Below are 121,896 nucleotides of genomic sequence, written 5' to 3' on the forward strand. Positions count from 1 at the left end.
TCGATCCGTGGTGTAAGTGGACGGGCAGAGATTTCTGCTAGTGCTTTATAAGCTGTGTGGTGGGAGCTGCATGGTTTATAAAATACTGCTCCAAAGGTATGTGCGTACATTTCAGTAGGTGCAAATACTTCCAGTGCAAGAAAGTGCATAATTTCTCTACCCATTTTATAAACATACCCACATATATTTTAGGCAAGAAAAACATAACTTGCTTCTGATTTATACAAGGAAATAGGTATTTTATGAAGTGTGGGCCTGATTTTCAAAAGCATTTACATGCTTAAAATTGGATTTTTACAAAAGTAAATGCACTTTACCTGTGTAAGTCGGCTTTTGAAAATTGCTACAATATAGGATTTACCTGCATTAAATGCACTTATGTGGGTAGTTTTGATTATTTGCCTTAAAGTACCCACACAAAAAGCTGGCATTTTTCTTTGGAGCAATAATCAAATCAAAACTACCTGCCCAGTTTTGCTCTGATTATTTTGTCAAACGCTGGTAGTAAAAATGACCCATTGGGTTTGCAAAAATGCAGGCAGTTGGATTATTGCTTTTCTATATATTGCAGAAATACACATATTTGCAGCATTTGGATATAGATGGCAGCAGAAATATGGTTACTTCTGCATTCTTACAGCATGGGCCTTCCAAATAAACAGTACACGTAGAAGAGGGATACAGACAACCTTTGTAGGAAGCCGTGCAGGTCTGAAAGGGTTAACAGCATTATAAATGGGAAAAATCACTGAAATTATAATGAGGAGACAGAATCCAGGCCTATGGAATTAAAACTTAGGTTATTAATTTACCCAATATCCCCATTTATACAGAATATATGTAAAGTTATAATGGCAAAAATATTTTCCAAAAATCTTTGGGGTACATTGTCTCAGAGTTCTGTGTGTAAAAATGAGCATATACATGTGTAAGTAACACATACTCATGTACACGCTGTTCTATAAACATCAGACAGGATGGTCTGGGGCAGGACTATTCTAAAAAACACTTCCACAAGTAGATTTGGCAAATGACTTGTGTAATTTTGTACCTGCTAATTATCTTGCATAAGTGATATTAAATGGGGTTACTGTGTATTATTGGTCAGCTGTGAGTTCTGGCTGAAGAACCAACTAGGGACTCAACAATGTGAAGAAGGGCCGGGTGAACTGATGGAGTAATTAGCAAAACTGATCATTTCCATTGCATGCGCATGTTTCAAACTATCTTGATTTACACAACCAAACTCTACTTTATGTTTGCATCTAAAATATAAACATATATGTTTTCCAAATAGGAAAAATACACATGTACAATGTATTAAAATACTCGCTTTTAAAGCATTGCACGGTTCGGGCGTAAGCAGACATGTGCACATATATTTGGGGGTTTGCATAATACATCTTTTATAATACCCTGCGTATCTGGTAGAGAGTCCATCAAGCTAGGGCGAGACAGCATTGTAGAAATCTCATCTTAGTGTGACTTTCCTCACTCCAAATCACGTCAAATCTTCACCGAGGTCTACTGTGCTGCTTGTACATTTCACTTGCCATGTAAAACTGGCCCTCCTATAGCAGTATAAATAATTGACTACTATGTGTGCCACCCCAGAGGCTCTCTCTCTCTCTCTCACTTTCATTGATCCTGCCCAAACCCCTCCCCAATTTCACTCCTTTGAATAAATTTGAAAAATTTGCATTTGCGCCACACGTTGCGATACATAGAGCATACGTTATGGCATTATCGTGGGAGTTATCACCATAACGCATTTTGATTAGATTGTTAGATTGTGATCGCTCTGGGATCTCCGGTATTTATTTATTTAAAAGCTTTTATATGCCGTCATTCTGAAAAACGATTGTGACGGTTTACGAATTTGGTATCTATAAAATGAGTAAAAATTAAGAGGAACAGTAAAAATACAATACAATATTCTAAAACTATAAATAATTATGCAATTATAATTATAGTTTGAAGGGTCTGAAAAGCAGAATGTAAATCAAAGAAATACAAAATGGCATCACCTTGGTCCTTTTTAATGGAAGGAGTGGCTGGGGATTGCTCTTGCCCCAGGAAAAACCAATAACATAGTAAGAGGGAAGGGCTGGGAGTGGTTATTTTCAGTGGCTTCCCTTTTTAAAAGAAGACAAAATAAGAAACCATTAATATTTTATTCATCTTTCCTTTGTTTTGTTTTAAAACTGAATTGAAACAAAATGGAAAATGCCATTAAAAAATGTCCCATTTTGTTTCAATCAAGCGCGCATCCCTAATGCCCTATTTGTCCTGGAAAAGTTTGTGCACAGAGCCCAGCTTTCAAAATTCCTCAAGGAAAGATAGCAAACTATCTTGGATAGTATTGCTTTGCCTGCACTATTAGGGATTCATTTTTTGGACAAATACTTCTGGCTGAGGTGTTGAATGTGCAGAAGATTAATAAATACAAATAGTAACATTGCACACAAGTTACATACATGTTACATACATTTACCAGATATCAGGAGGACGATTTTAGAAAAGGCCATTGCTCCATGTAAAACACTGTTTTTGTTTTTCAGCTGCAGAAGTCCCTTGGAAAATGACTGTTTATTTCTTAGCTAGCTTTTGGGAGCTCCACTTTCTGTATCAGGTCAGAACAAAAGTGTGTGTGTGTGTGTGTGTGTGTGTGTGTGTATTAGTTCATGGGCTTCTCTACGTAATAGATTTCAACGGTGGAATACCTGTGATCTGGTAGGGCTGTTGGTGCTGGCGTCTTTGTTAGAGCAAATGAAAAAGTTCTGAATATATTTCCATGGTACAATGCCTGTACTTTGGTGGTGCTGCTGTTTGTGTGTGTATTTTAATACAGGTATTGATGGCACTACAAGAAGAAAACATTTCCTGTGGTCTGGGTAGAAAATAAAAGAGATAAAAACATCAGTTTGTTTTTCCACCACTGAAAACCTAGCACCAAATTTAGTAAAACCTGCTGCAGAAGTATGTGGGCAGAAGTATGTGGGAGTGTGCATGAGGTAGTACAAAATCTGGACACAGAAGATCCTATCCTGGCAGCAGTCCTGTGCTGACCCCCAACAAGATCCCAGAGCAGGTCACGCAGTTCATGCAATAGACGGCCACCGGCCCCATGACCCCCATCAAAATCCAGCCTTGCTATCTCGAAGCCCATGCCTATGCTGAAGGGCTTATACCATCTAGAGGAAAGTCTTGGGTAACCCTTGAAACCACTTTTTCTATGGAGGCTTTTGTGGGTCAACTTTGTAAAAAAAAGTGCATTTGCAGTTAAAGAGAATTCATCAGTTAAAGCCATTTTTAGATAATGCTGCAGTAAAGATTGTAGTATTAGCCTTAGGTATGGCAGTTTAGACTGCTGTAAGAGTTTGCTGGTGGGATTGCCAGGGTGTCTGGTAAAAAAAATTGCACCTGATTCAAAACAGTACACCAAGCTAGTGTGCAGGGAAACTAGAAAGGAGAGAATAATCATCTCTGTTTGCCTCACTGCACCGGCTCCCCATCGCTGATCTGCTGCAGGTGTTCTAATGGTCCACAGCATCTCTTGGCTAAACTGGCTTGGCAGAGGTTTAGTTAGAGCTTCCCAGGGAGTGAGAATTGAGGTTTTATATGGTTGTAAGATCAGTTCTAGTCATGGTTCACAACATGTTTACATCTGCAGCCTCCTATCTGACTTGATAAAGAGTGAGTCCAATTATTTTACATTTCAGAAGTTGGGTAAAACCCATTTGCTTTCCTTCAAGAGGACCTATACAAGAGTATTTGCTGCCTTAGGTGAACATTTGGTCATGCATCCTCTCTCCCAACTTCCCTCCAGCACAGCGCTCCCTCCTACTGGTGCTTCCTTCTTTGGTGGCATTAGTGCTGGCACAACATCCCTCTGGGACGCATGCTGGCAGGAATTGGCTGTCCCCAAAACTTTGGTGCTCTAGGTGACCTCCCAGTTTCCAATTGGAAGCACCGGCCGATCCAGCAGCGGTTATAGAAGCCAAGCATGTATATAGGATAGAGGCAAAAGGAAGAGCATATATCTAATAAGACTTGTGACAGCACAGTAGGCAGGATCAAAGGAACAGACCAGATGGGCCAAGTGGTCCTCTTCTGCCAGAATTGATGTTTCTACATAGATAATCTATGCTATGGGAGGGCAGGTAGGCAGCGATAATATATGCAGAATTTTGGATCTGATTCAGGCTCGAGGTGAGCCTGTGTTTTTTCTCTCCCTTAGTGTTGGATTAGGTTTAAAATCTGAGAAAAAATGAACTTTGATCCTGTTTTTTTGTAAACCAAAAAAAATTGCCTCTGAGGAGTGGGATTAATTTGATAGCGATGTAAAGCAAGTTTAAGAAAGTATTTTTTTACTCAGTGCACAATTAAGCTGTGGCATTTGTTGCTGGAGAATGTGGTCAAGGCTAATAGTATAGCTGGGTTTAAAAAAGTTTCTGGAGGACAGGCTTACTAACAATTATTAACCAGGTAGACTTGGGGCTCATCATCACCTCGTACTTCTGGGTCTGAGCAACAGGGAATGGATGTCTCTATTAGAATCTGCCAAGCACTGAAGTGACCCAGACTGACCACCATCTGAGGATACTTGGCTTGATGAACCATTGGTCTGATTCAGCATTTATGATTTTTCTCTATGTATTTATTTATATATTTTTAGTCTGCCTTTCTGAAGGAGACACCAAGGAGACACCAATTCTCTTTGCTATATCTATAGGACCCTTTGCTCAGTTAATCAGGAGATATTCCTATTTATGATATTCAAGTTGGCAAGATGGAGTACAAAAGTGTAATCATATACAGGTGAAGGTTCACACGTACGGCAGTACCGGACTGATCCTGGTACGTACAGGGAAGGTGAATTTTCTTTTAATTAAGGATAATTTGACCTCAAGAGTGAAGGCTGAGAACATTGAAAATGCGGTAGGCAACTCAACTCTGGACCCCTTAATGTCCCCATGTCCTCTGTGATTTCTCCAGGGAAAATGTTAAAAAAAATATTGCTCATTGAGTTTGAAGCTGTCCCACCAACGTCTATTTGCCTCAAATAAAAGGAAGAAGGAACATAGAGGAATCTCAAGTTGTTTCCCCAATCTGCAGATAGTTGGAAGTCAGAATTCTCTTTTGATGCTGATATTACCTCTGTCACTTTGTCAATGTAGCCCCTGGGTGGGAACACACAGAACCACAGTCCCCAAATGTTCACATCTCAAGTTTGAACGCTATTTACAGAGATCTCACCAGGATAGCACCCCACTCCAGGATCAGCTTCAAGGCCCTTTTACATGGCTCACATCCTAGTATTTCTCCTCACACCCTGTATACAGCACTGATGATCCCTTCACTTAGAAGCAGCAATAACCAGGCTGAAAACTGTGTGGGTTCCAAATCAAATTTACTGATAGGTTGCAAAAGTGAATGGATGATTTCATTACAAACCTAAGAGTGAAAATAGTTCAGCTGATTATCACAAAAAGTAAGTTGCAATAAATTTGTGACCTTACTACTCCAACAACCCGTTTTCCAACTACGTCAGCCAGGTCCTTGGGTAAACTGACTCCTTACTTCTCTTAAATTTTCAGGTTACACTTTTCTCAATTACTTTTGCCCTCTTCAGATGCTTCCATGGAAATGGGCAGGAAAAAGGGCACCTTATCACACCACCTCCCTGAGCTCAGGGAAAATTCTCCTACTGTACCTCAACTTCTTCTCCTTGCAATGGATAAGGAGAAGGAGTCCATTCTTCCTTGATAATAGCCCTTCATCTCCCAGACCTTTCAAAAGAAAATGCTCCTCTCCTCAAACTAGCAGCATTTGAGGCCCTGGGTACTCAGAAAACAAAAGACAAAATACTTCTCAAAAACAACCTAACGAGAGGCAGGAAGGGTAGAAAACATGGACAAAATCTATAGGGAATAGGAACTCTTTGTCTACTACATTTTCCAGTTTCTGTTTAGATAGACTTCCATAGGACATGCAGCCCTATAAAAGTTAACTCAGGAATCCAAGCTAAAATCCAGCAGAAATCAACTACAAATCCACACTCCAAGATGGTGGCAGGAGTCCACAAAGACCCTGAGCACAGCAACTGCTTCTTCCCTATGGGGGAGCAAAACCCAAACCCTTAGCTAGCTAATCTCTCTGTATTGCCCCAGAAATTTGGTTCAGCCCTTCTGGTAAGGAAACCAAAGGTTCCTTACATCAGTTACATCGATATTAGAACCCGATAGTGGGGGTACTTAAACTGGTTTTTCGCCATTCAGAGCATGGATTTTTCCCAATGTTGCTGAGGCCATGCAGTGCAGACATTAGTAGTTTTTCCTGCATCATCAAAGGGTTTCATCCCTTGGAGCAGTTTTACCCCGGCTATCCATGCAAGTGTCTTATGAAGTATTGGGATATGCATCACATGTCTATGACCATAAACAACCGAATGTCTTCCTTAAAAAGAAAGCATTTTTAGTTTTTGGGGTTGTTGCTTTGGCTTAGCCACGGGCCCCTGCTTGAGTGTTTATGGGGAGGAGCTGTGTAAAACAACATGACCGCACTAAAGATATTTTTGGATATACGAGCAGCTCTTGCTTGCTTAGTTTTGTACCGAAATGTTATTTCCTCTTTTTCTGGTTCCTGTTTTTTCCATTTTTTTTCTCCTCCAACTGGCGGATCAAGAGGCTTATATACGTGATCTGTGATTACTTCTGTGTGGATTCATGGAGTTAAGGGAAATATAAAGTGAGGAAATGGATGTGTTTAAATGTCTTTTTTTTTTTTCTCTCATTCTTGTAACTAAGCAGTTATCTGGGTAAAATCAGGGACTGCTGCGAAGAGGGGGAGGGCAAGGCTGGGAGAAGAGTGGGGCCAGGAAGGAATAGGTGCAGGATTTCATTTTATAATCCCTAATGCAGGCCTTAGGGGCACAGGCTTTGTCCCTGCAAAGTCCACGGGTACTGAAGTACCCACATTAACACCCCCCCCCCCCCCCCCCCCAAATTTCAGAGGGAAACTGTGAGGCCTGAAAGCCCTGCAGAAATTGTAAAATTGCCCTGATACCACTTGTAACAGTTTTGGGTTGTATTCTGGGTTTAAGATTACTCGTATTAAATCACGTACTTAGTCATCTCAGAGTTAGGTTTTCGTTTACCCGGTTGCCCGAGTCTCTGCTGTATCCAGGGCTGGATTTTAAGGTTTCGTTCCCCTTAGGCAGAGTGCCATGGCAGTGCCTCTTTGAAGCTGTTGGCAGAGGCAGGCTTCTCTTTGGATTGCATTTTTGGTGCCTTAAAAAATTGGCGCCCAAGGCAGTTGCCTAGGTCTGAATCTAGGGGTTCATATTCCTTGTAAACTCTCTCACTTGTACAGCTTCAGTCTCCCCCATTTTTGTCTCAGTTAAAAGCTGCTTTGCTGCTATCAGGCAGAATCAATGCACTCAAGATGCATTGATTCTGCCTGATAGCAGATTTTATGTTTCCATGTGAGGTGCAAGACAATTTCTTTGCAGAAGTTAGTTAAGCGTTCTCACTTCCTTTAGTATGGTAATCACACTAGAGTGCTGATTTGTACTTCTGTCCATGGAGAACCTCTGATACAGGTAAGCAACTTTGCTTTCTTTTCTCCCCCTCACTTTTCTTTTTTTCTCACTCCTTCCTCCTTTTACCACTGCTGCTGCAGCCAGAGGCCCCATGTTAGAGAACCATAGAGATACGGGCATTGCTTCCTCAGAGCCATCCTGCAGAAGGCAGGTTTTGCTTACTTACATACATACAGGATCGAGCGGTAGGTGAGCTGCACCTGTAATATCTCTGTGTATCTCATGGGCATTTAAACCTTCTATGCAGAGAAGCTTCCATGTAATATGTCATTTGTCAGCCCATTACATTATACTGAGCACTGATTTTCAGATTGCTCCCCCTTGATTCATTGAAGACTGGGGCTTTATGCGGAGCGACCTGAATTTACTATAAACTGTACATGTTTCAATAAATTGGATTGTTTATCAAGTTTCATCATCTGTTAATTCAGTTTATGCTCAGCTATTGACATTGTTCGCCTCCCCCCCTTTTGATGTACTTACTTATAATTCCCACATTGCATCTTACCACTAATGGAGGAGGAGAGAAGGGGAGAATGCCTAATAAAGCTCGTTACTCTTCATTAATATCACACGGGCAACCCTGATAACACTGGGGGGAGCAGTTTTCAAAGGCATTTAGCTGGATAAAACTCCCTGACTGGAAACTGCCCTCCTGAAATGCAGGGATACCTTGAGGAGGTCATTTAAAAAAGGATTTATGTGCATAAACCTAGTAAAGCTTACTTCTTGGCCATATTACTTTATGGCTGTAAAACAATATGGTGCCAGACAGCCGAGGCTGAGGGGGCAGGAGCAACTGGAGATCTGTCCTTCCCCTTTCTGCAGCCAACGACCCCCTGAAAGGGATAAGTGGGGGGGCCAAGTCTCTAGCAGTGATTCTCACCATGAAGTTAAGTGTGGGGACAGGCCCCTGCCTACCCTGCATAGCATAAGCATTTCTCTCTCATCGTATCCGCAGTGAGATTCCAGTCTCCAAAATACCTGAGACAATTCGGATGCTCTGATCTCTGAGGGGAACTCTTTCTTCTGAGGTACATGTGCCAGTGGTAATAACATCCTTGCTTCCCATGAATTCTCTGCTTTTGTGTTTAAGACTCTGCCTGAATCAAAGAAGTGCCATTTCCATGGCATGTCCGATATAACCCTAAAAAACACAGACATACCCCTGAGAGAATGTGATTTCTGAGAGGTCTGTACTAGAGGTGTAGTGAACATTACTTAGCCTCTATAGAGTCTTAGTAAGCTTGGCCTGATCCATATTTGTGTTTTTCTCCTGAAAGGGAAAAAGCTTATGAAATTCACCCTAGTTTCTAAAGAAGACTGGCTGCCGTCATGTCACCTAGGGGGAACACATCTGTATGGTGCCACACTGAAATACAAGCTCACAAGGCAAGTCTGCTCTGAGGTTTGCAATATTTGATCTTTCTGGCATGGAAGAGGGGAGCATACAGTATGCCTGTCGAATCTTCAGAACAAGGGTATTAGCAGCCTTACCCCTCCACCCCTGAGACTTTACCTATTGCTGGCATCTGCTCTGCTGTTCCGCCGCCAGCAGGTTGAGCTCTGCTGGTGGCGGAACATGATTTTGATGCCCCCAAGCTGTGGCGCTCTAGGCAACTGCCTAGTTTGCCTAATGGAAGAACCAGCCCTGGGCACAATTGGTCTCTCACAGAGCTGGAGGGAAGGCCCTTTCATCAAGTCAGAACTGGGGGTTTGAGCAGCTGCCAGCAGTATGACTGCCCAATTGCTCAGCCACCAGTTCAAAAGATTGAAAACTGTCAGCTCAGGACCGGAATAAACTTGCCAGTAAAGAAAATTACAGCAATAAGCATGAAAAAATGCAAGAAAACTGCATAAAATTGCAAAGAAGCCTAAAAATGGAGGCATCTGTAATTCTGAGCGGTACAGTTTTCCAGTGTTTAAGATGTGTAGAACAATAGGGCTTTAGTACAGCCTGGCAGCAGTGCCCCAAAACCAGACAGAAAGGCACAGCGATTGTTCGTCTTAACCTGTCACTATGGGGTGGTGATTGTGAGTTGATGTTCCTTCAACATGAACAGAGGTTGGCTATGTGGCTTGCACACTCTGTATCCAAAAGGTTCAAGAGTTAGATGGTCAGCTCTTCTCTAAACAGTTTCTTTAATGCTCATCTTTGTTTAGCTCAATGAGCTGAAATGTGTGTAACTTTTGACTGAACGCGTAAACTTCACATCTTTACATGGACTAATGGAATTCAAATGGAAAAAAGAGAGTCCTACAGCCAACGTACAAAAACTTTTGAAAGAAAAGATAAAATGCTTAAACCAAATTTTTAACAAAATGAAAAAGATTTTCTCTTTCGCTTTCCCCCCCAATCCTCGCACCGAGGAAGACACTGGAGTGTCCAAACGCTGCTGTTGACAAGTTACACATCAGAGGAGCCAAAGAAGTAGATTGGATTTTTGCTTTCATATCTTTAATAGATCTTTCACATTAGTATAATTATCGAGCCAAAAGTCCCACTTTTATTCACATCTCAAAAAGATGGTATAATGAATAAAAGTGGGACTTTTGGCTAGATGATTATAGGAATGTAAAAACATAGTGCAGCCTTGCATAACATGATACGTAGGATTCTCTATATGAAGTCTGTCGGATTATTGTTACCCTTTTTATATTTGTGCTGATCATTTTTGCCTTGGGATAGCAGCGTCCTGAACCAGAGTAAACTCCCAGACACACAGGTTCAGCAGTGTCACGGAAAGCCCAAAGGCATGTTGAGGTTTCAAAGATCTTTTGGTCTGAATTAGTAAATACTTTCATACACACATTCATTCAGTTTCCAAAATACCAGGAGAGCTACAGTTACAAACCATCCCTGTATTTGGCAGTATTGTTTGCAAGGCTTTTCTGTATACAAATCCAAGAAGTTTAATTTAAAAGGTTCATTCAATAAGGCCACAAAGAACATTTGGTATCAAATGGCAGATATTTAGGAAAACTCAGTAACAAATTCTCCAGTATTAATTGTGTTGATGCTGACGTAAAGTTGAAGTGTGTGGGTTCTTTACAGGTCCATGTCTGTGATTCCTGAGGATGTTTTTAGAGGTACCGAATCAAAGCCATCTGATGTTCTCTGTAATTAAAAAAAAAAAAAAAAAAAGTCATTTAAGTTAATATTCTTGGGGTTTTCTACAGCTCTGACCATGTCTGCAAGTGCTGTACAAGGTATACATAGATGAGTCAGAATTCATACAGAATACACTGGATGAGAGGGAGTTCTTTGCCCCAGAGAGCTTAGAGTTCAGTTTCAGAAGTATCATCACAGGGGGATAGCGTAAACATAAAGCTGTTGGAAAGAAGTGATTAGTGTTTTGCCCTTCATTGTCAGGCTCCTGCTCCTCAGATTAACCTGGCAGAGCTGCTGAAGTACAACTACTATCTGTCAAGCAGAGGGAGGGCTGCCACAGGGAGGCACTCCAGGACATGACCTGGAGCTGAATACTAGAGATGTGCATTTGTTACATCTGTTTATTAAAAATAAATCTCATTATTAAAAATACATGCATACTCTGTTTCCCCCGTGTAATAGATAGTGGGCGAGACTCGTGTGTACCCACCAAAACAGATGTGATGAATAAACATAGTAACATAGTAATGACGGCAGAAAAAGACCAAAATGGTCCATCTAGTCTGCCCAACAAGCTTCCCAAGGAAGTAACTGCCGCTCCGGGCAGGTTACCCCCATGTTTCTGTTAAGGGTAGTAATTACTACTCCATGCAGGTTACCCCCAAGCTTTTTTATTTATTCCCATCCTCTCCTGATGAATACAGAGATATACAGTGAAAATATTTGAGGTTTTCTGTGATGGTTTCCTGATGTGAAGATGTAAAGAGTGAGTTTATGGATGATAGTTTCCTGCTGACAGCAGATGTGAAGGAGTGAGGCATCAGGTATGATGACTTCCTGCTGACAGTGGATGAGAGGGAATGAGGTTATGAATGAAGATCTTGATAAGAACTGGATAGGAACGAGTGAGGCACCAGTTATGATGGTTTCCTGCTGACAAATGGGTGAGAAGTGAGGTTCTGAATTAAGATTCCCTGATAAGAACTGGATGGGAAGTCATAAGGAAGGAAACTGTGCATGGCATGTCTCCATTCCAGTTCCTAGCAAACACCAGAATTGTCCATTTAATCATCTTCAGAAGCTGAGGAGTAAAACTTTAACTCATAGAATGAGCCTTGAGGGTAGACTATACAGTGAAAGGGAAAGCTGAAAGATCACAACAAGCTGGAAAGCAGAGTTGCTTACCTGTAACAGGTATTTTCCGAAGACAGGAGGCTGTCAGTCCTCACACACGGGTGACATCATCTGATGGAGCCTGGAACAGAAAATTTATGTCAAAGTTTCTAGAACTTTGACTGTGCTTCTCTGAGCATGCTCATGCATGCAATATACCTCACATCTACAAGGGGTCCCCATAGTCTTTTACAAAGAATTCAATAAAATAATACTATCCACAAAATGGAAATCCAACTCTGCAAGGATGTGGGTAGAGTTTCGTGAGGACTGACATCCTGATGTCTTCGGAGAACACCTGTTACAGGTAAGCAACTCTGCTTTCTCAGAGGACAAGCAGGATGGCAGTCCTCACACGTGGGTGAATCCCTAGCTACAGGTGGCCCTCCCCAAACAAAAAAAAGAGGACCAACAAAACAGGTGTCAACAGGCACAACACAACAAGATTTGTTGGTAACAGGAGTGAGGCAGCCTAAACAAAAGGAATGGGCCCTAGGAGAGAACAGAGTTGGGTTCTACACCTCAAACAGGTTCCAAAGGACAGATTGACCAAACCTGCTGTCATGTCGGCCATACCTGTCCAGACAGTAGTGAGATGTGAATGAGTGGATGGAACTCCACATTGCAGCTCTGCAGTTCTCCTCCATGGGGACTGCTCGCAAGTAGGCCACTAACGCTGCCATGGCTCAATCAGAGTGAGCCTTGATATGACCCCCAAGATGCAGACCCGCCTGGGCATAACAAAAGGTGTTGCAGTCTGCTAGCCAATTGGAAAGTGTCTGCTTGGCAATGGTGATCCCCAACTTGTTCTGATCAAAAGAAACAAAAAGCTGGGTGGTCTGTCTATAGGCTTCTGTCTGCTCCAGGTCACCAAAAATATGACCTTCCAGGTCACAGGAGCGCAATGGCTCAAAATGAGCTTTCATCAGCTGAACCCATGTTGAGGTCCCAAAACCCAGTGAGAGACCTTAGGGGAGGCTTCAATTGAAGCAGACCTCGCATAAAACATACAACCATGGGCTGTATAGAGATAGGCTTACCTTATACACCATGATGATATGTACCAATCACATTCAAATGAACTCTGATAGAGTTGGTCTTCAGACCAGATTCTGAAAGGTGTAGAAGTTAGTCAAGCAATTTTTGTGGTAAGCAGGAGAAAGGATCTAGAGCCTTTTGTTCACACCACATGGAAAATCTCCTCCACTTTATATAGAACTGTCTAGTGGAAGTCTTTCTCAAAATAACAAAGACCCAAGACACACTTTCCAAGAGATAAGTGGTTGCAGGATCAGACTCTCAACATCCAGGCTGTGAGTGACAGGGCCTGAAGGTTGGGAATGCGCAACTTCCCACGATTCTGGGTGAGAAGGAGAAGTCCCCAGTCTAATTGGTTTCCGGAAGGACATCTCCTGCAGGAGTGGAAACCAAATCTGTCTTGGCCAGTGAGGGGTTATGAGAATCATGGCCCCTTTGTCCTCGTGAAGCTTCAACAAAGTCTTCACCACCAGTGGAACTGGAGGATATACATACAGAAGACCCATGCCCTAATGGCGGGTGAAGGCATCTGAGGCTGGCTTGCTGCTTGCCCTGTACAGGGAGCAGAACTGAGGAACCGTCCTGTTCCAAGGCATTGCGAATAGATCTACCTCTGGGCTTCCCCACAGGTGGAAGATACGATTTGCAACCCCTTGATCCAGAGACCATTAGTGGGGTCAGAAGGAGCGACTCAGTCTGTCCGCCATTGCATTCTCCATACTGGCCAGATACATGGCCATCTTGTGGGAGAGCACCATCTTGTGGGAGAGAGCTCATGACCTTATCTGGACCTCTTCCTGACACAGGAGATACGAGCCCATACCTCCCTGCTTATTAACATGCCACATTGCCACTTGGTTGTCGGTCTGCATCAACACAGTTTTATTGGACAGCCGATTTCTGAAAGCCCACAGAGAGTACCTGATTGCCCAGAGCTCCAGATAATTTTATTTATTTATTTATTTAACACTTTTTTATACCGACCTTCATAGTAAATAAACCATATCGGATCGGTTTACATAAAACAAGGGTATAACAGAAGCAATAAATAAAAGTAATTAACAAGAGAAGAGAATAAGATAAAGTTACATTTAACAAGGAGTAAAAACTTGGGAAGCTTAAAAGCTGGAAGGAAGTTAAATGCCAAAAAATAATTAAAGAAGCATAGTCCAAAAGGAATTTGGATTAAAGCAAGATGCTTTAATCAGTAAGTGCCAGAGTTCTTCATTTGAATGGTTGTCAGACTTTAATCTTCTACGTCCAAGGGTGGATAAAGAAGACTAAGGGTTGTCTGGAGGATCATCGAAGGCTTGGAGGAATAGCCACGTCTTAAGTTTTTTTCTGAATGTAATGAGACAGGGTTCTAGTCGGAGGCTTGAAGGAATGTTGTTCCAAATAGATGGACCTGCTATTGAAAAAGCTCGGTCTTTGATTTGACACAGTTGTTCCTGGGTCGACCACAGATCCTGGGTGTAGAGTTCATCAACATGAGCCCCCCATCCCAGGGATGCATCCATTGTTAACATAATTTGTATCCAAGGACTTTGGAAGGATACCCCCATTCTAGATTGGAATTTTCCTGCCACCAGGACAAAAAATCTCAGAAGGATGGGGTGACCTGGATGCAGTCCTGTAGAGTGGCTTGCCACCATTGGGACCTTACGGTTCATTGGGCTCTCCTCATGTGTAAGCATGCCAAGGGAGTGACATGTACTTTTGTAGCCATGTGGCCCAATAGCCTCAACATGTACCATGCTGAAATCTGCTGGCTCGATTGAATCTCTGCCACGATGGTCATCAAATTGATGGCCCGTTGCCAGGGCAGGAAGACCTTGACCTGAGCTGTGTCTAGCAGTGTTTCAATAGCAATGACAGGCTGAGATGGGACTTGGTGTAGTTGATGATGAACCCTAGTGACTCCAGCACCCGGATAATTGATCGAATGGACTCTTTGGCCCTTGCCTGAGAGGTGCTCTTGACCAGCTAATTATCCAGATAGGGGAAAACATGGACTTCAGTCTGTGAAGGTGCGCTGCCTCCAAAGCTAATCATTTTATGAAGACACATGGGGCTGATGTTAGTTCAATCACAGAATGTGGTACTGGAAGTGCTGTGTCCCCACCACAAAATGGAGATACTTCTGGTTGCCTGGGAAGATCTTGATGAAAGTGCACGCGTCCTTCAGATCGAGGAAGTCTCCTTTTTACAAGAAGGGGATCAAGGTGCCCAGGAAACCATCTTGAACTTTTCTTTTTATAGAAATTTATTCAAGGCTCTTAGGTCTAGGATAGGATGGAGTCCTCCTGTTTTCTTTGGAATCAGGAAGTACCGGGAATAGAATCCTCTTTGCCCTGGTCGAACAGGTTTGACCACTCTGGCTGTTAAGAGGGAGGAGAGCTCCGCTAAAAGCAATTCCTGATGTGCTACTGGTACCCAAAAAGGACTCGGGGGCAATTTGGCAGGGTACTCAAAAGGTTTAATTTGACTAAGCATTACATTTCAAAAGGTTTCATTTGTACCTCTTTGAACAATGGTAAGGACCCACTAGTCCAAGTTACAGTGGGCCACCTGTTCACATAGAACCGCAGCCTGCCCCCGAATGGAAGATCCCTCACCACAGGTACCGCAGACCTAGCTATGCTCCCTGTGATCCAGTCAAAACCCCGTCCCCGTTGACTCGGGCACTCTCTGGGGCCTTCTGTTACCTGAGATGGCTATGAGGGGCCTGTTGCTGCTCACGGGGCCAAGGTGGCAGAGGATAGAATCTCCCTGGGCAGAAGAAAGACTTACTGTGGCCAGACCTCAAAGACCTCCTGGATGAGGAGGCTGGGCCCTGAGTGCCAGCGGAGAGATGCTGGAGTGTCGCATGGTGATCCCAGATTTGGGCCACTGTATCCTTCACATTATCCCCAAAGAGATTCTCTCCAATGTGTGGTATGTCAGCGAGTTGCTCCTGCACCTTCTGACAGATCTGAAGCCCGCAGCCAGGCAAATCTATGGGTGCCGATATCTGCTGCTGAGACTCTCTATGCCAGCTTGAAAACATCGTAGGTTGACCTGTCCCTGGGTTTCCTGCATTCCAGACCCTTGTGCACCAGCAACTGGAGAGTGTCCTACTGCTGCTGAGGCAACTGCTAGTCCACTTCCTGCACCTGCTTCAGGATGTCCGGCATATATTGGCCCATGTAGAGCTGGAAGGCCGCTATTTGGGTGATGAGCATAGAATCCTGAAACACTTTCCTCCCAAGAGCATCTATGGCCCTCTGATCCTTCCCTGGGGGCACCAAGGAATGGGTCCGAGTGCGCTTGAGAGTGGATTTGACTACCAGCAATTGGTGGGGCAGCTGACGCTTATCAAATCCAAGAGCCTTCTGGACGAGATAGATCACATTTGCCTTCCTATTGATGGGAGGTACTGAGAGGGGATGTTCCCACATCCTCAACAATTACTCCATTAGGAGGCTCCACATATTGGGGAATATCAGGATTTTGTGCAAGGTATCCTCCATATGTCATTGAAAGGGGATAGCTTCCTCCATCAACTGGATGAAAACTGGCCTGGACCCCGAGGCCACCCCCATAACTAAGGAACTTTCCTCTTCCAAGGAACCAGGGGCAACCACCAGATTGGCCAATGGCTGTCCCGATGCCCTGCTGGGCATCAATACGGCCCGGGATACTGACATCAGTGATTGTGACTGGTAGTACCCCGATGAGCACATGTAGGGATTCAAGCAGCAGCTCAAGGATAGACTTGCCAGCTCCAGTGCCATCTGTGCTTCAACTCAGAGCCCACGCATGGCCCTTTCCATGGCCAGCTGTATGCACCTCCTACAGCTCTTCCTCAAAGACTGCCGATGCCAAGACTGGCTGGGATACAGGAGTTGTAAGCAAATCTTCTTTGAAACCGAGAGGAGGCTTGGTGATGGGCATCGGGACCAGTGAAGATCATGGAGAACCTCTGGAATCGATGGAGGATCAATGCTCCTCACCATGGGGTTGCTTCAGGGGCATCACAGCTAAAGCTGGTGCATCCCTTGCCCGGCATGTGCATTGATGGGGACCACTACTGATGCTTCTTTGGCTTCCCTCGATGCTTAGATCGGTCCTTTCCTGATGCCGAGGCCGAAGATTACAAATCTGATGTCTTCGACCTGGGAGAGGCAGGTAATGGCCTGTCTCCTGTGTCCCTGGAAGTTATTGATGTTGATGGAACTGATGACCCCGCCAATGTCGATGACTCAGTGTCTACTGGTGCGGCTCCAAGGTCCCTCAATGCTGATGGATCAGTCTTTTCTGGTCCGAAGAGGCACTCCAGCTTATCAAGCTGGATATTACGCCCTTTAGGGGGTCATCTTGGTGCATTTGCTGCAACCCTGGACGTCATGTGATGCCCTCAGGCAGAGGGCACATCTATCATGGGAGTCCATGATAGAGATGGCCCTCATGAACCAAGGGCACTGCTTAAAACCAGATGAGAACATGGAGTTGCGAAAGAAAAGGGCAGCAATATCAAAATTGATGGCTGGCGGGCACTGAGCACACCAACGCCCTGGGGAATCAACAGCGAAAGGAAACTTACAAAAACCATCAAAAACCCTGGCTAAGATGAATCAGGAAGAACCATGTGGATCCTGTGTCGACCCAATACATGACCAAAAGTCGAAAAACATGCAAACTTCTGAGAAGCTGCAAAAAACAGAGAAACACACACACACTAACCGCGATACACAAGGCTCTGCAGAAAAGAAGAGACTGAAGGGACCTCACGTGAATGCGTGATATGTTGCATGCGTGAGCATGCTGAGAGAGGTTCAGTCAAAGTTTTTAAAATGTTGACATAAGTTTTATGTATTGGGCTCCACTGGATGATGTCACTCATGTGTGAGGACTGCCATCCTGCTTGTTCTTGGAGAAAGACTCTAGAGCCAGCTTGCAGAGATGGCTATTCCTGAAAAAAAACTGGAATGCAGGTTAGTCTGGGACATAGGGTGAATAATGTGCTCTGGGATTTGTGTGATTTCTGCAATGCATTTAAAGGCAAACTGTTAACACTTGTCATACTGTTAATGAGGTGACGCCATGGAATTTTTAACTATGTGCTATCTACCTGCATGGCATCTCCTTTAACTTTACTGATGACTGGCTGCTAGGCACTCTTCAAGGGCTGGATATCTAAGTGCCGCCTACAGGGAAACAAACATCTAGATTAAAAGAATTTACAATAACACGAAACAGCTATTATAGAAGAGTATTTATCTGACTTTTTAAAAAGCATTTATATTCCGCCAATCCAACAAGAGCTCTCAGCGGAGAACAACATAATATAAAAACAGTTTGTTTAGCAAAGATAGCCCAAGTCACTATGTCTGCTTCTGCCATTAATCCATTGTCTCCAAGTACAGATTCCACTTGAGATGATAACCCAAGCTGAAGGGCCAGAGGCCATGATAGAGATACTAACTATGAACTGGGTCTCGAGTAACCCAGGAAAAGATCTCAAGGTGGCTGGGTCTTGCCCTCTGGCATGTGATGAAGGAAGGGGGGTGATGAAGGCTTTGTGGTACTGCCAGTCCAACTGCATATCATCATGAGATTCTGGTTCTCTAAATTCAATCCTAAAATATTCTGGCTCATAAAGTTCTAATTTTCTATGGAACAAACAGGCCTATAAGAACCACAATGTACTAGGATCAAAGTTAGAAAACCAAGACTGAAATTGATGTTCTAATGGCATCCACATAGCCCATGTTTCCAGAGCTTTTTAGCAAACTCCTGAAGGTCTCTTGGAGCAAGTGTGGCAGTTCTTGCATCCCCATTCTCGTGCAGCATGCCTTGGTTATGGTAATGAGTTCAACTGCAGCGGTGCAGGAAGAAAGGGCTGCACGACTGGTGAACTACTCCTACAGCTGTTCTTCTTAAGCATCGTCACCGTCCCTGAATCACAGTTCACTGTAGTCACACACATGGAACTTCCTTGCTAAATGATATGTCTAACAAAAAATGGGGTAAACAATAACAGTCTTGAGAATAGATGGAACAACTGTTTTTGGATGGATTAAAACTCTTTTTGTTAACAGGAAGACAGGCCTAAATTAAAGAATGGGACCTAGAGGGCTGGAGGTGGACTCTAATCCTCAAAAACCCTGAGGAATAGCTTGCACAAACCTGCTCTTGTGTTGGGAGTCAGCATCTGAAAAACAATGGGGGTAATTTTCAAACCTGCAGATACTTTTACCCACAGACTCTGCACCAAATTTCAAACAGAAAGTGCAAACGTACTTTCCCTTTCAGACCTGCAGCTGGTAGAAAGTACTGGTGTGTTAGGGCCTGGTGTAATATTTGAAGTGTTGCCTTTTCATAGGTAGGGTTGTTACTGTGAGTGCTGGCAGTCAGTGCGCTTTTTGTATGGGAGGTTTACTATATTGTAGTTAAGTTTACCTAAAGCTTTCTGAGGGCCGACATGCTTTACAATAGTCTCAATACCATATGAATGCAGGTGTGTTTTTTGCAGTTTTCCGGTTGGTACCACAGTAGTGCATGAAAATAATATATATGTTTTAAGTGATATTTTTACCTTAGAACTGAATATTCTTTCATGTAAAATCTGTTACAATAAATGCATATTTTAAATTTATTTGTGGTAGGGTGGGAGCAGGAGTGTGTGAAAGGCTGTAAGGTTTGCCCATGACACCTAATACTCTCGCACCAGCTCTGGCTGCATTGGCTCCACAAGAGAAAGCAGGATTTCATCTGGACCTGTGCTACTTTGGGTTAGTGGCTCTCCTCAGTCTTGTCCAGGGCTTAATTTTCTGTTTTTATAAGCCCAGGGAATTGTTATGGTTTTGAGGTGTTTGAGCGGATTCTTGGGTACTGTGGAAGATGACCACACCCATGGGGAGGAGCCCCGTGGGGAGCCACAGTACTGGGCTAGACTCAGGACACACAAACATAGAGTTTTGTCTTTTATTGTACAGCTGATGTATACCACCAGAGGTGGCAGTAATGAGGTGATCCAGAGGTAGCAGTCCAGGGACCCTCGGCAGAGGGAACCCGTCTCACCAAGATGGTATAGGGAGATCCAGGTGAAGGTTTCCCAGCACGGCAGAGCTGTAGATGAGACAGACTGAGAATTAGATTACTCACTAGATGGTAGCTATAAGGTTGACGATTCCACCAGGCAGATGTAGATGGTAACAGGCACCGAGGCAGGGAGAGCAGGACCTCGAGGAGCGAGTACCTGATCCCAGTAAGGCACCTGAAAGAAAGCAGAGGGCCCCCGAGGAGCGGGTACCCAGGTTAGAGAATACCCCAAAGGGCAGAGAGAGCTTCCAGCGGCAACACAGAAGTGGCAGAGTAGCTTAGACCGGACGAGTCCAATCCTTGCTAACTCAAAGAGCTAGCAAACAAGCATAGGCTAAATACCTGGATAGCGTGACATCACTCGAGGGGGATGCCCCCGAGGTTCCTGCCATGACGTGGATAAAGATGTGGGTGAGACGGAGGTACTCCAGATTTTTGTGAACCGTAAAAACTGTGATCTGATGTTGTGCACCTTCAAGCCAGGAGCGCCACTCCTCGAATGCCATCTTTATTGCCAGTTATTTATACCCTATGCTGTAGTTCCTCTCTGCTGGTGAGAAGCATCGGGAGAAAATAGAACATGGATGTAAGGTCTTAGAGTCACCGGCCTGGCTTAGCACGGCCCCTACTCCTACATCTGAGGCATCGACCTCTACGATGAAGGGCTGAGTCGGATCCAGATGTCGGAGGCATGGCTTGCTCGAGAAGGCGTCTTTCAGTTTCTGGAATGCTGTTACTGCCTCAGTAGACCAATTGGCTACGTTGGCATCTTTCTTAGTCATTGCTGTAAGCGGAACAGTTAGTGAGGAGTAGTTCTTGATGAATGTTTTGTAGTAGTTGGTAAATCCCAGAAATCGTCTAAGAGCCTTTAGACCTGTGGGTTGTGTCCATTTCTGAATGCTCTCCAGCTTCTGTGGGTCCATTTGGAAACCTTGGTTGGAAACAATGTACCCTAAGAAAGGCACTGATTCCTTGTGGAACTCGCATTTACACAACTTGGCGTATAGGCGGTTCTCGCGGAATCTTAGCAGCACTCTTTTGACATCTTCCAGATGAGTGTTCAAGTCTTGAGAAAATATCAAGATGTCATCCAAGTACACAACGACACATTTGTAGAGGAGATCACGCAGAATGTCGTTCATCATGTTTTGGAAGACAGCCAGGGCATTGCACAGGCCAAAAGGCATCACTAGATATTCAAAGTGCCCATCCCTGGTATTGAAGGCTGTCTTCCATTCATCGCCAGAGTGGATGTGAACTAGGTTATAGGCTCCCTTGAGATCAAGCTTGGAGAAAATCTTGGCTCCCTGTAGTCTATCAAATAGCTCTGAGATGAGTGGTAAGGGATAGTGGTCTTTCACAGTGATCTCGTTTAGACCTCTGTAGTCAATGCATGGACACAATGTTCCGTCCTTCTTCCCCCCAAAGAAGAAGCCTGCGCCGGCAGGAGACTTGGGGGGGTCTTATGAAGCCTTTCTGAAGGTTCTCCTGTGTGTATTCAAACATAGCTTTATTTTCTACCACGGAGAGAGGGTAAACCCTTCCTTTGGGCGGTTCAGTATTAGGCTTCAAATTGATGGTGCAGTCGTAGGATCTGTGTGGCGGTAGTACATCTGCGGCTTCTTTGGAAAATACATCTTGAAAAGATGGATACTGAGGCGGCAACCCAGGCATCAATGGGGTAGTTGGCATGCAGGCTATGGGCGAGACCTCCTTCAGACTTTTACCATGGCAATCTGGACCCCAGCGTGAAAGCTCCAGGGTGTCCCAATAGAATTGAGGCATATGCTGCTGCAGCCATGGTAGCCCCAGTACTACAGGGTGCATGGCCTTCTCTAATACAAAGGAGATAGTCTCTGAATGGAGAGCACCAGTCCGTAAATTCACTGTTTCGGTGAGCTGGATCACTTCGCTCAGTAAGGGCTCTCCGTGAATTGAAGATAGGAGTAGTGGAGACGTCATGGTGGTGGTGGGAATCCGCAAGTGCACCACTAATCGTTTCAAAATGAAATTGCCTCCTGCCCCTGAGTCCACTAGGGAAGGGTCTGTTATTCTAAGGGTCCACAGATTAAGGATACAGGAAGAGAGAGTGGAGGAGAGGGTGCAGTTAGACCTAAGAAGAATCCTCCTGCAGGACTTAGGTCTGCCAGTTTCCCGGACATATAGGGCATGTTTGTACAGCATGGCTAGCTTGTCCACAATACATGCATAGGCCCAACCTCTTCCGTGTTCTTCTCTCTTTTGACATTAGGTGACTGCGGCCTAATTGCTTTGGTTCTTCTTCGCCAGCAACTGGACCCGAGGGAACAGGCCTGGGTGTAGACTTAACTCGAGTTTCACCCTGAAGGGGTCTTCTGGGAGTCTTGGTCTCTTGAACCTTGTCATGAAGTCGGCGATCAATCCTTGTTGCCAACTTCACCAGTTTAGCCAAGGTCTCAGGCATCTCACGAGCTGCCAGCTTGTCTTTCAAACGAGAGTTCAGTCCTTCAAAAAAGAGGGTCCTTAGGCATTTAGGGTCCCAATGTAATTCAGACGCCAGTGTCTTGAATTCAATGGCGAAGTCTGATAAAGGTTTATTACCTTGCTTCAGGTGAACCAACAAAGATCCTGCAGTTGTGTGCTGGGCAGGGTTATCAAAAACTGATCTGAACAGTTGAAGGAACCCGGCAAGATCATGTAGAATAGGATCATCGCACTCCCACAGCGAAGAGGCCCAAGCCAGCACTCTTTCGTTCAGATAAGAAAAGATGTAGGTGGTCTTGGCATAGACTGTAGGAAAATGGTTAGGTTGCAGGAAAAAGTGCATGCAACATTGGTTGATAAATCCTCTACATTTCCAAACATCCCCTGAGAAGCGTGTTGGAGCAGATAGAGGTACAATTGTCTTGACTGTCACTTCTGGCGGTGTAGCTTCTTTACCTGTGGTGGTTGGTGAATTCATCTGTGTGTGCAGCTGGTTAAATGCAACAGTCAAATTCTCCAGTGTGTTCTGCTGTTCAGAGATACGCTGGGCCAGGCTTGGAATGGCCTGCAATGCGGTGAGCTGAGACGAATCCATGGAGCTAGCAATCTGTTATGGTTTTGAGGTGTTTGAGCGGATTCTTGGGTACTGTGGAAGATGACCACACCCATGGGGAGGAGCCCCGTGGGGAGCCACAGTACTGGGCTAGACTCAGGTCGCACAAACACAGAGTTTTGTCTTTTATTGTACAGCTGATGTATACCAGTAATGAGGTGATCCAGAGGTAGCAGTCCAGGGACCCTTGGCAGAGGGAACCCGTCTCACCAAGATGGTATAGGGAGATCCAGGTGAAGGTTCCCAGCACGGCAGAGCTGTAGATGAGACAGACTGAGAATTAGATTACTCACTAGATGGTAGCTGTAAGGTTGACGATTCCACCAGGCAGAAGTAAATGGTTACAGGCACTGAGGCAGGGAGAGCAGGCCCTCGAGGAGCGAGTACCTGATCCCAGTAAGGCACCTGAAAGAAAGCAGAGGGCCCCCGAGGAGCGGTACCCAGGTTAGAGAATACCCCGAAGGGCAGAGAGAGCTTCCAGCGGCAGCACAGAAGCGACAGAGTAGCTTAGACCGGACAATCCAATCCATTCGATCCGAGTCCTTGCTAACTCAATGAGCTAGCAAACAAGCGTAGGCTAAATACCCGGATGGTGTGACGTCACTCGAGGGGGACGCCCCGAGGTTCCCGCCATGACGTGGATAAAGACGTGGGTGGCGTGCGCGCACCCTAGGAGGTCCTTAGGAGAAACATGGCGTGAGGCTTTGCCATAGCCGTTCCGGGGACGCCGGAGGATGCGGCTTGCAGACGCGGCAGTAGCCATCTTCCCAAGGCTAGCGGGGAGAGCGGAGAAAAAGGTGAGGCACAAGGGTCGAAGCCTTCTGAGACCGACGGATGCAACAGTACCGTAGGGGTCACTTCTTGTCCCCTCTCCCCTGGAGTCAGTAGGCCTAGCAGAGCCTGGGGAACCACAAAAGCAGCAGACTGTGTGGCCTGCAGTCATTGCAATTGCACTAGAGTGGTGGGAGGGTTGCGGAGACGTGGAGGCAAGCTACAGGCACAGTTTGGAAGGGAATAAGCCAGGAGAAAGTGCCCATGCAGTGCTGGGGAGACTTCTGCCTGGGGTGACTGCACTGAGCTCTGAGAGAAGCAGCTGGCCCTGGACTGAGACTGGGAAAGAGAGGGGGCTGGTGCAGAATGGGGAAGGGCTGGCAGCAAGCAAGAACTTTACAGCAGGATGCAGCAGTGCTGGACTGGTGGGGCTGACTGTGCGAGCACATAAGCAGCAGCACAACAGTAGCATGTCATGTTTGTGTGTCTGTGTCAGAGAGTGTGAGACACACACACTTTTGTCTGTGGGGGTATATTTGCTCTGACACAGACACAGACACAAACACACTTTCAGTGTGTGGGTGTGTCTGAGACAGAGTGTGTGTCTTTGTGGTTGTTAGTGTGTATGTGCCAATAATGTTTCTGCAACCTAGAAATTCTGTTTGTGACTGAGCGTGTGTGTCTGACACTGGTTGGCAGTGTTATTACTTGCAATTGGTTCAAGAGCCAGACCAGGAATCCAGAATATATCTCTATTAGAGATACAAGCAGATATGTAGGGGGCCCAACCAATTTGCATGGATGGAATGGGGTCTGCAACTCTGCTCACCCGTGGTCTCTAGAATGTGTTCAACTTCTTACTTATTTAGGAAAGATTAAGTTTATTTTGGAGATATTTTGGCTCAGTTCGGCTGGGTTTCAGGGTTGACTTAGTGTGCTTTTGGAAGCTGTTGATACGCGTGCTGCAGGGAAAGTGCATGAAGGCATCAGATACCCCATGGGCCAGTTTTGAAAAAAGTCCCTGGGCCAATATTTTCCTTCAATCCACCCCTGGTGCCATTGCCACCAGCAGGAAGGTCCTGCAGCAGCGCAGAACAGCGACATGGTGGGGAAAATCCCACCAGCAAAAGCTCGGAGCTTCAGTGGTAGAGGCCAGAGGCACCGCTGGCATTTCCTGGAGCCGGCGTGGCAGCAAAGAACAGGTGTATATGTGAGAGGGTGCCTGTGTGCCCCACTGTTGCCTGCAACAAGTCAGCCCCTGGAAGTGCTTTCTTTGTTGGAAAAATGCTTCCTGGATGCCTGACTCCTGTACCTCCTGAAGGTGGCCCTTGTGACCCTCTACAAAGAGAGACCCTTCTATACAAAGCATATCAGCTAGCCTTTCCTGAACATCTTCACTATGTTCATCTCCATCCATTGGAGAGGCCCTTGATACTGTTTGTAAGATGTTTTCCATACCCCTTGCTTTGAGCCAATAGTGAACAGAATTCAGCTTGATCTTCTTGAGGGAAGAGAGTTGGTGAATTTTTATGCCTTTTCCAAGATAGCATGCACAGTAGGGGCCTTAGGTTTGTCAGGGCTCCTCAGAGGCTTAATTTTGATGACCTGTAACCAAATGGGACACTTTTTCAATTTCATTTTCACTTGCCATGAAGCTACAATGAAAGTTCTAACATGAATCTTTTGAATATTCTTTGGGTGACATTAGATAAATAATCAAATGCTAAAATGGAAAGAGTCACTTCCTTGCAAAAACTTCATCCCCCCAAATATTTCTGGCAAATTTTTGGGGCTCCCCTAAAGGTGTGGCGACCCAAGCAGTTGTCCAGTTTGCCACCCCTCAAGATAACTACTGGTGTGCAAGTGTTGGACCATTTTGGTTAGTAGGACGCTGTGTGGGACTGAAGCAGACCGTTCTGAAAATGCTTTTTCCTGAATCAGTACAAGGTCTTGGGGCACTGAGACGTGCATCTGGCTTTCTTCGCACATTTCAGGATGGATTCAGTCACCCCTGAGGGCTGCAGCATTCGGGGCTGCCTGGACACAATACTAACTGTCCAACTTGTTGCCAATGGGGAGTACAAAGTAGTGGGGGTTTCCCACATCCTCTTATACATGTCCTGGTGGAGAGGGTGGACAGGCATGACCACCATCTCTTTCGGGGCACTCAGATGCTTAAGGAGAGTATTTTTCATACCTTTGCACAGTAACTATTGTCATTTCAGTTTGAAAGTCTGGTGCAATTTGGAAACTTTTGACATGCCAATTATAATTCAAAATAAACTTTTGGAATCACGAGGGTGCTTCATCTTGAGTGTTTTTTAAACTGTTTTCAGAGCTTCTCAGACTTATAATTAATAAGCATTATTACACTGATAATGAGGACAGAAACACATCATGTCCATCATAGCCACCTGATGAGAGGTGAGCTTTGCAGGATGGTGCATAGCACACAATTTACAAAAGCAGGATTATGCCCCATGAACTACAGTCTATGATAAAAAATCTCTAAATATATCAGGCTCCACCCAGCATATATTTGTTCCTGAAAACCTCTTTCCAGCAGACCACTGTCCTACCAAAGTATTCCACTGACACTGAACGAGGAGGCACAGGTTAGGTTTCTGCTCTGACAAAAACTGCGCAAGAATAGATTTCATGACAGGCATTGATATATGAGAATGAGGTACATTGGATGGAACATCTGAAGGAACAAAAACCCCCTTACATCCCAGAACAGTCCAGAGCTCAGTGACACAGCTGCATACAGATCACGCTAAGCCATCACAGTTTCTTACAACACTGTATACAAATTCACTTGGCAACTGCACAATTCTGAGACCCAGAGCTGTGACAAGACTGCTGGGTACTAGACAGGCTGTTGGCTTTGATATTTTTATAAATTGTGATTGATGATACTGGTCAGATCGCAGCTGTTCAAGCCTATGCCAGCGGGTTGTATGGTTAGGATGGGATTCCTTATACAATACTGCTCTCTACTGTCAACATGTATACACAGCCTCCCAGAAAGAAAAGGTCCTGAATGGTAAGAAATAGAAAGGAAAGACAGAACCTAAGCATGCATCTACAATTGGGAAATATAAGGGAATGTTTATTTAAGAAATTCATCTTTAACAGCACTAGCCACATCTGCTAGCCCTGCTGTCTTTCGGAAGGGGCTGCTATAGACCACTGGCTTTCCCCTGAACAAGGCCACTCTTCACCTGGAGAACTTTGAGCACACACAAGCGATAGGAAGGATGGAGCTACCTTTGCAGTGAATGACTTTATCTTCCCAAGAGAGATTTGCTGCTTGCGAATATCAGATCATCTTCCACGTCTTCGCCTTCCATAATAGCACAGCTGTCTGCAGCTGGCAGCTCTCCATCCTTGGCTGTAGTATTCATCACCAGTTTGGAGTATTTATACTCCAACCTAAAGGCAGTAATGATATGATTTTACAGTGAAGCACACTAAACCAATCAAGTACAAAGAGAAAAACACGGCAATGTAATGTTCATGTGGTAAGAAACATTCCTTGCATATAAGAATCTATTGGGTTGCTTGTTTTTGCCTGCTCTATGACTTTCCCTGCGTTTTCCTGGTTAAATACCAGTGTTTCCCCAACCCTCTCCTGGAGGCACACCTAATTGTTCAGGATATCCATCAGGAATATACATGAGATAGATTTCAATACCCTGGGTCTCCAATCTATTTCAGGCATAATCATTGTGGCAATCCTGAACAGCTGACTGGCTAGGAGTGCCTTCAGGAGAGGGTTGAGAAAAACCCGAAAAAGACCAAAATATAGGGAAAGCATTTTTCAAAAGTTATTTACCTGGGTAAAAGGGCTAAAAATAGTAGGGTTCCACAATGAGCATCTTTTCAGCCTCATTAGGAGAAGGCATTTCCGGGGGCAGAAAATAATGAGCGTAGATTACATTTTCATATCTACGTGCATTACTTTTTATGGAAATAATACCTGCACAAAAACCAGGCACACATGTCTTTGGATAAGTTACCCCTCAGCAATTTCAGAGTGAAAGTATCTGCTTATTTTCACTTTGAAAATTTGTGCAAAGTACTTGCAGACTTTGCAGCAATGTGGCAGCTTGAAAGTCACCGATTAAAAGCGCTGTAGTACTGAAATAACAATATCAGGGGAAACAGAGAAGTCAATCTTCAAAGGGGTCTGTCTGGTCAAGTATGGGGCTTAGCGGGAGAAACCCAGAGTTTTAAATGACCTTGGCCGCTAAAGGATACATTTATTAGCTGGGTACTGGACAAATGGGGGTGGCGTTCCAGGAGTGGGGTTGATATTGGGCACCACTTGGCTAAATGCAGCCATTAAGTCTGGTTGCTGTGAGTGATAAACTAAGGTTAGCTGGGTAAAGTCCCGCTGAACATCCTGGCTAACTTTCTTGCTCCCCACGCTGCTCTCTGACTCCACCTGCTGGTAGGGATACACAACCCACTTCTCTGGACTGATCTGGGTATGTTCAGGAACTTGAATTAAACCCAACTTAAATTATCTATTTTCAACATATTGTTGGTGACAAAACGTCCTCAGGAAAACAGGCAGTTGTCTGATACCAGACTTCTGGGCCAGTGTGGTACTTGCTTTTGGTTTTTCTTCCAGAAGTAGCAGGTCATCACCGTCAGCAGGGCGGCGGCACAGGTACCCGCAGAGATGCCCACTTTCAGCCAGAAATCCATGTTTTTACAGATGCTCACTCTCTGTTCGGGCAGCATCCCTCCTTTGCACAGCCTGGGCTCCCGCCACACGTAAGTAGTTTTCTACAAGGACAGGCTGCCATTAATCGTGGAGTCTCATCCTAGCTGCCAATTGCTAGGGGACATGCTAACTTGCTTACTTAGTATTTGAGGGCCTATCACAACTATGTTCTTTCATACATCAGATTGATTTAAAACCGGTCTCTTCATATATTCGAGCCTAGGGCCCTAACAGACAAAGAATCTCCAGTGTATGGTCAGTATGAATTGGGAAAGAGGCGGTGGCAGCTGATTTCTTGCCCAGGCCTGGTGGAGCCGAAGTTAATGTCGTTCCACTGAGGCCTAGCTAGAATTGCTGGCATTTATTCTGCCTGTGGAGGAGGAGGTGGTATCAGTGGCCTCTTTGCTGAGGCCTGGGTTGGGAAAGAGGTGGTATCTTCCGGGCAGGCCTGGCAGATGACAGGCTGGCAGATTTCCACATGGGAAAAGAAGTGGTGACTTATTGTTATGCCTGGCAGAGACAGGGGTCAGTGATTCCCAGTAGAGCTCGAGGTGGCGGCTTCCAGTGGGCCTGGCAGAGGAGGAGGCTGCAGCTTCTCACATGAGGGAAGAGGTGGCAGTTTACAAGTTAGGCCTAGTGGAGGAAGGGTCAGTGGTTTCCTATCAAGTACTTGGGTGAGGGAAGAGGTAGAAAATTCCGGGTGGGCCTGGTAGAGGTGAGATCAGAAGTTTCCCCCTGGGCCTGAGTAGGGGAAGAGGTGTTGGTTACTGACCTCATTAGTTTTTCCTACAATACTGGACTGATATTTGGCCTGTTTTATATTCAGGCTAATATGGTAACTTCAGTAAGGCACCTCATTAGTCGTCTCTCTCTTTCATGCACTCTTAACACACTACTGAGCTTATCAGCTAAGAAGAAGGTTTCGCAAAGTATATAGAGGATCAGCTTTCAGAGGGATTTCCACGGGTTAACGGATGTCTACCTGCGGAAAACTCCCTTTGAAAACTACCCCAGATCTTCATTGTGGAAATGTATGTGCGCAACTGACGGTGTGCATGCTTTTCCCCATGGGGCAAATGCACAGTGCTGGGGGCGGGAGTGGAGCGGACCGGTGGAAGTATGCATGGGGATTTCATTTGGAAATCTCTGCACCCACTTCCTCCTGCTTTTCTCCACATACTTTGCACTTATAAAGTATGCAGGGGAAAGTCACCTTGCAGCACTAGACAGCCACTGAACTTTTAAAGGGAAACTCCACAAGGAGTTTCTCTTTAAAAATGTACTTGCAATCTTGAAGGTACCAAGTACCTACAGGGCTGTAAGTTGCCAGTTGCCACTGAATCTTGCCCTCATACTGAATTGCAAGAAAGATGAACTGAGAATTCTCTTACAATAAGCCTCATTTTTAACACATTTATGCCAACATGTTATAAAGAGAGCAGGTATATAGTAATTAATAATAACAGGCAGAAAGAATAAAATCAGAGAAAGACTTTGGAGAGGCATTATAAAATCGTATGCGTGCTGCTTCCGCTCAAGAGAAGCTCGGATACCTGAATACCATGCACACAGGCACTGACGATTGTATGGTAATCCTGACTGGAGCAGAGTGGGCAGGCTTCCACTGTCTCCCACAGGAAATGGAATGTACAGCCATCACAGGTTCCTTCGGGGCACTTGCTGAGAGAAAAAAAAAACAGGACACAGTGTCAGGCTGTTCGCAATCTGACTGCTGCAGGTAGCATCAGAGATGGTTCCAGTGCAGGCAAACAGTGTGCTGGCTTTACGGCAATTCCCCCCCCAAGAATGTAAAATAACAATTAGAACATGGATCTGTACGATGTCTGTCATGTAAACAAGATGCAAACAAGCACAGCATTTCAGAAACATGCAGCAGTCATCTCTCTGGTGGATGGTGTGAAATGAATGCTATATTATTGTTATAAGCAACATTACAATTATTGATAATAATAATGGGGGCAATGTTTATACTGTCCATGAGGCTTGCAGGGGAGTTTCCCTTTGAGAATTCGGGTGGGCAAGGGAATGAGGGTAATTTTCACCCGCGTGCTTTGAAGCAGGTGCAAAGTATGTGTATAAAAGCATGCATGGGACTTGAAAATTAAATTCCCATGCGTACTTTCATTCCTCCAGCCTAACCCTGACACCTTTTTTTCCCTGTGGTTAAAAGTACAGCACTCACACTTTTTCTCTCCCTGATTCAAACGACATTTTTACCCTTAACAATAAAAATCACAATACGAAGAATAATTATATTACTTAGTGGGTAGATGGAGGCACAGGGTCTCACAGAGAGGCAGTGCCATAGCAGAAACCTTTTATGCACTCATCAGTATACTATATCCCCTCCCACCAAACTTTTCACCCGGCTGGAGCTGCTCAACCAATCTGACTGATGAATAGCATCACCGACCACTTCTGTTATAGAATAAAAGAAGAAGTAGTTCTCTCAAGAAAACACACTGCTTATTCCTCCTCCCAAACAGCATGATAAACGTATCTTGGATTTCTGCTTAAGGCCCAGTAATATTCTTTAAGCAGCTGGAATCATATGCAGGGCATGCTGCGTATCAGTAATTTGTGATCACTCTGCTTACTCTGGCACAGACAGAGTCCCAGTGCCGACCTTTAAGAGATTACATCGTAGTCTTATTGTGGTGGCTCTTCCAGAACTGCACGACTGTGTCACTTCATTGGACCTGTGGACAAAGCAAACGCATAGAACAGTTTGAGCCATTCACACACTGCTGGGTCGCATGACCTATACCTATGTACTGAAGAATCACGACACAAGTCAGGCAAGGGTCACATGACCTAATCACTACACTTTACCTATAAAAAAAGATGAGATCAGGCAGGCCCATATTCTCCATGGGGAAGTTGTCAGCAGGACTGGTGATATTGTCCAGTGTTAAATCTGTTGTCACCCCTGAAGTTATAGCAAAGTCAAGAAATTAAACATGCACAATAGCTGCCCAAATGCATGTATGAATAGTTGCATGTCTGAATAATTGCATTCTCCAGGGCTCTATTATTGGCTGGAATTAACAGTAGTTCATCCCATGCATTTAGCTGGAACTTTCAGCATTTGTATCAGCTGAGACCTTAGCAAGGTCAACAGATCACAATCAAAATTCTTCAAAAATCTCCACCATGGCTTTGAAATCCTTTGGAATTTTCAATTCTTAAAAAAATCTGAAGAAAAATATCATTCTCATTACGAAAAACCTTGCCTCGTATTGCAGATGGAGGAGACTGAAGTTTGTAATCTTTTTTAACCCATCAGGGATCTATGAAGTTCCATCACACAAATCAATGTGAAATTTGCATCACCACATCACAATTCCTGAGAGCTGTACTCACCTATGAGGCGATCAGCCAGGCTTATGGGCTGGGATAACACCACTGATTTATAGCCCATCATATCAGAAAGCAGGAGGATGGACTGGCACCCGTAGGATGTGACAGATTTTGAAAACTTGGAGGCTTCATCTGGACTTCGGAAATCTGTAACGTTGTCTACACAGGTTGCTACCTTCTTCCCCTGTCGTGAAACAGAGGAAGTACCAGTGGGTTTCATGTAATTGTAGATTGGGATAGTAAAGGTTCTGTAACAGGTTCTGCTCCTGAAGTATTTCCAGACTGCTGCAAGTCATGGATTATAATGGTAGAAGAAAACGAATAAGTAAAAGAGGCACCAACACCTGTTAACAGGGATAGTGTTTGTTTTCCTTATGGTGTTGGGAAGTAATGACTTCCTGTTGAGATCTATTCTGACCCTTTCAGTTACTGCTGAAGAAAAATGGATAGTTCGGGTCTTTAATTAGGAGATCTGTATTTGACATGAATAATATTTATGTTAATTTATAGTTTGTAATTTTGTTAACTTATTGTTTGATTACTTAATTCTGTCCTATCTTCCGACATCCATGTTTTTACTCTCCCTGTTTTAATGTAACTTCTCATTTCCACCTATACGTTAATTGGTTTTCCCCTTGTTCTAATGTAAACCGGTACGATAAGACCTGGTCTTGAGTGTCGGTATAGTAAAAGAAGTTAAATAAATAAAAAATTAAATAAATAATATGGCAACACAGGTCAGAATTCTGGTACCAGGAATAATCTCTCTTAGTTCACGTCAAACTTTTCACTGTTATGAAGAGCAATATTTCTGCAGGTAAAAAAGCATTTTACCCATAGAAATGGGGGCTTTGAAAATTGCCCACATTGTTTGGAGGTGTTCCCAGTAGCAAGCTATGTTAAAAAAAAAAAAATGCAGGTACTTTTGTATAATCATACTACATGCTTGTTTCCAATGGAAAGAGCAGGCACAAATCGCTCTGGGTAATTTTTCCAGGTGCAATAATCAAAGCAAAGCTACGTGCATAGTTTAGCATTGATTAGTGGTGCAAGCCCCTATCAGTTTGCACCAACACAAGCAGTTTGATTCTTGCCCACATCATGAGTCCCAAACCACTGATCAGATCTCTGGATTCCCAGCCCAGTATTCTAGGACACTGCTTGGAGGTTTATTAGAAACAGCTGCTGTTACCAAGCCAAAGAAAGCTAGGCCACCAGGGATAAGCCCCTCACTCTCAGGCTAGAAAAATAAAAGGGGTGCCTGTTCCTGAGACTGTTGGTTTCATTAAAGCCTTGAACTGCACGTGAACGCTGCGTTTGGCTTTGGAATTTGTCAGGCCCACTCACCCAAAGGAAGCCCTCAAAGCTTACTTGATTTCCACAAATGGCGATGCTGAACTGATGGAAGTATTTCAGTCCTTTGGATGTGAAGCTGGGCCTACTGGTAAACGTGCTGCTGTTCGCCAGAGCGGAAAAGTCATATTGTAAAAGCCTTCCCTCCTTGCGGTGCGAGAACTGACAGTCATTGTAGCAGAGAGAATGAACCTGAGGGGAGAAGGACCAGTCTGTCTATTCCATTCTGATGTGCATTTATTAGTGACCTGAGACTAATATGTCTCAGGTCCCTGAGACAGGAATGATATCATTTCCTGTCGTGTTCTCTCAGATAACAGTAGCAGTTATTTTTTGTGTTCAGAGGTTGTAAAAGGCCACAAAGTCTCTGTATTTGGGAATCACAGCTGGACTACATTTGCTGGCTATTGCTTTTAAAGTGTCCGAAAGCCAGTTTTACTTTTCTTAAAATAAGGACATGATCTGGTAGGAATAATTCGTTTTTCAAAAACCAGAGAACTGCTTGAGATGTGTACCAGATATCTCTCTGCCAGCATCCAATATAAGAAACAAAAAAGAGAGATGATTCCCCTCCCTCCTCAAATATATTCTCCACCCCTGTTAATCCTGATCCCCCATCCTTCAGAATCCCTCCACCCCCCAAACAAAAAGGTGCTCTCAACTGGAGCTGGCAGGAGGATTCTCTTCCCTTATTGCTCTGACAATGACACTGATAGCCCCCCACATATTAGAGTTTTATTTAACTGAAATGTGATTTTTCTAAATCCTAGCCACAGTGCTACGAAGCAGTAAAGAGAGCGTACCTCATTGCTTTTAGTGCCAGGACCACAAGGGATGCAGGCCTGACTGCCGTATGGCTGGTGGGCTCTCAGGTAGGTGTTCGGAGGGCATGGGTAGCAAGTGCTGGAAAACTTTTCTATGTAGTTTCCAGCTGGACAGGAGGTACACAGAGATCCTGAGTCTGAAGATTCAAGGGCACAGGGTCGGCAGTAGGAGGCCACAGCATTCATGACATTCGTCACATTGATAGAGTAGAGTTTTGCAACATCATTCGCGTACTGTCTACCCTAAAATCAAAATATTTTCATGTCATTTACAGACAGCATATAAGTGATTATAAGCAGAACAGTTTGGTTTTGAGAATTGTGTTTTTGGAGGTCAATAGTTCCTTCCCAGGGGGATCAATATTGATTTGCTACAAGATAAAACAAAGTTACTTACTTGTAATAGCTCTTCTCTAAAGACAGCAATTTACCAGTCTCATAACTGGGTGATGTCTTCCTCATGCCGCCAAACCAGACAGTTTCTTTGAGAGCTTTCCAGGAACATCTAGCACGTGCTAGGTCCTGCACAGCTAATGAGCTCAACTTCAGAAGGAGAGGAGGCTTGGTGATGTGTCTGCGTGTCTGGTGAACTGCTGTCCTTACAGGTAAGAAACTGAGTTTTCTTGGAGGACAAACAGTTCATCTATCACACAATTTGGACTCCCTAGTTAATGGCTGACCTCAAATACAAAGGCAGAAATACAAAGAAAAACCTGCCAATAAGGAAAGGAAAGTATTTCAGCAGGTTAAAACTCCAAAAGTCAGCATACACTAATAAAACCAGATATTAGTGGGGCTGAAATTAGTCTCTATCCCTCAAAGAGATTGTGAAGAGCAGACCGCCCAAGCCTGTTCTTGCATCAGGAGTCTTTGTTTAAGCAGTTATGGGATGTGAATTAACTGAACTCCGCATCCCAGCCTTGTAGGTCTCTTCAGAAGAGGATGACTTTACATGGGTATCGACGCAGTCATACGCTAATTTTCAAAGGTATTTCCGTGGGTAAAATATGCACATTATTCCACCAAAACTACCTGCACACAATTACTCCTATTATTATGTGCACAGAAATCTTTTGGGAAATTTTACACACATGCACAAAAATACAAACCCCAGCCTTATCCCCAGGGATGCCTCTACTCAGTCCAGATAAACTTACACGCACACCTGACATGTGTATGTAAGTTTATCTGCATGTCGGGCAGGTCATTTCCATGCCTAAAACACCATTATTTTATGTGTGCATTTTCCATCTAATTTATGTGGGTTGTTACAAAATCACCCCCTATGAGCCTTGACATTCCATTATAAGGTTAAACCTGCCTGGGAATAAGTGAAGGATATGCAATCCACTATACAATTAGATAAGAGTTGTCTTTGATAAGACTTTCTTGCAATCCACAGTGTGAAGGACATGTTCACCTTTGTTGGCAAGGGGCCTTGGGAAAAATGTTGGCAGGACAATTGACTAACTAAAGTGAAGTCTGATAGAAACTTTGGATGAATGTGAAGTACCACCTTATTATGAAGCTCCCCAACTCTCGGGCCAATACAGTACAGTGCACTCCGGTGGAGCGCACTGTTAGCGCGCGTTTGGACGCGCGTTTTCCACGCGCTATTTTTACCCCTTATACAGTAAGGGGTAAAAGCGCGTGGAAAACGCGCGTCCAGCCCCCCCCAAAACTAATAGTGCCATCAACATGCAAATGCACATTGATGGCCCTATTAGTTATTCCCGCGCGATACAGAAAGTAAAATGTGCAGCCAAGCCGCACATTTTACTTTCAGAAATTAACGCCTGCCCAAAGGCTGGCGTTAATTTCTGCCGGCGCCGGGGAAGTGTACAGAAAAGCAGAAAAAAACTGCTTTTCTGTACACCCTCCGACTTAATATCATAGCGATATTAAGTCGGAGGCCCCAAAAGTTAAAAAAATTAAAAAAATTTTTTTTAATTGGTTGGCGCCCTGTGGGTCGGAAGACGGACGCTCAATTATGCGGGCGTCCGTTTTCCGAACCCGTGGCTGTCAGCGGGCTTGAGAACCGACGCCGGCAAAATTGAGCGTTGTCTGTCAAACCCGCTGACAGCCACCGCTCCTGTCAAAAAGGAGGTGCTAGGGACGCGCTAGTGTCCCTAGCACCTCTTTTTACTGCGGGCCCTCATTAGCATATTCTTCCCCCCTGAATTGCACGCACAGGAGAGCGGGCGCTCGCCCGTTCTCCCGTGACTTTTACTGTATCAGTCCATCTGTGTGCTAAAGTGACCACCACTTCCAGATCAGGTACTTAAGCCCACAGAATGGCAGGGACTCAGCTTGGTTAAAACCATGTTGAGGTCCTATGACACAGCAGGTGGCTTGATGGGAGGCTTCAGGTGAAGCAAGGTCCATGTGAATCTCCCTTCTACATAATGGTGGTACTCCCTGATTCCACGATAGTTTTGAGAACAGGCTCAGAAACATGTAGAAGGTGTTCAAGCAGTCTTGGTGTAGGGCAGGTAATCATGTTACAGGTAAGCAACTTCACTATCTCTTATAATCATAGAAACAGGGAACGCTACTTCATCCCAACTTCCAATCCTTTGCCCTGACAGCTTTGATATTGAAAGCAAAGTAATTTGTTCCTATGGGCTTTCCAATGCAATGTCTCAAATTCTTCTGCTTTCTAAGAAGGAATCCACCAGAAGGTCTTATTATTGTAAGTGGAAAAGATTTGCTGTTTGATGTGAGGGCAAGGCTCTAAATCCCTTTCTCCATGGACAGCAGAATAAACAGCCACACAAGCTGCAAAGAAGCCTAATTTATTTCATTGCATCTATTTCATCCCACAACTGAAGCTGCTCCTCTCTTCAGTCTAACTGCTGGCACTGAGGGGATTGGCCCAATTCTTTGCACTATGTTTGTGCCACTGAGAATACCGGGCAAGTTTCACTCAAAGCTGGATTTACCGATTCCCGGAAGGCGGTCCTCTGAAATGCCCAGGTGAAGGTCATTGTGGCATTCTTCTCAATACCAAACGTGTAGGACTGCTTTCCCTTGGACCCAATCCACGTTTCCATCACAGAGTTTGGCCTGGAATTAATTCCCTACAATAAATGATAAAGAATTAGAAAAGGCAGCAGTGTCATGCCAACAAAACAGAAATGGACAGAAAGGCGGTACATTCACTGCAGTGGTAGATACAAGACAGCAATTTATTACAGTGCAATCAAAGAAGTCAGTTTTAATTAAAAAAAAAATGCTTTACAAAGCAATTGCAATAGGAGCAGCACAGGCTTAAATGTGTCATTTTCAGACAGAAGTCAATTTTTAGTAAGCCACTGAATGGCCAAAATAACTAGGTAATTTTACTTGGTTATGTTCAGCCACTCCTAAGTAGGTAGGTTTGTGGCTGAAAATTCACCTAAATCTGTTTGGCTAGACTTATGAGAGCCATTTGTGCAACTGGAGCTGTCTGGCTAAAGTTAGTTGGTATGCACTGACAGCCTAAATCTAAAACTCACCCCAGAGATGCCCCTTTTCTGACTGGCTAAATTTGTGCACCCTGTGAATCTAGGTAAACCTTCTGAAAATTGACCCATGTAGTAAATTTTAGCATTACCTCCTAAAACCGTCAAAAAAATCAACTTATCTATGGTTTAGATCAAGGATAGGCAACTTTGATCCTCAAGTGCTGCAAGCCAGTCCGGTTTTCAGGATATCCACAATGAATATGCATGAGCTGCTTTTGCATATAATGGAGGCTGTGCAGATGCATCTCATGCATATTCAGTATGGATATCTTGAAAACCGGACTGGCTTGCAGCACTCGAGGACTGGAGCTGCTTACTCCTGGCCTAGATCTATTACTTCTATTTTCAGTCTTATATAGTAACATAGTAGATGATGGTAGATAATGAATCAATTGGCCCATTCAGTCTGTTCAGTTTTCCTGGGCTATATTGCTAACAATATATCCCACTCGCTAGCACAGTAGTATTCATTTCCAGTGCTCGAGGACTGCAACTGTTCAGATTTTCAGGATATCCCTAATGAATATGCATTGAGATAGATTTGCATACAACTGAGGCATTGTGTGCATGCACATAGCATAGTTGCTTACCTGTAATGGGTGCATTCTGTGGGCAGCAAGCAAACAGCCACACAGATGGGTGACGTCACCCGATGTTGCCAAGTCGGATCCTTTTCTCTCACAGCTCAGAAATTTCAACTTTTGCTTCGGAACATGCGTGGGCCTTTCACATGCTAGCATCTCCATGACAGAGTCTCTTCAGTCTTTTTCCAAGCTTCATAAATCTTTCTGGGAGGAGAGATGGCTTGTGTAATTGTTTATTTGCTGTCCACAGAGAATACCCATTACAAGTACGCAGCTATGCTTTCTCCGTGGACAAGCCAATAAACAGCCACACAGATGGGACTCCCTAGCTGAGGGTGGCTGGAAATAGTCTTTAGCTTCATTATTCTTCCTTGCAATGTGCTTCGGGAAATTTGTGTGACTATTTAAACACGTTTTTGAGTACTGCTTGTCCAAATTCAGGGTATCTGCATGAATCTTTAACCAGACAGTAATGTTTTGTAAAAGTATGCATTACTGACCAGGTGGCTGCCTCACAGATATCTTGGATTGAAGCTGAGAATATATGTGAACCACTGATGCAGCCATTGCTAATACCAGAAGTGCTTTTATTGGTTGTGGTATATCCAAGCCAATAGTTACATAGCAATGTGAAATGCATGCTGTTAGCCATCTTGATAACGTTTGCTTTTTGACAGGTACGCCTTTTTTTAGCTGTATTGTAGGATATGAAGAGTTGAGTTAATTTTCTAAGCAGCTATGTTCTGCCTAAATAGAACAAAAGGCTCTTCTACAATCTAGGGTATACAGGCCTTGTTCAGCCAGTGTGGCATGTGGCTTAGGAAAGAAAGCTGGAAGTACTATTTCCTGGTTTAGGTGCAATTGCTATAACACTTTTGGCAATAATTTTAGGTGAGTTCTGAGTAGTATTCTATTTTTGCAGGTATGCCATTTAGGTTATCAATTACTGAACTGGCCAATATAATTGCTATTAAGAATAATGTTTTCCATGTCAGAAATTTCATTTCTAATGTAGCCACTGGCTTATATGGGAACTTCATTAGCTGTGTTAATATGATATTTAGACCCTCGAGGACTGAAAGTGAATACCGTTGTGCTAGTGTAGAAACAGTTGCTTGTAGGATATTATTCCTTATCTAAGTCAGTTTTTGTTGTCTTCATTTTGGTCCTCTACCATGCTGGATAGAAAAGAATATAAATTCCCATACTTAATCCAATACTCGGTGTCTCCCAATTCCTATACCTTATCACCAAGCTTTGTAATAATCTAAACAGCTATCAAAACTGGCACAGCTTTTGCCTTAATATCTGACCACATATTTCCTCATAGCCTTGCTGGATGGAACCTGGCCACCAACAACCAACACTGACCCAGTTGGTTTGTGGAGAGGTGCAGCCTGTTGGTTCTGATCTGGCTACCCCATGGACTGCAGGGTCACTAGCTTATGCTTCCTTGTTTTTTTCCTTATCACCTTTCCCTTTGCCCTTGAAGGAGTAAAAGGTGATTTTTTTTCAATACTGCCATCTCCTAACCTTGTTCCTACCCCTGAAAAGTAAAAGTTGGAGTTTAATATTGAAACACGCAGTAATCACTAGACCCTCATTTTTTCCATTTTCATGATGTCAGTGACACTGTCTCAGTTTGTCGTGATCATTTATGTGTTTTCTGTCCAAAGATACTTTTTGGAATCTTATATTTGTATATGTTTTGATAATAACAGATGATCATTTAGTATCCACAAATGGCTTGCAGGTGAGCGATCACTGCTGAGACAAACTGTAATGGCCATCTAAAGCCAGAACCAGAGCCAACACAAAGGCGGGCAAGAAGTGCAACCACCCTGGGCACACTGCCCTTCCGAGTTAGTCTGAGAGTCCGAAAAGGAAGGGACTTCTTAAAGCGACCCTTACCAGGGGCACCATTTTGTCCTAACCAAGACTATCCCTCCTCCATCCAATCTTCTATAGTTTCCCACCCCATCTCCCTCCTCCTACATCTCCTCTTCTTGAGCTCCCCAACTCCTTCATCCACTCTTACATTTTTAGGTCCCATTATAAAATATTCTAGATTTGTAACTTTTGGAATATAAATGAAAAGCCAAGTCAAGATGATATTTATGATCTTGCTCTGGGTCTTGGTGGTCAATAAGACTGTTGCACCATCATAAGCTTGCCACATACCATCATGAAGTACAGTTCACAGCTCACAGTGCAGATGGTCTCAAACACAAACGTGATTCTTGCCACCTCTTTATTTTCCAAATCCTGGGTAACAGATGATGGAGGGCTGTGGAAGCAAAGAAAATATAGGAGCTATTCCCTTAGACACAGAACAAGGAAACATTTCAGAGTGCTGATGGCAGTAGTGCACTATGACAATTACGAACCCCGATTGTTTTGGCCCTTCCTTTCTAAGACAAAAGCATGCAGTACTTTGGGAGGTAATACTTGTTCTCTTCTTCTCCCACCCCTTTATTAAACAGATTGTGTATGTTGATATTGATGTAACTGGAGATTATGAAGAGACTGCTGAGGGGGGATATGATAGAGGTTTTTAAGATCATGAGAGGTCTAGAACGGGTAGATGTGAATCGGTTATTTACGCTTTTGGATAATAGAAAGACTAGGGGGCACTCCATGAAGTTAGCATGTGGCACATTTAAGACTAATCGGAGAAAATTCTTTTTCACTCAACGCACAATTAAACTCTGGAATTTGTTGCAAGAGGATGTGGTTAGTGCAGTCAGTGTAGCTGGGTTCAAAAAAGTTCTTGGAGGAGAAGCCCATTAACTACTATTAATCAAGTTTACTTAGGGAATAGCCGGTGCTATTAATTGCATCAGTAGTATGGGATCTTCTTAGTGTTTGGGTAATTGCCAGGTTCTTGTAACCTGAATTGGCCACTGTTGGAAACAGGATGCCTGGCTTGATGGACCCTTGGACTGACCCACCATGGCAATTTATTATGTTCTTAATCTGGCAGGACCCACAATGGGCTCTTTTACCACCAAAGAACCTCTCAGCTCATTCCTGGAGAGCATGTGGCTCCAACTATGGAAGATATTACTGCAAGCAATATCAGTAGCTGGTAAGACTAAAAGTAGTGGAGACTACTTTTAGTCTTACCAGATGAAATGGCAACTATGACAAAAAATATGTTGTATTCTGCCACCAGGCCAGAAATGTAATCTGACCAGGACAACACAACCAACACCAAAACCTGGGACATGTCCATGTTATTGTCTTTTTGTACTCTGTAATTTTATTTTACAATGTATTACTTTGACAACACATGTAAAACTGTCATGCAAATACATTTGTCTGAATCTATTAACTTTGCCTTGGGCCCCAAGCTGTGCAGAAGGACCTCTTCTACCTCCCTGGCTCTCAGTTTTTCTACACCATGGCAAAAAGCATGGCTTCCAAAATTCAAGCTGCCTCCACCAGGGAGTCTGGGTATCTGGTCTCCTTCCCAAGGTGGCCTCTCTCACCTAAATCCAGGTACAGTCAAGGTCAGAATCATGAAGTCGTTATCAGAGGCTCCAGCTACAGTGTACACATAGTCTCCAGCCACCTCCCAGCCTAAAAGGCAGTTACAGATAAAAATAATCCTTTTATTCACACACAGTAAAACAAGGTCTGCAGCTCATACATTACATTCTACAAAGGGAACTGATTCTCCTAACTATACACAGGGGAACTATTAATGCGGAATACTTTGATAGAGCACTTTTCCGAATTATCTCCAGCAGAACATGAGAAATTGATACCACATTCATATATAACCCCTTCTTACAATGACCTGTAATTCTGACTTCTGATCTTTTATTATTTGATAAGGCTAGCAAGCAAAAAGCAAAATTACATTTGTGTCCATTAAATAAAATGTACAGGATAAAATAGTTTCATTCCCTGTAACAGGTAGAAAAGTTCATTTTAGCAAAACATTAGTTCATTTTAGCAAAACATTAGAAACCATCTATGTAAATTAGCTGATACCACTTATCCAGATAACTTACATGGGATAGTCAGCAGCAATGCTACTTAGCGGATAAGTTATATCTGGCTAAGTTAAACCTGCTCTATGGCAGATCTAATTTACCCAATTAACTTAATTTGATAAGTCCGAACATCAGCACTTATCTGGCTAAGTTAGCCAGGGACATAGTGTCACCTCGATTCGCCCGCTGCCTGCCCACTAGATACCCAGCTAAGTGGTGACCACTGAATGTAGCCAGATATTCAGCAGCTGCACTTAGCCAGATAAGTCGCTACTTCTTCAGCTAAGCAGCGTTGAATATCGGGCTCCTAGTTTGAAGAAAGTACTCTAGAATTTGATTACTACTGCAGACACTGTTTACATTACCATCTGGGTCCAAAGAAAAGGAGAATCTACTTTTTTGAATCATGCTTCCCAAACCTTTTCCACCATAGACCTCTCTAGCATCTGGCCACATTTCCTGGGCACCTTTTTGTTTTGCCCATCAGTGCACTCCTCTCTGAAGCTGGGCAACAAACCTGGAGACTTTGGGGCTTTTGCTCATTGAGTTTTTTTTTCTAGTAGACACAATACAGCCAAAAATAATTAGGTAGGTACTGGAGGCATCACCAACAGAGGAAAGGAATTCAAAGCTGCCACAGACCTGTCCTGTGTGCACCATCAAAGTTCTCTTCCTGTGCACATGTAAGGAGTGCCAGCAGCTACACAGTGATTTTGGCCATTATCATCCCCATTTTCCCTTTCCTCACTCACCTGGATTTTTCCTTCTCTTCTTCTACTCTACTCTGCATCTTTTTTCTCTTTCTTTTTCACCACTCTTCACCCCCCCCCTCCCCATCCCTTTTCTCTTTCCCATTCCTCAACCTCTCTCACGTTCCTCGTTTATGTGTGGAGCTGCTAAGATAAATGGCTTCCATTAGGCTGCTGTTCCAGCTTGCTCAGTGGTGCAAAATCAACATCCGTGCCGCCCGTTACTGCTCTGATTAGTGGCACAGAAAACAAAGCTGATTCCCTGTAATAGGTGGTCTCTGAAGACAGCAGTGCACCAGTCACACACACGTCATGCAGTAGTGAGAACACAAAAGCCATTTTTCAGAGCTTTCCAGGAAAGACCATAAGACCCCTCTGGGCCTGCGCAGGAATTCCTGCGTTCTCGTGGCTATATAATCAAGCTCGTGGGCTCAGTTTTAGGTTGGCGAGAGACTGGGTTTGTGTGATGGGTGAACTGATGTTTTCAGAGAACCCCTGTTACTGGTAAGCAACTTTGTTTTCTCTAAAGATAATTTCACCGTAGTCATGCGCACAGGACTCCCCAGCTAAGAGTGGTCCTTTAATAAAAATAAATACGGGGAACAAGAACTGCCAACAGGAGAGAAGAACTGTTTTTGCTGGGTTTCAGATTACCCTTTTTCAGTCTACAAAGAGGGGACGAGAAGTGAAATGTAGAGAAGAGAGTAAGGTAAATGGAGCTGTGGGAGAGAAAGTAAGGAGAGACGGGGTAGGTGAAGGAGTTAGAGACCTGAAGGAGGAAGGGATTAAAGGGAGCGACTAGGAGGAGCTGGAAGGGACAATGGACAGACAGAGCAAGAGATGTGAGGAGCAAAACTGGAGAGGTAGAGATGAGGAGGGAATCAGAGGTGTGGAGTCTGGAATTAAAAATTGGGCACACCTGTGATTTAGATGCCAAGATAATATAAACCTATATTATATTGCAGGCATAAAGATGTTTACATTTTGGGCTACAAAACTTCCTTCTCCTTGCTGTAGCATCTACCCTTTGTCTGACAGAAAAGGTTAGGAGGCTTTCCTGCATGTTTCGTAATATGATTCATAATAATAATTAGTTACCCGTTTTTCATTTGTCTTGGAGGAATAAGAGGCTGCAGTGATCGTGCTGGCACTGGAAGCTCTGAACCTCAAATATACACAGTTAAGGGCCCTCACCATCACACGACTAAGTGCTGGTGATAGTAGAGGGGGAGAAATATGGGTAAACCCCCTCTCCCCAGTGAAACAGCTGTGCTAACAGCAGGATTCACCGTCATTTACTTCTCCTTTTATTTCTTATTTTAATATTCTGCTTTCAGGCACTTCAAAGCATCCCAGTGTGGTGGAATGTTTTTAATGTAGCTTGTAGAGCGGAGGATTGGCGCAAGGTGTGTGTGCCGCTACATGCTTTAGAAAAATGAATAAGATCATGCACAGTTCAGATATTCAATATGTAATACTGTATATGTAAAATTATGCTGAGCATTTCCAAATCATGCTTCCTTACTTACTTACCAGCTATTTGTTTGTACTCAAAATTGATGCCACTGAGCACAGTGCTTTCCATGTTTGATGGCAGCGTATTCCACCATTTATATTCAAAGCCCAGTGCTGGCTCGGTCCCAACGGGGCAATTGCTGCAGGCTGTAGAAAATTGACAGAGAATATTAATAATTATGGCCATCTTATAAGGCTCACATATGGGAAGCATCCTCTTATTAAGAACCTCTTATTAGGAACCAACATCTCTTTTTGTATCCTTCCATTTAACTCTCCTCAGGAGGTCATTAAGTGGATCCTCAAAATTGTTTCCTGAATTTCTCTTCTTAGATCTAGCCCAAATACTGCAGTGTCCAAAGCAAAGAAAGGGAGACTCCTTCAATGCTTCTGATGACATTGAGCTCTTCCCCTAAAAAGGGTAAGTATATTTGAAAGAATACCAGGCTCATGGCTGGCACATGGGTGTAATCCTGTCTGGCCCCACACTTTGCTCCCTCTCTATTTACCCTCCCATGAAAGATCTCTCTTCTTCTTTCTTGTTCTTCTCTCTATCACTTTTCTATTGTTCTCTATCCATCTTCAATCACTCAGCCATGCTAATTAGTCCTGCCCCAGCACCATTTTCAATTGTTTGCTACTCCATCCCTGTGTTCCCCATCTTATCACATGCCCCACTACTGTGTACAAACATCACACCACCATATGCACACACACACACGCCTCCCACTGAACCACCATATACACACTGAGCTCCTACCACTCCATACACATACACCATGCTTCCCCTCCTCACACACTTCACCACCATACGTAAACCTGCTTCCCTTCTCCCCTCCTACACACCACCACTGTACTGTTCTCCTCCTCTCAGCACACATCACGTCACCATATACACACATATGATGTTCCCACTCACATTACACTGCACACACACTGTTCTCTCTCACCCAGCTCACACCAGAGCATAATATATGCAGATATCATGTTCTCTCGCTCACCATACACCACACCATCACACACTCCCCACACCACAGATAATTCTCCCTCTCTCACATGCCACTACACCATAAACTCCTTTTCTCATCACACATACTTATACATCATGCTCTTCTACTGCAGCACTATACACATATACACAACTAGCCCAATATTCAAAAAATGCTGCATATATGATTTTAGGGACTTTATTTAGAAGTCTAAAACAAGGACCTGTTTTTCACATGGAATAAATATTGGATGGAAAATAGGTTCCTAAATGTTTGTCTAAACTTAGGGCACTCAGCCTTTGCTAAATACAGCTACCTAATGCAGCCAGCACCCTGGAATCCCATCTACCTCCAGTACTAAGGGGCCGATGCTATAAAAAATGCGGAAAGCGGGCGCCATGCCATACGCAAATTAGGGGGGTCGCGCTAGCAAGGAGGCACTTAGTATTCATTTATTCCCTGCATTCATCCCATTCAGAATGAGTTCTGCATGGGGATTGGTCCTTGTAACTGACGGTACAATACAGGGAGCAATTCCCATTCAGAACTCAATTGTTAGTTCTTCCTTGTATGACTGGCAACCAGGTAGACTGAGAAAACCAAATAGTCATTATCTGGCATTATCTACTATATTCACAGGATTTGTCCAGCAAAAACCTAAGATTTGACTATTTCTCCCTGCTCCAAAGTACACTAGGGCTATTCCCAGGCAATATTTTGTTATCTAAGTTATCCAGGTAAGTCTAGTTGGACATGTTATTCCAATGACTTTATCCAGCTAAGTTCCACTGAATATCTGACTAACTTTCCCCAGATAACGTTTCTGCTCGCTGTCTTACTGAATATGGACCTCTATGTTGTCATAGCCCCCCTTAACATATAGCATACAACATACACTCACACTGTTCTCCTTCCAGATCACGTAGTGTACCCCGTTTCCCAAAGCATCACCACACATACGCATGCTGTGCTCCCTTCCCTTTACTTCATCACACACGCATATCCTCTCCTACCATATCATCATTCACACATATACCACTCTCCCTAACCAGCTTTCTCAAGATTACTATATACATATACTGAGGGCAATTTGGTAGCAGCCCACATAAAAGAACCAGGAAATATGCACCTAAGTTACACCAATTTTCAAAATTTTGCTTTAAAAATTATCCCACCCAAACTACCTGCACAAAGTTACACCTGTACATACTTTTCAAAATCCATAAGCATCTGTGTAAGCGCAAATACCTTCCCAACAGCACCCCAGGAATGCTTCTGGTCAGTCCGGGTACATCTTCATGCATATGTGTTTAAATTTAACTGCTATTTTATAAAAGGCTATTGCTACTGGTAAAGCACGGAGCAGCACTTATTCTCTTTAACAGAAACATGGGGGGTAACCTGCATGGAGCGGCAGTTGCTACCATAGGAAACTTGCTGGGCAGACTGGATAGACCATTTGGTCTTTTTCTGCTGTCAATACTATGTTACTATGTTACCCACAGAAACAGCTTTGAAAGTTACTCTTACCGTGTGTACTCCTTCTCCCACCATGACTATACACACATATACACATGGTTGCCTCAGCTAAGGACTGAGAATTATTATTGTGTGCCTCAGAGGGAAGAAGTCCTGATGCAAAATCATTGGAGCACCCATGTGACACTCTTCCTCAATAACTTCTCCCACCTTTTTCAGACAGTATAGGTGTTACATCTGTGCTCAATGCTGGGGTCAGCACGTGCCACTACCACAACTGTATCTGCCTTTGCAATGCTCCAGGAAGCATCACAAGAGATCAGCACTAATATGACTTACTGGATCCATTGGAATATGACCCATATGGGCAGGGTTGGCAGGTACTGGCATTGGACTGGAAGAATCCTGGGTTGCAAGGTGGGCATTGAGTTTTGGTTCCAGAAGTAGGCAGCTGCACTGCATCTTTGGCATCTTCACTGCATGTTTTTGGTTCAATCCATTTGTACATTAACTGTGTCTAAAAAAAATGACAAAACAATGCAGGCACAGGAAGACTGAGAAACTTTGTGGTCTATTGTTCAGAGCTGGCAAGTACTTTCAGATTCACAGGTTTCCTCAATCCCATTATAATACCACGACAATGGGAAAGTAGTGTGCCTACATGAACAATATGCTGTGCATGCATGACTTCATCAACATAGCTGCCAACAGACTCCAAATCAGCAGCGAGCCTCAAACCAATGATAAGAATATAAAATGTGCCATGCTGAGGAGCCCAGTATCCGCGTCATTAGAAAATAACCAGCAGATCCCAAAGAGCAGATCCAATTCATTGTTGCTCACTCTCGCCCACGGATAAGCTGTGGCTTTCCTTAAGTCTACCTGGCTAATAATTGTTTACAGACCCAGCTATGTTAGCTGCCTTGACTACATCCTCTGGCAACAAGTTCCACAGGTTAATTGTGTGCTGAGTAAAAAAAATAGTTTCTCCAGTTTGTTTTAAATCTGGTACCTGCAAGTTTCATAGAATGTCCCCTAGTCCTGTCTGCAAGGGTAACTAACTGTTCCCTCTTTGCCTGTTCCTTCCCACTCGTTATTTTATAAACCTTTAACATTTCCCTCTCAGTCATCTCTTCTCCAAGCTGATGAGTCCTAACCTGTTTAGCCTTTCTTCATAGGGAAGCTGTTCCATTCCCTTTATCATTACTGTAAAGCCTTTTGCTGCATTACTTTTTCTGTAAAGCGATAAGATGTTCAAAACGATTGTCGGTATATAAAAATGTTAGATAAATAAAAATCATTTTTGTTGCCTTCTGCTATATCATCCATTTGTCAGCAGGAAACCATCATATAGGGCAACCAGTTCTGCACAAAGTGCTCAGGGTTCAGTCACACCAATATGATATGGGAAAACTGACTTACCTGATCATTTTCTTTCCTTGACTTATGCACCACCAGTCCAGAAACATGTGGATATCATCCCTCGCTCAGCTCCTGGAGGCAGAGTTGTAAGTTCTTTTTTATGACAATACCTATGCATGTCATCTGCGGATTCTCCACAGTCAGTATACTTTTGTCAAAGCTAACTTAAATTATGGCCATGAGCTCCTACCAAATCAGCTATAACAAAATAAATATTTTTCATCTACAAAAATATTCATAAAGATTAAAAATGTTAAATTACCAAAATCTGAATAAACTCATGATAAAACACAAGCATTTGTATTAGAAAAAGAGAGTGTAAGAAGAACTCAACAATGTCAAAATAAATAGGCATAAAATTCAAGACACTCCTGTATAATCTTTCCTTTTTTTTTTTTTTTTTTAATCTAACAAATAACATTAATGGCAACTATCCAATTTTTCTTCCTGGGTGGGCTTCTTGACTGTGGAACATATGAAAAGGAAAGAAAATTATCAGGTAAGTCTTAATCTTCCCTTCCTTGTCCTATGCTCCACCAGTCCAGAAACATGGGGGGTGGGTAGACTTTAAACTCGCCTTTAATACAATTGCCTCAAAATTGGAATCTTATTTGGCAAACACATCCAACTATAATATGCAGCCCATATTCAGCCCAAGAAGAAACTTGAGCCCATGATGAATGAGCCTTTAACCCCTCTGGAGATTGTTTCTCCTGTAACAAATAAGCCAAATCAATGACTTCTTTAACCAAGTGGGAAACAGATGCCTTTGAAGCGGCCTCACCCTTTCGTGGACCACCCAAAAGCTCAATCTATCCGACTTTCTAAAACGCTTTGTAACCTGCAAATACCTCAAGAGACGTCTCTTTATATCCAAACGATGTAATGCCTCCATTGATACCTCATATTCTGACCTTTTAAATGAAGGCTGTAAACCATTGTCATCTTCCCTTGGAACGATGGTATATAAAATAGCTAACTAACTAAATAAATAAATAAATAAAACAATTTTCTGGTTCAAATGAAAGACCGAAACCTTCATGTTCAGCAAAAATGAAGGAACCGGCTTCAGAACTACTGATTCCCTACTGAACCTCAAATAGGAAGCGAGGCAAGACAATGAAACATGCTACTACAGCTCAAATTATGCTTAAACATGAACAAAACCGAATGCATTCTAATCGCCAGAAATAATGTCAGACCAAAACTTATCCCACCTTTCCAATTTGACAATACCACCATCCAACTCAAAGACAACGTTAAGGACTTGGGCTTCTGGATTGATAGCGATCTAAACTATAAAATACACATCTCTTCAAAAATAAAAGAAGGATTTCACAAATTACATGTAATCAAACACCTAAAACCTCTGCTTCACCCCCATGATTTCAAAACCGCCCTTCAAACCCTTATCTTCTCTGGTCTGGACTATTGCAATTCTCTACTAATTGGCTTACCTAAATCATCCCTAAGACCCTTGCAACTTCTTCAGAATGCTGCTGCCAGAGTCCTGACGGGTAAAAGAAAATTTGATCATATCTCACCCGTACTCAAGCAATTACAATGGCTCTCAATTGAACAAAGAATCGAATTTAAGATCCTCTCAACTTTACAGAAAGCAATATACAAAGCAGACTACACCGCACTTGATGACATCATTCATATCCAGTACTCTCCACGCACAACAAGATCAACTAGTAAACTACAGCTAGTGATTCCATCACTCCCTCATGCTAAACTCTCATCCACCAGAAACAGAGCCATTTCTATCATCGGCCCAAAACTATGGAACTCCTTACCTCAGTTCCTCACCTCCCAAGAAAACCCAAAATCTTTTAAGAAAGAACTAAAAGCCTGGCTCCTCTGCCAATCTCATACTGACAGCTTGCACAACAATCTCAAAACTTAATCCCACAGCTTCCCATATTTTGTCATTCATTCCCCCCTCTGTCTAATCTCCCTGTTTCCTATAGATATCTAAGTCTATTTTTTCATTATACTTGAACTCAGTCTATTTAATGTACCTATCCTTTGGTATATCTTATCTGCTATGCTCAATGTGTTTATCCTTTGGGATATCTTGCCCTGTTCTTATGTTTGACATGACAGTTCTCAGATTGTTAATTGTTGTTTTCTCTTCAATGTCTTCAATTAGTTTTATGTAACATGTTGTTATAATCTGTAAACCGGAGTGAAGGCTACTCTGCTCTACCTCGGTATATAAAAAAATGCTAAATAAATAAAATAAAATAAAAATGAATGCAACTTAGAAATTTGTCTTGCCAAGTTACCAACACCAGGAAAACCATTTTCAAAGTCAAATACTTTAAAGTTGCCTACTCTAGTGGCTCAAAGGGGGTCACTATAAGGGCACACAATACAAAATTTAGATCCCAACAAGGAACTTCCAGTCTAACTGGAGGCTTCGTATGTCTTACTCCCTTATGAGACGATAGAGATAAACCTTTAACTCTCTCCCTAAAACAGGAAATCGCTACAAACCTGAACCTTCAGAGAATTAACTGCTAACCCCTTGTTGAGCCCTCTTTGTAAAAAGGCAAGAATATCACCAATCTGAGAGTGCCAAGGGGAGCAATATATCTCCTTGCAAAATGACTCAAAACATCTCCATATTCTCACATAAGAAGTGGATAATTTCTTTGATTTTAGCAATGTCTTAATAACTGAGGGAGCATAACGCTTCTTAACTAGCTTTGCCTTCTCAAGAGCCAAGCCGTAAGGGATTAATGAGAAGGGTTTTCCATCAGAATGGGACCCTGGCGAAATAAGCCCCTGCTTGCTGGCAGGCATAATGGACTGTCTACTAACAGTCTGTGTAGATTTGCACACCATGGCCTTCTTGGCCAATACAGAGTTACTAGAACTACATACTGGTAAGTTTTCTCCTTCTCCATTATCCTTATTACCTGACTTATCAGTGGCCAAGGGGGAAAAACTTAAAGCTTGCCCTTCTTTGGCCAACTTTGAACCAGCACATATTCCTTTCAGCAGCTGAACAACCTTAGAGTCTTTGAGTTTAGTCTTGTCACCATTAAATCCATCAATGGATCTCTCCACCTCGCACTATTATTTGGGATGTCCCAGAACTTAGTTCCTACTCTCCTGCATCCATCATGTTCCTGCTTAAATAATCTGCCTGGACTTTCTCTACAACATGCAGAGCGGAGAGTTGAAACACACAAACAGAAGATCTGTCTCTTCTCCTACACCCTGGCTTTGGGTACTCCCTTGCTTGTTTATATATGCTACTGTCGTGGAATGTCACTGAGAACTCGCACTACTCGCCCCTTGATTACCGCTTAGAAGTGCATAAGTGTCAATCTGATTACTCTTGTCTCTAAACGATTTATCGGCCAAAGCCTTTCTGATCCAGAGAAGTTAAAAATTCCCCTTTTCTTACTAAATATATTAGCATATGAGGGTTTTTATATGGAAACATGGAACATACCGGCTTTTGTTCACACCCTTTAAATCTAATATCAGCAACTGCCATCCTTCTTGGGAATGACGAAATAGATTGAATAGCATCCCTTTCGTTGCTCATTGAAAGGTACTGAGCATACTGACTGTAAACTTATCAACTTGTTGAGGGTGGAATGAATCGCCTCCATTTTCCCTAGGGCAGAGGCCGGTGAAATTATAAAACTTTCTTTCACAGGGAATTGAAAATCCTGGGAGTATCCATTTTGAATAATATCTGTTATAATATGGATCCACTCTTTAAAAAAACCTTGAAGCCTGCCTCCTATTGGAGTATCCAAGCAATTAATCTTCTGGGCCCCATTCTGAGGTCTGGTTGAAGGCTGAAGGCTGTTGAAAATCCCCACGTGGTCTTTAGCCCCTCGAAAGGACTGAGACTTTCCCTTTCCTTTAGCTGGCTATTGTGGGAACTTCTTAGCTGGCCTAAATGTTCATGATTCACTAAATTGATTTCAAGTTTGAAAAGAACAGAAACTTGAACTAGACCCATCCTCTAAAAGTCTGTGAGATTTGGTTTCTCCCAGACCTTTCACCAATCTAATTCTTCACCCAAAAGGTAATTGCTTTTATAAGTCAACCTACTCAAGTGAGCCTTGGAGAAGTCTGCTGCCCAGTTACGGAGCCACAGTAGTCTTCTGGCTCCCACAGAAAGGGCTAAGAACGTTGCCAACGCTCTAATAATTTCATACAATCCATCTGCCAGGTAGGCAGTTGCCGATTCCAACTTAGCAGCCTCATCCTCCTCTGAGAGATGCTGAAACCAGTGCAGCAATGCTCTCACTACGTAGCTAGTACAAATGGCTACCTGAAGCTTGATAGAATTTGCCAAAAAAAAGCAATTCTGCCCTGTGTATCTCTTAAGGTATCCCGCCCCCCCCCCCCCCCCCCCTTCTAAGGGTATTGTGGTCCTTCTGGCCACAGCTGCCACCATCCCATCCATTTTTGGCAACTGAAAAAGGCATTCCTGCAATTCCAAAAGTAATGGATACAGCTGTCTAAAAACTCTTGGGTGTCTATATCGTACTTCTGGTGAATCCCATTCAGTCAACATCATGGACTCAATCTCTGAACGTAAAGGGAACAAAGTTAAAGACTTGCAAGCACCCTTTAAAATTGGGTCCCAATCAGGGTATTCCTCAACCCTAACTTGGTCAGCCTCAAAGCTGGCATTACCTGAGAAATCAGGGCAGGCATCTCTTCCTTATGGAACAGCCTAAGAGAATCCTCTGCTTTCCCACCAGAGTGGATTTCTCCTTCTTCCAAGGAATCTGGACTGCTAACAGTATAATCTTCTTCAGCTAGTAATAATGGAGGATAAAAGTTAGCCTGCAAACGTAATCCTGGCTCATCCTCTCTCTTTTTCTGCCTTATTCAGCCTGTGCAGAAAAAACCTTTGCTAAAAAGTCATTTGGCTTGAAACGCCTGGAATGCCTAGTGCAGTAAGTTAAAACATTCAGCAGAATACTTGGCCTTTGAGGGAGCCTCACTAACATGTGAGGTGGCCAGCTCAAAGACTTCCTCCGGAATCAACTTCGGTGGGCCCTGTGGCGGTCATATTTCCTTTGCTTGTAGCAGCGTACCTAGCAACTGCTTGAACCATCAGTATCAACGGACTTCTTCCTAGCTGACCATGAGCCTGTTTAACACTCCTGACTCACTAGAAACTCCCTTCAGATGCTTTAGAGGAGGTCTCTGACTCCATCGATTGTCAGAGGGAGCAAATAGAAAAAAACTGCGTCATTATTATCACCTCGAGAAGATGAACAGCTGTTAATGCCACGCTGCTGAGTCCACAAGGGAGTACTGAAAATTCAGTGAGATTCTCCCTTTCAAAATGAGTGCTTGCAAAGGAAACTCGTAAGTTCAAATTGCTTCCACCCGAAGTGAAAGAGTGAACTCGCTCAGAATAGATAGCATGCGTCTCTGCAGGAGAGCTGATCCACAGGAGCCTGGCCACAAATTAATGGTAAGCATACAGGCAGGAACAGAAACTTTTAAACAGGCGTTCGTCAGCCCGCGCCCAGGTATGCAGCCATTTTATAATATACAAGTATATATGCGCACATGTTATAACGTAGCCTGATCGCGTGCACAAGTGCGTGCAATTTTAAGTGGACATGCCCCTATGCATGCAAATGCTGCTTCTATAAAGACTATTCTGTTAAATGTTTTACTGTTTTACTGTTTTAAACTGTTATATGTAAAGCTGGTTGCTAAATTATTGTTTCACTGTAAACCGAGGTGATGTATATCTATACGTACCTCGGTATAAAAGAATCTATAAATAAATAAATAAATACCAAATAAATGGGGGATTTTAAAAGACATGCGTGCCAACGCCCATTACCAGTTCATCCAAGTAAGGACTAAGACTTCCAAACCCCCCTAGTTTACTAGCCTCCCTTTTCCCAATAGCCCTGACCCTTAAAAACCCGCCAATCTGTCTACCTTTATTTTATATCTTACACGTCATCCGTAGAAGTAAAGTTACGCGACTGGGGACCCCGGAGTGCACCTGTGTGCAAAAGTATTTACGCGCTAATTTGAAGTTGAAATCCAGGGATGCCCATGCCTCGTCCACGTCTCGCCCTTTTGTGGAACATTTCATTTGTGCGCACAGCTGGAGATATGCGTGTACTCAGGCAGCTTTTAAAATCTGCCTGGCACGCACCAGCCCAACATATTTGTGCACACTCTAATTGATGTGCGAATCGAGCTTTTAAAATTCACCTTTAAGGAGGCATTTTTCAAAGGAGATGTGCATGTAAATGTAACAAACTATTGTAGCAATTTTCAAAATCCATTTACTAAAGTGCACTTACACGTCTAAAACCTAGTTTTAGTCTAGCAAATGCTTTTTAAAATCAGGCTCTTATTATAAAGGCAACACACAGCCAAATCCTCTCTTAAAATAAATTCAAAAATCTGGTGAGCTTGTGCCACAACTAGCTGTTCAGTATCTGGAGGCAGAGAGCACTGGCTATGGAGATTCTGCAGATGACACTGGGAGTTGGGGAAGGGGTATAACAGGGGAGATAAAAAAACACACAAAGTATGACTGACTGAGGGGTAGATTTTCAAATACCGCGAATAGGCGTACTTTTGTTGGCGCTCCAGGCGCAAACAAAAGTACGCTGGATTTTAGTAGATACGCGCGGAGCTGCGCATATCCGCTAAAATCCGGGATCGGCGCGCGCAAGGCTATCAATTTTGTATAGCCGGCGCGCGCCGAGCCGCACAGCCTACCCCCGTTCCCTCCGAGGCCGCTCCGAAATTGGAGCGGCCTCGGAGGGAATCCTCTAACGCCCTCCCCTCACCTTCCCCTCCCTTCCTCTACCTAACCCACCCGCCCGGCCCTGTCTAAACCCCATCCTTACCTTTGTCGGGGGATTTACGCCTCCCGGAGGGAGAAGTAAATCCCCGCGCGCCAGCAGGCCGCTAGCGCGCCGGGACGCAACCTGGGGGCGGGTATGGAGGGCGCGGCCACGCCCCCGGACCGCCCCGGGCCGTAGCCACGCCCCCGGAACGCTCCCGACACGCCCCGAAAACGCCGCGACGACTGGGACTGCCCCCGACACGCCCCCCTCCGAAAACCCCGGGACTTACGCGAGTCCCGGGGCTCTGCGCGCGCCGGTAGGCCTATGTAAAATAGGCTCACCGGCGCGCAGGGCTCTGAAAATCCGCCCCTAAATGTACAAATATTGTGATTGTACGCATTGGTGTATTATAATGCTTTAGATGTTGTTTGTGTTTGTTCAATAAACAAAGTGGAATATAAAAATCTAATAAATAAATAACTAAATAACTAAAAGAACTTACAACTCTGCCTCCGGGAGCTGGATGAGGGATGATACCCACATGTTTCTGGACTGGTGGAGCATAAGGCAAGGAATCTCAGTTTTATTCCTAACATTCTATTTGTTTTTTTGACTTCCGCTGCACACAGGGCTGGCATTCTCCCTTCTCTGACAAAAAAGGAAGAATTCCTGAATGCTTAAAGAAAGATAAGTAAAAAAAAAAAAATCCAGGACTGGCTCGCAGGGTTTCACATGACTTGGAGTTCATTGGAAACTCTGAGACAGGCATATACACTGCACATATCTGCTGAGATGGATACTTAAATGATTCACATCCACACCATATTTCCTGCTGCAGGGTAGCTTATAAAACTAACACTAGATGCAGTATTTAGGACAGGAGGTTAGAACTGGAGAAGCCACTTAAACCTTACAGTTCTGCTGAATTACAAAAGTAATTTTGCACATGCTAGTTGTTTCTCGGATCTGCAGATGGAAAGGCTATTCAGCATCACTTTTACTTCGCACTAGTTGCTATGCAGGAGCTCACAGATGTAATGGCAACATGCATAATCAAATGACGTCTGGCATCAGGGCACTATTCATCAGATTACCTGTGCTGAATCATGGGTTGGATTTCAGCACATAGTTTAACGTGAAAAGAAGGCATTTTGGGCTAACACTATAATTTTACTCCAGGCTAAAATAAGAGACTCTGGAGTTAAAAATTACCTTGTAAGGAATGGATCAGTCAGTGGAATACAAGTGGGCAGACTAAGCGAATCAAAATAAATTTAAGAAAATTATCTTTCTTAGTGCAAGGTGACTGGTTGTTTCGTTTTCCATGAGCCTGGCAATGCTCTGGAACATGGGTAGTTTTATTTATTTATTTCAGCACTTAATATTCCACACATGCAAAACATTATTCTTTGAGGCACACAACAGAACACAATCAGGTTACAAACCCAATCAAACATAAAAACACAAAAGCATCATACAGTATGGGGCAATTTTTAAAAGGATTTACATGTGTAAATGTAGCAATTTTCAAAAGCCATTTACCCGTGTAAAATGCAACTATGTGGGTAAAGCCTATGAACTATTCAATGGCATATACTGTAGCAATTTTCAAAAGCCCACTCACTCAGGTAAACTGCATTTACTCTAGTAAAAACCATTTTTAAGCAAGTAAATGTTTTTGAAAATCAGGCCCTATGTGTTTAGTTTTGTTGTAGGTGACTTAAGAGTAAAAAAGATAGTTCAGATACACTCTTCTAGTTTGATCAATGATGTTCAATGATTTTATATGGTCCTTCTCAAGTTTGAATCCCAGGGAAGGGTAAATATCCTTGTATTTAACAATCCCCTGAGATAATATTACATAGATTTAAGGCCATCTGACTCAGTCTGTGTGAATGTCATGGGCATAACAAAATCCCAAACTTGCCATTTCTACTTCAAACAGTAAAAGCTGCATGACAGGAGGTGCCTGCACGCCTTCCTACGATAAGTTTCAGGAACCTGAGTGGCATCATGAAAATGTGCCATTTGTACTCACTCTAAATGCCAGCAACTGATAATCTCTGGGGATATATCACAAATTATTATTTGGCTAATGTCACAGGAGTTATTTCTATGGGTATAATAAATTTAGTACATACCTGTCCATTAGTATCACATGGTGTATGTGTATAGAAATAGTCCTTATCTGTGCAGGGTGGGCGAGCATTACATGACTCAGATCCGATTTCTGCAGGCAGCAACAAAACAATATAATATAACTTATACCACATATATGAGATCAGTAGCCATCATGCAAATGTTTGCTCAAACATGGAATAAATCTACATCAATGACAGGGGATGGCAGGAAATTTGAATCAAACAGTTACCAACAAGGGCCCTGAATTTGGTGGCTGATGAAACAGATAAGTTTGGGAAAATATTGAAACAGATAAGTATGGGAAAATAAGTGTGGGAGCTTGCTGGGCAGACTGGATGGGCAGATTGGTCTTTTTTTGCCGTCATTTCTATGTTTCTATGTAAATGTCCAGGAAACATTACTCTATATAAATGCACTTTTTTGGAAATATAAATTCTATTCTGGAATGAATATAGAAGATGTCAGCGGAAAAGGACTGTTTTGTCTGCCCATCTTTACCTGCCTACTGCGCTGAAATAGGTCGTGACTAATCTGTGTACTTCTTGCCTCCCCATTACGGTCCTTTGGAGATCAATTTTCAAAGAGTTTAGGTGCCTAATTTTGAGAATTAGGCACTTAGCCCCTTTGAAAGGCTGAGCCCTTAAATTCAGGAGTCAGTTTCCACTAGGCACCAAAATTTAGATGCCTAAAAAGAGGGTGGCTACAGGGGTGGTTGAGGAAAAAGCTTAGGAGTTTAGTACTGATTTTCAAAACTAGAAATCTAATGTTGGTACCCAAATGTAGGAAAATAAAGTGAAACCTTAAATTTAGGTACATTTTTAACCAAAAACTTTGATGCCTAAATTCAGCTGAAAATCCTCCTAAATTTAGGAACAGAAAACTTTATACACATGAGTTTAGTGCTGATCTTTGTTTGAAACTTGACCCTATAAAGCCAATTTTCAGCCAAGGCCGAGTACCTAATCTAGGAGGCCAATTTTTTATCCAAATCTAGGTTCCTAGATTTCCAGATGAAAATTAATCTGTATCTGGGTGGCCTAAATATCTGTTCACGTTCAGCTTTGGCTGAAAATGGGCACCTTCCTCTCTGCTGAGCTGTAATGCCCCCTGCCTCCAGCTGTACATCAAAAGCCCCCCCCCCTCCCCCCCGGCGGTCTCTCATCCCTGATGCAGCTTTTAAAAATTAAACCAGTGAATGACAGCACCTACAGAATGCCCCTCCCTCCCTCCCACCCCAGATGCTGTCATTTTTTGGACAAGTGAGGGGATCCCCAGTCCACATGCTACTTTTTTGGCCAGCTGGGGCCGAAGGAAGGATAAAGAGCAACCGGGGTTACTTTTTTTATATTAACGACAGTGGAGAAGGTAGGAAGGGAAGGTATAGGCACTTCTGGAGAGTTGAGGAAGCTTTTACATTTTCCCATTGGGTGGGCAGGAGGAAGGGGTCCCCTGGATTGTTTTATTTAAATCCAGTGGACAGGAGGGAGGAAGTGGGTATCGGTCTCCAGTCAGTCTTATTTTTCTTAATGTCCGGCTCATAGGAGGGTTGTCCAGGTCACTTTAAATCTGCCATTTGGCCAATCAGAGTTAACTAGATAAGTGGCTGGCCAGCACTCAATATCAGCACTGACTGTTCCAAGTTTAACCGAACCTCAGGAATGCCCCCGGGCCACATCCTTTTCTGTGGCTAAATTTTGTGCAGGCTATGATTTGCCCAGTGGGGTTCATGGAAGAGGATTTAGAACAGCAAGGTGTTACCGGCTAAGTCCCAAAGTCAAACAAAACCTTTGAATTTCTTAGAGAAATTTTTCAAAACTGCAATGTTTAGAAGTTTAAGAAGTTAAGCACGGTGCAAGATTTTATATTTGACTGCAGTTTTTGCATATCAGTATCTTTGCATGTTTTTTGTATTTTGCATAGAGGCTGAATATGATATTTAAAAAGTGGGCTAGATGATTATAATCTGGGTTTGAATATTTATTAATGGCATTTTTTTTGCACAACTTGAAAGGACTTTTTCCTTTCTTCCCAGAAGACGAACCCGGAATTGATATCTTCTGATGTTTTCTTCTTGATGTTCCTTTAGCTAATGGAGATCATTCTTCTTCCTTTTTTTTTTTTTAACAAGGCTGACGAGAGAGGAGAGAAATGCAACCGTTTGTGAAGTGGACAAATTTAGGGGGAGGGACAGGCATGTGCAACGTTAGTGCAGAAACTCCTGTGGGTGTCTAGAATGGACTCCAGAAGTTTCTTGGCTAGGAGAGAACAGAAGACCGAGTCGGCGCAATCAGTCGATATCACCTTCTTGTGTGACTGCTTTGTTGTGCTTGTCCACAGAAAAAACAACCTTGATGTGCTCTAGCTACTTGTTTTCCTTATTTACTTTGAATATTTTTTAGACAGTTGTTATTTGACAAAACGCAGATATTTTCCTCTATTTGCCTTACCTGAGTACTTGTCGTGCTCACATTCCTGGCAGACAGTTGCTCCTTTGTTGGAATATGTATTTGCCGGGCACAAATTACAAAAGGAAGAGCCGGGTTTAGAAGTGTAGGATCCTGATTTGCAGGGGAAGCACTCTGAGGTATATGCTACTCCTGTGAAACAAACGGCAAAATAAAAGCATGAAACAAACAGAAGTCAACCATAATAATTCTTTAATTACTCAGTTGCTTCAAAGTTTTGTCTGGTTAACTTTTAGAGCTAGGTGGAAAACCCCAAGATTTGAATAATTCCCCCTCCCAATGAGTGGATATATTTGAAGGTGAATTTTTAAAGCCCGAAGCATGCATTAATTAGGGGATGTGTGAATAAATTGGGCTTGTGCGCACCAAGCAAGATTTTAAAAGCCGTCAAGATATGCGCACATCTAAAGCGTTTTCAAAAAGGGGCGGGGCATAGGCGTTTCAAGATATGATCCAGAGATGTGTGCGTAAATACTTGCACAGTCTGGTACATGCTGAGGCACCCTGCTGCGTAACTCTACTTCCTCAATGGATGATGTGTAAGTTAAAAATACAGAAAAAAATAAGCAGATCTGCAGGGTTTTAAGGGTATTTTCCATTTTCATTTTTCAGTCCATGGCTCACAGCCTTCCCTGTCCTGGTGCCACTCATTGGCCAAAGAGGCTGTTACTGTACTGTACTGGCAGTCATTTTCCTTCCTTCACCAGGCCTTAGCATACCAACGCCACAGTCTGTGCAGGCTTGACCAGCCCTGGCAGGCAGAGCATCTGAATACAAATGTGTGCTGCAGTCTGAGCCATGGAGATAACCCCAAAGAAAACAAGGTTCATCTTCTCGAGGTCAGCCCAGTAGTTTAGTTTAAGATTCTACACTTGCAATTAGTATTCCATGCTGGCCAATTTTTTGAGTTAGCTAGGATGAAGTGTTTTTCTAAGTAAGTGATGCATCAAGGTTTATGTCCAATAGTGTCAGCTATTAGAACACTTTTATCACAAAGCTCTCGCCACGTACCTGTAATACCAATATTTCTGAGCATCACCGGCTTCGGGGCTTGGGACTCCACTGAGAACGCTGTTGTTCTCCAGTATAGGACATTGTTGCCCCGAGTCAGATCTACCTTCAAATCCAAAAATACTCCATAATTAATTGGGGAATTCTACATATTTCTTATTCCTGATTCTTCCCTGCATTGTCTCTCTCTCTTCATTATCCTTTAGGAATTCTTGTCAGTACTTTCAAATACCTCAACAACACAGTGCACTCCTAGGCAGGAGGAAATAATATATTTCAAATGGAAGCTTCTTGGAAGCAAATAAAACTTGCGTAATTATGGGGGTGAAGAACCCCTTGTGGGCTGGTCTGTAGATGGACATAAGGACAATAATAATCTATGTGCTTGCTGTGAATATCTTTGTCAGCCCTGAACAGCTCCTGAATAAACCCTTAATGACAATCACTATTTGAGAAATCCCAAATATCTGCTGCTTTTCCCCCCAAGAAAGGCTCAAAACAAACTTCACTTTGATATTGCCATCCTTCATCTCTGATAGTCTTATCCTTCCTCTGCACAGAAAGGTGATATGTACTTACATTGTGATACTCCCATCCCTTCTCTGTGATTTTCATCCATCTTGATTCTTCCTCATTTGGCTGGCACTGGTCATTCTGAACCTGGTTTAATGTAAGATACTGTATCAGCACAGAAGTGCACTGACTTATAGCTCTTATGTGACAACAACCTTGGCAAGAAGCAGTAACTTGAGCGTGCAGAATGTAATACTGCCATCAACTCTCATGGCCGTCTGCATGTGACATCAAGTAGTATTTGTTTGAAAGGTTGGAACTTGCAAAATTAAATGAATCAAAACATTTGTATCCTTTTGTTCTACCTAAAATCTCTATAAAATATAAGGAAACAGCTGCATAGCATAGAAATAAATTCATATTTCATTCAACAGCCACATTTTCTGTGAATTTAACAGTAATTATAAAAAATCTCATAAAAAAGTAATCTCATAAAAAAGTAAAAGTAATTATAAAAAAGTATAAAAATTTACAGAGACGGATAGACTTCCTAATTACTAGGTATCCTTTATTTATGGACACTGTACTAAGTAACTGGACACTGTACTAAGTAACTGGACAACTATCTTTGAGTTCAAAAATTCACTTTATTTCTTATATATATTTAGCATTGTTAATATTTATTTCTACTTTAAACAGTTATACTGCTTATAGTAAATAATATAATTCTTTATTTATTACCAGTTAAACTATTATTTTTATTTATTTTTCACTATGTTTAATTGTCATCCATTTATACTGTTCCATATGTTCTACGGTTCCATGTAAAGCTCCACTCTCTGTTGAGCAGTTCTTTGTTTTATGTAAACCGGAGTGATTTGTAGTCCCTACAAGAACTTCGGTATATAAAAATTAAAAATAAATAAATAAATAAATAAATCTATGCACACAAGAAGGGAGAAATATATATAAAAGCAATTATTTCAAAATAGAATAAATGTATAAAGACATTGGACCTATGCACTAAAACACACACCAAAGTTCTTTTAGCATGTATCTGATAAATATTTAGCGGATAATTGTATAACAGCCTTCCTAAATTAGGAAGCGAATACACAGATAAGTTACATCGAATTTCAAAGGGGACTTATGTGTATAAATCAGCTCTGAAAATGTTATCTGCACACATTTTCACCTATTATGTGCACAAAAAGTTTGGTGAAAATTTAAGTACCTACTTTTGAAAATCCAGGGTAATTTTCAAAGGAAAATGTAATTGTAACATGCTATCATAGCAATTTTTTTTATTTATATTTTATTAATTTTCAAGTGCATAACAATATCCAACAGTGTCACAAACACAGGTACAATAAACAGTGAATTACAAAATAGTACAATTGTGATGGTGTTCTCCTTTAACTTGATGCACTAATTCCTACCATAGCAATTTTGAAAAGTCTATTTACCCACATTAAGTGCATGTAACACAGTTAAAACCTATTGACAATTAGGGATGTGCATTCATCACATCCGTTTCGGCGGGTATGCACATACCACCTCGCTGACTTTCTAGTACATGTGGGAAATGGAGAGTATGCATGTATTTTTAATATTCAGATACATGCATACTTTGTTTGTGTAATGAAATCACATCCCTACAACAATTCAACAGCATACACTGTAGCAATTTCCAAAAGACAGATTTTGAGAATCTGGTTAGATATTAAATATCATTGAGAACATGTTATACTGTGCATCCTTACATGAGTAGTTGTGAATACACAGGACCTTATAAAGGCAGTTTTCAAACTCCCTGCCTTGGTGCAAAGCTTGTGGTTACTTTGTATCCATAGCTCTTGGCTGTATTTTCCCTTTGAAAATTCCCCATAAGCACTAAATACCAGCAGATTTCGAACCTGCTTTTTGTGCAAGTGAAATTTCAGTGGAAAATAGCATGTGTAGATTTGAAAATATAATCTACATTCATTATTTTCACACCTCTGGGAATTCAGTCTGGCTAAAAGTAGGAATGCTGAGGAAGCCTGCATAGACTTTTCGTTTGAACAAGAAAGGGCAATTTTCAGACATCCAATCTAACAGGCTTTGAAAATTGCCCTTTTTAAGGGCAATCTTTCTCTGAGATGTCCTAAAATGTTTACTATCTGTGTCTGCCAACATGATGGAATGCAGGGTGGAGGTGAATCTTTTCACGCTCCAATACGATAAAACATTAACTCCAGAGGTGTTAAAAAAGCTAAAATAGTAACACAGTATATGATGGCGAAGGTGGTGGAGACTAGGTATGAAGAGCAATGGAGGGGAGATAAGGTAAAACACATGGAGGGGGGGGGGGAAGTTGATGTTGGGTTGCATATGGGAATTTATGTGCACAACCATCCAGAATAGACAAGTCTCAGCCGGGCAATCTAAATGGGCTATTCTGATCTTTACTATATTACTATGGAAAGACCGGACTGCACTGGGATACGAAAGAGAAAAGCAGAACCTTATCAAATTCTCATGAAAACCTGAAGTTAGGCTGGCATCACTGGCTATGCGATAATCCTGTCCCTCTGAGGTCCGTAGGATACCAGCATTAAATCAATTTAAGTCAATGGAACGTAGGACAAGAAAGGTCTGGCAAGCACGTCAGCACACGCTCAGTGTAGAAAGAAGGATTTCCAGTCACTTACAAAAAACTCAAATGCGACGCTGCTGTCAGGGTAATAATATTCAAAGGAGACTGCCCCCGACTGCTTCAAATTGATGGCGTACATCAGGGTGGCTGTGCACTCATCTGTGTTAGAAGCGATGTACTTCCCATGGGGGACCCACGTTGATCTGAGAAAGGAATATTAATATTCTTAGATGTTAATGGACTAGCAGTAAAATGAAGAGATGACAAGACTGAAATCCCTTCACTGACCAGATATTCACTTTAATCAAAACATTCAGAGGGCAATTTTGAAACTCTGCGAGATGTTCCTGCAGGCCTGCAAGTCAATTTTTTTTTAAAGGGAATCTCCTCCAGGAAAATCCTACAACAGGCTGATGCCTCAGGGATTACTGTGCAAAAATCACAAGGTAAAGAACGCAAGGGGATTTCCAAATGTGTCTCTCCGTTTGTGCACTTTACTGAGCCTGCCCTACCCCTGCACACATGCTGTGGAAACAGACAATTTCCCTGCATGGAGGGTGTCAGTTTTCAAATTTCCCCCTCATCTTCCTTTTCTTAAATGATCTCACAGAACACTGAGACACTTCAAAAAAGGTTGCATAATAAGGCAGATCATCATGGAACAGAAAAGCAGTATTGCTGGCATTTAACAAGTACGTATTTATTTATTTTAAAACTTTTCTATACCGTCGTTAAGTTAAATCACCAACACAACGGTTTACAAAAAGGCACAAAAGGATATTCAAGGTTAATTGATATAGATTACAAGTTATACATGTGCCAACATGGAACGGTAACATCATTTTAATAATAGAGCTATGTGATAATTAAAGCTTAAATGTTGGTTGCAAAACTGCTAAAACGGTTCAGGTCTAGTGTTAATATGTATTTTGTGATGTTAAATTATTTGTTTCAGTTTGCCAGTAGTAGCATTTTCACCACGCCCCCAAAATTATTTCTCCTTTTATTTGCAGGGATTTATCTATTTGGGGGGGGGGGGGTCTGGCTGGATGGCACTGCGGGAACTTTGCATACACCTTACAGAAGCTGCAAAGCCGGCGCCATAAAGTGAGCATGGGGGGTTCAAAATGAAATCCCCACACATCCCTTGCTAGCCAAGCTCTCCTCCAGCTCATCTGCGGCAGGCGATTTTCAGCACCTGATTGTACCTGAGTAACTGCTCAGTTGGATTTGTTTTCATGCCATTGCCTCAGGCTGCTCTCTGCTTTCCTCTCTGTCAGGCCCTCCATTACTAAATTAGCTGTCATATTGCCAGAACCTTGGAGTACATGACTAGCAAATCTCATTTTCCTTCTGGTCAGATCTTCTACCAGGGGTTTTCCACCTTCCATCATCTCATGCAGTCTTTCATCTGAGCTCATGTCCTTCCAACTAATCTTCTATAATGCCACATTTCAAATTATCTTTCTACTATGGAGACAATTAGGGATATGCAGGCCCAAGATTTTCATGTCGGTTCTTTTCACTGGGGATTCTTATTTGTTTTTGTTGTGTTCTCTTTTTTTTGTTTATTTTGGGAGGGGTTTGTGCCCAATTGTACTCACAACTTCCGATATGTTGCGCACAAAGTGTCTTTTGTGCATGTAATGATGAACGCAAGCACAATCTTCCAGAAACAAATGGAAATGAAAACTTTTGTTCCATCTGGAGGCACCACTGATTTGGTAAATTGACTTTTTCATTCCGAAAAAATGTATTTGTTTCAAACGAATGCACAACCACAATGAAAATTGCCTTCCCTCAAAATCATGTTCCACAATGCATACACTTTTTTAGTTACATTTCGGAGAGGCATTCCCGGAGACGGGGGCCTGTATTGAATGGGATCAGAAAATAATGTGCGTATTCTCAAATCTACACATTACTTTCTATAAAAATTCTATCCACACAAAAAGCAGGTGCATAAGTCCACAGCACTTCATACTCAAGGCAATTACAAAGGGAAAGTACCCAGAGACTTTGCGCCAAAGTGGACAGTTTTAAATTGCCCCTTTAAGTTTATGTTTTGCTTCTGTATGCCACCACTAAAAAGATGAATTCACTCAGTGGGCATTTTTAGCTATAAATCTTAGTTCCGCCAAAGAAACATTATAGTCTCAAAATTAATATTCTGCTTTCCCAGTTCTTCATTTTACTGCTTGACCATTTTCCATTAGGAGATTGTTCTTATTCCCCTCACTGCTGCTATGAAAGAGATGGAAATGCCTGAAGATTTTCTTTAGTTCCTGCAGAGAGTGACGGACAGGTTTGAACACCTCCCCGGTGAGAGAGAAACGCCTCTGGATGCTCTTACTCCCGGTAGTGTGATACACAGGCCGATACAGTAAAATTGGCGGGAAAGCCAGCGCTCCGAGGCGAGCGCCCGCTCTCCCAACACGCGCCCAGGCCACTCTCCTGGAAGCGTGATTCAGTATTTAAATGAGGGCCCACGGTAAAAGGAGGCGCTAGGGACACTAGCGCGTCCCCAGCACCTCCTTTTTGACAGACGCGGCGGTTGTCAGTGGGTTTGCAGCCGACGCTCAATTTTGCCGGCGTCGGTTCTCAAACCCGCCGACAGCCACGGGTTTGGAAAACAGATGCCGGCATAATTGAGTGTCCGTCTTCCGACCCGCGGGCCGCCGGCCGATTAAAAACATTTTTTTTTTCATTTTTAATTTTTTTTTAATTTTGGGGCCTCTGACTTAATATCGCTATGATATTAAGTCGGAGGGTGTACAGAAAAGCATTTTTTTCTGCTTTTCTGTACACTTTCCTGGTGCCAGCAAAAATTAAAGCCTGCCTTTGGGTAGGCGTTAATTTCTGAAAGTAAAATGTGCGGCTTGGCTGCACATTTTACTTTCTGTATCACACGGAAATAACTAATAGGGCCATCAACATGCATTTGCATATTGCGGGCGCTATTAGCTTCGGGGGGGTTGGCCGCACGTTTTCGACGCGCTATTACCCCTTATACAGTCGAAAACGCACGGCCAATCGCGGGCTAACAGCGCGCTCCGCTGGAGCGTGCTGTACTGTATCGGCCTGTAAGTGAGATAAAAAGGCTAGAAATGCCCAGGGAGGATCTTTATTCCCTGCAGCATAAAAAAGCCTGTTCTTTAGTTTATCAAGTATGCATTTGTTCTCTTTTTGTGGTTTAACTTTGGAGAGAGGCTGTTTTTTTCCTTATCAAAGGATGATGTAAAACAAATTCTACTCTAGGCTCTGCTTCAGTTTCCTGCTGCTTTCTGCCTGGGAACATTTGATTACGGTTAAAAGTCATAAAGTAGTTCTCTTTTCTGGGGAACTGCGCAGAGATACGTACGTGGTGCAGTTTTCCACAGAGTTAAAGCCAGCTTCCGTTTCAAGGTTTGTTGCTATGTTTGCAAATCCTTTTGGCAGCTCATCCCAATCATCGAAACGTACGCCTGTGCCGAGAGAATACGTCCCCTCGGCACAGGGCTTACAGTTCTGCTCCTTCATGTCCAGGAACTCACCAGCTTTGCAGGAAAAAGCTGGAGAGAGAAAGCACAGCAAGAAAGCAAAGATGAAGGAACCTGAAGTGGCGATGTGAAAGGCAGCTCATCCCACCCTCACCTCACAGACACAGAGGCCCAGGCAGAGCAATAACAAAAGCCCTCAACACTAGGTTTACCTGCATGAGGGCTATGCAATAATGCCAGATCACCTTTTCAAAGGCAAATTTACTCAGCTGACCAAAGTATCAGGACCGCAGAGGATGTCTTCCTTCACCTGCTGGAGTCAGAGGAATACTGGAGGATCGCAGGAGGCACCCTGGGATATGGGAGGTGCGGAGAACTTTGACCTCTGACTCCACCTGCTGGAAGGGAGACATAACCTACTGTCTGGACTGATCCTGGTACGTACAGGGAATGCCAGATCACCTTTCAGAAGGTAGAACTTTCACACAGGAATTAATGGGGAGGCCATCACCATTTACCTGAGTATGGTGGCTTGACTGAAAATTGCCTTTCGCTGCCTGGCTAAAAGCACGAGTGAGCTTCCACAGTGCAAATGCCTTTAACCTGGCTGAAAAAGGCATTCTTTTGTACGGGCCTGATTTTTAAAAGCATTTACATGCATAAAACTGGGTTTTACTTGAGTAAATGCGCTTTACTTGAGCAAGTGGGCTTTTGAAAATTGCAACAATATACTCCTTTGAATTGTTCATGGGATTTGCTCACGTAAGAGCACTTTCCTCAGGTAAATGGCTTTTGAAAATTGCTACGATAGTATGTTACATTTACGTGCACAACTCCTTTTAAAATAACACCCTGCGCATTAAGGGCAGGGGAGTAAAAGAACACAAGCACTTGGTGTTTCCAAAAGCCCACAGACTATTTATCCCTTCTCCCCACCACCTGCACAAAGAGTAGGTGCAAACCTCATGCTCACATACGGCCTGATTTTCAACAGCATTTACTCGCATAAAAAAGGGTTTTACACGTCTACATGCACTTTCCCCATGTAAGTGGGCTTTAAAAACTTGGTCCAATAGTAGTTACATTTACATGTGTAAATCCTTTTGAAAATTACCCCCATAGAGGATAACTTTCAAACAATTCCATGCAGCTGCATATGTGCGAATGTTAGGCCGCGCTGAGATCTACGATAGTTTTTTATAACCCACACCTATCACAAAATAAGCATATACGGTATACGCTTACATGCGAACACATGCAATGCACTGAAAGCGCGTACTTTTCCCACCTATTTTAAGAATATACGCCCGTACATTTTACACATGGAAATAAAGTAGGACTTGCTCACGTAAAACCCAATTTATGCGCACAAGGCGGCATATTTTAAAACATGCGCACGGAATCGAAATGACCAGTTTTCCCATTTCTCCACCAGTTCATCCGGTCCATCAGGACCCTCCAGGTTCTTCAGCCTAAACTCACCCCAGTTCACCCAGACCTCCCACACAATAAACAAGTCTGATATCAATTACACAAGATAACGAGCAGGTGTAAAGCGATGCCAGCACGCTGCCAAATGTAAGCAAGCCCTCTTATAAAAGGGCAACTTCTGCACGTCAAGCATTGGCCCTGCTCCGGAACGCCTCGACATGTTACGTGCATGCGAGATCTAAAGTTCAGGCTTACTTTTCATGTCTCGTATACAGCAATCGTGCGGGCACAAGCTACTTATGTGCGTATTCATCCCAATAATTTCCTTTTGAGAATTAGCTGCAAAGTGTGCATGGCAAAAGTGCCCTTGTGAAACCTGAACAAGCTGGGCATTTTCAAATATACTATCACAGAAAGGATTTGTGCTATCATTTACTTAAAATAGGACTTGCTTATCTCATACCCTAAGTAAGTCGCTCCTGTGTTTATTTAAAAGGAGCAGCTTAGATTCCTTTACCTCTTCCATCCCCTTTTTTTCTCACTTATTTATTTTGAAAGCAATTTAAAGTGGTCTACATTACAAATACAGTAACAACAAAAAAAATCAAACATCTAAAAATATAACAGGAGAAATATTACAGGGTTGGATACTACAATTAATAATAAATAATCACAAAATCCAACCCCTAATAAGAAGCAAATCCTTCTTGTTTATTTCTTTCTTACTACTATGAGCTCTTCTCCTGTGAAATCTGTTAGGCCTGTTTTGTCCTGAGTCGGGAGAATCCCCATATTCTGTAACAAAATGATGGTGAGAGCTTGCAAAGGGGGGGGGGGGGGGGGGTCATTTACAAAGCCACTTATATCCACAAAACCGGCTCTTTGAAAATAGCCCTGGTTCCATGCATACTTTTACGTGCATCTGCGGTAGGCATTGCAAGGGGCCGGAGCTGGAACAGTGAGAGGACTTACGCGCAGAAGTTACGCACTTCTAGGAAAAAGTGTAACTTGTGTGTGCACTGGAGGACTTTACTCCAGAAAGTGATATTTATGTGCATAAAATCGCTTTGAAAATTAACAGTAAAGTCTGTGTGTAACAAATATACACAAATTTGACCTCTGTGTTCTAAAGTTACCCTCTAAGAGGTCAATTTTCAAACTTCCCTAGCTGCAAAGTCTTTGGGCAAAAATCCTGTACCTAATTTTCAAAGGGATAATAATTTCTTTTTGAAAACTGATGCACATAGATTTGACATTTTCCTCCCCCAACCTAAACACGTTTCTGGGAAATCCTCCTCATAGTCTGGCTAGTATGTATGATATGAGAAACTATGCATCCTTTTAGGTGGAGTGAGGTGCATAATGGCAATGTTAGCAAACAAATGCATCATAAAACTTATTGAAGCGATGGTAACTTACAGCATTCCTTGCCCTGGACTGGATCTGGCAGGCCAGTGCAGAGTCCTAGGCTGTGTGGTACTGCCACTCTCCATCGAGATCCGAAGCTGTTACACTCGGTGTACTCATAATGATATTCAGACTGCAAACGTATTGAGAAAAAAAAGGCAAGGAGTAAGTCAGCCAGGATTTCTCATTGTCTACCTGTTTTTTCTTTTTTTATATTCATGTATTTTTATTGCATTTACAAGAATTTTTATATACAATTTGTAGAGTCACTCTTTCTTTACATTTGTGGGTGGGTGTGTGTGGTGGAGGGGGTGGCGGTATGTTTGAGTGTGTCCGTGTTGAATATTTATTTATTTCAGTTTCTAGCCCACTTTCTCATCCATATGGTGTGTTTATGTGTGTTTCACTTTGTGTGTCTGTGTGCATCTGTGCATATGTATGTTGCATGTCTGTCTGTGTGTGTGTGTGTATGTTTATGGAGGCAATTTTCAAATACCTCACATAACTGCAACTATGTGGGTGCTTTCAATGTGTGCATTTTATGCAAGTGTTCAAAGCAAAACAGTTCAGATTGTTTCCCTTTGAAAATTAACAATTACAAACTATGGGGGTTATTTTCTAAGCACTTATCTCATGCGTTATTTATTTATTTGTTTGTTTTATATACTAACATTCAAAAAATATCACATCGGTTTATAGAGCACAAACAAAAATAAATAGCAAGTATAAAATATATAACAATAAAAATGAAATTAAAAGCAAAACAATAAAATGCCTAATATTGACATGTTATCGATTATACCCTATCAATTATACCCTATTGCACGCGAAAAGGGCCTTTTTGCGGCGGTAACATTAAAATTAGGGGGAGGGGAGGAGTCGGGGTGGAGTTAGGGAGGAGTCGGCGGCGGCGACACCGCTGCCGGTGATAATGTTTCGAACATTATCGCCAGCAGTAGCACAGGGAATAGCACCACCTTTTACAGTGACGCTATACCCGCGATAGACTGCAGCTGGCCGCACTGCAGCAGATGAAATCGCACCGCCATGGTGCGATCAGCTGCGGGCTATCGCCCGCCCCCTCCTTCACCCACCCCCCCGCCCCCTTTAGCGCAGGCTTCATCATTCCGTGCCCTGGCCTATGTGTGTTAAAACAATCTGCGTACTTTGAATTTGAAATTTGTGGGGCAGATTTTCAAAGGGGCACACACGTAAGGTTGCCCGTACCCCCTGAAAACCTGCCCCAAGCTCACCCTGCGCGTGCTGAGCCTATGTTGAATAGGCTCGGCGGTGCATGCAAGCCACAAGACGCGCTTAAGTCCCGGGGCTTTCCTGGGGGGGGCGTGTCAGGGCAATGCGTCATTCGGGGGCGGGGCCGTGGGCATGGTTCCGGTCCAGGGGCGTGGCCGAGGCCTCCGAAACTGCTCCTGGGCCGGGGAATCGCGCGCCGGCCAGCTGCCGGCGCGCGCGAGTTACGCCTGCCTTGGGTAGGCATAACTTTTCAAACAAAGGTAGGGGGAGGCTATACAGGGCTGTGGGGGTGGGTTAGGTAGGAGAAGGGAGGGGAAGGTTCAGGGGGGTGGAAGGAAAGTTCCCTCTGAGGCTGCTCCGATTTCGGAGTGGCCTCGGAGGGAACAGAGGCAGGCTGCGCGGCTCGGTGCACGCAGGCTGCCAATTTTGTGTAGCCTTGCGCGCACCGACCCCGGATTTTAAAAGATACGCACGGCTACGCGCGTATCTATTAAAATCCAGCATACTCTTGTTTGCGCCGGTCGCGCGAACATAAGTACGCTTGGGCATACTTTTTAAAAATCTGCCCCTGTGTGAGGTACTGAGCTGGGGCGAGATATTTATTTATTTATTTAGGCATTTCATATACAGTCGTTCCAAAAGAAGACCACAACAGTTTACAAAAGCAGCATTCACATTATGGGTCAACACAAAATCAGGACATGTTAACTAGATTGTTACCTAAGCAACATTCGTATTAAGGTCTCCACAGGATCAGCGCATGTTAATTAGATAGTATGCATACAGTTGAAAATCACCTGTATATGCCCTGTTTTACTTCCCCAACCTAAAGACTTCTACAGGAACACCTTTTCATAATGCAACTAAAAGTGCATGTGCTATGGAAGCTGTGTGTACTTTAGCCAGCCACATTTGAACAAGATAATTTTCAAACAAATATTTACCTGGGTAAATGCAGCTAAAATTACCTCTCTATGCGTGTGGTGGGTGTCTGCGCATTGGGGTTTATGAGTATGTAAGAAAATGTTACGTCAGATGATTTTACAAAGCAGAGGAGGGAAGCTGCTTTCAGCAACTCAAAGAGAAACAAAACTGTTTAGAAAAGGCGTGCACCGATGGCCAAGTTGCTGCTTTGCAGATGTCTTGCACTGAAGAGGAGTTGAAATGGGCTAAGGTTGTGGCGACAGCTCTTATCTGGCTTGGAATCTGATAATTCTGTGTTTCATAAAAATGAGATATACATTGAGAAAGCTATTTAGACAATGTCTGTTTTGTTACTGAATTTCCTTTCCTATTTTCTTCAAAAGAAATGAATAGCTTAGTTGTCTTTCTACACAACTTAGTTCTTTCTAGGTAGAATAGAAGTGCTCTTCTACAATCCAGTGCGTGAAAAGCTTTTTCTTTTGGAGTTGGATGTGGCTTAGGGAAAATGTCTGCAATGCTATTATTTGATTGAGGTGGAACTGAATCACTATCTTTGATAGAAATTTCGGGCGAGTTTGTAATACGCCTGTTAAATATTTGAGTATATGGAGGGTAGGTTACTCAGGCTTGTAGCTCACTTAATGGCAAATGTTAAAAGCCCTGCACATGCCAAAGCCATGGGAAAGGCAAAAAAGGAGAGGGTGAATGGGCGGGGCCTGGGCAGTCCAGGAATGTAGCATGAAATGTACGTGTAAATACATATGCAAACCAGTGTGCACCAGGGTCCCCTACCATGTAGCGTTACTTCTGCTATGGATGACGTGTAAGTAATGAAACAAAAAATACGAGGCTAGTTAGCGGGCTTTTAAGGGTTAGGGCTAAAAGGGTAAAAGGGAGGCATACTAACTAGGGGGTCCTATCCTTCATCTGGGTGAACTGGGAACGGACTGGGGAAACTTGTAATTGTGTATCTAATAAAATCTCCCTACTTACGCGGTAGAGCCAGCATTTGCGCGCACATGCACGCATCCATATATAATTGTGCGTACATGTATAGGCATACAGCCGATTTTATTTCTTACATGCATATACACACCTATGTTATGAAATGGCCGCGTCTCTGGGTGCGAGCTGGCATATGTGCGTACAGCACAGCTGTTTGAAAGTTACTGTCCCCCTCTGCAGGCTGATGTGATAACTATCAAGAAGAAGGTTTTCCATGAATTTTAAGTCTGCTGTTGCCAGAGACTAATATGGAGGCCTCATTAATTGTGGTGGTGGTGTCTTAATTGGAGGTTTCAAGCTCTAAAGCCCCTTAATAACTCTAGAAATTATTAGATGATGGGAAACTGGATATATGGGGAAAAATGAAACAGCTACAATTACAACAAAAGTAGGTTAAGGAAGGGTGGAAAAAAACTTCCTTTATCCCAACTCAAAAGGAAGAAACTGAGCATTGTTAAGGTTGGTACAAAGCATCCTTTCTCCTATTCCATTCCCAGGTCTCCTTCCCAGAAGTCCCAGGGTCCTTTTCCAACAGAAAATAAAACAAAACAAAGACATCCTGCCCCCTATAAGAATCCACACTGCAAAATGGTAGCTCGGGATTTTATAATCTATGTATTCCACCATTGTAGCCTCCCACATGGGGGAGCTAAAACCCAATCACATCTACTTCCATTCTCCCCTCTTAGTAGAGACCCTGAAGGGCTCTCTACACTAGAATTGTTCCATTATAATTATTTAAACTCTGCAGTTTAAGAGGTATAAAAGGGACTCAAGCAAAACCTGAGATCGTTATATAATGCTAAAAGAAACATAACCAAATATCAAAATAGGGTGCAAAAACGATAGTTTGTTTACTGCATCTGAAATTCTTAGTGAGCAGCATGATTGTGAGTGCCTTGCTATGGAGTTCTGGGTACGGTAAGAAATGTGCTTTGATTTTCAGCAATGTGTATTTTAGTATAGAATACACACCCTGCTGTTTGATTCTGTGACTGTTTATTTTGGGTGAATGGAATTTGTCGCTGCATTTTGTGCCCCTTGAGCCTCAGACTGGCTGCTTTTATAAAAAGAAGCATAAACTTATAAGCTAATCTGGTGGAAACAGCAAACCCACTATGCAAACAAAAGTAAATCAGCAAAGGCATTAAGGACTAGATTTATACCCTTTCCTTTGTCCCTCTGGTTGATAAACTCTACAATAGGGTTTCCAAATAATCTGTTCTGGGGACACTGAACTATAGCTAAAAACCTCAAATTATGAGGGGCCTTTAAATACAAAAAAACAAATGAATTTCAGGAATATTACATTTTTTTCAGTGATGCTATGAGACCTCTTAAATTAGATGTAGTTTAGGGCCTCAGCATGTCTCAATCCAACCCTGCCTGGTGATGCCACAACCAGTTGAGATTTCAGGATAACTACAATCGATATACATGATGAATCTGCATACATTGGAGACAGTGTGCATGCAGATTTATCTCATGCATATTCATTATGGCTATCCTGAAAACCTGATTGTCTGTGAGGTCACCAGGTCAGGTTTGGGAAGCTCTGCTCTACAGCTAACATGCAAGAAAGCTGCAATTCAAATAGAGTAGAATGGGTAAATGTAAATTGGTTATTTACTCTTTCAAAAAATGCAAAGACTAGATAGAACTCCATGAAGTTAGCAAGTAGCACATTTAAAATCTTTTTCACTCAATACACAATTCATTTCCAGAGAATGTGGTTAAGGCAATTAGTGTAGCTGGGTTTAAAAAAAGGGTTTGGACAAATTACTGGAGAAGTCAATAAACTGTTATTAATCAAGTATACTTAAGAAACAGCCCCTTTCAAAACCCCCCTGCACGCACCGAGCCTATTTTGCATAGGCTCGGCGGCGCGTGCAAGCCCCGGGACGCGCGTAAGTCCTGGGGCTTTCCTGGGGGGCGTGTCATGGGCGTGTCATGGGGGCGGGTCATTTGGGGGTGTTCCGGGGGCATGGCCGCGGGCGTCGTTCTGGCCCGGGGGCGCGGCGGTGGCCAGCCAGTGCACACGAGTTACGCCTGCCTGGGGCAGGCGTAACTTTCGCGATAAAGCTAGGGGGGAGTAGATAGGGCTGGGAGGGTGGGTTAGGTAGGGGAAGGGAGGGGAAGGTGGGGGGAGGCCGAAGGAAAGTTCCCTCCAAGGCCGCTCCGATTTCAGAGCGGCCTTGTAGGGAACGGGCAGCGCGCGCAGGGCTCGGCGCGTGCAAGGTGCACAAATGTGCACCCCCTTGCGTGCGCTGACCCCGGATTTTAGAAGATACGCGCGGCTACGCGTGTATCTTATAAAATCCGGCATACTTTTGTTTGCGCCTGGTGTGCGAACAAAAGTATGTGCGGGCGTAGTTTTATAAAATCTACCCCTAAGACCTCTTGCAATGAATATGCCACCGCACTCAGACAAAATCAACAAGTTGAAAAAACAATTCACTGCCAGTTCTTCAACAAAAACACCAGAAGAATCAAATGACATACTTAAATGGTCCACTTTCAACAGAGTATCGAAACTAGAAATCAGCCAAATCATAAATAAAATTAAACTGGCTACTCACTCGCATGACCCAATACCAGCTAGTTCCTTCAAACAAATACATCATGTCATCACTCCATCAACCACAACCTTAATTAATCACTCACTATCAGAAGGAATAATACCACATGAATTAAAACAAGCAGTAATAAAACCAATCATAAAAAATAAGTCTGGTAGAAACGATGACTGGGACATCTATCGTCCAATATCCAACTTGCCATTTCTAGCAAAAGTACTTGAGAAAGCTGTGTTATCACAGTTGGTAAATCACCTGGATGATCAAAACATTCTCTACCCAAACCAATTTGGATTTAGGAAACACCACTCAACTGAGACATTACTACTCTCACTAACAGTCTCAGTATTAAAAGGACTTGAAACAGATGAATCATACTGCCTTGTGCTAATTGACTTAATTAACAGCTGCATTTGACACTGTAGACCATGCATTACTATGCCATCAGATGAGAAACATAGGGATTGGCGGACTGGTTCACAGATGGTTCATGTCATTTTTATCCAACAGAATTTTCCAAGTCAAACTGGGCAACCACACATCTGACACCTTCCGGTGTGATACAGGTGTCCCTCAAGGCTCAGCCCTCTCACAAACACTATTCAATGTCTACATGCTCCCACTGTGTAAATTATTGACAAATCTAGGAATAAACTTCTTATATGCTGATGACTTACAATTTTACATACCATTCTCTACATCTTTGTAACATTTGTCTGTGAATTGTGTAATAATGATGAATGTCACTTTGTAAATCGTTGTGATCTATAAATGGAATGACGGTATATAAATCAAACAATCATCAAATTGAAAAATGTCCTCTTCTTACTGGTTCCCTGAGAAACATTAAACCATCAATGAAAAAAAAACCCCAAACATCCCATATTCAGTACTCATCCATGAGTTTTTTTGATTTGTGATTTAGTGTTTTGGAGGGATCCAATTAGAAGACATTTTTCAGTTTGGCGATTGGTTGAAATAGGTCACCTGATCTGCAGTGGAATTTATTTATTTTTTTGTTGCTTTGCCTTCTGAAATAGAAGTAGATTGCCTGCTCATCAGTAACATGCTCTAATTTTTTTAGATTATGCAGTCCTTAAACATTTAATATGGGATTTAATTATCATTTTCTTTTTTAGAGCTATTATGCACCTGATATTAACTATGATTTTGTTGTAAAAAATCACCTCGATGCAGCCAATCAGCAAAAGGCAATAGAAGTTGGAAATGGAAGTTATAGAACATACATAAAAACATGATTACAATAAAGTTGCAAGTGCAAAGGGGTTTTCATCATTTTTTTAATGGGACTAAGATATTTGGAGTTTGAAGATCAGGCATGATCTACGGACTGAATAAGTATTTCCCAGATTGCCTTTTATTCTCCAACTGCAAATTTCTAAACAACTTTGGACTGAAAACTTTAACAATTTTGTGATGATAGAGTACTCAGTGAACTTTTTATTAGGGATGTACATTCGTTACATCCATTTTTGCAGGTATGCATGCACCTCGTTAACTTTCTAGGACACGCAGGAAAAGGGAAAGTGTGCGTGTATTTCATGATTAAAAATACATGGATGTGATGAATGCACATCCCTACTAATTGTGCAATTTGAATATATGATATTATGTGCATGGGATACAGTATAGACCCTTTCACAAAATCAAATTGATGGACATACTTCCTATATTTTTCTAAGAATAAGCCAAGTGAAAAAAAACAAACCCATTGTGAGTTTGGTGACAAATGAAGTGATGAACCCTGCTGGGTGACCTTAGCATTGGAAGTGTTGAGCTCATTTCACTTTTTTGTAAGAACTGAATATGTTCTTATAAATGCTTTATATAGATATAGAAGACTCCCCTCGTTTATTTTGTTCTTTATGATGTGTATTTGCCTGTTCTTTTTCACACTTTTTGTCATTTAGTGGATTCTAATAAGCATGCATTTTTGGATTTCAAATTTATACAAAATAATATTTTCATTTCTTTTCTACTCTTTGCTCACTTGTCTCAATTAAAATTTCAGGGAAGAGAAGAGCCCATTCTGATTTTTATCACTAGTCATAAAGGTCAATGAACAAGTGTAGGCAAACTTTTTTTATTGGACTAACACAGAAACTGCCTACTTTGGCCCTCAAGAGCCTCCACTTTATGCAAATATAGCTCATGCATATTCATTATGGATAGCCTGAAAACCAGGCCTGTTTGTAGCTTTTGAGGACCAGAATTGGCCACCCCTAGACTAACATAATACATTTGTAATTAGCTATGGCGAGCCATGCTCTCATGCCAGTGCAAAATGAGCTAAGGATGATATACAAACACACAAGTAAATTAAAGGCTGTATTACAATGATGGTGTGGTGGGTTTGTTCTTAAAGTAAAACAAAGCAGTAAAGTAAAAGGACAGCGGAGAAGGAGTTGAAGAGAAGTGAGCAAAAAGGGAGGTTTCTATAGATTATAACAAAGGAATTGCTGTCTCTGTATAGTAATATGATAACATTCCAGTAACATCAAAAGCAAAAAAATTCAAAGCAAAACTGCCACCACCTCAAAAGCATACTTGAAAAGCTTTGACCACTGCCTTGCCTTATCTGTATTGCAAAATATTTGCTTTCGATCACATGTCTACACCTGGCTACTGACACCAGCAAATAAATGCGCCAATTATTTATCTGCTAATTTAGATACAGCACAGTCTGACATCAGCGGGGACATTAACTCTGCATTCAAGAAAAGAAGTCAATTACAGATTTGGTGGTATTTTTTATTTATTTATTTATTTATTTAGCAGTTTTTTTATACCGACCTTCATAGTAGATAACCATATCGGATCGGTTTACATTTTAACAAAGGGTAAAACTGAGGTAACAATTCTGGTAAATAATAGATAACAAAGGAAGAGGAATAAGTCAAAGTTACAATCAACAAGGTATGGAAAACTTGGAGGCTTAAAGACAAGCTGGAAGGAAGATAGAGGCAGGTAGAATAAATATAACATGATACGAATAATTTAACGGGTTAGAGCATATGCTTTAACCAGGAAATGCCAGTGTCCATTGTTCAGGAGGAAGTGTGTCAAAGTCCTTGTAAGAAGTGAGGCTCAAACTAGTGATTATCCGGTGGATCTGGGAAGGCTTGGTGAAAGAGCCACGTCTTTAGTCTTTTTCTGAAGGTTAAGAGGCAGGGTTCCAATCTGAGATTTGCTGGGATATTGTTCCAGATAGCTGGGCCTGCAATTGAAAAAGCTCTGTCTTTGGTCGTAGAGAGGCGAGTGGCTTTAGTAGGGGGAAATTTCAGAGTGCCTTTGTGGATATCTCTCGTTGGTCTGTTAGAGGAGTGGAGTTTGAAAGGGATATCCAGGTCGAGTTGGAGTTGCTGATGGATGGTTTTGTGTATTAGGGTAATAGATTTGTACAGGATTCTGAAATTTACTGGTAACCAATGTAGGTTTCTGAGGACGGGGGAGATGTGTTCACCGCGGCTGGTGTTGGTCAGCAGTCTCGCTGCCGCATTTTGTAACATCTGCAGTGGTTTGGTGGTAGATTTAGGGAGGCCTAGAAAGAGGGCACTGCAGTAATCTATTTTGGCGAACAGAAGAGCCTGGAGGACTGTCCTGAAGTCTTGGAAAAATAAGAGTGGTCTCAGTCGTTTCAAAACCTGTAGTCTGAAGAAACTGTCTTTGGTAGTTGTGTTGACCATTTTTTTAAGGTTTAGACGATTGTCTATTATTACCCCAAGGTCTCTAACGTGCGTACAGGTGATGTGAGCATTGTGCGGTGAAGGTGGAGGAAGATTGTTTTCATTTGAAGAGATGAAGAGAAGTTCCGTCTTTGAGGCATTGAGGACCAAGTTTAAGCTGTTGAGTAGATTAGTAATGGATAGAAGACAGTTATTCCAGTAGGTGAGAGCTTTTGAGATGGATTCAGTTATTGGGATTAGAATCTGTACATCATCTGCGTACAGATAGTGAATTAGGTTGAGGTCTGTCAGTAGTTGGCAGAGGGGGAGGAGGTATATATTAAAGAGGGTTGGAGATAAGGAGGATCCTTGTGGTACGCCAAGGGAAGATTTTGTTAGAGGTGACTCCTTGTTATTGATTTTGACTTTAAAAGTCCTATTGCTGAGAAAGGACCTGAACCAGTTGTGGGCCGATCCGGAGATGCCGATATCCTCAAGGCGATCCAGGAGGATGGTGTGGTTGACTGTGTCAAATGCCGCCGAAATGTCTAACAGAACTAATAAGAAGGAATGTCCTTTGTCTAATCCCATTATAATATGGTCTGTAAGCGAAATGAGGAGGGTCTCCGTGTTGCGTGATTTCCGGAAGCCATATTGCGAGGGGTATAGGATCTTATGGTCCTCTAGATATTCTGAAAGCTGGGTGTTTACCAGTTTCTCTGTAAGTTTGGCAACGAATGGTAGATTGGAGATGGGTCTAAAGTTGGCTAGTACATTAGGGTCTAGATTGTGTTTCTTGAGGAGGGGCTTAAGAGAAGCAGTTTTTAGGCTGTCTGGGTAGCTTCCTTGAGTTAGAAGGCTGTTAATAATATTTGTTAGAGGTCCTGAGATCGTGTCTGGAATAAGCAGCAGGAGTCTTGATGGGATATTATCAGCCGGATGACTAGATGGTTTCTGTCTTTTTAGAATGGATTCAATCTCTTTGGTGGAGATTAATTCGAAGCTGTCCAACTTAGGTTTAGCGAACAAATTGAAATCCTCATCTGATTTGAGAGGTGTTGTATTAGGAGGAAGGAGGGCGAGAGTATTTAGGATCTTCAGTTGAAAAAATGAGGCGAGTTCATTAGCCTTGGATAGAGCTTGTTCGTCTGGAATAGGTGGCGGGGTTGATTTAGTTATTTGTGTTACGTAAGCAAATAGGGCCTGGGCGTCATACTGGTAGTGGTGTATTTTGTTGGCGTAATATTCCTTTTTTTTTTGTAGTATGCAGGTCCTATAGCGATGTAAGAAACCCTTGTATGCTGAAAGAGTAGTTGAGTTGGGGGTTTTTCGCCATCTATTTTCTTTATGGCGTAAGTCCTGTTTCATCTGTTTCAGTTCGGTGCTGAACCAAGGTTGATTCCCCCTTTTTTTTGGGTTGATTGTTTTGGAGGTTATTGGGCACCATTTGTTTGCGACTGCTTCAGTAATTGTTTGCCAGGAAGAAAGGGCTGAGTCGGGATTAGACAGGTCCAGGTTGGAGAGTTCCTTGGAGAGCTGCTCGCTGAGTATATCAGATGGACATGATTTCCTGAATTGAATGGTGGAAAGGTGCGGAGAGGTGTGAGTCTGTTTGTATGTGGAGAAGGATGATTCTATCAAGAAATGATCTGACCAAGGGATTGGGGTACATGTGGGATCAACTGTGCATGTGAATTTAGAGTTAATGAATATTAAATCCAGGATGTGACCAGCTTTGTGTGTGGGGCTGTTGATAGTCTGAGAGAATCCCATAGCAGTGAGGGTGGTGAGGAAGGCTTCGCAGTTCGCAGATCGCGGTATAGCATCTGTATGGAGGTTGAAATCACCCATAATCATAGTTGGTAGGTCTAAGTTAATATGTTTTGCTATGGATTCTATGAGGGGTGAAGGGTCGGTTTCTAAAACTCCAGGAGGAGCGTAGACTAACAAAATTTGTAGAAGTTTTGACTTGACTAATCCTAGTTCCAATTTGGATTCAGTCTTGATGGTGTGAGCAGTCAGTCTGAGTTCTTTCTTGGAGGCTAGAAGAAGTCCGCCTCCTCTTTTTTTGTGTCTATGGAAGGTGAAGATGTCATATAACTGGATAGGTAGTTGGTTGGTTGGTTGGTTGGTTGGTTGGTTGGTATTGGTTGGTTGGTTGGTATTGCCACTTCTTCAAGTTTTGTTTACTGAAATCAAAACATAGTCTTCAACTCTTTATAATAATGATATTAACTATGAAGAAGGCAAAATATTCACTGTCCTAAGAACTTATTTTCTGTAGCAAAATAAAATGGCTGGTGATATATTAAAAACAGACACCATTCAGAGAAAATCAGTCAAACTGGATACTGAGACTGCAAATGAAATCAGTAAGAAACAACTCTAAATCCCTGAAGTGTATGGTCATTACCATTTTCTGATACAGGGTGGCCCATGGAAAAGTAGCCCGCCTCCAATACCAGTGCCACGCAGGCAGGCTACTTTTCCACGGGCCACCCTGTATAATACTATGGGGTGCAAAGAGAAAATGTGCTCAAGTAGCTAAAAGGAGCAGTCTGTGTGCACTTCCAGCAATGGAACACTTAAGGCAACAGCAGCAAGGCCAGAGCTGTGAAAGCTGAAGTCCCCAGTTCTAATCCCACCTCCACCACCCTGAGTAGTGCAGAGCTGGAGAAGCCCTATTGGTCTTGGAGAAAACAGGATTCATTGCAGGCTGTGATACCTGAACCAACAGAAGAATTACCCAAAGCTGATGTTCTACATAAACTTTCAAGACCACACAAACCAAATCTTCAGATGTTAGATACTGTATTCAAAGGAGAAAGAGAGGCAAAAGCAATTTGTTGTTCAACTTTTGGGGTTCTCTATGTTTTAAAACAGGAAACATCAAAAGCAAAAAGCCTAAATATATATATTTTTTTAAATCCTAGGTTTCCACTATACAGTTACTAAAGGGCCTATTTATTAAAGGAGATTAATATCTTAACATGTTAACATTTAAATTGGTGTTAACTCACTTTTATTAATAAGGCACAATTTCCAGCCTAAAAGCAAAGAATATTTAAATGAGCTGCACTGCATATAAAGAAGCTCATTGATTTTCCCATGGGTTATCGCAAATCACGTTAAGCCATGTGATTTGCACTAACCCACCAGCTAATGCTAAAATTTAACTCCAGCTCAGGAGCTGGTGGTAACCCATGGGAAGGGACTGGTACTTGCAAGAATCAAAGATAGTAACGCCTGGAATGAATTATGTTCATAGGTGATGGAGGCCAGCTTAGTAATAAAATTTAACATGCTGAGGCCAGAGAGAGAGTAGTGGAAGGAGTGGGCTTATAAAGTACATGGGACTGATCAGACTGAGTCTGCATGTGAGTGGGCTTTGTTCCTTTACTGACGGATGTACTCTCCACAGTGTCCAGCAGAGGAGAAGACTTCCTTGGCCTGCATTCCCGATGGAGGGTGGGAGGTAGGGCTGAGTTTGCCCTGTATTGGACAATCTGTGGATGACTGCTAGTGTTGCTTTTGTTCCTCATTTTACAGCTAGGTTTGGAGGCTGAGGAGAAATTTTGCCTCCACTAGTGATCCCTCTATAATTACGGTGTCTGCATTTGAGGAGAGAGGACAGCATGGCAAAGAGGATAGCAGCTTCTAGCAGTGGAGATGACATGCGAGCGGTGGAATTGAGGAGAGAGTGGTTTTAGGAGAAAACACTTTAAGGAGTCAGGCCCAAGACAGCGCTCATTAAAAAAACCTACTCAGACCCATCAGGGAAATAGGGAAGACCCCTGAAGAACAAATGCATTAAGGCACTAAAACCTTGATGTATTTCTTCCTCAATTCATATACGAAGTAATTCAAAAGCATGCAACTTCTTTGATAACAGATTAGCTTAAAGATCAAGTTCTCGAGATTGAGGACTTCTACACTAAGTCCTGACTGCCAGGGAATCTATTTCAGGGTGCCAAGATTTCAAACCTGTGAAACACAAGACTTCTCTATTTTGCTTAAGCAAACATGAACTACAGTTCAAGGCAACTTCATCAAGCACATTTCATACCCAGCAGTTATGGTCATCTCTCAGGTACTGAGAACCAAGGTTTTGTCAGGGCCATCTTTCTAACTGCATTGGGAATAATAATGGAGATCACTGACTTGCTTCAGTGATATCCTACATGAAAAGCAGGTCAATCAGAACAAAGTATAGCATGGGAGAAGAGAAAATAAAACAAGAATTTGACATACTAGGTGCAGTTACATGCAAAAGCTCAGTTACCACACCATGGGGGTAGTTCTGTAACTGCACTGCTGCAAAAGTCAATGAAGTCTGGACTTTGCACAAATATTCAGCATGAAAGTATGCACCTACTTCCATGCTGAAAATGATCCCAGAAAACGTCCCGCACACATTTACACCTGCTCATTTGTGAGAAAACATATGCACATACATTTGAAAATTCAAAAGCATGCCCCCCTGGCCAGCCCCACCCTCACTGTGGGTAAAGGTAGGGGTAGTGGGCACTACAGGTGCAATTTACCCACAAAAACGGGCTTTTAGAAAATGGCCCTCCCGGTGCGTGGGCAAAACTGTTTTACCCAAGGAAGCGGCTTTGAAAAGGACTCTCAACAAGGAAAACAGAATAAAGCACAAAAAGACTTTCAAATAAAAAACCTTTAACAACAAGAAAGGAAAAGAAAACCTAAAAAAACAGCAGTTGAAAGACGTGGAAACTGTGAAGGAGAAAGCACAGATTGAAACTCTGATCCAGGAATAGGAGGCTCTGCGTTTAGTGCCAGCCTGGCACCCCCTAGGGCTCCGCTTTGCTCACACAATGAGCAGGTGATCTGTTAGTGGGACTTCAATGTAAATAATTCGAAGAATGTTCTCATAATAACTATTTCCACTGGAAAGGACACTTTGTGAGCTTAAAAGTAGCATAATGAATCCACAGTTTCTTTATAAATTATATAGCAACATAGAGTACTATATCTTAAGTGTAGTTTACTTTTTTGTTTGTGTGAGAATTGTGTTCACTCATTCACTGGTGCGTGCCAAGTGCTTTAATTACAACGAAGCACGACACATTGCTAGCTGCGCTCCAAAGAAAATGTAATGGGAAGCAGTTTCCTCCCCAACTTCCATTATTTGGAAGCTCACCAGAGTGAATGTAATACTACACTATTGATCCAGATGGAGAAATGTCCCTGTCACATAGGGCAGATATGCCTGGCATAAGGGAGAGGCTGTCTGGTAGGAAAGCCATACAGTTAAAATCATGAGATTTAGGTTCCTAATGTTACGGTCTACTGCAAATTTGACTGAGACGTTCAACTTATTTCACTCAAGCTGATCTCTCTCGTTAAAGTGCAGAGAAGAGTCAGAGAGGTTTCACTGCTTATGATTTCTGGCTTATGGAAGCAAATCAGCAAGTGGGAACATCTTCATAACAATCAAAAGGAAGATTTATTAGAACCAGAGAATATTGTTATCAGGGGCACCTGATGTAGCTCGATATCCGGAAAAAGCCTGGAGATGTGACTAACTGTGACTAAGAACAGAGAAAATGAAAAAGACTCATGGAGATGTGACTAACTGTGACTAAGAACAGAGAAAATGAAAAAGACTCATGGAGATGTGACTAACAGTGACTAAGAACAGAGAAAATGAAAAAGACTCATGCTGATTATATGACAGAGACAGTTAAAGTGAAATTCTTCAAGGATAGGCAACACCAGGAATGAATATCAATGTCTTCTCCAGTGTCTCATGTGGGCTGATCCTAGCATGCTTTACGGGTGTTTACACATTAATACCCAATTAGAAGGATGAGAGGCAGTGACTTGCAGAACTGAATACTACGGTAGTTGTTATTGAATAGGAGAAATTCTATTCCAGCACCGTTTTCTAAAATCTCTCTCTTCCCTAAGTGAACTCACTTTTTCCCTTAAAGGGAAAACAAAAGGCAAGTCCATGAGTATAGGAATGGAACCCTGACGTTTTTATATATATATATATATATATATATATATATATATATATATATATATATATAAACAAAAGGCAAGTCCATGAGTATAAGAATGGAACCCTGACGTTTTTATATATATATATATATATATATATATATATATATATATATATAAACAAAAGGCAAGTCCATGAGTATAAGAATGGAACCCTGACGTTTTTATATATATATATATATATATATATATATATATATATATCTCATTTTTCAGCTGCTGTTCCCTCCCGTCATTCCACCAGCTGCAATGTTTATGTTTTGCACATGAGAATGGCACAGGAAACCCAGAAGACTCTGCAGTATATTGGGCGGGTGCCTGCACGAGCGCTTTTAGAAAACTGGACCAGCTCTGCTCCTTTCATCGCTGCTAAGAATACAGCAGCTGGCAGGGATTCTTTTTAAGTTATTCTTTGTATCCCCCACTTTTTACACCTTGGTAGTCTCTGGCACCTCCACCCCTACTCAGGTGGGATGCCTAGGTGGCGCCAGTGATCCTCACTAGCCACGGAACGCCTCTAGTGGCTCTGCCTCTGGTGGCAGCAGCCTCTAAGGGCTGCTGCCACCAGAGTTGCTGCTGCCACTCTGGTGGCAGCTGCCTTCCCTCCATCCTCGGCCCTGAACAAACCACTTCCAGGCCTCAGCAGCCCCATCGGGCAAGGAATCTGTGTCTGGATGCCTCACACTGCAGAGCTCTGCAGCCGAACCACAGGTCAGCCATAGGTTTGTTGGGGCCCCCTTGTCTAGGAGTAGATGCAGAGGAAACAGGAAAGAGGCAGGGAGCAGATGCTAGGGAAGAGGGGAAAGAAGCAGAGGGAAGATGCTGGGGAAGGGGTTGGAAATGGCAGGAAGAAGATGCAGGTGTCAGATGCTGAGGAAGGAGGGAGAGGCAAGGGGCATATGCTAAGGCAAGGAAAGGGGAGAAAGAAGCATAAAGCAGGGGAAGGAGGGGCAGGAGAACAGATGCTGGGGAAAGGAAAAGAAGCTGAGAGCTGGTGTATCAATAAACAAGACACACACAAAGCTGGAGTTCCCACACAACTTTACTGTAAAAATAGTTTAATCATGGAATATGGTACTGGGTAGTTTTTCTCAGATAATATCCATACAGAAATTCAAAATGTAAATCTGTGATCCCTTGTCTATCACTTGAGATCCCTTCTTTATCCTGGATTGAAAGTGAAGTCTTCCTAGATAAACTGTGATGCACAGGGTCTTCCTCCCAAGTCAGTACTTCATTTAAATACCTGGGATTCTCAAACCTCTCCTCTCCTGTGTACCTTGTTGGCACTCCCAAGCTGCTTGCTGTGGCTGAGCATCCAGAATGGGGCTCAGATTTTCTTCTTTCCTCCATGATGATGATACCTGATGGGTATACACTCCTTCTCCATTCTTTTTGCCGGATTGGCAAGGGACACCAAGTTAACCAAAGAAATGTCTCTTCTTACTCCTTTCTTTGGGTAGGAAGGCTGGATAAAGACTCCTCCTGAACACAAATCTACTTAAGAAATAAACTACTCAAAAATCTCTTGGGTATGAGTCAAAAATGACTCTCTGTTCTTTCTAAGGCTCCTTAGCCAGGGCTTTGGGCTTTTACACTGAAAACTTGAGAACTGAAAGGAAACCCTCCCTCTCTCTCCAAATCCAAACCAAAAATCCAAAAAGACACTTTCTTTTATGCAAGCAGGTATAAACCAGTACAGCAGCCTCTAGTGGGGGTGCTGTGACTTAGGCGATATATTCCTCTACTTTACACTACCCTGATCTAACTACTAGACCAAAGGTGGCCAACTCTAGTCCTCAAGATCCACAAACAGGCCAGGTTTTCAGGATATCCACAATGATTGTGCACACAATGGAGACAGTGCATGTATATCTGTCTCATGCAATTTCCTGAGGACTGGTTATCGCGAGGACTGGAGTTGGCCATCTCTGTACTAGGCCTACTCCTTTGTAGAGATCCCAATGGGGCCACACATAAGAAAAAGCCCAGGGCTAAGTAACTGATGTGTAAAGAAATTTACACAAGTGCCAAAGAAGGACCTAAGGAGCTTCTGGGTAGGAAGAGATAAAGAGAAGCAGCTGAGGAGGCCTGATTTCAATAAGAATTGTTATTTCTCAGGATAAAAGAAGCATCTGATGTCTGAGGACAAAGAAGGCCTCAGGAGAGTTTCTAAGCAGTGGCATCTAAACAGGAAATCCTGTGCATGTTCAGAAGAACTTTGTAGGCTTTTCCATAATTTTCTAAAAATGCCATGTTGGTGATGTCAAATGATGTCAACCACACTTGTTCCTGCCTTATCCTGATTATCCGCAGAGAAAACTAAGTTACTTACCTGTAATGAATGTTCTTAGTAGATAGCAGGGTAATCAACTACATGAGTGGGCAACATCATCTGCTGGCACCAATATGGAGTGTTTCTCACAAAGCTTAGAAAATACTAGAAGGTTTTTTAGGCATGTATGGGATGCTCCCTCAGTCCTACATAATACCTTAAAGAAGAGAACTTAAAAAAAAAGTAAATGAAGATGAATTTAAGGGGGATAGAAAACGGAGAAGTATTTGAGGGAAAAAGATGGAGAAGAACCTGGGGGGAAATAGAATTGGGAGGAGGTAAATGGAGAAAAGTTTGTAGCAGGGAAATGGAGAGGAGCCTGGAAAGAGCAGAAGGGATAGTGGAGAGTGAGGGTGGGAAGGACAAAAGGGATAATGATGCAGCATCACCACTACTACTACATATCATTTCTCTAGTGTTAACAGACATACACACATCAAAGATATACCATGCTCCACAGAGCTTAAAGTCTAGTCAAGAAACACAAACAAGTCAAACAAGAGGCACCACACCTTCTGTGCCCTTCTTTTTTTAAATCTTAGATCTGAACCACGTGCGTCACATATAAAATCAAACTTCTTTATTCACAGTATGGCTTGATTGTATTGTGTGACTGATTTTGATTAAGCAGGACAATCTATTAAAAAAAAAAAATCAGGACATAAGTGGATTTTCAAAACCTTATAAATGGGTTCAGTTTCCACAGACAAGCCTCTAACTTGGGCACTGTTAAGAATAAGCCACTGGCAAGTTTTAAAATGTGTCAAAGAAAGCAAGCAGGTGTCTGATTCTTTTTATTGGACTAATAAATGATATTACATCCAGTGAAGGACTATAGGTTATGGTCTAATAATAATGGTATTTTGTTTTCTTTAAGTGAGGAGCCATGACAGTTGTATTTGTACCTAAAGTGAAGCGAGCTATTGTTCTGATACAACTAATTAACCTTTACCAAAAACATTTGACTTGATGAAACCCAAGTAAAACTGTGAGAGTCATTCTCTACCTTTATGCAAAAGCTGTGTTTATCTTGGCATGCCCTGAGCTTTGCAAGTGAACAATGAGAAACAGCTTAACAAACAGGTTCCTGGACGAACCCGGATTTAAGAGTTCTGCCTAAGGAAGCATGGGTGATTTACTGCCAGGGAGAAAGTAAGTACCGGTAGCAAAATATCATCTACTGCAGCAGTCTCTATGATGTTAAAAAAAAGGAGATAATGAAAGCAACCGTATAAAATGTTTGCTACAAAGATTCATGTTTGCAGAAAATATGCTAGTAAGTGGGATTTATCTGAATTTTGTTTTTCATAATGAATCACATACTAATATTTAAGACCAGGAAAGCTTTAAAAAATCATAAGACCATAAGGACAAAAGAAATGCTATACTGGATCAAACCAAGATCCACTGTGCCCAGCATCCTGTCTCCAAAGGTAGCCAATCTGGGTCATAAGTACTTGGCAGATCCCAAATAGTTGATATAGTGATCTATTTCATGCCTTTATACTGTTATATAACATAATGGTGCCAGCCTCAGGTTGAACAGGGGCCATTTTGACATTCTGCCAGCAGAGCAGGAACAACTGCCTCCAAAAGACCCAGACCCACGCTGGGATAAGGGCTTGGGTAGGGGGAGGTCCTGGGGCCAGCAAGGCCCATTTAAGTGGGTTTGATCCATGCGTGGGAGAGTACTGAACAAGGACTCCAAGGGTTCTTTTTGTTTAGGACAGGCAGCAGGCTGGAGATACTGGGACAGCCCAAGGGTCGGGGCAGGCAGCAAGCAAGCATAGTCAAGTGCAGGGCAAGAGGTCAGGCCCAGGTAGCAGGCAAATGTGGTCAGAACCAAAGCAACAGATCAGGTGCAGGCAATCATGGTCAGGTCCAAAGCAAGAGGTCAGTATCAGGAAGTCAGACCAGGGATTGATGAAGACACACAAGAGACACTGGATGACACAAGCAGGGCAGGACAAGGCTGGACAAATCAGGCTGGACAAGGCAAGGCTGGACGAGACAGGCTGAGTAAGGCAAAGTGGACAGGATCGCAGGAACAAGGAACCAAGAATGCAGGAGCAAACAGAAACGAAGGAGCAACATGCACTGATTTAGGTAGGAAACCCGTTGCTGAAGTGAGGCAATGCTGTGGGGCCTTTGCTTAAATAGCCGATAGGGCTGACATCATCAGGAGTCGTCGCTCTGAGTTTTACACTGCAGGGCCTACATTATGCAAGCACTTGTGTGCACGTGCGCCTAAGGGGAGGCCGTGGCCTGGCCGGGATGGCAGCGTCAACAGCGATAGGGAAGTGATGGCAGCGTCCTGCCATGACAGGAAGCCTCCGGCAGCATCGGACAGCGGCTGGTATGAGTGCAGCAGCTCACGGGGCAGTACTGTGAGCCGCCAAACATAACCGTACCCGCCCTCCGAAGCCATTCCCCAGTCTTCTGGGTTTGGGCTTCCTGGGGAATCTCCTGTGGAAGTCCCATAATAGCTGAGGTGCTGCTCTGAGTTTCCCGCTGTGGGCCCTATAGTATGTGTGCAGATGTGTGCGCCTAAGGGGCGTCAGCGTCCTGACCAGGACGACAGCATCAGTAGCAGCAATGGCGGCGTCCTGCCATGACAGGAGGTCTCTAGTAGTGTTGGGCAGCAGCTGGGGTGAGTGCGGCGGCTCACAAGGCAATCTCGTGAGCTGCCAAACATAATAGCTATTTTTTCTTCATTTCTGTTACAAAGACATTTTAATAAAAATATTTGTGAAACCAGAGTAATAATCCACCCCTTCCTGGGTCTCTTTTTACCTCTGGATTCCTGCAAATGAGCCACTGAACTCTGCCCCATACAAAACACATGGTGCAAACACTTCACAAACTCCTTGGACATCGATGCCCAAGCCAAGGTTGACGGTTCCAGAGCTAAGGGAAAGGCCACTGCCCCTTTCTGACCCAGCGCCCCAGAAGTCACTTACACTGGCAGTTGCTCCATGGGGCTGAGAAATGGTGATTCCAGTTCACTCTCAGCAACCTGCGCATCTAAATTGGCTGCCATTCCAACCGCGGTCTCTCTCCAGCAGAAATCGACTGCCCCAAAAAGTACATAACATTTGCCATAATGGATCTGACCAAAAGTCCATCAAGCCCAGTATCCTGTTTCTAACAGTGGCTAATCCAGGTCACAAGTACCTGGCAGGATCCTAAAAGCTTGATAGATTCCATATTGCTTATCCCAGGGACAAGGAGTGGATTTTCCCAAGTCCACCTTAATAATGGTTTATGGACTTTTCTGCCAGGAGCTTGTCCAAATGTTTTTGAAACCAAGCTAAACTAACAGCTTTTATCACATCCTCCAGCAACAAATTCCAGAGTTTAATCATGCATCGATTAAAAAAACATTTTCTCCTATTTCTCCTAAATGTATTATCCTGAAACTTCAATTTATGTCCCCTAATCTTTGTACTTTTTGATTTGCGTTTACCTACTCACTCATTATTTTATAGACCTCTATCATACCTCCTCTCAGCTGTCGCTTCCCCAAGCTTAAAAGGAGGGGAGTGGGGGGAGGAGGTGGGGAAGAGGGGAAGGGAGAAGAGGGAATAGAGACCTCAAGACCAGTCTAAGAAAAAGAACGGGAAGCATCGTGGCCCACATCCTGCTCAACCATGGGAGGGAGACTATGCTTTCACCTGAGGAGCTGCCAGAGATTTTTTAAATCTTCTACTCAGGGCTATGCTCAATTGAGGGGAGGGAGGTGAAAGAAGCTGCTCTCTACAAATAATTTCTTCTTATCTTCGTCCTGAGATGCTCACCTACCATCTGCTGGAGACAGAAATTACTGGCAGGCTGAAGTCTGCACAGATGCGTATGAGGGGTGACATCAGAGAACCTGTTAATCTCTGTCTCCATCTGTTGGTCAGTGAGCATAACTCATTCATCTGGACTGGTCTGACTGGATGAAGAGGAAAGGTCAGTTGCCCCATTTAGTCTTCCCAGAGGGTGGGGTCAGGAGCAGTAGCAGTACGAATTAAAATCTACTTGTAGAAGAGTGATACAATGGTAAAATCTGTGAGTTGAGTCAGTAAGAAAAGGGCAGCAGCAACCTCAGAAGACTCTTGGCTATCACATTCCTAGTCTGAAATTTCCTTACATATAGACACTGTTCTACAAGCCAACCTAAAGGGCTAATTTTAAAAGCCCTAAGAATCCAGGAGATATGCGAGTGGCTGGGACGCACGTACTCTGCGTGGATTTTCAGAGGCCCGCAGCCACGCACCTATCTCCCGGTATGCGAATAAAGAACGAATACCAAAAAAAAGGGGGTGGGCCGGGACATGGGCGGGTCGCGACAGTGCCATCAATGCACAAGCATGTTCCGGGATCTGAGGAACGCGTAACCTGCTGCTGCTATGGACTGCAGGCAAGCATCAAAACAAAAAATTCTAGGGTAGTCAGCGGGGTTTTAGGAGTCAGGGCTGGAAAGGCAAAACTGAGGTAGGTTAGGTGGATCAGATTCTACCTGGACTGGAAGTGGAGGTGGAAGGAAAGCCAGGCCAAAAAAGAAATTGCCTTGGAACTAGGAAATTGTTAAATGCTTTGGTTCATATCCCACAAACCCCCAGGCAAAGGCCAAAATGTAGGGTGCCAACTAAATACTTGTGAGTTGGGTTGATGATTGGAAGGGAGCCATCTAGGAGACAGAGAAGTGGAAGTAAAGCCAAAAAAAGGAATATTGCATTATATAAGGTACACTTATTTATGTTCCATTATTACAGAAAATTTCCCCCAAAATCTCACAATATTGTACCATGATAGCACCAGAAGCCCCACAGTTCTAAATTCATGCCTTCTAACATCTGAAGAACAACATGCTGACAATCCTGCTACAAACTGCTGTTTCCAAGTATTTATTCCCTGTCCTACCTCTCCCTTATCTTTGTTCCCCAGTCACTACATCCATATGAAGCAACATCTGTTACCTGTTTGCTTTATTCACCAACTACCTTGAAAGTTGATATCTCTAATTGTGTGGGAGAGGGAGAAGGAGGAAGACATGGTTAAAACAACACTTGCTCAACACATAACACTGAGAGTGTTTAAAGAATTAATGGTTATGTAAATATTCTGGGGACTGAATATCACTAAGAGGCTTCAAAGGCTTAGCATTCATCGTCTGCAATCTTTTTCCCAGGTAACATGAAACGCTATTTAAAGAGTAGATATCACAAACTGAAAATACGTTAAAATATAAATCCCTACCCTCTGTATCTAAGGTTTAAGTTTTTCAGAATCCTTGATCATTTTTTGAAGAAATGGTTGTCAATAAAATTAACATTTAAAGAGCAATGAAAATGGGGCAAGAAGGCAGCCATCTTAGTTTTCTGCATCCTCAAGCTCCCATGATGCATTGAGAGTAATAATGTTTCACTGCTAACAATTGGAGGAGGTATACTTAATTCTCAGACACACGGGTAGCTCAGGATGGGGGAAGAGGGACGAGAGCACCCCCCCCCAACAAAAAGCTTTCCCCCCACTAGCTATCACTCCCCTTTCCTCACTTGGCTGGTCCACTGTTTGGTTGGAGGGTGCTTGCCAACTTAAAATTCATTGTGCCCCCTCAATGCTCCCCCATACATTTTTGGAGCTGCCACTACAGACCCAGGGAAAGAACCCACTGAAGACCTATCTGATGTATCATTAGTTTTCCTTACATATACAGAATGGGGAAAATCTATGATGATTAGCAACCTAATTGTCTTGATGCAGTAATAGATATGAAAAATGTTATTAGTGTTACCAACCAAACCTGTTATCATCATGAGATGCTTATCTAGTCCTGAAAAATCTTCAGAAGGAGAGCCGTGTTAGTCTGGAGTAGCAAAAATGGCAGGAGTCGGGTGGCACCAATTTATTGAAGCACGAGCTTTCCAGGACAGAGTCCACTTCATCAGATGCATCTGTCTTTAAAAGCTCATGCTTCAATAAACTGGTTATTCCATAAAGGGCCTCCTGTCATTTTATCTAGTCCTGGTTTTCCAAATGTCATGAAAATACCGGTTGGTACTTTTTGTCCTGTATGTACTGGGTTACGTGTTGAAAAAAATCCAAACATTCTGACTGAGCAGGCCCTGTAACTCTGGGTGCAAAGCTGCGAGCTGCAGTGCAGGGGATTTGCGTTTAGATCTCCTTTCTGTTGAGGCCAGGCATCACGGAGGGCATGCACTCTGGCCCTGAAAGGCAAGACAGATGCCTCTTCTGGTGGTGGTCTCTGCGGGCAATGAGCAGTGCTGAGGGCTTCTCTTGGGGGAAGCATCTTTTCAGCCCTTGGGCCAGCACAGGATCTCTGATTTGCCTACGCATGCCATCTAATGTGGGGGGGAAAAGATGAAGAGAGAAAATGGGGGGAAAAGGCAAACAATACCCCAACAACTTACACAGGATTATAATAATTTAATGATGGCAAGGATTTAGCTACCTTCTTGAGTAACCACTGGTAAGAACGTTCTGCAAACATTGAAAGAATCCCAAAGTCATTTTAGATAATGCCAACATATTCATACAAGTTTTCAAAGTCTCTGGCACATCTTGCAATGAATGGATATCAATTTTCCCTGCTAAAAGATGGTGCTTCAACTAAAACCATTAAGGGATACATTTCCAAAGAGTTGCTGAGCAGCCAATATTTCTGGCTATTTTTAGCCTGATATTTTTAGAGTAATTTTCAGTCACAACCTATCTGACTTCATTTTCCATTCTGCAAGAGAATACATTTAACCTTGAGGTCCTTCAGGATTACATCAAGGATCAAACTTGCAGCCACAGGTTTTCAAGACCAGGGAGTGTTGCAGTGGAGCCACAGGGACTCTAAACCAGTGATAATCCTTTAGTAAACATTAAGCAAAGCAAATTTAGGGAGACCCACCTCCAAATGCTCCTTATTGGACCAGCAGTAGGTGTGGCCCTAATAGCACCTGTATATAAGAAGCTGCAGCCTACCACACCTTTGCTGGCCCAACAGTCAATATTGAGTTTGCACTGTATTAGAAGGTTGCCTGGCCATGCTCCTGTGGTCCTGGTTTCTGGGCTTGACCTTCAGCTATGCTCCTGATTTCTTTTCCAGCCTTGGCCTTCAGCTGTGCTTGTGCTTCCTGCTCAGTCCTGGCGGCTGCCTGCACTGAAGAGCTCAACCTGTAGGGAACGGCAGCTTCAGACCACTCGGCCTCTGTCATTTTCTCTGTCCTTAGCAGAGTGGGCCGTGACAGATCATCAGATGTTTTGGACATATTATTCACAGTGACTTTCATCCTCACTGGATGGAAGTATCCAAACCTTGTTCTCAAATACTTCTTAGTTATTCTCTCTGAATCAGAAATGCCTTCCTTTTCTGTGCTGTGACTTTATTTAAGTCCATGAGAATCAAAATTATTTTCGACCCACAGTACAGATTCTCGTAACTTGACATTTTTCAGGATTTTCAATAATTGAGGGCATCTCACCACTGGTCACACTTTTTTTTTGTTCCTGATGTTATGGAAAGGAATACATGGAATTTCCATCCAAAATTCTCAATTTTTTATCTCTGACATTATTTTGCATCTTCAAAATTTCTCTTCAGGTCAGTAAAGATTTTGACTTTATCTTGTAAAAGTATCACCAGGTCATCTAATGAGGAAGTCCTTTGTTCCAATTCATCCATTCTCTATTAAACTAAAGAGAATTGTGCTATAAGAGAGGCCGTCTCCACTTTAAAAGTTTTAATTGCACTATGATTCTCTGTGCATTTAGGGGTGAATTTTAAAAGCCCTACGCGTGCCAAAGCTGGGAGATACGCACAGAAGTCGGCCGGCGCACACAGCGCGGATTTTAGAAAGTGCGCGAGTATGCACGCATCTCCTGGCACGTGCACAAAACATTTTTTTTGCAAAGAAAGGGGCAGGGCATGGGTGTTCCTCGATTTCTCAATGAAATCTGCACAGATTTACACGCACAAGGAGCTAAGCGAGTATGTCTGGCCAGCGCACACCGAGTGGATTTTAAAAGCCGCCCGTGTACACACAGATCTCCTGGTACGCGCACAAGTGAGAAAGCCCAAAAAAGGGGGGGAAGGGGAATTCTGGAACATGGGCGTTCCGGGACTTTAACATGAAATGTGAGCATAAGGATTTACACGCAAAAGCATACACCAGGGTTCCCTGCCGCGTAATTTTACTACTGCTATGGTTGTCATATAAGTAATAAAACAAAAAAAAACTAGGCTAGTCAGAGGGGTTTTAAGGGTTGGGTCTAACAGGGGGAAAGGGAGGCTAATAACCTAGAGGGATTTGGAAATCCTAGCCCTTAATGGGACAAACTGAGAATAAACTGGGAAAACTAATAATGGTGTCAGTGTACATCCCTTATAAAATTCCCCCACTTACGCGTTAGAGGTGGCATTTGTGTGCACATGCACGCATCCATATGAAATTGTGCACACATGTACGTGCTTTCAGCCTATCTTATACCATGTGCGCATATACATGTGTATGTTATAAAATGGCCCCTTCCTTTGGCGTGAGCTGGCATAGGCGCATACATGTGCACCTATGCTCCAGTATCAAAATTACCATCCCTAGATTGCCTTTACTTCCTTTGAAGGAGGACATCCCTTACAACATGATCAGTCCCTTCCCAAACTTCGTATCTCTTCATTATACAACTCTGAAGCTATGCTCTCCACTGCTCCTAGGACAGGATGCTCTGACTCTAAGAACATGATAATATATATAGCAATCCAGCCAAGAAGGGAGGATGGAAAAACAGATGTTATTCTAGAATCACATGTGAACAAGAAAAACAAATCAATCATAACAAAGCCAAGTAAGAAGGAACATATCCTACTACCTGCACTTGATAGCCCTTCCTTTCAATCAATAAACTGCTGATTAATATTCAGTTCTGCCAACTGGTATACATTATGCAAAGCTAATTTCAATGGTTCAGTTCTTGCGATCAAATACAAGGCAATAAAAACACAGCCATCATGTGGTTTTCCTCATCACCCGACTGCCCCAGAGTGGAGGCTGAAGAATCAACACGTTTAGCACTTCCCACTTTCTCTGGCTTATCCATTTGAGCCAACACTAAGACACAAATAGGAGAATTACCTTCTAAATACTCCCGTCTACATGAGTAAGCATCAGCTTCTTGATATTTTTATTTGCACATTGTATTCTGCATAATTTAGAAGATGGAAGAACAGTTGATTGTCCTTTTTTTGGAAGAGGGGTCTGATTTGTAGAGTTATTCAGTGATTATGATTTAGTCGTGGCTTAATTTCCTTATTTTATCATTCCATTCATGTTTTACAAATAGGTGAAGCCAACATTTTGCTGTTAGTACAGGCAAAGACAGCCTCCATCTACAGTGCAAGGAGAATAGTCATCAGTGGGAGGGTGCTTCATGGGGAATACTGCAAACCTGGTGGATATAACTGGCATGTTTTCTTCTAGCCCTCTCTCATGCTCCGACATACTACTTCATTAAAGCAATGGATGTAGCCAATGTCTATAATGTAACTGCTGTAGGGTAGAGTTTAAAGAAGAGTTTCTTTACATCAGTGGTAGATATAATTTTTATTTTCAGCTATAGAATTACATCTCTCTGCTGAGGAGGGAGGACAAAAAAAGAAGAAGCCCCCCATATCATCAGAGAGCAGCTCGACAAGCTCCATAGATGAGTGTGTGCCTCCATACGTCTCTCCTCCAAAGTTATAGGGCATACTAATAAAAATATATTTCAATTTGTAAAGACATATTTAAGAATCAATTATTTTAACTTACAAAATATGTCTGATATTTCTTTGTTAATATCATAGAGTCTGTAGGTGTGTATGCAAGATTATTTCTGAAGTGGAAATGGGGCTGATAGTGAATTATGAATGTATGCGTGTGTGTTGGTAAAGTGCTCTTGTATGTCATTCTCATACTTAGCACTGAGAGTGTAATATGGGCCAGAGCCAGCCTCTGTGGGAAAGTGACAATGTAGCTCCGAAATGGAGATTTAGATATTGTGGTTAGTAATTATTTGCAGTAGTGATGACACATGACTCTTGGAATCTCATGCACATATCAGTGTGTGAGATACAGCAATGCTAATATGGAGTTGGATCTATGAGCTAAGGGTGGTAATGGAAACTGGGAATGTTTTGACATGATCGAATGTGTGTGACGTGGAGACAGGGATAAGAAAAAAATAAAGAATGTGTTGATTAGGAAAATTAATAGAGCTACTGGGAGGCAGGATGGGCACTGTTTAGCCTACTTTCTGAAGGAAGGTTTATGAGATTGTGGGTGTGTGTGGCACCAACTTTTTTGTTTGGTGCTCTATCCACGTCAGATTTTCGGGACTTGTCAATGGGAACATGAAGACCATGAAAGCAGTGGGGTTTCTGTTGATCCATGTATATGTGCACACACACATCCGGGAAAGTAGGATTCTTTAATTCTGGATGCAACTTCCTGTTAAAAGGCAAGTGCTGCCAAAGTAGCCTAAAAAAGCAGCAATGGCACTTTTTAAAGCACCATTTCTACATACCATTCACAGGCTGTTAAAACCAGGGGCATTTCCTTTCATCATCTTCAGTAGGATTTTTAGAAAGAGTTAAAGATAAAAGAGGCAGTGGATGTTTCTAAAATCAAAGAAAGCTTTCAAAAAGTGATAAAATAGCTACACCATAACATAGTAAATGATGGGCGATAAAAAGATAAAACTGAGATTCATGACAGAAATTAATGGGAGCTGCACGGCGGTGGTAGATGCCAGAGCTGGAAACACTCCTGCCTGAGTCTGGTGCAAATAATGAGGGTCTGAGTCCCCGAGGTGAATAAAAGCTGCGGATGTATTTGAGTGAATCGTCCTTGTGGACAGGAAACCGGGTGGATTTGAGGATGTTAGAGGAGTGTCTATGATGACCCCAAATATCTCCCCTCCCACCGCCATCAATCTTGTCGACAAGAAGTAAGTTCCCCTACATGCATTTCACGACAAGATTGATGGCGCTGGGAGGAGCCAGGAATGCTGTTAATTCTCCAGCCCCTGAAGCAGACGCATCAAGGCGAAACACTGACAGAGTCGGGCAGACATGCAGCTCTACGTTTAAAAGAGGGACTTCGCAAGCAATAAGATAAGTTTTGATTGGATTAATATCTACACACTTTGAGTAGAGTGTTTTTGAAGGAGAGTTGATATGGAATAGTACCTTTGGGTTACATAATTTTTAGAAAAAATAAAAAAAGTCAACTGGCTATTTCACGAGATGGGAGTTTCTTACACTTATTAAAGCAAAAACGGTACTTGTCTCCATTGGAGTAAACCAAAAAGTGGTTTAGACCTCAGTCAGGGGTACCTGACTGTTTTGTCAGGAATACATTGAATCCCCTTTGTTTGTATTTTGGTGAGTACCCTAAGGGAATTCCACAGAGGCTTTTATATATTTATATTTGGTGTACATATGATATGCCAGAAGACCAGGACTCCCATCATGAATATCTTCTTAAAAGCCTATTCCTCTCCCTCCCCACCCCCAATATGTATTGTATGCCCATTTCAAAACACAGTGTGAACAACCCACAGCAGTATATAAATACAGGAAGACCAAGAAGTAAGTTCCCCTTCATGCATTTCACGATTCAAGTAATTTGGGGAAATTAAGCATTTATTGAATGGTTCTTCAGTAATTTTGCCTGAAATCAACAGCATCTTCTTTTCTCACCTGTCAGCTAATATCTAAGCCTTTCAAAGTCAGAATTTCATGTTTAATTAGATCACAAAAAGTATCTCAACATTCGAGATTTATGTATCAAAATGTCACTGCTTGCAAGAAGGAGGAAAAGTCCTTTCAGGTTGGCACAGTGTTATTTTTCAAACCTTGCACTTCCAAAATAAACATCAGTAAGGATAATGCCATTATTCGCCCTGTCCCTTCAAAGAATCCAGAGAAAATGATTTCAGATACTTCTATTACCTGAACAAGTAAAATATAAATGTGTATTCCTCAAAATTACTTGATCCAACATTTAGAAAGGTATAACAAATCCTGCTTGGCAGACTGTCTTCTTTTCTTTGGCATACACAGTGTGGTTGTACCATATGGTAAGGACTGACAAAGAAACATTTCCAAGCAGTATACCTGTTGAAATATTTATATCTAACGATTTTGTTTTTGAAAAGAAATACAGAAATACATGAAACAAATCAATCATAACAGCAATGAAGCAAAAGCAAACAAACAAAAAAACAACTGTACTCTGCTTCCTGACATTGACACTTTTTAATTTCAAGCTGGCTCTCCTTTATGTACAGTGCTGACTCTTTCTAACAAACCTTACAAAGCAATCATTTCATTATTTGCTGTAGCCGGACCTGCTATGAGAGTCTCCCCCCACCCTTTACCATGGCCTGCTGCCAGCCCTTTTGTTACAGTGGAAGCAGAACAAGCAGACTCGGCAGTCAGAGTAATGAAGAAGGGGGATTTCGGACGAGAATAATATGCATTTCTGCATTATGTTATGAGGCGCTGTCAAGGTGCATATCCCCAGCCCAACACCACCACTACCAGCAGCAGTAAAAGGGGTTGCGATCCCTCTGTTACTGTCATTGCTAATTATTTTTGCAGTCTTCTACTGTTTATCTTCCCCCCAACCTTCCTAGCTGCATGCTGTCAGAGGGGTAATACCCCCTGCCCAGGGCTAGGAAAGAAAGACTGAGATTCCTGGCCAGAGGACTGGGGTGGGATCTGCTTCTTTTCGCTGGGCTCCGGGCACAGCAGAGCCAGGCGAGGCGAGGCGATCCGAGCGAGCGATGGCTGCTGATGTGACAGGACCAAAGCTTGCGCGCTTACCTCTTTGCAGACGTGCAGGCCCTGCTCCTGCGCCCTAGGGAGGGCAGCCAGCGCCCCGAGCAAGAGGAGCAGGAGGTGCCACTGCCGATGATCGTACCCTGCTGCTGCTGCCGCCGCCGCTGCCCGAGCCATGCTCCCAGCTCCCGTGTGCGAGACAGAGAGGGGTCGGAGTCCAGCTTTCCTGTCGCAGGTGTGAGACCTGCCCCGGCTCCGCCCCCCTGCCGCCCCCTCCCCTCAGTGCAGGTGTGAGACCTGCCCCGGCTCCGCCCCCCCCCCTCCCGTCCCCACCCCTCAGAGCAGGTGTCGGACCTGGCCCAGCTCCGCCCCCCCCCCGCCTGCCGTCCCCTCCCCTTCTTTCAATGCAGGTGTCAAACCTGCCCCGGCTCCATCCTCCCTTCAATGCAAGTGGGAGAACTGCCCTCAACCCCGCCCCTCACCTCAATGCAGGTGTCAGATCTGCCCCAGCTCCACCCCCTTCCCTCAATGCAGGTATGAGATCTAACCCCACTCTGCCCCTTCTCTCAGTGCAGGTGTAAATTCTGCTTCTCCTGCCCCAGCTCTGCCACCCTCCCCACTCAGTGCAGGTGTGCCAGCTGCATCTGCCTCTCCTGCCCCAGTTCTGCCCCTCCCCTCTTTGTCAAAGCTCCGATCCTCGGGTTTTTTTTTTTGGGGGGGGGGGGTGTCTGAATTTACACCGGTGTCAGATTTGCTCCTCTCCTGTTCCGGACTCCTAACGGGAAGGTGAGGAGCTTGGGAGGGAGACCGGACGGCGACTGCTAACAGATTTCTTTCCCATCTCGTGTTTCAGGCCTCATAGTGCGCCCCCACGCGGCCTCGTAGTGCGCTGGCCTGCTCAACGACCTCCCACGTGCGGCCGAACGGTCCCGGCTGCAACTGCCGGCCAGGGCAGTGCGCGCGGGAGTGGGACAAGCACACAGAATCCGTCTCCATGGAAACGGGGCCGCGCGCCACTAGTCGTGCCTTCCAGTTGAGCGTTGCGTTCCCGCGCGTCTTACGTGCACGCGCTGCGTCTGTCCGCTGCCATAGTTACTTGCACGCCCGATTCAAATTAATGAATCATCTTTATTTCTTTTTCCTTTTCTCCCTCTCTCTTCATTTCCTTCTGAGACCCTTGTACGCCAAGTTTCTAGCTACCTTGTTGCCTTGTTCGCAGCATCCAAATCGCGTTCTTCTCAGCTAGGGAAGCCGAAAAACTCTCCAGCTCTGTGCACCTCCTTTTGAAGGCTCCAGTTGCATACAATGACTGAGAATAGGGACACAGACTTTTTCTCTGTGTCTTCAACAAACCTCTCTATAACACACCACCATGAGTTAAAAGGCACCAGATCCCAGTATTAAAATGGTGCCTTGTCAGGAACACCATTACATTACCCATGCAAGTGGGCTTTTGAAAATTACTACAATATATGCCATTGAATTGTCCATAGGATTTACAGTGAAAGTGCACTTTACCTACTTAAAAGGCTTTTGAAAATTGCTACAATGGAGTTACATTTACACATGTAAATTATTTTGAAAATTCACTTGTTAATGTGTAGTTTCTGTGTTTATTTATTTATTTATTTATTTATTTAAATTCTTTTAATATACCGATTCTCAAGACGAGGTCTTATCGTACCGGTTTACAATGAACTAGGGGTAACCAGACCACGTGAAGTGTCCTGGGCCGACCACGTGATGTGTCCTGGGCCGGCCAGGGTGGCGAATACCCGGGCCGGTCCGACATCATGCGTCCACCGCTGTCCACCGGCTAAAAGCTGCCACGCAGAGACATTTTTAAATAACATTATTTTATTTAAATCATTTAAAAAACTTGTTAGTAATAATGGATAAACAGACAAATGTATGCTTTTCACCTGTAGGTAAAATACAAAGAATTAAATAATATTTTAATAATAGGCTTTTCTCCAGGAAAGAGTTAGAAAAAATGAGGAAAAGTCCATAATATGATTCAAGCCACTTGGATGCAGAATATTCAGTCTGTCAGTCCCTCAAGCAGGTTTATGTCAGGCTCCGCCCCTTCACTTTATGTCATAGCTCACTGTGATGTCACAGAGATAGGTTACCTGGTGATGGCGGCAGAGGTGGTAAACAAATTAGGCTGCTCCCGCAAAGCTCGATCCTGGCCTGCAGCACTCTGCCATGCCGCCGACCCGCGACCCCTTCCCCTACCCGCGCTACGAGAATGATGTCACGTTCACTGGCAAGGCTCCAATCACACAGGTACCAGACCACAGGCGGGCGCGGCCAGGGCCTTCTGACATCATGATGTGAATGAAATAACAGACACAACAGCCTTGGAGAGATGGGAATGGACGGGGGGGAGGGGGAGGGGGCGGGGGTCAGGATCAAGGTCAGGATTACGGCTGGAGGTTGCCACCTGACCAGCTGATTCCATTCAGGTTTTTGTCCCCCTTGCATCTGTGGCAAACGTGCCAAGTCTCGGGCATTATACAAGAATCATGTAAGGGGAAGCCCATCCTCCCATGCGTTTACAGGCCGATGCAATATCGGCGCAGAAAACGGGCGATGCACCTCTCCGGGACGCCCATGTAATATTTAAATAGGCTGCCGCAGTAAAAAGGAGGTGCAAGGGGAGACTGTGCTTCCCCTAGAGCCTCCTTGGCAGCCAGGCACACAGGAGAGGTGGCTGCCAGTGCAGGTTAGGAAAACGGACGCTCAATTTTACGTTTTTCTAGCCTGACCACTGGGGATATTTAAAAATTTGTTTTCCTTATCGCCACATTATTAAGTCAGAGGAACCGATAAAAGGAACAGAAAAGCTGTATTGTCTGCTTTTCTGTTAAATTTATGTTCCTCAAGAATTAACACCTGCTCCGGGCAGGCGTTAATTATTGAGAGTAAGATTGTGTGCGTTGGGTGCACATTTTCTGTTTTGCTCTGATGCTCGGCCTCCGTGACATCACTCAGCTTTGACAAGGGGGCTCCTTATACAGCTGAGGCCCTGATCAATTGCCCTGCTTGTCCTCTCCTCCTCTCCCCCCCCCCCAAAAAAAAAAAAAAAAAAAAAACAGCTCTGCAGTTGTGGGGAACACCTCGGCTGCTCCAGTAAGAGAAGAGCAGCTCACAGCCTCCTTCCATTTGCAGCTACCTCCTAGAGAGAGGGTCATGACCCCTGTCTGGCTCTAGAGAGGGGACAGGGGGATGAGGCTGCTGGTCTGGAACAAGGTGGCTTTGAATATTAAATAGAAAGTTACATCGCTGGGAATAATTTTGGATTCCTCATAAGAACATAAGAAATTGCCATGCTGGGTCAGACCAAGGGTCCATCAAGCCCAGCATCCTGTTTCCAACAGAGGCCAAAACTAGGCCACAAGAACCTGGCAATTACCCAAACACTAAGAAGATCCCATGTTACTGATGCAATTAATAGCAGTGGCTATTCCCTAAGTAAAATTGATTAATAGCCATTAATGGACTTCTCCTCCAAGAACTTATCCGAACCTTTTTTGAACCCAGCTACACTATGGATTCCTCCATGACTATGGAAAAACATTTTCACCTTTAGATAAATATTTTTAGTCAACTGAGAACAATATTTATCTAAAGGTGAAAATGTTGAGACAGTTTAGATCCTTTTTGGATAAATCTGTTTTAAGATCAGTGGCCTCTCCCAAATTGACTATTGTTAACTCTTTGCATGTGGGCCTGTCAGGGAAATTGCAAATGCTTCAGAACTTGGCGGTTGGCGTGGTCATGGGGTAGCACTAGGCAATCGCATGCAGGACCTTTATTAAAAAGCCTGCACTGGCTGCCACTGATAACACATGGCAAATTTAAAAATCTAATATTGGCATTTAAAACTTTGCATGGCTTAGACTCCCAACAATTGTGGGGGTTGGTTGAAATGGGTAGAATCTGGGCAGAATGTACATTCAGCCGAAAGACGTCTGTAGAAGATTACAGTGGTTAAATCTTTTTGACCTGTGCATCTCCAAAACAGGGCTTTTTCCTCCCTGTTACCAGCACTGTGGAATGAACTGCCACAAAAGTTAAGGGAGGAAACACCTACTGAAATTTCATAAGCAGTTGAAGACCTGCTTGATGACAGATACTGAGGAAGGCTGATTTGCTAAGTAGGCAGGCAGTATATTTTATTTTATGATATTTTATTTGTTTAAGGCTGGATAAAAATTGTTAAATGTTTCTGTGATTTTACATTGCACATTGCCGATTAATAAATAATTTTAAATAAATTAATAAATGACCCCCCCCACACACACACACACACACAGACCTGGAGCTTTCCCTTCCAGTTGCCCCCCCCTCCCCCCAAACCCTGGTCTGACAACCACTTTCATTGGTTGGAGGGAAAGGCACTTAGCACTCGCCCATGGCCCACCCTGAAATTCATGGTGCCCCCTCTATGCCCCCATGTACAAACATTTTAGGAGCCACCACTGCCCTTCTAATTGTCCCCATGGTCCTCCGCTTTAATGTCATTCCGTGGAGAACCAGCCCAGCTGTTGCGCTGTGTGTGTTTGTGTGGTAGAGAGGACACAGATGAGCTTCTGCTGCCGCACCTTCTCCTTCTAACATCCCTCCCCGCACGCCTCCTCCCTTTCTCGTCGTTGCCTGAATCGGTACTTCTGTAAACCCTGGAAAGCGGAGCCAGGCTCCTTGCCATGCAGCCGAGGCTCTCCATGCCCTGCCTCCTGCCCCTCCTCCTCAGGACTGGGGTGTTTGTTTACAGAAGGCTGCTATGGAGCTGTGAGTGCCTCTGCTTCCCTGGAACTGTGCAGGGATGGCAGACACGCTCTTCTCTCTGGGGCTGGTGAGTATTTCTCAGGTCTGCTTTACTATTCAGGGCCTTCCCTTCCTGTTGGTCTACTTAGATTTTTAAGGATGTGATGGGTAGGCAAAAGTGCAGGACCGGATTTCAGATTTCGGCACCCATAGTAGCCAGAGTGCCACGGCAGTGCCACCACTTTGAAGCTGGACCGGCACGTGGCCCTCAAGCAAGCAGACGTAGGATTCTCTTTGGCCTGGATACCGGGCGCCTTCAGAATTTGGTTTCGGAAGCAGTTGCCTGTGCCTAAATTCGGGCCTGAGAAGTGCCTAAAAGCCCCAGTTCTAAAGATTATAAACTGTACATTGACAGATGTAGGTTTATTGTAACTGTCTGGCAGAAAGGAAAGATAAAGGAAGAGTCATAAAGATCAGTGTTCAGAAAACAACTCTACTCTGCAGGTGTAGAGTTTTAACTCTTCATCAAACTGTCAGTGTCTGTTTTCTGTTAATCTGTACCAAAATACCTTCCTTGTATTTTTTTAATGCTTTGTTAGTCATTTCCTTTCAGATTTTCTCAGCTGTTTTGGCAATTTCCCCTGAAAATTAAGCAGTATTCAGACGTGAATATTAAAAGTCACAGAAGGTCCACACGGATTCATTATTTAAAGATGACCCATCAGTTCCTTAATGCCATCTTAGTGTTGAAAGAAGCAGGTGAACCTGACACTGGGGAGGGAATCTAAAACTGTGGTAGTTACAAACCTTTTATTTCAGTGCATGAGGTTGGTTCCATTCACTTATGGTAATTACTATGTTACAAATGTATGTGCCAAATGATAAGCTTGTCTTTGTGTGCTCCTTACCCTTTTTTCCCTATGCAGGACCCTGCCAGAGCATCTGGCGCCCTAAGAGAACCTCTAGTCATGCACCCCTCCCCCAAATTACCTCCAGCACAGTGGCAGTGGCTCCAGCACAACGCTTTGCTATTGCTTCCGGCACAGCGCCTCTCTGGGCCTTGTGCTGGTGGGATTTTGCTGCCCCCAACATTTTTTTGCACTGTAGGCGACCACCTAGTCTGCCTAACGGAAGAACAATTACAATTTAAATAAAACCAAAGAAAGCTAAAAATCATATTGTGTTGCTCCTTTCATTTATGTAAGGATGGCAGAAAAAGACCAAATGGTTCATCCAGTCTGTCCAGCAATACAATTCTCAAATCTTTCCAGATCTGTATCTTGAACACCCGAAAAATTTCACTCTTTGGCCTTCAGTCTCATTCTCTGTGGTGGTAGATCTCACTCTTCGGGATAGATCATCCTTGGCATCTCTGCTATGGATGACAAGTCCATAGGTGCCATTGGGCAAAACTAGATCTGTATCAAGCTCTCAGCAGCAAAACTTCTGATACTGTCCCACATAGGAAGCTCATTAAGAGCCCTAGCAACATTGGTGAAAGAATGGATTAAAAACGTAATAGACCACAGAGAGTAGTGGTATATGAGGAACGCCTCAAGGACTGGTCCTTGGTCCACTTCTGTTCACTGTCTTTGTAAGTGATATTACAGAGGGGTTAGAAAGAAAAGTCTGTCTTTTTGCGGATGACACTAAGATCTGCACCAGAGTGGATGCTTCTGAGGGAAGACAGAATTAAAAGTGATCCAAGAAAGCTTGAGGTTTAATGCTTGACATTTAAGATTCAATTCAAAAAGTGAACAGTCATGCCTTTGGGCTACAGAAATCTGAGGGGGAATGAGAGGTGAAAGACTGGTATGCACCAACCAGAAGACACCCCAGAGTGATCTCAAGGTAGCAAAACAGTGTGATGAGGTGGTGGCCAGAGACCGAGGCATGCTAGAGTGCACAGGGAGAAGCATAACAGGCAGAAAAAAGGGAGGGATAATGCCTCTGAACAGGTTATTGGCGAGGCTTCACCTACCGTAGGTCATATCTCAGACAGGACCAGAGGCAGGCAAACAAAATGGTGCACAGTTTGCACTGAAAGCCATATGAGATGAGACTTAAGGGGGGGATATGATAGAGACATTTAAATACCTGAAAAGCATTAACAATAATTCTGTGTGGGAGCCCTATTGGATTTGGAGGGGAGTGGAAGTTCATTCTTAGAGTTTGTGCCATTTCCATTGATGTGTCTAATTGCTTTCTGAAAAGAGAGACTATGTCTGTATTGTTTGTGCAGTTGAAAAATAAACAGTTTTATATATATATATATATATATATATATATGTATATATATATATATATATATATATATATAAAGCATTAATAATGTACAAAACTCTAACCTTTTTCAATAGAAAAGAAGTTGTAGAACTAGGGGTCATGAGCGTATGAGAATTTATATTGCGCATCTACTCAAAGTGAATGAATCTCAACTGGGCAGACTGGATGGACCATTTCTTGACTATGTGACTCTGCAGTTGTTTTGAAAGCCACTGGATCTCTTTGTGCTTGTAAAGTGCATTAGAATAAAACAATGACTTTCTTTCTCAGAGAGCCGCCTATTCCAAGCCAACCCACCTTTCCCAGCAGGAAGACCCCTGGCATCGTCTGAATGCCACGGCAACGCTCTCCAGCACTCGCAGGGAAGTCTTCTACTTTGACCCACAGGTGAGGGACTTCAGAACCCTGAACAGCTCTCTGCTTGGGACCCAAGGAAGAAGCATGGCGGTAACATAAAAGCCACCACAAGATTAAGTCACAATCTTTTTCTTTTCTGGGGTACGGGACAGAATAATGGCCTAGGAAGCAGGAGTCCTGGTTACTGACACTTGCTAACTGCAGTGACAGTCCCGTCTCCCCTAGTACCTTGGAAGTAAAATTGAAGACTCGCTCGCGGGCGCACATGTGCGTGCGTTTCCCAGCACACAGATATGGACGTGATTTTATAACATATGCATGTATATGCGCGTATACGTACATGTGTTGTAAAATTGGCTCTATGCACATACATGTGCGCACGATTTTATATTGACACGTTCATCTGCGAGCATATGGCGATTTGAGTGCGTAAGTGGGGGGAATTTTAAGAGTTATGCGCACCAACACAATTACCTGTTTCCCCAGTTCAGCCCAGTAAAGGAAAGGACCTCCTAAACCACCTCGTTAACTTGCCTCCCTTTTAACATATCAGCCCCGAGCCTTAAAACCCCATTGACTAGCCTCGTTTCTTTTGTTACATAATTTACATGCCTCCATAGCAGAAGTAAAGACCCTGGTGTGTGCTTGTGCACATAAACACACGCAGACTTCATGGAGCAGTCCCGGCCTACCCATGTCCCATCCAGACCATACCCATGCATTCTCCTTTGGGTGAAAAACATTTTTATACACATACAGGGTGATATGCGAGTATCCGTGCGGGTTTTAAAATGCGCACGGCATACGCCGTGGCGAGTCATGTGTGAATCTCCCGGCTTCGGCTCACTTAGGGGTTTTAAAATCTGCAGTGGCCCCCTTCAGCACCTCCTTAATGCTTGCAGGGTTCACTTCTGCAGTAGCATCCCTCATCCTGGGGCTTCTCTGAGATTAACCCTCAGTGTTGCTCTTTGGCCAGCAGTGGTTGCCATCAAAGTGGCAGCCAGGCATCTTCTCTGTCAGAACACTTGTATATCATTTCCATGGCCGAGTCTGTGTCCAGCCAGCCCCACTGGACAGGGGACTCCTGTGCAGCACGTCTGAGCTACTGGGTCCTCCCCAGGCCCTGCTCCTTTAAAGTTTTCTACAGTCTTAGTCACCATGTTCCCAATTATTATTATATCTAATAATGTATTTATAACAATAATCCTGCCTCAGAACTCATGGCATCCATGACACTTCCAGTGCAGCCCTGGCCTGTACTGTACTGTCGCCATTTTTGTATGCCCTGCTGAACACATCTTTATCCATCCGAGTCATGTTTCATTCAGTGGTCTCTGGGGTGCAGACCTGCCACCTTTTCTACCTTTCTGTAGCTTCCTCCTGCTGCTCTATGAAATCTTTTATTTGGGGGGGGGGGGGGGAAGTGTTTGCAGAACATAAATCACATTAAAAAAAAAAAGTAAATAAAGAGTGTTGACAATATAGCATGCTATGAAGTAAGAAAACCTAGCTAAGGACACAGTTGCAGCAGTAACCTGGAAGCTGACTGGCCTCAAGGAGGCTGGGGAAGGTGACACCTGAAGGACGGAAGGATTTGTGCTTTTCATTACCAATTCCAGCCGAGCACTGGGTTGGAGATCTGAGTCCCTTTCTTTTCTCTGTTTGCTTCTTGTAGGCACCCAATGACAACCTGGACTTTAGCCTGAAGGGTCTGTACAATCACCACGAAGATGTACTGAAAAACAAGAATGAGATTATTTTCCAAAAAGAGACCTTCCGCGAGGATCACGGGTGAGGCAAGGGCAGAGGGGGAGTCAGGGAGGGAATGAGCATGCATGAACACGGCAGCAGGTTCAGACCACTTTATTGGCATGATAAAGTAACATACAGAATGATTAAATGGAAAGGGGGAAAATGACCAAAAGATAACGAGCAGCAACACAGAGGAACCTTAGACAGTGTCCCAGTATTTCTCAGCAGGTTGCTCCTGTCTTACCATGTCCACAAATTCAGTCTCAGCCTCCTGATTTAAATGACTGCACAAAATCAGTTGGCGCTGCCGGTGCACTCTCCCCCAGGTGCCACAGAGTGAACATCAGCAGTGCATCACGAGACGTGCTTGGAAAACTGCCATGGCTGCCCGCTGTCTTAATGACGGCAGAAAAGGACCAAATGGTCCATCCAGTCTGCCAAGCAAACTTCTTATCTGCCGCAATGTGGAGGTTACCTCCATGTTTCTCCATGCAGTTATTTGACGAGCCTTCTTGGAAATTCAGACAGTGCTGGCGTATTTTGCTTATGGACCTGGCCTTAGAAGCCGTCCTGTGCTTTTTCCCTTATGCCTGCGTATCAGTACCCCAGACCATAAAAGTCAGGACCCTCAGTGGTTGTTGTCTGAATCCTTCTGCCATTGAAGTGGAGAGCAATGTTGGAGTTGCATCAAAAGCACCAAGGCTTATTGGTTAAGGGTGGTAGCCGCCGTACCAGCAGGTTACTTTTCTTCATTTCCATCCTCTGGCCTTTAGGGATCCACAGTGTTTATCCCATGCCCCTTTGAATTCTTTGACTGTTTTTGTCTTCACCACCTCCTCTGGAAGGGCAGGAGCTGGCACATGCTTGCCATCGGCTTTCAGGTTCATTGTATTATGGGGTTCTTTCCTATGGGGCGTCATCTCTTCACGTGTCAATAAAACACTGCCCATCACAGAAGCATAGCGACCTCCAGGCCCTTCTCATCTGCCCATATGCTCCCTTCCAGCATCAGCATAGCAGATAGCACTTCACACTGGCTTTACCCTTGTTCCCCTACCATTAAGGACCTTTTGTGCTTTTCCCATTCAGTTTGGGATTTTTTTTTTTTTTTGGCTTGGCAGTTTTCCTTCTACTTCTCTGGGCTTCCAGCTCAGACAGAACCAATTTCTATTGAGCTACAGTGCCGTGAACATTCATTCATAACTATCCTGGGTTTTACTCTCTTCCCCTTTCATATAGCTCAACAATTGCAGCAATAGGTCTGGGGCAGGGGCTACAAATCTCGGCACCCTCCAGAGCAGGGATAGGCAACTCCAGTCCTGGAGAATCACAAACAGGTCCACAATGGATATGCATGAGATATATTTTCATACACTGATGCCACATATATCACATATTCATTGTGGATGTGCTGAAAACCAGGCCTGCTTGTGGCACTCCAGGACCGGAGCTGCTTACCCCCTGCTCCAGAGACTGGTGCACATCCACCCTGAATCTGGCTGCTAAGTGTCACCGTTGTGCGAGAGGTGAGACTCCCTCCTTTCAGGGGCTGTGAATGCTCCCTAGACAGAAGCAGCAGCCATCACTGGAAATTCAAACCCATGGCAGAGCAAGGCAATGCCACTGAGCAACTGGGTTGGCACCTTGTTTTGGGATTCTGTGGGCATTTTTGCCCTGTCACTGATGACAGGACTTACATCATCCATTACCCTTTCTGTTATGTATTAATGTTTTATTAAGGGTTAGAATTTTGGGACATTGATTTCAGTTTTCCATTGTGAACTAACCTTGACCAGAGCAGTGCCAGAGAGAAGAGGGGAGAAGGGTGTGTGAAATGGGGGATTCGGAGCAATAATTCAAGCAAGTCTGTCTTGCACTGATGTCAGAGAAAGGGAACAGCAGATAGATTTGCTGTTCAACACCCACTGCTGGTATTTCTTAAATGATACGGTCATTTTTCAGCATTTCTGACCATAAATAGAAAAACAAAATGTATTGCATAATGTAGGGAAACTTTGGACACTGAAAAGATGGGCAAAAAGCTGAATATGCTTCTACTGAAAATGTGTATACAGGAAGCAGCACTGACCCCCACAGCTCTGCCAATGCCCTCCAGACCAGTCCCTGCAGCATTGACCCCCACAGCTCTGCCAATGCCCTCCAGACCAGTCCCTGCAGCCCCTCCTGTTATTTCAGTACTGAGACTGCCATTGCACCTCACTGCTGCACCCGCTGCTGCTCTAGTGCTGAACTTCACCGACATGCACACTTACATAGAATTCAGGTAACTACCTGATATTCCCTTCTTAGCAAACTATTTTTAATGCAAATTCCTTTTTGCTAATTTAGTACTCAGCCCGAAATGTGACACTTGGGTGCTTGATGGAGCTGAAAAGCATCACCGACTTTTGTTTTGCTCTTTCCCCACTGCTACATTTCAGGAGAATTCTAAAGAATCGCGTGAAGGAACGTCCTCCTTCAGACAGGCCGAAATACCTGGTGAGGGAGTGGGTGAACCCTAGGAAGGAGAACATTCACTGTATAGAGGGAGCGATTGGTAAGACACCCCAGAGAGCGTCCTGCTTACGCAAGAACAGGATGCACGCGTGTTCTGTTTTACAACCTGACCACACACAGAAAAACAAATTCAGCTGCATTTCATACACGACACCCATGGGCAGGTCTAGGATTTGAAAAAGGGAGGGTGCAGATGGGGGTGATCATCATCCCCCCCCCCCTACTCCTTCTTCCCCCTCAAGCTTTATCTTCTTTTCTGCCCTCTCTCACCTTTCATTCTTCAGCTATGTCAGAAGGGACGGCAATGCCAGGGGAAAGGGTCAGGATCTGACCAGAGATGTTACTGTTGGGCACTTCCCCATTAGGACTGGAGATATCATCCAAAGGGAAAACTGAGCAATAAGAACCTGCATGTCTTTTGTTTTCCCTCTCAGAGAGTCATCACACCGCTGCCACCAACAGGGGATACTCCAGGAAGGACGATGGAGGTTTCTACTCTATCTGAAGGCGCTTTGACTTGGTCACTTCATCCTCACATCACCACACTGCTACCTCTGTTCCCACTCTCCGCCATTTGCGGCTTCTGTCACTTCTTTAATTAAATAAAGTTTATTACCTGACAGCAGAGTTTGTTACACTAAGATGGGGCCTGATGTGACAAGAATGAGAAACAAACATGTATGAACTTCAATTTTTGTGCGCAAAATCATGGTTTATGTGCACAAATCATTTTTTTGTGCAGAAAATATTCGTGCACAAAAAACTACATTTCCTGTGCATAAAATACAATGTGCAGAAAACATTTTGTGTGCGCAGAAATCATATTTCATGCACGGAAAATATGGTTTGTGTGTAAATCATGTTTGCTGCAGATAAATCCCCAAGTACCGGACCCCTGTGTCACCAACTCCAGGTTCAATCCCTACTGGTCCCAGAAACTTTACTCCATTTCTGACCAGGTGTTTACATTTCTAGGGTTAAGAAAAAGATTAAGCCTATGCAGCTCCTCATTGGTTGGTAATAGCCAATGCCTGCCTCAACCTCAGATGTATATACCAGGGCACTAACCAATCTGCACAGTTGCACGCACACATTTCTTGTGCACAAAATCCCTTGCTGCATCGGACATACAGGTTGCCCACAAAAGTGTGCAGGCTAACATCGGGCTCTCTAATAGAAATATGTGGATATTTAGAGCTGGCTGGAAGAGCTTGATCACTGCATGTCAGATGGGGCAGGTGCTGGGCTCACGTGACTGCACGAGTCCTCCTGCGCACAGTATACGTATCCCACATACTGCACATGCTGGGTTAACGAGGATGTAATGCCCGCCTTCCTCGTATCAGATGCCTGGCAGCCCCCACCTCTGTTTTTCTTATATTGCCCTGTTCGGCCAGGGGCCGGCCCACTATTTCTGAGAGAACGCCAGACCCTTTGGAGGGGGCTCGGATGCTCTTTGCTGCTGCATCTCTCCACTCTTCTTGCCACCTGAGACGGCTTTTACTGCTGTTCAGAGAGCTGGTGCCGGCCTGAAGGCAGGAGCCCAGGGCCAAGAAAAGGGAACGGAAGGAATGCATTTCCAGCAGAAATGATTTTGTTATGTCTCGAGCATATTATTGGCATGGTCAGAGCGAAAATCTGAAGAACTCACTTGTTACTTCAGGCAGGTGCCAGGTGAACACATTGGGTCATAATTCATTAGAGATATAACCACTGGTAAAACAGATGTGCCATCCAATCTTTCCCTTAAAAGTTCATCATCCCCTGTAACTACCTAAAATGAAATTTGTCAGTACTCTCTCCACAGCCTGCTCCCTTTACCTACCCTCGCCCCAACCGTGTGCCACCTGTTATTAGCTGTAACCTTCAGCCCTGAACAAGGGCCTGACTGAGCCTACAATCCCAATCCCCACCCTTCGGTCTTAATCTTACGAGGCAACTGAAGCTCCCCAGCCCCAAGTCTCAGCCCTTCCCTTCAGTGGGGACTTCCAGTGCAACATTTTAAACTAAAGTTAATAAAACACAAAGGAAAGCAAAGGCAGATGTACAAATAAGTAAGATGAAAACAGGCCAGCTAGATGATTCTCCTGGCTCCTGCTATGCTCAGGAATATTTCTTTAATAAGCTCCAGGGCTCAGGCCTTGTATGTGCACACCACCCATTCGGAAGCAGATCAGCACCATGGCTCTGAAGGCCCAAAGCTTTCCCAGTTTCAGTGGGGGAGGCTGCAGTTCCAGCGCTGCACGGACCTAAGCCTTGATTCATTAGGCAGCCACAAAATGGATACAGCTTGGGCAGACACAGACTACTCGAAACCTTGCTTGCAGCCCGTGCTGTGCAAGCCTTGAACGTTCTGACAGGGTGAACTGCAGCTACCCAGGACTGTTTCAAAATAAAGGCAAAAGGCCCTTGAAGACCTGGTCACATTTTGGTCACAGAACTTTGTAGTAGGGATGTGCATTCATTACATCTGTTTTGGTGAGCATGCATGTACCTAACCAATTTTCTATTACTTGCAGGAAATGCAGAGTTTGCGTGTATCTCCTTATCAAAAATACACACATACTCTCTGTTTCGCGCCTGTACTAGAAAGTGGATGTGAAAAATGCACATCCCTACTTTGTATTAATCTTGCAGAGACATTTCTACCTGCATAAGAGAATGTTCAAAGAAAAATGAGGTACATAGTTTTCTTTGAAAATTGGATATCAGGGCCATAGGTATAAATCCACCTGCAGGCTCTGGGTCCCTAGACAGGGTGAAAATTGCTCCCAAACTGGAGAAAACCATTAGTACATCAGGCTTTGATTGCTTCTTTGTCATAGACCTTCCAAAGAAACTGCCAGTGCAGATGCACTGTTCCCAGCTACCATGTAAAGGACATCCTGGAGAGGTGCCAGGGTGACCCATCTCCAGGCTCTGCCTGTGGTGTCTTTGGCAGAGCAGTGAAGTCAGACTGCAACTCGATACTGGATCAAGTTCTCCCTTAGATTAAAGAAGGATGGTCAAACTATTCTTGCTATACTTGCACCAAAGGCAGGGACTGTCCTGTTATCCGAATTGTGTGGGTCGGAGACAGGGTGTGATTGCTCCACCCAGCCTACATAACACAGTATTACAGTTGCTGAATGAAGCACAGGAAGGAGGCACGAGAACCACAGCTCTGGCCTGCAGGTATGTTTGATGGCCAAGAATAGACCAAGACGGGGAAGAGGTGGTGGCAGCTTCTGTAAGTTGGCACAGACAAATCTTTCTCGTGTGACTTGCAGGGAGTGGAGCCCATGGGCACTGCTGTACAGCAGCATTTCTCATCTCAGTCCTGGCGGTGTACTTAACCAGACTAATTTTCTGGATAGCCACAATGAATATGCATGCGACAGATTGTCATACACTGACTCTCCAATGTATGCAAATATATATCATGCATGTTCATTACAGATAGTGGTTAGGTGTACTTCTTGGACAGGGTTGGCAGGCACTGCTTGAAAGCGCTCCCCTTACATCCCAGGGCCAGTCTTGGCTGAAGGTGTCACATTTCACATCACACTGCTGCCTCCTGTAAGAGCTGGGTCATGTTATCTGTACGGGCACATGCGGGATGACCCACCGAGTGTAAGGAGCCTGGCCAAGTGCTCCTCAAAAACTGTTCTCATGTATCACGGCTTTTGAAACAGAAACACACTAAAAATCACACCAACAAGTTGAGTAGGCGAAGTATTACTACCTACATGTGTACTCACAAAGTACAACAGGATATAGGGATTAATAGTTAGAATAATCATGACAGACCAGAGATCAGAAACCCAAAAATGAGAGCTGGAGAGCCAGAGAAGGTCAAACTGTCCACATTTATAAATGATGCCTAAGCCATGCAACTGTCTAATGACTTTAATTTTTTTTAAATATGTCTGAAACATTTAGCTTCAAAATCGCTTTAGCAGCTACCATGAGCTTTGTAACCAAATTCTTTGCACCCTAGAAACATGTGCTCTCCATCCAGTTCAGCAATGCAGCCACGAGGCTGCGGTAATGGGAGGAACCAGAGGACAAGCAGGGATGGTCTGCTACTCCCAGCCCTCACATTGTAGACCTCAGACAATTCTTTGCCTTCAGAAGCTTGGGTGCAAGATCCTGCTAAAAGAGTCTTGTGAACACATTTGTGTTGTCAGCGGCACACTGGCATTTGAAATGAAGAAGAATTGGTCACCCCTCCCCAACAAACACATATACAGAATTCCTAATCTATTCATGAGGTAAATAGTGATAGCCTTCCAGTGAGAGATTTGTTCACTTTTATATTTCTCATGCCAGTGGGTGGCTGGTCAGCCAGCATCAAAGAGTCAATCTCTATCCTACTAATGAGGAAACCTGCAGTGTTCAAGGAATCAAGATCAAGCAAGGTTTTGAGCAAGTGACTTGATGGGAAGCACGGATGCTTCTATAGCACGGCTTGTTGCCACCTGGACCCCAAGAACCTGCACCCGCACATGATTTACTGGGAAAAGCAGAGCAGGTAGCTTCATCAGGTTCAGGTTTGGGAGCCTGGCTGTTACTAATCAGGCATGTAAGGATGGTTCCTAGCAGGACTTCTGCATTCCTCTCCCTAACAACATATTAATTGTGCATGATTACAAAATGAGACAGCAAAACAGAACACCAGAGCGGGGGGATTTCTTTTAAAGTGGGTGCAACGGTTTGTGCAGATGATTCTGCCCTGCCGCTCCTCTCTTGCCACCTTCCCACCCACCACCTGCGGCTTCCCCTTTCGATTTCTCAAACCTTCCTCTCTCTTCAGAGTTAACATGAATTTTGCGTCAATAGCAGCCAGTGGGTGTCACTGAGAATATTTTAACATAACTCTCCTTTAAAAGGCTGAGTGCTACGCTGACTGCCCTCCCAGGACAAAGAATGAACCCCTATGTGCTCAGTACTGCACAACAGTAACAATTACCAGGTTGGCAGGCATATCTCACAGACAGAGCGTAGAAGGTGGACTCATCCCCACCAGGGAGATCCTTCAAGAAGTCAACATTTGTACTGGCATCACACCTTGGATCCAACACACTTAGAAAGGGTACAAGCATCATACTCAAGCTGCAGGCATTAAATGTTAAACATTTATCAAGAGATACCCTTGCTCTGGATTGCACCTCCGCTTCTGAGAAAATTCCAGATCGGTGGCAACAGATCCACACATTTGCTGAAAATCAGTAAGCTTGCATTACTCATTGAGACTTCTTGCTGCTACTACACTGTGTCTCTTTTCCCTCCACCTCAAACAAAAAACACACATAAAAAGGTAAAGCAGAAGGAATAGTAAGCTCATGTTAACCTCTCAGCCCTCTGCTGCAGGTATTAAAGCAGACTCACTGGATCTGTACATGGAAGAGATTGGAGATTCAAGGTCAGACATTTCCAGTCCGTGTCCAACTTTTTGCTGCATTGTTGGCATCAGAGTGAAGGTACAAAGAAAAGGACATCCATCACCATAGGGTGTATGTATTTGTTTTATCCTGGGCCACTGCTATATGGGTATATACATATCCTGCATCAACAAAACCAGGAACAGCATGACACAGCCATGCTCACCAGTACAGGGTGCTGCAGCCATGAAGAGGAGGGGACGTGTCTTTACATCAGAAAGCATTGCTTAGAGGGGTGGGAGAAAAAACGGAGCTTGGAATTAGGATAAGGAGTTCATGGTGCTGTATTCATCCATCTTGAGGATAAGTCTCTGTTCAAGCTGTTTTCTTCTGAACCCTTTCCTTTGGGTGGCTGTGAGTGCTGGAAGCAGTCAGCTCATTTTATGAAGAGGATGTAGAATGCCATCACAATGCAGGACAGTGCCACAGCCACGTGAAGCCTGGTGCCAATGACAGCAGCTGGAAGGGAAAGTGAAGAGAGGCAAGGTCAGAGAGAGAGTGTCTCCACAAACAGCAGTAGATCCAGTGCAGAATGGGACAATAAACACCAGCCAAAATAATATGGCGATAGAAAACTGAGCAGCTGGTCTCAACATTCGCTCCCTTACCCCCCCCAAATACACTCAGACACTGCATCCTCAGGAAAAACTGGCAGCAGGGGGTCCCAGACCACCATAACGCATCTTGAAACCATGCTCTCTTTGTATCGTGAAAATTGTGTCTAAACAGTCTGACAAAAGTTGTTTTTCTGCGGTGGGGAATAGCACATTCTTTTATAGTTTTTCGCTCATAATCCTCCTTGAACTGGAACAATATTACTGTAAAGTAATACAACTGTACATTTGAACCAATTCAGATAAATGTATGGAAATTAAACTTAGTGAGTGAAGGGGATTGTCCTTGTTCCTGAATTCTTAATTTAATTTAGTGTAGCTTCAGAAAATATAACATACAAGATGTGGTGATGTTCAACCCCCCCTTTAATCTCACTCGATAGTAGTAACATTCTGCCTCTAATCACCTGTCCAAATCTGGCTCAGAACTGAATGAGTAAAGGGTGAATCTGAGCATCTTACAAACATAAGATGTGCTATGCTAGGTCAGACCAAGGTCCATGGAGCCCAGCATCCTGTCTCTGAGAGTGGCCAATCCAGGTCAAGAAGTACCAAAGAGTAGATCAATTTCCTTACTGCTCACTCCCAGACTGAAGCAGTGGATATCGCTGAGTTTATCTGGCTAATAATTGTATATGGACATTTCCTCCAGGAACTTACAAAACCTATTTTAAACTCTGCTATGTTAGTCACATTGACCATGTCCTCCAGCAAAAGATTTCACAGCTTGATTATGCACTGAGTGAAAAATACTTCCTACCATTCATTTTAAATCTGCCAGTTTCATAGCATATCCTCTTGTTTAAGCAGCCTCTCCCTATTACCACCTATTCATAATTTTAAAAACTTCTATCATACTCCCCTCTCAGTGTCTCTTTTCCAAGCTGAAGAGCCCTATCCGGTTTAGCCTTTCTTTATAATGGAGCTGTTTCATCTTACCTTTGTAGAAGACACCCCAGACTCCCTTCTTTTCAGAAAGCAGCCAGCTCTTCAGCCGAGGAACTTTCTTGAAGTAGGCACAAGTGCAAATAAAGAGCAAGCCAAAAACCAGGATCCCGTCTAAGGAATACACTGAAAGGGACAAGACAAACACCCCATGAGTCAGCACTAACGAGGACAACAAACCCTTCCCAAATTCACAGTGCAAAACACCTCAACTGGGGGGTTCTTTACAATCCCCAGATTTGAATATTATTGAAAATCAGTGGGGAGATCTGAAACATGCAGTGCATGCAAGGCGATCTAAGAATATTTATGAGCTAGAAGAGTTCTGCAAGGAACAGTGGGAAAACAAATTCCAAAAGTCAAAGCAAGAATAGAAACACTTTTAGCTGGTTATAGAACTATTTGGAGGCTGTTATTTCTGCCAAAGATTAACTGAAAGGAGGTCCAAACTTTTACATATGCCATCTTCATATTAGTATTTTCAATCTGTTAAAATCAAATAGTAATTTTACATTAAAAATGTGAGAAAGATGTCATGTTTACAGTGACTCTGTACTATGTACATAGAGGTTGTCTCCGCATTTGTTCACTTAGATTCAGGGTGTCTAAACCTTTGCACACAACTGTACATCACTAGTGCAGAGGGAAGCCAGGTAGGGTTGCAGCTCCTAGAGGGAAAAAAAATCTTCTCACATGCACTTTCTTCTATTTTTTTCCCCTTTCTCACAGTTCCCCTCCCCAGCCAACATTCATCCCCTCCTCTTCAATTCCTCTCCCCCAGCATTCACCTACTTCTCTCATTACTCTTTCAGCATTTATCTGCTCTCACATCCCAGAAATCACTCGGAGCTCGCCTGACTGGAGCTGGGATGGTGGCTCCCTCCCCTTTAAGACTGTCAACTCTGAGAAGAAAAAACCACCACGTGCATATGATTTTTAACCCCTCTCTCATGACTTGAAATCCTCAGCATCCACTTCCCTCAAAGTAACCAGGAAAACGAGGACAAGTCTCATAAGGATTACAAGAATCAATTTAGTGCCATCTATTGCAAAATGCCTCAGGAATCACTGCCTTCAGACCCTCCCAACATAGTCACCAAGCTACTTTATCCAAGCTGAAATAGCGGGAATTAAGCCTCCATCTCACACCCGGGGGAAGAGGAGTAAACATGTCAAATACAATTTCAAACACACACAAAAGGCAATCATAAAGAATTTTCCTCCTTCCTTGCTACCCTAGGGAAGCCCCTCAATATGATGCAGAAGCAAAAGGAGACACAAGGAAGAGCATAAGAGATAGCAACAGTGTTAGGGGGGAGGGTTCTGAGGGCAGGAGATCAGAGAGAGATATGCAACAGGAACTGTATGGAAAGATGTGAGACAAAAAGAGGGGGCAAGTCAAACAGAAACAAACGAACAGAATGGTGGTGCAAGGGGCGGATGGGAGAGAGTTGAAGATCGGATATGATGTGAAAGGAGTCCTGGAGGAGGGAGAAGAAGGGTGGGGAGACGGTGGATAGAGGAGGCAGGCCAAGGGACGTAGTGGAAGGGGAGCTCCAGGATAGCTCCCACTGCCCCCGAGGGATGTTTACAAGGCCATCGGCAGGGTGTTCAGTTTTTGAAGAGAGTCGGGAGGAGCTGCGGCCTGCAAGGGCCCCAGGCCTCATCCTCTCACCGTTCGTCATGTCCACTGTGCACTGAAACCAGCTCCCACCACTCTATCCCGGGGCCCGCACGCCGTAACCGGCTCCGAAACGCCTGATCTTCCTATTCGGCCACTTCCGGGTCCAGCGCGGCAGAGGGAGGAGCCTAGCAGGCAGGATCAATTCAATGCCGAACGCACTGAGCAAAAAAAAAAAAAAAAAAAGAGTGAAAGTAGGGATAAACAAGCGAGCGAGCGGAGAAATTATTTGCCGAGGCTCTCGGTGGCCATTTTTGATTTGGGCAAAGCTTTTACAAAAGAAACTTTTTCTGATGTACACCAATAAACTGCCAATTGACCCAGTTTCTATCTATTGGAAAAAGCCTTTTGATTGTCACCAGTATTAGGGATATCATCTTGACACAGGTTCTTAAGTTTCGTACTTAGTAGTCAAAACAATTAATGATGATGATCCGATTTAGTGGATCAGGGAACATTCTTTGGATCAGGCTGACAAACCTCTCTGGGGATGGATAATTCTCTTTATTTAGGAAGACTTGTAATAATTTCAGAGAAACCATCTCTTATACTCCCACTGGTGTGCTGAGACCTGGTAATAAGTCCATGATACTCCATTAGTTGTAATTCCAAAACGAATCTTTTAT

The 121,896-nt window shown here is 43.4% G+C and overlaps 3 protein-coding genes across 5 annotated transcripts; 1 reads left to right on the forward strand and 2 right to left on the reverse strand.

The window, feature by feature from the left end:
- Positions 1–10,445: 10,445 nt before the first annotated feature.
- Positions 10,446–101,158, reverse strand: KIAA1324 (KIAA1324 ortholog). Of its 2 annotated transcripts, XR_003852163.1 has the most exons (23): positions 100,968–101,158; positions 70,311–70,431; positions 67,343–67,532; positions 64,037–64,184; positions 61,410–61,490; positions 60,831–60,936; positions 59,802–59,951; positions 57,354–57,442; positions 47,312–47,489; positions 44,523–44,651; positions 41,731–41,821; positions 40,421–40,526; positions 37,092–37,229; positions 34,129–34,392; positions 33,344–33,517; positions 31,976–32,156; positions 31,445–31,541; positions 31,210–31,311; positions 30,145–30,271; positions 28,478–28,653; positions 27,127–27,291; positions 18,037–18,112; positions 10,446–10,721 (listed from the first exon to the last, which is right to left on the reverse strand). XR_003852163.1 is itself a non-coding variant. In XM_029572979.1 (22 exons), the coding sequence occupies exons 1-21, from the start codon at positions 101,097–101,099 to the stop codon at positions 27,144–27,146; spliced, it is 2,928 nt and encodes a 975-aa protein (XP_029428839.1). In that variant the 5' UTR covers positions 101,100–101,157; the 3' UTR covers positions 10,446–10,721; positions 27,127–27,143. The 2 variants fall into 2 exon arrangements, 1 of the variants encoding a protein (XP_029428839.1); XM_029572979.1 differs by lacking the exon at positions 18,037–18,112 and having other exon boundaries at positions 100,968–101,157.
- Positions 101,159–103,073: 1,915 nt separating this feature from the next.
- Positions 103,074–113,229, forward strand: C12H1orf194 (chromosome 12 C1orf194 homolog). Of its 2 annotated transcripts, none has more exons than XM_029573128.1 (5): positions 103,074–103,211; positions 108,252–108,368; positions 110,014–110,129; positions 112,532–112,647; positions 113,042–113,229. In XM_029573128.1, exons 1-5 carry the CDS (start codon positions 103,131–103,133, stop codon positions 113,110–113,112), a joined length of 501 nt encoding a protein of 166 aa, XP_029428988.1. In that variant the 5' UTR covers positions 103,074–103,130; the 3' UTR covers positions 113,113–113,229. The 2 variants fall into 2 exon arrangements, with proteins under 2 accessions (XP_029428988.1, XP_029428989.1); XM_029573129.1 differs by lacking the exon at positions 103,074–103,211 and adding an exon at positions 105,638–105,783.
- A 3,079-nt stretch (positions 113,230–116,308) lies between these two features.
- Positions 116,309–121,421, reverse strand: TMEM167B (transmembrane protein 167B). The gene is made up of 3 exons (XM_029573130.1): positions 121,265–121,421; positions 119,584–119,715; positions 116,309–118,489 (listed from the first exon to the last, which is right to left on the reverse strand). Exons 1-3 carry the CDS (start codon positions 121,272–121,274, stop codon positions 118,407–118,409), a joined length of 225 nt encoding a protein of 74 aa, XP_029428990.1. The 5' UTR covers positions 121,275–121,421; the 3' UTR covers positions 116,309–118,406.
- Positions 121,422–121,896: the final 475 nt, after the last annotated feature.

This window comes from Rhinatrema bivittatum, chromosome 12 (genome assembly GCF_901001135.1).
Source record: "Rhinatrema bivittatum chromosome 12, aRhiBiv1.1, whole genome shotgun sequence".
NCBI lineage: Eukaryota > Metazoa > Chordata > Amphibia > Gymnophiona > Rhinatrematidae > Rhinatrema > Rhinatrema bivittatum.

What these genes read in the sequence shown, in the direction of transcription:
- KIAA1324 (XM_029572979.1), bottom strand. Translation starts at nt 101,099, where the DNA reads ATGGCTCGGGCAGCGGCGGCGGCAGCAGCAGCAGGGTACGATCATCGG. An exon ending in GCCTGCACGTCTGCAAAGAG is followed by an intron (nt 70,432 to 100,967) that starts GTAAGCGCGCAA and finishes ATACGTTTGCAG; the next exon opens with TCTGAATATCATTATGAGTA. An exon ending in GCGTCGCATTTGAGTTTTTT is followed by an intron (nt 61,491 to 64,036) that starts GTAAGTGACTGG and finishes ACATTAAACCAG; the next exon opens with GTTCAGAATGACCAGTGCCA.
- C12H1orf194 (XM_029573128.1), top strand. Translation starts at nt 103,131, where the DNA reads ATGCCGCCGACCCGCGACCCCTTCCCCTACCCGCGCTACGAGAATGAT. An exon ending in TCTTCTACTTTGACCCACAG is followed by an intron (nt 108,369 to 110,013) that starts GTGAGGGACTTC and finishes TGCTTCTTGTAG; the next exon opens with GCACCCAATGACAACCTGGA. An exon ending in CTGTATAGAGGGAGCGATTG is followed by an intron (nt 112,648 to 113,041) that starts GTAAGACACCCC and finishes TTTCCCTCTCAG; the next exon opens with AGAGTCATCACACCGCTGCC.
- TMEM167B (XM_029573130.1), bottom strand. An exon ending in CTGGGGTGTCTTCTACAAAG is followed by an intron (nt 118,490 to 119,583) that starts GTAAGATGAAAC and finishes TTTCCCTTCCAG; the next exon opens with CTGCTGTCATTGGCACCAGG.